At 45.0% G+C, this 144,179-nt stretch overlaps 1 long non-coding RNA gene across 3 annotated transcripts; it reads right to left on the bottom strand.

Annotated features, from left to right (window-relative positions):
- Window positions 1-44,677: 44,677 nt before the first annotated feature.
- On the bottom strand, window positions 44,678-129,447 carry LOC109286442 (uncharacterized). Of its 3 annotated transcripts, none has more exons than XR_009461969.1 (6): window positions 129,020-129,447; window positions 82,055-82,221; window positions 75,322-81,163; window positions 72,050-72,118; window positions 46,951-47,107; window positions 44,678-45,843 (listed from the first exon to the last, which is right to left on the bottom strand). It is a non-coding gene; the product is annotated as an uncharacterized LOC109286442 (long non-coding RNA). The 3 variants fall into 3 exon arrangements; XR_009461971.1 differs by having other exon boundaries at window positions 79,503-81,163; window positions 129,020-129,439; XR_002094482.2 differs by having other exon boundaries at window positions 81,063-81,163; window positions 129,020-129,434.
- Window positions 129,448-144,179: the final 14,732 nt, after the last annotated feature.

Here is a 144,179-nt window from a genome sequence, read left to right as displayed (position 1 = left end):
CACGCTATCCTTTTATATGCTTGGGGGGTTCTGCCCCTGAAGTCTGGAGGACCTGCCATGCTGCAGTCCACAGTCCAGTCAGGGAGCTCCTCTCCCCTTCCCTAAAGGAAAGGGGTGGTGCCCACTTTCCCCCAGCTTGTTTCTGATTGGTGGATTTGCTCCACCAATCAGAACTGAGGATTCTCGAGCCCCTGGACATGTTGAAGCTTGATTGGGTAAGTCTGTCACACATGTAATGAGCTTCTTTGTCCACCAGATGGTGCTGTGATTTTTTTGTAGTTAACCCCTTTGTCCACCAGATGGCACTTTGAATTAGAGAGAGGCAGCAGCCCCATCCCAGGTTGGGGGGTGGAGGTGCCACAAACCTCTCCTCCTCTTCCTTCCATCCTGCGCTGGGGCTAAATGCATGCCACCACCTGCATGAGACAGAGCCACCATCTGGCAGGGCTGCGGGGGCTAGAGGCTGTGGGTCAGGAATGAGGGGCAGCAGCAGGGCTGGGGGGCAGTGGCTTGGCATTGAGGGGCAACAGAATGGGCAAAGCAGGACTACAGTTCCCAACATCCCACAGCTGTCCAGGCTTGGTACAGTTTCCATGGGGACCCTTGGCTGACTCAGGGATCACTGTCTCATCTCACGGATTCCAGGTGCATAGTGTCCTTTCTTCCAAAGGGCAAGTTTCTTAACACGTGTGTGTGTGTGCTTCTTACCAATCGCTCAGGTGCAATAAAACCTTTTTTTGAGAAATAGCAGAAATGCCTGTCTCTGGGTGGGAGAGGGAGAGGGAGAAAACCCCTCAGCTTCTCCAAAGAGACACAGCTCAGCCTGAGGAGGTGCAAACTTTTCAAAAAAAGGCAGGCAAAATTCTTTGAGTAGTTATATAAAATAAAATAAATATAAAATAAAGGATATTTTCTTTGTGATTTCCCAGTTGGTTTAATAAATGGTATCATTTGGGAATCAAGAGTTCTATATTTTTGCATTCAGTTTTGAGTAGATGTGATATCTTTTATTAGACCAACTGAGTAGTTGGAAAAAAGTTCTTAGTAAGCTTTCAAGCAGTCACCCTTCTTCAGGCATAGGGAGTCTCTGCTGTTCTGAGACTCCAAGAAATGAGAGTAGCTAAAAGTGTGGCAGGATGTCAGTGAAAATGTAAGTAGGTAGAAATTAGAAAGACAAAAGGTGAATCAGAGAGGTAAAAGCAGAGCCAGGAGGGGGAAGGGGAAGAAAGCAGGGGAAAAGAAAAAAATGTAGAAAGGAAACTTTACCATGATAGAATACAAGGTAAAAAAGAGGCTGTCAGTAAAACAGAGAATAGTTGGAGATCAGGAAAACAGGATTGAGAGAAGTTAAAAGTGTGAAAGGATGTAGTGAAAAAGAAAAACAAACCCGATCAGTCAGGGAGTGGGGGAAGAAACTGTGTCAGTGACTCAAGCCATTCTTGGCTAGTTTGCTTTTTGCTGACTTTAATGCTCCAAATAATTTGCCTTGTTCCTGTTCAGTCTGAAGGCAAAAAGAGAAACAAATCTCCTTGTGGTAACAATTGTGTTTTTAAATCCTCCTTATTGTCAGTCTCTGACATTATTATCTGACATTTAGCGACACTTTACTGGATGCACCTACATGTTCTCCTGACTGCGCAGTTGGAACTATGCAGTCATTTAGTACTCGCTACTGCATAGTCCTGGAGGTGCATGGGTTGTTTTTGATCCTACCACGCAGTAGCAATGAGCTACTATGCTACTGCACAGTAGCAGTGACATCACAGTTAGTGCCTCCTGATGCTACATCGCCTTAGCAACAAGCTACATTGCTGTAGCTTGTTGCTACGGTGACATAGTGTGTCACGTAGCTGCACCCACTGTGCAGTAGATTAGTCTGTTGCTCAGTAAAGTGTCTTGCGTAGACATGTCCAAAAATATTCTACAAGAGTGTTAGGAAAATTTTGAACCAGGTCACTCTGTATGGCTTTTGATTTGAGTCTGGAATGAAGCACACATCTGTAAAGCATTATAACCATTCTGTTACTGCACAATTTCCTACCAAGAGGAATTGAGCAATATACCTGATGGTGTTTAAAAAGCTTGTGACATGATGCCTGCCACAGCAGTGGACAGGACTCAGTAGCTAAGCAGGTCCTTCCAGTCCAGTGTTCCTAATGGGCTTGGCTTAGAAGAATGACATTGTGACATGAATAGTACCCACAACAGCCTGAGTGAACCCACCCTTTGGCCTAGGCTCACTTAAGCATGAAAGCAGTTTACAAATACTTTCCCTACTCTCAAACAATCCCTTTGATGTAGGCTTAGGGGTGCCTATACACGAATAGCAAGGCTGCTCCAATGTGCTATAATTACATTGCACCAGAGCAGACTCAATTAATTGAGTCTGCTGGAGCATAGTAATTACCGTGTTCCAGCAGTCTCCAGTGTCTTGTGTATCAGCATCCCCCCACTTAAAAATCTCTCTGAGCCCCTCTAATTAACACTAACACTCTCTGAGCCTCTCTGAGCCCCTCTAATTAACACTAACACGCTCTGAGCCCCTCTAATTAAAGCGTTTCCCTTCCCCCTCACCCTGCACTTCTGGAGCACATGTATAAATGCCCAGGGAGAATAAGTCAAAAGTGAATTCTGAGTTAAGGATCTGAGAGATAAGAGGATGGTGATTTTTGTGAGGGGAAATGGTGTAAAGGGGAGTGATGCTGGGAGGAGACCACAAGGTTGGACATTCACATTGAGAGCCTAGAAAAAGGCCAAAATGGGGAATTGGATGAAGGGTGATGGCTTCTCAGAACAGGGCATTTTGTTTATGATTGGCTCAAAGCTACATAGGAGTGGGAAGGGTGGAGAACAGCTGAGAGCTGCCCTAAGATCAGGACAGGTGTGACTGGAGTTCTAGTGAGAGTGTGAACAGCTGGCAGTGGAGAGCAAGGGTTTCAGAGAGGAAGTGCAAGGCAAGAACCAAGACCTTTTTCTTTATAAAGGATCATGGATTAGCTTCTGTCTGGGTGTGGTTATGAGTGTGGCTATGCGGGCAGCTTGAGGCCACAAATACTTCCCCTAAAGCACAAGGCACAGGTTGGGACATGTGCGGTGCCTGGTCAGTGTTAGCAAGGTTTTGGGATAGGTTTTGATAGTGGACTGAGATTAGGCCGAGGAGGTGAAGTTCAGGTTAGGACATCAGAAGTAACATTACCCCAGGACTTTTGGGCAGCCTTCCACTGCAGTAGGATATTTCCATCAAGACATGGCAGGAAAGACTGTGTAGGGGTATACGGACTATCTGGCATACAGCAGGATCAGCAGAGTCACAGGAGGAGCTGCAGTGGCTCCAGGGCCGTTCCTGTCACAAGGAGGAAGCTGGGAAGGTGAAATGTCATTATCCATTTTGATGCACACCCAATGCTCCTTTGCAGAACAGCTCAGGGCATCAGAGAAGCTTCTAGAAAACAGCTGGCCCCAAATCCCTGACAGTCAGACCTTCCCACTTGCTTTGGCAGAAGCTCTTGGCTGAAGAGTCAGAGTGGCTGATGTGGAGCAGGACCTTATTTCAAAGGCAAACCCTCTGTGCCAGGCACTTCCAATAAGCAAGGGGAGGGATGTGGCAGGAGCACAACTGCAGAAGTGTGGAACTCTCCTTGTGGCCTGCCTTTTTCTGGTGCCTTCTCTCTGTTGAATTCCCCTCCCTTCCTTTCTGTGTACATGTGAATATTTTGTGGAGAAGATGCCTGTAGATGGTTCTTAAGGACATGCAGCATAGTTGTTGGGTCTCATAAGGGAATAAAATTTATTGTACACTAGCAGTACTTTTCAGCAGCCCTTATTATGGTGGCAGGAGAAAAGAGATGATTCACTGCTTTCATTCTTTGCTGAGGTTGATTTTCCTGTGAGCCACTTTCCATCCCAAATTCTGAGCAACATTCCATTTCCAGCTGGAAAGTGAATGTATAGGGATGTCCAGGAAGTCAGAGCTTTGGTTCCTAACCCAAAACCAGATTTCTGAAGCATTTTGGATGTGAATACAGCTTCAGATAATGGACAAAAGCAATGAAGTAGAGTCCTTAGAAATAAGATTTTGCAAAAATACAAACAACAAAAAAATCCTTTCCCTCCAACAATGGGAACAAGAGAGGAAATCAGTAAGACCCTGCATCCCCTGTTTAACATTTGAGAGTTAAACAGTAATAATGCATGATTAATAACATTTCTTTATTCTTTAATCGTTCATGAGGAGACATTAGAAAGCCTTAGGGAGCTGTGCATTAATGACTCATGCAGATGCAATTTATAATGGGCCAAATAACAAGTAATAATACACAACACCCCCACTGGACATCTCTGCCATAGTACCATGAAGTTCATCAGGATTTATTTATAAGAACAATTTTTATCTCCTTTTGCTCAGTCATTATTCTTTTTTCATGCATCTATATTTCTTACATTTAAAGGATCCTTGGGAAGAAGGATACAGTGCTTAAGGGCAAATGATTTAATGTTAAACTGAGAATATGGTTGGACATACATGTGAAGTGCTTCCTATACCCCCTAATTTGAAATAGTTGTGATTTGGAGCACTTCAGCCCTGTACAACCCTCTCCACTAAAGCACCTCATAATCTGCTGGAGCTGATGCTATTGCAGTACTTTACAGTCAGGGAGCTGGTGAGCAGACATCCCAGCATGCCCCTTGACCATGATCTCCTACAGGCTTCTGAAGACAAGTAGCAGCACTACAGCGTTATGGGTATTTGACCTGTTGGCACATCACCATCCCAGCTGGAGCAGAGAATGGGTGCCTGCCATCTCTGTATCCTGCAGGCTCTTACAGAGCAGCACTGTGAGGTTTTGGCTTTACTCTCCAGTTCACAGCAGAGGGCATCAATACATGTAACACACAAAACCATTTAAATGGGGTTTAAAAATGAAGCAGAGAGACATACAATCTGTATAAACTAGTTTAAAGTCACATGCAATGATTCAAAATGATACTTGGAAAATAAAGTGCTCTTTTGAATTGAATCACTGGGCTTGTCTGCATGTGAATTTAAGCATAACTAAATTTAAAACACATTTAGCTAATGCACGTTAAGTGATTTTTGGCAGGCGTCTACATATACAGGGACTTGGCACTAAAGTTAGTGCAGTTGACACTAAAGTTAATGCCAAGTCCCTGCAGCCCTGCCATGTGCCCCTAGTGGCTGGGCAGACCTGGCACTAAAGTTATTGCCAGGTTGTGCCTATATGTGTGTTAATGTGCTTGAATGAATCATACCTAAATTTGATATCTGCATTTGCAGGTATCAAATTTAGGCACAAGTAGTCTAATTTAATCATTTTAATGTGCATTAAGGGCATGCATGTGTAAATGCATACCCATAATGTGCATTAAATTAGGCTAATGTGTGTTAACGCATCTCATGTAGACGCACCCACTGTGAACTGGTTCAGTTTTATGTGCGGACAACAGTTCTCCTTGATATGGGCCTGGCGTATCCTCTAGGCATCCCAGACTGCATCACTCCTCAACACTCCCTCCCACCACCATTGCAATTGGCCACTCTAGTATGCAGCCAGAAATCTACTGTCCACTTTTATCCCTTTTTGTTGGCACTTTTATCACTGAGGTTTCTTGCACCACTTGTCCAGTAAGTTTCCTTTCTAATAAACAGTTATGTCCTCACACCCTACTTAACCACAGCCCCTCCTCATGGCTCTCCCAGCCCCTGGGAACCAAAAACTGTGGGCCCAAGTACTTGAATTGACCAAATAGGTCTTTCCCCCCATGGGTTCCAGTGTGGGAAAGGAGTGTGTCTTGGACCCAAATAGGCCCTGTAGGGGTGCAGAGGGAACATAGCCTGGCCTCTTGGGGAGGGGAAGGGAGTGTGGTCTGGCCCCAAACCAGCTGCATGGAGGGAAGGGGCCCTAGCTCTTACCTGGCCATGCAGGGGAGGGGTGTGACCTGGCTGTAAACCAAGACATAGGGCTTGGGGATTTGGCAGTTAGGGGGGTGGCAATGTTAATTGCTACTACTAACCCATCACCTAATTTCCTGACCTGTGGAAAATCCCACAGGATGGATGCCATGGCTCTGGGGGCTGGATTTGACTTGTGGCCCAGAGGTTGAGCACCCCCGCTATAAACAAAAGGTGTAACAGAATGCTCTTTAATCATTACAGCATGCAGGGGCAAACACAACACAAAATAACCCCACCTACCGGTGGGATTGTACATGCACGTGCGTGCGTGCGCGCGCGCGCGCACACACACACACACACACACACACACACCAGTACGTAATACATCCTATAACACAGCTTTAATCCCCATAATGACACTGAATTTTGGAGTGACCCTTGGCAAGTTCGCTCTTCTTCTGTGGCAGTTCCTTTTCTGTAGAATAAGGATAATAGCACTTTTCTGTATCATAGGTGCACTAGCTCTCTTTTCAAGGAAAAGAATCAGAAACATACAGTGCAGGTTTTATTGTTGCCAACTCATGTGACTTTTATCAGGAATCTTATAATATTTAGTGTTTTCCCTAAATCCCCAATGCCTGTGCTTATATGAGAATAGCAGCGCAATTTTCATTTTAAAAAGAAAGTGTTTATCCCTCAGAGTTTCAGAGAAAAGCTTGAAGGTATGATCATCAATGGTCAAAAGTCTGGAGGAAAATATAAACCCCATTTATTAATTTTAAGACTCTCATGATTTTGGTTAGTAAGTAGCAAGATGGTTGAAAAGAAATGTTTGTGGGGATGGATGGAGAGATAGAAAGAGTTATGCAGAACACCACTGCTGATAGCCAATAAAATCTTTATAGCACAGCAAACCATCCTTCACTCTGTATATATTATGCTTTTTATAGAAAAAATAGTTTAGAACTGGCTTATGGGTATTAAATTATTTTATACTGGTTCCATTTTTCATTTTCCCTTACCTGTAAATTCAGGCTGCCTTAACGACTATAACTATTGCTGTACAGGCTTGAATAGGAGAGAAAACATTTAGCTAACATATACTAGAAACCTCTAAATAGATAACATATTTGACCTGGTACTGATTTTCCCAGGTTTTGAACTGGATCAAAACAGGACCAGCAAAGTTATGTACTGTTGAGGAAGCTTCTGTCTTACTGGGAGGAGTGGCTTCAGCCAGAATCCAGGGACTTTTCATGACAGTAGCCATCTCACAAAAGCAATACACCCTCTGACTTGTTCCTTTCCTCCTGGCTTTACATACCTACCACAGAACTCCCCTGCCCAAGGAGTGCCAGAGAAGGACCTGGATAATGGGTGACCTGACCTGACTTGGGATGGAGTGCACACTCCACAAGTTTGCAGATGACACCAGACTGGGGAGAGTAATAGATATGCGGGAGGGTAGGGTTAGGATTCAGAGTGACTTTGACAAATTGGAGGATTGGGCCAAAAGAAATCTCATGAAGTTCAATAAGAAGAAGTGCAAAGTCCTCCACTTAGGACAGAATAACCCCATGCACTGCTACAGGCCAGGAGCTGACTGGCTAGTCAGCAGTTCTGCAGAGAAGGATCTGGATGTTACAGTGGATAATAAGATGGATATGAGCCAACAGTGTGCCCTTGTTACCAAAAAGCCTAACAGCCTACTGGGCTGCATTAGTAGAAGCATTGTCAGTACATTGAGGGAAATGATTATTCCCCTCTATTCAGCACTGGTGAAGCCACATCTGGAGTACTGTGTCCAGTTTTGGGCCCCCCACTACAGAAAGGATGCAGAAAAATTGGAAAGAGTTCTGTGGAGGGTACCAAAATGGTTAGGGGCACATGACTTATGAGGAGAGGCTGAAGGAATTGGCCTTATTTAGTTTAGAGAAGAGAAGATGGAGAGGGGATTTAATAGCAGTCTTCAACTACCTGAAGTGGGGTTCAGAAGAGAATCGAGCTAGACTGTTCTCAGTGGTGGCGGATGATGAAACAAGGAGCAGTGGTCTCAAGTTGCAGCAAGGAAAGTTTAGGTTAGCTATTAGAAAAAACTTTCTCATGAGGAGGGTAGTAAAGCACTGGAACAGGTTACTCAGAGAGGTTGTGGCATTTCCATCCCTGGAGGTTTTTAAGACCTGGCTAGACAAAGCCTTGACTGGGATGATGTAGTTCAGGACGGTCTGGCTTTGAGCAGGGTGCTGGACTAAATGACCTCCTGAGGTCCCTTTTAAACCTAATTTTCTATGATTCTGTAACTATACACTTCTATCTTCTGATCCTGAGGCTAAATCCAATAGTCAGAGGACCTGCATGACTCCGTTTTTCAGATGTCTAGGGCTGTTTAGAGGACTAATGAATGATTGTGGGAGAGGGAGCAATGCACACATATAGTCTGAAATTCCACCCCCTTCACACGCACACACTTTGTTCCTGGCACCATCCTGAAATTGCAGTGATCCTGGTCTGGGGAAAACATGGGTTGCTCCAGTCCTCCCATTCCTGGGGTACTGGAACAGTGGGGGAAAGCTCTCTGTCCACTTCTTACACCAGGGACTGGATTCCCTAAGAAGATCACCCTCTTAACTTTAAGACAATGGGTAGACACAGGCAGACAGAGTGGGAAAGCACAAGAAATAAGAAAAGAATGTTAGCTGGTGGGATTAGCCCTGGTCTTAGCACAATGGCAGCCTAATCATGGTCAAGATATTTGAAGTCATTAAAGAGGAAGAAGATGTAATTTGAGTGGCATGGGTCCTGGTGGGCCAGTCCATGAGCCCTGTGGTTGTACTAGGTGTTGTACAAACACTGAACAGAGACATAACTCCAGCCTCGAATAGGTTCTTTCACCCAGCTCTATTGATGGAGGTGGCTCAGAGGTTCAGGTTTTGGTCATCTCTTGTGTTGGAACTCGGAAATTGCCAAAGAACAGTAGAAAAAGGATTCAGCCTTTTAAATAAGTCTCAACAGTTTTATAGACAAAACATCTAGTCTAGCACTATCTCTCCAGCAGTGTCAGGGGCACCTTCATCAGAAGAAGGGGCACACTTCCTCCACAAGATTCCTCCTCCCTCTGATACCTAGAAGTTGACTGGTGTTCCAATGCTTGGGACACAAGAGCCCTTTCAAAACTTCAATTTGTGCTGTGAACACTGCTCTGGATAAGCTTATTCCAAGCATCAGTGTCTAACCTTATTTTGGATTTCTGAAGGCTCCAAAATAGCTTGTGCATTTGGTTGCTCCTGCACCCTTTGCAGGGAGTTCACTGATACAATGCAACATGGAATCTAGTCCTGAGAATAAGAAACTTAGAGCACTATACAGCCAGTGTCTAGCTGGCTTATCAGCCTTCAAGCATGCCAACTAGGGCTGTACGAAGCTTCGGGTGCTGATTTGATTCGGAGGAGATTTGGCCTGATTTGGTGACCAAATCTCCAAATCCGAATCTCTAAATCTGAATCAAATCAGGGGACCAACTAAAAGGTTGGAATCAATTCAAAGCTCTCCAAATCAATTCAGAAAAGATTCGGAGAGCTTCAGTGATTCAGGCAGTTCCTGCCTGCTGCAGAAGGGAGCTGGAGCTGGACTCAGAGCTGGTAAGTAGGGGGCGGGGGGGGAGGGGGGCTGGAGGACCAGGGAGGGGACCATGGGGGGATCTCTGCCAGGCCCCATCTCCTGCCTACTCCCCCAGCCCCCCCCCCGCCTGCTTCCCCCTCCCATGGCTGCATTGCCTGCCCCATCTCCAGCCCTATAAGAAAAAAAAACACAAAAAAATGGACTCACTGGCTGCTACAACAGCCTTGGGGCTTCAGGGGGCTCATGCAGAGCCCCCCACACAGCGCGGGGCATTGGGAGGCAGCGGGGATTTCCCCCCCCCCCCCACGGGGCAGCAGCCAGTGAACTGGGGCTTTTTTTTTTGTGTAAAGGGTCAGAAGCTGGGGCAGTCAGGGCCCTCCCATGGGGAGGGGCAGAGCCACCCACGCAGCATGGGACAGTGGTGGGCAGTGGGGATTTCCCCCCCTACCTGGCAGCAGCCAGTGAGTGCAGGCTTTTTTTTTTCAAAGTGCCAGGAGCTAGAGCAGGCAGGTCAGCCATTGCCAGGGCTGGGAGAGTGGTGGGGGATGGGGTCTGTCTGATTCGGAAATTTGGCTGATTCAGCAGCAGCTGAATTTCTGAATCAGATTTGGCCGAATCGATTCAGGACAGTGATTTGAATCACTGAATCAAATCACTGTCCCCTGAATTGGCTGAATCCACAGCGAATACTAGCCACTTCACACAGGCCTAATGCCAACCACTTATTTTGAGAGACTCAGTCTTCCTGGCTTCCCTTTTAGCTCTAACCCTGACACTTAGGGACCCTTTTCGAGCAAGATGCAGTGAAATAAAATTTACAAGCCACCCACCACTGCAAATCTAACATGCAGTCATCTGCCATGCTGTGTTTGGAAGCCAGAGGGAGAAGATGTAGCAATTTCTCTGCTCTAATGCAGACTAGTAATCAGGGGATGTTTCCTGGATCTGCATCAAATGTCAACAAAACAACTGTTTCCCTGCCCTGCACATTTGCTCTGAGTCTCTCCAGCATTCCCTTGGTGAGCTCCTGGAGTGATCCTTCATATGCAGAGAAAATGTCTGATATAAGCAGGATGTTTTTGATATGTCACATCTGTCACTGGTTCAGTCAGTGGAGATTGTGTAGATACTGATAAGATGTTTTGTCTACGAAACTGTTGAAACTGATTTAAAATGCTTAGGATTTGGGCTATGGATGCATGACTGCTTGGAGACGGTTGTTATGGTAAGCATTTTGGAGAGGGCATATACTGTTGGAATTAATGAGAGTTGAAAAGCCAGCAGGATTGTTTTTGCTTTTCTTCCCCCTGTGCTGAATGCCACCAGGTGAGGTCCTGTTCAGTTGGTTTAACTGTACTTACACCATCATTCCATACAAAGATAGATACATGGGTCTGTGTGGAGACAAATAGATAAGTAGTATGGGGATAGATAAATAGAAAAAACAGATGGATGGATAAAGAACTCTCACTGGGGTGAGAACAGACACAGGTGCATGGATTTCCCCGTAGTTTCTGTTTATCTGTGCTTCTGCTTAGTGCTTGGTTGTTTTTATTCTTGGAGCCAAAACCTGAGGCCCTTACATTTTTGGGGGTTCCATCCTCACCTAAGCAGAAGTCCCCTCACTGTAGCAGGAGTCTGGGCTGAATGACAAGGGAATATGGAGCTGTCTTTTTCTGGGCATTGAGTTGGGGAGGAAGGTTAGGGTCCTCAGCCCCTATCCTGATGATACCCCTTTTGACCTGTTGGGTTGTAGAATCCACTCATTTGGAAGCCATTTCTATTCTTATCCCTGTCAGCTTGTCCATGGCCCCATTACTGGCCCCAAATCCTGCCCATCATCCAATGAGAGAACTAATGAAACCTAATGCCCCCCCCCTCCCAGTCTGTGGACAAATAAATAAACAAATAAATAAATAATAACAATAACAGAGTGAAGACCTGTTCCTGCACAGTGATGGGTGAACAAGCAAACAGCCCATCTGCAGACAGAAGTTGGCAGGGAGGCAATTAACTACTTGAGCCTTTGCTACTGGAGGGAGGAGATATTTTTTTTAAAGCAGCTGTGTTACCATAGAAACTCTAAGAAGGGTCCTGTCATTAGATGGGGGGAAAAGTGTCTTTCCTAACAGCAGCTCTCTGATCTCTAATCAGAGAAAAACAATTCCAGGCACCCAGGGGAAAGCCTCTCCCCTCCCCGTAGTTGGCTATATTATCCATGGATTTGATCCCATTTATGTTCTAGCCATTATATTTAATTCCCTGCATGCCTCTTTCCTAGAACTGTAGCCAGAGGTGTTGTGTACTGCTGATACCCATGGACAAAGGACAGACTATGGCTTCAAGCTGAGGGCAAACAGTCTCTTTTGTGGGCTGGACTCAAGTGTGGCGCCAGCTGGATGGTGCTTAAATTCAAATGGGATCAGCATATTCTCCCTACTCCTGTGTGATTGAGAGTAAGCTGGCATGTCTGTATTAGAGCTACATTCCTGGAAAGCATTATAGTAAAGAGACTCCAGAGAAGCAGGTGCTGTTCGGATGGCAGCTGAAGGCACAGCTGCCTCCAAAGGGAAAAGCAGAGTGAGCAAGCTCTGGCAATGGAACGTAACACTGAAGGTTTCCTCTAAGACAGAAGAGACAGTATGACCCTGAAAACGAGGAGGACCAGTACATTTCCTAGGAGTGAGAGAGGTATAGCAGGGAGGGTAATTTCTTGGGAATCGGGAGATTTGGGCTCTGCTCAGAGCTTTAACAATGTCCACTTTTGACTGTGAAATAGTCATTTCCCTTTCCTGTGAATCAGGTTCCCCCTTTACCTATTTAGACTGTGAGCTCACCATAGTAGGGACTGTGCTATATGGCTGTACAAAACAGAGCATACTCCAGGCTTTCAGATCTACTGAAATAGTACTTCTAAAAATACCAGAACCAGATCCAGCACAAAGGTGGGTCATGTTCCATAACAACTTCAGTCTGGGAGAGGTAAGCATATAGCAAGTCATACAGGAAGAGGGTAACTGGGTCATGGTGATTCCTTTTGAAAAGGAAGGAAGTAGGAGGGGGTTACTATAATACATAAACTAATTAATGGTTCCAAGACAGCCAGGTAGCTTCCCACTAACTTGTTCCATGCTACAAAGTAACATGACACTTGGTAAGGAGCCCCGAAGAAATCTAGGCTTATGTAACAACATTAACCCACAGAACTCGTGGCTGAATGATATAGAGTACACAGGTATTAAAGGCAGAAAGGACAGATAGGTAGTCTAGTTTTATTGCCTGGAGAATACAGGCCAATTTTGCCCACTGGCTCCTGCATTAAGCCCAATTATTTTTTTCTGAATACAACATAGGTGAGAAACACCCTGAGTAAAATTCTATGTCCTTTATTGTGCCTAATTGGCATCTATGCAATTGCAGTCTGGGGCACCTTTTTGCAGGGGGTGCACCACCAAACTCAGGGGGTGAACGTTTACCCACATGCACCCCTATGCATTGCCAACTGTGCCATACACTGCAGTTTTGTAGCTATATGTCGGTCGTTGAGCTGCATAAGGGGAAATGAGATTTAGGCCCCAGTCTCAATCAAAAAAATTATTGGAGCAAATATATTTTAGATGAGCATTAGGCAAGTTTATGGGGAATCAGACAAGGAAAGTGCCCGTCATTCATGGGAGAATAATTTTCCTCCATGTCATAATATGGGATCAAAAAGTGATTGTCCCCCAAGAATACATTTGTTTTGAGACCATCCAAAATGAAAAACGGTGCCTTCCTTTATTTATTTGTTAATAAGAAATGGAGATTAAAAAGCTAAACATGATTTAAGCCACCACCAGTATGGATAGGTTCTGACCATATCAAGTTTTCATATTTTTCTGTTGAAAAAAATCAGCATGGATTCTGGGGGAAGGCAGTTTCTGTTCAACATGGCTTCCAGGGGAAGGCACTATAGAAATAGATAATTGATTTTTGGTGGCCATGCAAAAAAAAAAAAAAAAAGCAACCCCAACCTCTCCTCCCCCTCGCCATCAAATCTGACTGAAATATTTGTTGTTGTTTTTTGTTCCTTGCTGAAAATAAAAAAAAGAAAGTAAACAATTTAATGTTGACACTTATGAAACATTTCAGCCAACCTAGAGGGAAATCTTTTGACATTTTCTAGATGTTTTGTTATATTTGTTTCAGCAAGAACTATTCAGTAAAATTGGCCTGAATCCATAAATTCTTTTAACTTTCTAAAGCTGCATTTTTCAGCAAATGAATGATTCTTCCAACACATTTATCTGTTGACTGTTTATTAATTGAGTAAGAGCTGCACCAGGAACTCAGGGACCATCACCCATGACCAGCTTTTGAGGGCCATCATCTGAAACTCACTTTCATATTTTTTTCAACTATGAACCTTTACTTCAGAGAGCACTTTCAAAACTTTTATCTGGGTTCATTGCTCTTTGTATGGCAGATCAAGTGGTCCTTTCATTTCCAGCTCTAAGCTTTTTAAACCATCCTTACCAGAAGAGGGTCTGAATGTGGCACTCCATATAGAAAAGGGACTCAGTGCATTGCTAGCTGAATAAGACTGGGAGCAAACTATAAAACAGACACTTACAGAGGAAGTGGAATTCCCTATTTTTCACCAAGACTAGCTGTGCTGGGGGCATGACATACTTTTTATGGAGGCTAAGGAAGAAGGTTGTCCTGTAGTGGCAGGGCACAAGGAAATTAAGGGACCTACTTTAATTGCTGCCAACCAAAGGAGGTCACCATTAGTTCAAGACATAAAGGATTGTGTTCCTGTGTCTGGAGGACCTGTTATGAAGATCTCTTATGAAGGATGCTTTCAGGTTTGGCTGAATACAGTAAGAACTGTATCCTGAGTGACCTTAGGTTCCCTCATATCTGATTGGAGCTCCAGTCATCCAGAAAGCTACAGGCATCACTAACCTCCATGTCATGCAGGATGAGAAAGTAGAATCTTCCTCCTTTTGTAATCTCTCCCTTGCGACCTAGACTAATATAAAGCTTCACAACCTGTGCAGGATGATGCTGAACGCATAAATATTAGGTCTGTATGAAACAATACCCTTTCATTTTGACTTCCATTTCACCATTTTGAAGGGGCAGTGTTTTGTTTTGTTGTTTCATTTTGCTTCGAAGCACTGTTCCATTCCATTTTGTTGAACCTGTTTCACTGTTTTAACGCATTTTGATTTTCTCCCATAGGCTATAATGGGGAATCACAAACATGCCTATACTTTGTCATTTCTTGCCTTATTCAAATTAAAACAGTGGTGAGGATAGCCCCTGCTGAGGCCACAAAGCCTGTCATGTTTCAAGGAGATAGATGCAGGGGTTTCTGAGAAATGACACCTCAAAGTGTTCAGAGCAAAACTCATGTCACTTCTAAGTATGAAGGCACAGGGTGGTGAGAACAGCAGGCATGGTAGCCCCTGCTGAGGCCACAAAGCCTGACCAGTTTCAAGTAGATAGGTGCAGGGGTTTCTGGGAAACTTAACCTCAAGGTGCTGACAAGCAAAACACATGACATGTGACTCTGTGTGTGTGTGTGTGTGTGTGTGTGTATGTTAAGTTGCAGGGGGTGAAACAGCAGGTATGCTAGCCTTTGCTGAGGTCATGAAGCCTGCTACATTTCAAGGGCACAGGTGCAGGGGTTTCTGGGAATCTGCCCCTCAAGCAGGGACCGGGTCTCCCCCACGGAGATTCAGGATGAACTCAGGAGAGACTCCACCAGGCCTAGGGTCAGGGACAACCGAGTTACAGAACTTCAAGAGGGGCTGGAAATGTCTGAATCAGCAGGTCCAGCTGCTCTCCACTCCAGGGTGTTGAGGGAATTGGCAGGGGTTATCATGGGGCCTCTGGCACAGCTTTACGAGCACTCATGGTGCTCTGGCCAGGTGCTGGAAGACTGGAAGAGGGCCAGTGTGGTCCCCATCTTCAAAAAAGAGAGGAGGGAGGACCCAGGCAGCTATAGGCCCATTAGTCTTACTTTGATCCTGGGGAAGCTCTTTGCGAAGATTATCAAGGAGCACATCTGTGATGGGCCAGCAGCGGGGATGATGCTCAGGGGAAACCAGCATGGTTTCATTAGGGGCAGGTCCTGTCAGACCAACCTGATTTCATTCTATGATTAGGTCATAAAATCTTTGGATGCAGGTGTTGTGGTGGATGTAGTCTTTCTGGACTTCAGGAAGGCCTTTGACATTGTCTCCCACCCCATTCTCATTAAAAAACTAGGCGACTGTGGCATTAATGCCTACACAGTCAGATGGATAGCAAATTGGCTGAGGGCTGCACTCAGAGACGGTGGACGGGTCATAATCGACCTGGAGGGATGTGAGCAGTGGAGTCCCCCAGGACTTGGTCCTTGGGCCCACACTGTTCAATTTCTTTATTAGTGACTTGGCTCAGGAGGTGAAAAGCACTCTGTTTAAATTTGCAGATGACACCAAGATTTGGGGTGAGGTGGGCACACTAGAAGGGAGGGACAGGATACACTTGGACCTGGGAAGATTACAGGGGTGGCCAAATGAGAATAGGATGGGATTCAATACTGACAAGTGCAGGGTGCTGCACTTGGGCAGTAAGAACCAGCAGCATACCTATAGGCTGGGGAACTCTCTTCTCGAAAGCACAGTGGCAGAACGAGATCTTGGAGTCATTAACGATTCCAAGATGAACATGGGCTGCCAATGTGAGGACACAGTCAGTAGGGCTAACCGCACCTTGTTATGCATCCACAGATGCATCACAAGCAGGGCCAAGGAGGTGATCCTCCCCCTGTATGCGACACTGGTCAGGCCACAGTTGGAGTACTGCGTCCAGTTCTGGGTGCCGCACTTCAGGAAGGATGTGGACAGCATTGAGAGGGTCCAAAGGAGGCCACTCATATGATCCGGGGACAGCAGGGCAGACCCTACAAGGAGAGGCTACAGGACCTTAACCTGTTCAGCCTTCACAAGATAAGGCTGAGAGGAGACCTGGTGGCCATCTATGAACTTACTAGGGGGGACCAGCAGGGAACGAGAGAGACCTTGTTCCCCCAAGTGCCTCCCAGAGTAACAAGGAATAACGGCTATAAGTTGTTAGAGAGTAGGTTCAGACTAGACATTAGAAGGCATTACTTCATAGTCAGGGCAGCTAGAATCTGGAACCAACTTCCAAGGGAAGTGGTGCTGGCTCCTACCTTGGGGGTCTTTAAGAGGAGGCTTGATGATTACCTAGCTGGGGTCATCTGAGTCCAGTTTTCTCTCCTGCCCAGGGCAGGGGGGCAGACTAGAAGAACTGCAAGGTCCTTTCTGACTCTACATCTATGAATCTAAGCTGCTGACAAGCAAAACCCATGACATGCGTGACTTTGTGTGTATGTTAAGGCATGCCCTCACTGGTACTGGGGCCTTTACACAACCCAGTAGTGTGCCCCAATGAGGTCTCCTCCTTCCCTACAGCCTCATTCCAGTCCACCAATTTAAATAGCAACAGGTAAGTAAGCAGCACAGTAGCACTAGTAGCATCTCAGGCAGCCAAACTGTCACAGAGCTTTTCTTTCCTTTCCTATAGGAGCTTCTTCTCCAGCAGCTGCCAGAGAACTCTCTCTGCCAGCCCCAGCCCTGGGGCTTAGATGTGCCCAGGTTTCTGCCTCCTTATAGTCAGCTGACCAATGACAGATGCTAGGGGTGTAGTTTGTAGCTATGTTGATCTAAGGACATGGCACTGGCAGACAAGGTTCTTTGGGTTAATCTGATATATTTTGGCAGACCAACTGAATAGTTGGAGAAATCTATCTTAGTAAGCTTTCAGGTTGAAAAACCCTTTGTCAGGTTGAGGAAGCACCTGCAGTTGGTGTGTGTGTGTGCTGTTCCTGGATGGAAGGAATAGGAAAGAAGCCAGAGGCTGGCATACAATGCAGACAAGAAAGCCAGTCAGTGAAAATGAACTGCACTTCATCAACCTCCTAGGTACAGAAACTCATGGACTCAATATAGACATTGGAATGATGACACACTACAACCTGCTGGACATCTGACTCCCCAGGTTCCTTTCCACTTTTACCTGCTACATCCCTCCCACCCCAGCCTGTCCCTCACCCCATGACACCTCCATTTCCATTTCCACTGACTGGCTTTCTTGCCTGTATTGCATGCCAGCCTCTGGCTTCTTTACTATTCCTTCCATCCAGGAACAGCACACATACCAACTGCAGGTGCTTCCCCAGCCTGATGAAGAGTTTTTCAACCTGAAAGCTGGCATCCTAGGCATCTAAACTGAGCTCACCTGGAGCCTAACAACTCCATTGCAACCAGAAAGCCTCAGGCCTGTCAAATGTGACAGGTCTGGGCTTTCCCCAGCCAGGACAGTGTAAATACATGTGGTAGCTGGAGGTTATGGCACATCCTACCCACCTTTCACAAGGGAGAGCCTCAGTCCTGGCATTTCCTGGTGCTGCTGCACTGCCGGCAGTCCCACCAGGCCTGCTAAACTTGGCAGGGTGCAGTTTTAGTGGTCATGCCCAGAACCTGGGGCCTCTTCCTTCCCCACAGCCCCTTCCCATACCTCCAAGTTTGTTCTGGCATGGGAGCTCAGCAGGGACATGTTCTTCCCCTGCTGGCTGGTGATACAGTGAATGCCCCCTCCCCCTCTGAGAGCAGGGCACTAAATGGTTGTGAAACCCAAGGGTAAAAAAAAAAAAAGAATTGCAGGTGGAGTGAGAAGAGTACTCCCTCTGTCTGCACCTGGAGCTTGGGAAACCCCAGCAGCAGGAGTTTCACCTTCAGGAGCACCAGCTGCTCCAAAAAAGCAGGATCCTAGGAGGTGTGGTGGAGTGTCACTATTTCACCAGCAATGCTGAACACCCCTCACTTGGAATACTGTTCAGTGGACGGGACAGGTGTTCCCAGGCGACCATGGCCAGATCTGGCCACATCTGTCTGTGGCTTGCCCAGTAGGCCAAGGGGTCACACAGCAGCAGCTTCATGTCCTCCATGAGATAGACAGCCTCCAAGGACTGGGCAGTACCTGCCTGATGGTGGGTCTGGTGCTTCTAGACTCCACCATGAAAGCCATGCTCTTGTCCCACATGGACAGCATCTGTGGTGGAGAAGGAGACTGGCTGGTGGATGGCATATTGGTATTGGACAGTGGATCCCCCTCTTCTACATCCTCCCATCTTTGCCCTTCTGCCTCCCTGACTCTCTTCATCAGCACCTCCATCCACTGATCCAAGGTTTTGCTGCCACATATGCTGATGATCCCCTTCAATCTTAGGTCACACATGGCAGTCAGTATGTCGACTGTACAGGACCACAAGGGATCAAGCCATTTCCTGATGCCCTCCTTCAGCTGCCTCACCAATGCCTGCACATCTGGTGACAGCAGCGTGCCTGAGCCAGGAACATTGATCCTCTGGAACTTCTCCATTTGGTTCACAAGTTCCCTCACTAGAGGGATCACCGGGCTAAGGAGGGAGTCACCAGCGCTGAGGCTCTTGGTGGCCTCAAAGAAGGGATCACCAAGATCTGGGAGATGGTATCCCACTCAGCTCTGTTAAGGGGGCTGCTAATCCCAACCTCCCCAAGCAAGGCCATCTCATGGATGGCCTTCTGTTGCTCCACCAGCCTTTCGATCATCAGGTATGTGGGGTTCCACTGAGTCGCCACATCCTGCATGATTGTGTGTTGCAGGATGTTCAGCTCTGCCTGTTTGTCCTGCAGCATCTTACCCCCCTTGATGCTCTGGTGGAAGTAGCCTGCCACTTTCATGCATTTTGAAATGAGCTTGCTGGTGGTGCTGGCACCATCACCAGCAGCCCTGTCCCCCTCCAAGGCGTCCATGACAATGAAGTGGAACTATATAATAAATAAAATATATAAATGCATATAGTATGTGTTCCTGAATAAATTCTATATTATAATATGCAATATATGCTTCCCTGCACAGTGAATGGAATGCACACTGTGAGAAAAAACAGATTTTTTTCTGTGGGAAAAGAGTCAAAATATCAAAAACAAAAAGAGGATTTTGTGGGAGGAGTAAATTGAAAGGAATGAATGAATATAATAATAAAAGGGTTTAGAAAGAAAAAGGTATTGAATCCCACTTCCTAGTAACAGGCTAGTAAGTAGGAAGTGATAGCCTTTCTCTCATGCTGCTGAGCTGCTGGAAGAGGCAGCTCAGTAACTAACCCCAAGGCACAGAGAAAGCTCAGTTCAAACAATGATGCTTTTTATGCTGTTTTTCCATCCCTCCCCCAGAGCACTGGGATTGGAAGGGACCTTAGGGAAAGATCACAGTCACTGGCCAACTACACAGTCAATATCAAAGCAGCTCTTCCCCACTTTTCCCTCTCCCTCTCCTTAGTTTCTGTTTCTCTGCAGGCAAGTCCAGCTTCAAAACTTGAAACATTTTGAAACTTTTGAAATAGTGCCCTCATTTCATTTCAAGGATGTTTTGAAGCCTTTCATTTAATTTCAATTTCACTGTTTCAAGCTCGAAACACCCAGTGAAATTTCATACAGCCCTAATAAATGTGCAATTCAGGTCATTTCATGAGCCAAAATAGAATGCTGTTGGGTGTCTTAGATGGATAAAAGCCATGACATTTGTTTTAGCACTTGAATAGAATTCTGCCCCAAGTTTAAAATACAATTTAAATTACCTTTTTTTCTCTTGTAGTGGTAGTTAAAACCTGGAGTTCCTGTATGGATTAATATTTTTTGAGGAGTAATAATTATTTATTATTAAATAATGAGTTAATGGAAATTTTCTCTCTCATTAAAATTACAAGATTGTGTTCCAATTTCAACAATCTTATTTTATAATCCATAATAATTTAAAATGGAAGATTAATACAAATAAATGAAAAATATAAACACTAAATTCTGATAATGTCAACATGGAGCATTTCAACTTTATTGAAATGTTTTACTTCATTCCTTCTCTCTTCCCCAAAAATAAAAAAAAGAATTGTCATCACAGTTGATATATTTCTGGGAGCATTTTTGATGATACAGTCTTTTCCAATGGGGAAAAAATGTTGGAAAACATTCAGTTTGCTCTGGTATTATGTTGTTAGTCATGGTAGGATCTGATTGTCAAATATCACTGGATACCATGATTACCTCCATCCGCCCTCACCTATAAGGGGTGCTCAGATATTTTGTAATTGAATGAACTTCCACAAGCTGCTCTTGTGCTTCTGGTGTTTGTGCATTTATTAGAACAATGGTGATCACAAATTAACCTCCAGTCTGAGTAGCTCAAACTATTTGTACACATTAGTTAACCAGCTCAATTAACACTAGGCAGACATGACTGCGTACCATTTTAGGTATAACTCTATAATGACAGGTATAGACAGGTCAAGAGATTTTGTTCTTCATGTCTAATAACACAAAAAAAAAAAAAGTCCAAGGAAATGAAAAGTTGGGAAACAACACCGACGAAAGGACATCCTGTTACGCCTTGTGTATGTCTAGACTACAGAATGTGTTGCCACAGAAAGCCATTGAGGCCAAGAATTTAAAAACTGATTCAAAGGGGTATCTGAAGTATGCAGCATTATTATACTTAATCAGAAGAAACATTCAGGAAAAGATATTAAATCTCATGTTTCAGGACTCAAACCAGACTCTGACTCCTAAAAACAGAGATGAGCCCTAATGTGTGCGAGCAAGCCAATGATCTCATTTCTGCCTACATTCCTCTGAGGCAGCTGGTGCTGGCTGACACTCCAATTCCAGAGACAGGTCTCAGGGCTGAATGGACAAAAGTTCTGTAAGGCACTCCCTATGTTTCTGCATTCCCAAAGATACATTATCTAAGAGTCATAGGAAGTCAACAATATGTTTGTGCTAACATATCAGATCAGTGGCAGCATTAGGCAATTATGCCCCTCTATCCTGGCAGCTATAATATAAGATAAAATAGTTCTGCTCATCCTGACTCCAGTCCTCAGGTCATAGCGAATAGGCATGAGGCTTCTTTCCATTCACACTAGACAGTCATTGTAAGCTGAAGTGTAAAATGCCATCAGTCATGGAATCCGCGACAGATTCTTTAAATCTGTTGCAAGTCCAATTCATTTTAGCTGTCACTCTTTAGTATCACTAAGGCAAGAGCAAGACATAGACAGATAGTGTACTTTATGGTGCTTGACCTTAATAATTCAGTTGACTGCATTAAAATCAAATGCATGGTCCATATCTTGCATCCCTCCCTCTGACAAAGACCTGCTTAGCAGCAGAGGTTGGGGCCAGATGGAGTGCAACAGAACCTGCTCTTACAAGATAATGTTATCTACACTATACAGTCCTAACATTAAAGTACATAAGCCTGCATTGGAGCTTATGTGCATACACACTAGAGCTGGCAGGAAATAGATCTCCTGCTCTGAGAATATTTGACATCTCAAACATTTTGCCCAATTCAAACCAAAAAAATGTTTAATTCTTAAATATGTTCATAAACAGATATTTCCCCCCAGATCTTTCCAATTGAACAAACAAATTGTTTTTATTTCAATGGTTTTGAAACACCTAGATTCGATCTTCTTAATTTTGTTTCCTGTAAACTAGATTTTGAAATGAACTGCCCCTTTTGAATAAAAACCAGGAATTTTTTACCTGACAACTGTCTCATTGTACTATAACTGTCAACTCCCCTACCATAAAGAGGGCTTCAGTGCTTTCTAGAAACAGAAAGCCTCTGCTCAACACATGAAGTTTTTGGTCATCAATGTATGAAGTCTGTCCAACATTTCTGCCAGTCCTAGGGTCCCTAATGAGTAAACTCAGTCCTTGTCACCTATTTACCATATAGATACACAAGTAAGCTTTGTTCTTGCTCTCTATAGAAACTCAAATTTTTTTTTCATTTTGCAAATATCAAAATGGAACGTGCCAACAATGTCAAACTTTTTTTAATATTTTTATCCCAAATGGAAATGTAGAAGTGGATGGCAACTTGGGCAGCAGCAACCACAAGATGATTGAGCTCAGGGTCCTGAGGAAAGGAAGGGAGGAAAGCAGCAGAGTAAGCACCCTGGACTTCAGAAAAGCAGACTTTGACTTGCTCAGGGAACCTGATAGCAGCATCCCCTGGGAGTCCAGTCTAAGGAGGAAAGGAGTCCAGGAGAACTGACTGTACTTTAAAGATACATTACTGATGGTGCAGGAATGAACCACTCTGATGTGCAGGAAGACTAGCAAGTATGGCAAAAACCCAGCTTGCCTTAGCGGAGAACTCTCCAGTGAGCTAAAATACAAGAAGTGGAATCTTGGACAGGTGACTAGGGAGGAGTATAAGAGTATTGCTCAGGCATGCAGGGATGAAATCAGGAAAGCCAAAGTGCAGTTGGAGTTGCAGCTAGCAAGAGATGTGCAGGGTAACAAGAACAGTTTCTACAAGTACATAAGCAACAGAGGAAGGTCAGGGAAAGTGTGGGTTTTTTACTAATTGGCGGAGGCAACCTAGTGACAAATGATGTGGAAAAGCTTGAAGCACTCAATGGCTTTTTAAACCTCAGTATCCACAGGCAAGGTCAGCTACCAGACTACTGCAGTTGGCAGCAGTTTGGGGAGGAGGTGAGCAGCCAACAGTGGTGAAACAACAGGTTAGCGGCTATTTAGAAAAGCTGGATATGTACAGGTCCATGGGGCTGGATGTGAGGTACCTGAGGGTGCTGAGGGTGTTGGCCGATGTGATTGTAGAGTCATTATCTTTGAAAACTTGTGGCGGTCAGGAGAGGTCCCAGATGATTGGAACAGGGCAAATATAGGGCATCTATACATGTGCTCTGGTGTGGAGGTGGGGGGGCACTTTAATTAGAGTGGCTCTGAGAGCTGCTCTGATTAAAGTGCCTGCAGCATCACATGTATTCAGTGTCCCACTCTTCAAAAAGGCAGCAGGGGTGCTTTAACAAAAGCTTGTTCAAATAGCTTTAGTTAAATTGCCGCCACTGCCATTTTGAAATGTGGGTATGCTAAATACAAGTGACATGGAGGCTGCTAGAGCATGCTAATTATACACTCCAGCAGACTCACAGGAGACTAGATTAATGAGTCTGCTCTGATGTGTGCTAATTATGACACATTGGAGCAGAGCTCCATCATGTGTATAAGTGCCCATAGTGCCTATCTTTAAGAAAGGCAAGAAGGAGGAACCAAAGACCTACAGACCAGTCAGCCTCACCTTACTCCCTGGAAAAATCATGGAACAGGTCCTCAAGGAATCCATTTCTAAGTACTTGAAGGAGAAGAAGGTGATTAGGAAAGTCAGCATGGATTCACAAAGGGCAAATTATGCCTGACCAACCTGAATGCCTGAATGCTGACAGCTCTGTGGATGTGGGGAGAGAAGCAGATATGTTATGCCTTGAGTTTAGCAAGGGTTTTTATAGTCTCCCACAGCATCATTGCAAGCAAGCTAAAGAAGTCTAGGTTGAATAAATGGACTGTAAGGTGGATAGGAAACTGGCTGGATTATTGGGCTCAAAGGGTGATAATCAATGGCTCCATGTCTAGTTGGCAGTTGGTATCAAGGGGAACGTTTCAGGGGTTGATCCCTGGGCCAATTTTGTTCAATATCACTCATGACCAGTTTGGGGCCCCCCACTACAGAAAGAAAAAGGATGTAGACAAATTGAAGAGAGTTCAGTGAAGCTCAATGAAAATGGTTAGGGGCCTCAGGCATATGAGTTATGTGAAGAGGCTGAGAGAACTGGACGTATTTAGTTTAGATAAGAGAAGACTGTGGGGGCATGTCTACATGTGAATATTAATGCTATCTTAATTTACACATGCACCCAGGACCACAGTCTGTTAAGTCAAGGTGGTGCAGCCCTGACTGGCAGGGGGCCCTGAGGATCAGCCTGGCAGCCTAGGGTTGCTCTGACCTGGCTCAGCCCACTGTGGAGGGGCTGGCTGGGGCATGAGGATGCTTCAGTGGAGTGGCTAGCTGGCAGGAAGCCCCCGGACTGAAGCACCCTCATGTCCAAGCCAGCCCCATCAGCATCTACACATATATTGCAGCAGAATAACTAACTCTGCTGTAGTATAATACTTGTGTCTGGAAGTACTAATTTATGGCAGAGTTAATGATTTTACTGTGGCCTAATAACTCTGCACATGTAGACTGGTGACGCTTTGCTGCAGAGCTAATTACGCAACTCCGCAGCAAGTGTCTTCTGTAGATGCACCCAGCGGGATTTAATAGCATCCTTCAAATACCCGAATGGTGGTTCCAAAGAGGATGGAGGTAGATTGTTCTCAGCGGTGGCAGATGACAGAACAAGGAGCAATGTTCTCAAGTTGCAGCAAGGGAAGTTTAGGTTAGATATTAGGAAAAAAACTTTCTCACTAGGAGGGTAGTAAAGCACAGAGAGGCGGTGGAATCCCTATCATTGGAGGTTTTTAACATGCAGCTAGACAAAGCCTTGTCTGGGATGATATAGCTGGGAATCATCCTGCTTTGAGCAGGGGATGGGACTAGATAACCTCCAGATGAGACTACATGTGTGTTGCTGCTCATGAAAAAACTCTGCAGCAGGATAGTACGCTTCCTGCAGCCTAATAGGGCCACACATATAGAGGTGAAGACATTTACTAAGCGCAGCTACATGAGATGCTACATCGCTGTAGTGACGAGCTCTGACAAGGTAGCTCATCACTACTAGGCATGAACCATGACATCAACACTATTGCACAGTAGCAATGAGCTACTGTGTAAGTTTAAGTACTGCGTCCAGTTCTGGGTGCCACACTTCAAAAGGGATGTGGCTAAGCTTGAAAGGGTCCAGAGGAGGGCCATGCACATGGTTAGGGGGCAGCAGGCCAGGCCCTACAAAGATAGACTAAAGGGCCTGAATCTATTCAGCCTCCACAAGAGAAGACTGAGAGGGGATCTGGTGGCCATCTATAAACTTACCAGTGGGGATCAGCGGAAAATAGGTGAGGCTCTGTTTCCCCAGGCACCACCTGGGATAACAAGTAATAACAGCCACATATTGATTGACAGCAGGTTCAGGCTTGAGATCAGGCAGCATTGCTTTACAGTTAGGGCTGCCAGGCTCTGGAATTGGCTCCTAAGGGAGGTGGTATTCTCCCCTACCTTGGGGGTCTTCAAGATGAGGTTGGATAGATATCTGGCTGGGGTGTTATGATCCCAGCACTTCTTCCTGCCCAGGGCAGGGGGTCGGACTTGATGACCTGTTCAGGTCCCTTCTGATCCTAGAAACTATGAAACTATGAAAGGTAGCAACACACTTAAACACCCACCTCCCAATTACCCACTAGTTGTAGATGTAGCATCTGATGGTACATTCTAGGAAACATGCCTGAAACAAAGTTTTGGACCCCAGAACCATGCAGTTTGGGGTGATTCTGATCCAGACCTTATTTGAACTTTGTTCCACGGGCCTCTGACCCTCCATGTTCTGAGCTAGCAACCCTGATTAGAACTCTTTAGAATCCAATGGGGGCTCTTAAGGCCAGGGAGCCTTCTACAGGTAGTCCCTAAACTGATTCCTTAGGGTTGCCTGGATCCATGAATAGTTTCCAATCTATACAGCACAAATTAGGCTGATTTCTACTGTAGAGCGGAAGGACAGACTATAATCATTTTCTCTTGGTCCAAAGGGGTCAATAAAGATAGGTATAAATGAGAAGAATTCAACAACAGGAACACTGGAGAAGACACTGCACTTCATTAGCTTTTAGCATCAATACTTAACTGAGTATTCTTTAAATAAGGTATCATTTCCAAATCTCCAACTCTGCTAAATTAGCAAGCATCTCTAAATTATAACTTTAACACTGCACAAACCCTCATTAAGATGACTGTCCATGTTAACTAAGAAGCACTGGATTTGATCCTTTGCTTTATCAAATCATCCTTCTTATGAAAGGGCTATTTGTGTGAATTGACTGATCCATAGAAATGAAAGCTAGGAAGGACCAATAGATCACTTAGTCCAGAAGTAGGTAGCCTATGGCCTGTAGGATGGATCTGCTCTGTGAAGAGATGGAGGGTGCAGACAGAGGGTGCCTGGGGTGCGGACACAACTCCCTCCACTTCCACTGCTGTCATTGTTCCCAACTGACCTCGGTGCACAGGAAGCACCAGAACTGCTCCTCCACTGTCCTAGAGCCAGACTCCAGTTGTGTGTGGTGCCAGGTTTAGCAGGGGACAGCAGTGGCTTGCAGGCTGCCTCTTTCTGCACCCGTCACTCCCCAACTGTGATCTCAATTGGCTGGGAACAGACACTGGAAGGAGGAACCCACTCCTTATCATCAGATGAGCTGCAGAGCCACTCCTGTCCCACACAAGCTGCAGGCTGCAGAGAGAAGCGATGCAGGGTGCCAAGCTCAGCTAGGGACGGTGGCAATACAAAAGTTCCTCCTTCCAGTTCTTGCTCCCAGGCAGCAGGGCATGCAGTGTGTGTGTTTGCGGGGGAAGGTGGAGAAGGGAGCAGGTACAAGAAAGAGAAACTTGCACTCCACTAGCCCTGTTCCTAGTTGAATGTGGCACCCCATTGCAGCTTGTTCCCACAGCCCACAGTTGGAGAAGGGCAGAAGCAGTTCTGGGGCTGTACCCATGTCCTGATCAGGTGGGGACAGAAGTGACAGAAACATGGGTTCCCCACTCAAGCACCTAAATCCTGACTGGCTCCCCAGTGCCAGGGGCTCCAATCACTCTTCCCCTTCTTTCCTCCCCCCTCCCCCCGCCCCTGATATTCTCAAGGGCAGTGTGCTGCATCTCTTTAGGAAATCCATGGATTCAGTCTGTGGCAGTTCAGGGAATCAGTAGCATGTTACAGCCACAGCAGCAGAGGTGGTCTCTCTCCCCAGGGTCCTATTGCCTGCCATGTACTGTTTATTCTTCCTTCTACAAGAAAGGAGGCATCCTGAGGATCCTTGCATCTTCCTTCCCTATCTATTCCCATTGCAGCATCTAGTGAACACTGGGAAGGATGGGCGTGTGACTCAGGGCAGGGGCTGGGTCACAAGCAGCAGCTTACAGTGGCAAAATGTTGCCAGCCTACTCTGAACCTGCTGTCCAATACAGGTCCTTGCATTTCACCCAGTTACATCTGTGTTGAACAAAATCACTTGAGTCTGGCTGAAGCATGTCTTCCAAAAATAAATCCAGTCTCAGTGGGAAAACATTTAGAGATGGAGAATCTATTGCTCCCTTTGATATTTTGATACAGTAATTAATCAGCTCTATTGTTAAAAAAAAATTTCCTATTTCTAATTCAAATCGATCTGGCTGTGACTTCAAGCCCTCTATGCATGTTCTGCCTGTCTCTGTGCAATAAAGATCCTTTTTGTACCTACTACTTTCTCCTCATTAGGTATTTGTATCAATGCTATATCAATTTCTAACAGTTCTTTCTGGTAAACTAAAGTAAGTGAGCCTGTTAAGAAGAATTGGCAGGACTGGTAATTAATGATCTTCCTAGAAACCTGCATTTCCAACAATTTTTGCTCTGGTGCTCAGCACTTTGGAAGCCAAGTAACTTGTGAGGAGAGTTGGTCATTAATGATCTTATCAAAGGATTTCTCATCAGAAAAAATGATTTATTGCAACTGCACCATATTCAGAAAAAAGTCATTTTTGAAGAATCACCCTATTTGAAATATTTTATTAAAAATGTATTGAAATGCCTGAAATGTCCCATTTGAACATTTTCTGAGAATGATTTTTCAGTTAAAACAGGAATTCCAAATCTTTCCTGATCTAGTAATGAATTTTAGGCATTACCATTCTTTAGAGGCTCTTTATTGTCCCTGCCAACCAGAAACATACCTTTGATGGCCTTATTTTCAACTTTCCAATTGCCTGTGGCTAAGCAATGTCAGAAGGTTCCTGTGGGTAACAGGATGCTTATATGCCAAGAAGAGGGAACCATTAGATTAGCAATATTTTAGTTAATTTATACTAAAAAGAGCTAAAAGAATAAAGGGAGTCAATATTAAAATGTTTTGAAATGATGAAAATAAAATATTTCATACTGATTTGCTTTTTTCAGTGGTTCACTAAAATGTCTCAGATTTCAACTTCCTGTTACCACTGAGGACAGGAAAAGCTTCTTAAAAAGTACATTGAATGGAATCGTTTAACTGTTTCCTGTCAAATATTGGCCTTGTTGGGCCTGCAGAGCCAGGACCTCCACCCCAGGCAGACTATTTCCCAAGTGGGGCCAATGGAATGTAAGCTGATAAGTTTGGCTTCAGAGTTGGGCCTTAGGTCCACAGTGAAATCTGGGAATTAATCCCACTTCTCCAAAATCACAAGTTGTTCACTTCAAGACCATCTCATTCTTCCCGTAAAGGAGCATTGTGGTGGGATACATCTATCTTCTCAAACCCTTTGCCAGCCATTAAATATCCCTTGTGGATACATATATACATGGAAAGAGTATCTCATGGTATAGAGAAGGCTGCAGTTCCCCTGACCACTGTCAGGGGATACAAGGGTTGTAACTGCTGTGTTGTCTGCCTCTGAGCATGGTTGATCAGGTCCAGAGTTCTCCATTGGATATATGTGTGAGGAAAGAGAAGAGCCCCAAAGAAGTAAAGTGGCTCCACCTATATTGCAAAGAACTCCACAAGGCTCCTTCTTCACCAGTGTTTCAGGAGGGGTGGGGAGGGGGAGTCAGCTGGAACTTCAAGATAAAAGGAGACACAGGGCAGGCAAGAGGGGGACACAGGAAACTGGAAGAGACTGATTCAGGCAGTGAGATGGCAGGGAGAGCTGGAGGCGCTGAGGAAGCAAGGGAGACCAGGCTTAAGGGAAGCAACTCTGTGGAAGGAGCTGCCAGGGGAGAGAACCCTGAAGGAAATGCGGGGAGAGACACAGAAACTGCCCTGAGAGAGTTAGAAGGTACCGTAAAGACCCTAATAGCCGGGCTGAAGAAAAAGGGTACCACGAAGCTGGGAATATAAGGGCAGAAGACGTGCCAGTTTGTTTTTTGTTCTCCTTTTTGTTAGGGTGAGAGGAAAGTCACCCTAGATAGTGCGTTTAGAACTATCAGGACAATGAGCCAGGAAAAAGACTGGCTAGGATAAATGGCAGGTTTGTGCCAGGTTCCAGCCAGGTGAGGTACAACCGGGCCCATTGGGGATATTGATTGGCCAGACCTAGAGACCCAAGGAGCATTTTTGTACTGCTCAAAGGCAGATTGTGGAGACAACTGAATTACTACCCGGTGGAACAGACGAGGGTGTAGGGGTTGGTGGAGCCCTTACTACACTAAGACAAATTGCAAGAGCCAAAGTGTCAAGACCCACACACCCTGGCATTCTATTTGCTCCCGTAACAACAAGTCATGTCAGGTGAGATCGCGGATGTGTGGGAGAGGCCAGCAAGACATCGCAGTGGACTTCAGCTCATTAGCCGAGGTGCTAAAACTGTCTTGGTGTAGAAGATAGAGTAAGAAAGGAAAAAAAAAACAAAACTGGCCAGACAGGTGATGAGCTCCAGAGATTGACACCTAGATTGATAGAGACAAGCCTCTACCACAGATAGCGGTGGGACTTTGTGGGGAAAGCCCACCATTGGACAATATGAAGCACCTAGTCTGCACTGGGTAGGTCCCTACCAGCTGAGAGGTGGCCAGACAGCAAGGAGCTCAATATTTCCCATTGCTTTTTGAACCCCACCCCGACCCACCATGAGAGTTAGTGACAATTCTGAAATGCATTTCTCAGATAGAATTGACTGGGCCTGGACATCAAAGTACTCAATACTGCTGTATATACCATATGGCTTCCTTTTTGTGCCTGTTGTCTCCATATTAGGACTTGTCATGTGAATGTTTGTAGAATGGAGGGATGGTGGGGAGATCTGAATAGATCTTTTGCCATTTCTCGGTTGTGTAACTAATTTTCAGAAAGTTAACAGACAGTGATGATACTCAGCTATTTTTCTAGAGGTTTCATCCAGTGGTATCACCTTGAGAAACATCTGAAATAGGACGAGATGCTTATTTCTAAATGAACTAGTGGTAATGGAAAACTCTGGGCTCTATAGAATCAGCTGGAGTGGGAGGGTCTTAAGGGAGAGATTAACTTCATTTTTGGAAAAGCCCTTTTACTTGTACTTATTTATTTATGTTTAATTAGACACTTCTATAACATCTTTGGTCTGAGGTTACCCAAGTGCTACATAAATTCAGACCTCTCACCACCTCTAGGTGGTTGGCAAGTGCAAATGTACCTAATTAACAGATAGGGAAAGCAGAGGGATGATGAGACTCATGAAGCCTGAGTTTTATATGGGAACATTTTCCAGTGGCGCTTGTTCTTTCTGCCTCACCTCTGACCTGCTTAGTCATGTTTTTCTCTGTTCCTATTACATCCTTACCCTACCTGTTCCCCTTTCACTCCTGACCCCTCTGGCTGCCTTCCCCCAAGTCTCCCCTGGCCTTCTCTGTTCACCGCTTGTCCATGAGCAACTGATCATTTTCAAAAGCAGGAAAACAGGGAAGATCAGTTCCCTTCAAAGAAGTTGACTCTGGGTGAAATTCCCTAGTCAGTGGGAGCATCTACATGAGATGCTTACTGTAGAGTTGCCTAATTAGCAACACGTGTGGAGCTATTAGGCCAGAGTAAACTAGTTAACTCCACTGTAGGTTAGTACTGCCAGACATAATTAGTAAGCTATGGTGGAGTTATTTACTCTCTTGCAAAGATCCTGGCTAGCAACCCCACACTGAAGCACCCGTGTTCCCCAGCTAGCCCCTCCACAGCACATTCAGCTGGGTCAGAGAAGCTCTGGGCTGGCAGGCTGACCCCTGGGGCCCCCTGCCATCTGGGGCTGCACTGCCCCAGCTCTATGTACTGCAGTCCCAGGGGCACCTTTAAATGCTCCTCCCAGGAGCAATGCAAGTATTGCCAGCACCCAGTATCATGCAAGAGAACTATAATCAGTTGTGTTAATCTGAAGTCAAGTAGAAGCCAAGATAATTTTGCACCTGATAGATTAACCAATGTATATATATAAACTCCATATTTACTTGAATATAAAATAAGGGATCCCCCAATCAGGAAGGGAAAAAAGGGCCTCATCTTACATTTGCATACAAAGAAACCTCATTAAATACATAGCCTATCATTAAACAGCTGCAAACAGCAGCATGTGTTCAGTAATGAAAACCAGCTATGCAGCTGATAAACTGCAATCAATACAGAGTATAACTATAAAACACATAGCCCATATTAATTAAACATCCTGATGAGAATCAACCACAAAAATAGATTAGTGCAGCCCATCTGAATAAGATATATAGTAGTGCCCATTGTGCTCGGTCTCCCTCAGCCATGACTTTTTACAGTAATGATGAGCCATTGCATTAAATACATTTCAATTTCCTCTTTACTCCCACAGCCAAGCTGTGCCTTTCTTTCATGTTTCCAATGGACTTATTGGATCCAGTCTTAAAACATCACCAAATGGGACCTCAAACAATTCACCCAGAATCCCTCTGTTGCCCCCTCTCTCAGACTATCACATGTGATTAGTATGGCCCCACCCTGTATAAAATGGAGCTGGACCAGGTTGCCCTGCTCCTCATCTGAATATAATTTTTGTAGGATTTCACGACTCATGACAACAACAGCTGGTTTTAGTCATTAGTGGGCTAATTAGTACATGGATACTTTGTGGGGGTATCTATAGTACATACACATACTGAGTAGTGCTGAGCTGTGGGGCCACCATGGCCTGAAATGCTGTTGACTCCTCTGGAGCCCATCCCAATGGGATGTATAGTAAATCATGAGGCTTTTGACTTTGGACTAATATTATTCATAGTGGGTAGGGCTGAATAAAATATACTACAGAAAAACAGCAAAGGATGACAGGCAAGAGAAGGTGGACCTCATATGGTCCACCTTCTCTTGCCTGTCATCCTTTGCTGTTTTGGCATGGACTTTTCAGAGGCAAGATGTCCAAAGAGGACAACGGTAAGGACAGCAATGACAATGAGGATGAATATGATGATGGGTGCATGGTGCGAACTTTATATCAGGACTAAAATAGTTTTAACTGATAAAGTATGTTTTGGTCTATAATGTGAAACACAGTGGCCACTTGACAAGTTGGTAGAGGTACAGCTATATATATACATATTATATATAGACATATTTATTTATATATAGAAATAAATATTTTTTTTCAAAAAAAAAAAGAAGTGGTACATCTACACATGCAATTTAATATAAAACAATAAACTCTGAAACGGAGTAAGCTGTTTGTGGGAGCCTTTATACCTGCATCTTGGACAGCAGCAATTTCTCCTGGGGTGGAACAGGCTCCTGGCTGGCGGGACTGACTCGGTTCAATTTACACCCCTAGTCAGTAGCTATACATGCATTTCAGTGCAGTAAATTACTCCACTGTAAGATAGTACTGTCCCTGACAGTGCTATCTTATGGTGGAGTTAATTAGTTTACTGTGCCCAAATACCAGCACATGTGTAGATGGTGACGCTTTACTGAAGAGCTAATTAGTCTACTCTGCAGTAGATGCATCTAGTTTGTACTATATATAAGTAGATGCTAAAGTACTTCTTAAAATATGTTTATGGCATACTTGTGCTGAAATTTGTAGCAGTTTGCAAGGAAAAATAATCAATTCTGGATGATCTAAATCTATAGGTACCCATAGTCAGTGTTTCCAAATTAGTTCCCTACTTCCACATGATCTAGAAGAACAGAGTCTGACAATAAGGAGGGGAAAAGGGGCTGCAGGGGGAAGAAGCTGGGAGGGCAAGAGGGCCACCTCATCCCCCCAGGTTTATTTTCCCTGCTGTAGCAGTGAAAGTGGGACAAATCCAAGACAATCCTCCAATATCTGGAAAATGATAACAAATTTATACATTTTCTGTATATAGAATCCAATTATTGAGGAGCCATTTTATAGTCAGGGCCATCTTATATTCAAATAAAAATGGGAGTGGTGGGTGTGTGTGTGTGTGTGTGTGTTTGTGTGTGTGTGTGTGTAAACAAAAAGAGAGAGAGAATTTTCATGAGCTGAAGCTCACTATGCATTCTTACCCTATTACATGGATTAGCTTTTGGGAGTCCTTTGTTCAATGGGCTTACTACTTACTGGTTTGCCTCTCCCTGCACTGCCCCCACTTGGAGTTTTGTATTTCCCTTCCACTGCTTTCTACATGTCCTTTCACAGCATCTGATTAAGTGAGTTTCAGTTCATGAAAGCTTGTTGCTGTAGGCATGTAGTACAAACTTTCCTGCAAAGTGTATATAGCTTGGTGTAGTGCAAGGGCAGGCAAAATATGGCCCGCAGGCTAGATTCAGCCTGCCAGACACTTTCATCTGGCCTGTGGGTACCCACCCAACAACCAGTTGCATCCCACCCAGCCCTTCTACCCATGGGGGGGGAGTGAGGCGCCCAGGTATATACCCCCCCAAAAAACCCTATTGTATCTCGCTTCCACCCTTGTGGGAGGAAGGCCCTGACTCAGCCAGCAGGAGCTTCCAGGCCTGCTACAGCAGCATCCAGGGGGACCTGCTTGGCTTCCCTAGCATCCCGGTCCAGTGGTGAAGGCAGGGACAGAGGGGAGCTGCAGCTAGGTGGGCACAGGGAGCATGGGGCTGGCGGAAGTGCAGAGTCTGTGCTCAGGGGGGTGGCGGGAGCATGGAGCACGGCTGGGCAGGGTGTGGGTGTAAGGCAGAGTAGAGGGGCGTGGAGACTGCCCCCCACACTCCCTCACATGGAGTGCAGCCCCCACTGCTGGCAGCAGCAGCACGTGGGGGCGCTTGGGGTGCTTGTTCCCTGTGCAGGCACTGGCGCCTGGCAGTGCATGGCTCCAGCCAGCACTGTGCAAGGGGGCGAGAAATGAAACCTGCCCGGCCAGCCTCTATCCAGCCCTGTGCTGGAACTGTCTGCCTTCCTTGCCCACTTCCATGCAGGCCCCAGGACTCAGCTGGGAGTGGAGAGGAGCCCTGGCTCCTGCTTCCCTGAAGAGTCCAAGGCCTGTATGGCAGGGGGCAAAGGAGGCAGCTGGCTCCAGCGTGGGGCTTCCCCTGGTGTCATGTGAGTGTGGGAGATGTAGGTATGCTGGTGTGCCGTGTGGACCCCCTGCAATGGAGGTGGGGAGGGCAGGCTGTGCTCTTTGCCCCCACGTGCAGTGCTGGCCAGAGGTGTGCACTGCTGGGCACCTGTGCAGGGATAGCAGGGGCTGTGTGCCATGTGGGGGAGTGTGTGGGGGCTTCCCATACTTTGCCACCCTCCCACACACCCCACAAACTTCACACAACTACATTCTGCCCCCACAACCCCCCCATATATACACATACCCCACAACATACCCTCTGACCCTCCCACACAACCACACCCTCTCACAACCCCGCCATACACACATCCTCCCACACCTTCTCACACCCCATCATACACATGGACACACACCCCACATGTCAGCATACACACACACACACACACACACGGACACCCACATACCCCCACCCCCAACCACACCCCACACCTCCCACAAACAATATACAAAAGTAAGACTTTACTATTTTTGAATTATTATGTAATCCCCTCTATATACAGTATGCAAACAAAAATCATGACAATTTTTTTTTTTTGCAATAAAATTAAAATATGTTATAGTAGGTGTTTCTAGTGTATGATTTAGTTTTTTTCTGGTCCCAAGATGGCATGCCTCGCCTCCCAAAAGGAGTATTTTTTGGGGCAAGGAGATGGACTTCCAGTGGCAAAGGCCAGGGGTCAGGGGTGGGACCTCCAGTCCCAATATGGCAAACACTGGGCAGGGCAACTGCCAAGGGGCGGGGCTACCCATGCAGCCCTTGACAGCTCAGTAAAACTTATTAGGTAGACCTCCAGCCAAAATAATTGCCCACCCTTGTTACAGTGTGTATATATAGTGCATATCAACTACAGGTAAGCCCCGCTTAACACTGTTTCACTTAGCGCTATTTCGCTATAACACTCATTTGAAATTGATACCTGATTTCACTTAGCACTCAGTGAGTTTCATTGTAATGCTTGCGGTCGCCATCTTGGGTCAGTAAAAGCAATTGCAGTCACCATCTTGGGTCGTCAAATACTTTCAGTTTTGCTTAATTCTCATTTCATTTAACGCTTGGTTTTTCAGGAATCAATTAAGAGCACTAAGTTGGCATTGCTTGTAACTGTGTTTGGTATACAAGGTGCAAATCTACCCTGCCTTCTCATGAAAGAGGTCAGGCTTGATAATTGCATTGGAATTTTAAACAAATGGAGTACATGCTGGTTCCAGTGCAATCAATGGCAAAGTCACCAGTTACTCAAAAAAGCCAGGATTTTAGCCAGTAACTTGGTTTGTGTGGCTAAAAGTACCCCCCACCCCCACTTTTTCTGATATAAAAATCTTTCCTTTCTGTGTTGCTATCCAATGCCTGATTGAGCTCCCTGCAAAGCAGGAGTTGTATAGGTAATAACTTCTGAGCTGTACCTTATTAGACATATTGCCTATCCCTTTTTAAGTAGATCATAACTAAGATGAAATGACTTGAGCTATCAATATGCAGGCTTTGGAGAAAATATACTTCCCATAGTACAGCATTGCAGACACTTTAGCTACTCTATAGAGGAGAGTATGCTTTCCATGACTATATTCAATACTGGGCACTGTAAGGCACAGAATAATTTCCTCAGGGCATGTCTACATGTTGCCCTACAGCGATGTAGCAACATGATACATCACTGTACAGTGTGCTATGGCAATGTAGTGATCACATGGGTCTACACGATTGCCTTCTACGTCGCTGTAGTGGTGTGCTCCCCCAGTATAGTGCACTGCTATGACAACATAGTTGTAAAATCTAACCGTGCACCATGCACACAGTGCAGTAACCATCCATACTGTGCTGTACTGTAGCACTTCCAAAAGGAAGTACTAAAGCACAGCACCATAGCCACATTGCCATATGGAAACATGTAAATGCACTCTAAATTACCCATTGGTATTTTCTGCTATGTCAAGCCCTGTATTTCTCCTTTTAATAGAGTAAAAGAATCACTTGTTATTAGAGCAATAAAGCTTCAAATTTCCATGTCCTGCCAAATCAGTGGGAAAATCAATAGGAATCATATGGCTCCAAATAGCCCTTCCCTAAGATAAAGACAATAGAAGAAAAACTCCCCCCAACCCCCGAACCCCATGACCAAGGAGACACTAAAATAGTGTTTGATCTAAAGTCTCTTGAAGTCAGTTAGAATCTCTTCACTGACTTTCAAATTCCTTGGATTAGGTCAGATTCTGTAAATACAAGTCCTACCCTGATGTGGAGTTTTTTCATGTCCAGCAGTGCATGTGTAGATGCTGAGCTGGTTAGCTAGGGAATGAGGGTGCTTCAGTGCCAGGGATGCCTGCCAGCTCCACAGTTTATTGCTGCCCCATATGGCACGTGTAGATGTGCCCACTAGTGATTTTTAAGACCAGTAGGAGAAGGACCGAAGGCAAAAGGGAAAATTAGGGAAATCCTAAGAAGTTTTAGTTTTTGTTGAATAACTGAATATATTTAACCCAAGTCATAAAAGCATGGAAACAAACATTTCATTATTTTGCTGGAGAGTGTTTATTATAATAACTAGAGCTTGCCATCTGAAGAAAAAAAAGCTACTTCCTTCATGGTATGGCTGCAGGAACAGACACTGCCAAGTATGCAATCAAGAGAGAGTTGTTCCTTTGTTACCTTGGGTCCTTGGTTAGTTGTACTTATCAGTGAACAAAGCTGTCCTGACTTATATGAGGTAAGACCTTATGCTTATTTATATACATTTGTTTATGTCATAGGATTATAACATGGTCATTGAAAATGAAACCTCGTGAGTGCATCTACATGTCCTATTAAGGTGAAGCAATACACTCTGGACTTTATTGCTCTCAGGTGCCATGTTTACACATTCTGGCTGGACAGTTACATGGACAGATAGCAACAAGGCAGATACTTCAGCATCCTAAATACACCTCTGGGTGCATCTACACAAGACACTGACTGAGCAGTAGGCAAATAATACTGCACAGTAGCATGTCACAACACCAACATTGCTAATATACTACTGCATAGTATTATTAGGTTACTGTGCAGTAGCTTCACTTAAAAGGTGTTTGCTGTGCATTTATTTAGTACTTCATTTTCCAAGTACTAAATAAATGTGCAGTAACCACCGAGCAGTAGTGTCTCATGTAGATGCACCCTATTATTACTTTTTGTCATTGCCTTGGGCACTTCTCATTGGGTAAAATTTGTTCTGGTGCAGAAGGCTACTCTAGCTCACTTCCCCAATGTGTCTCATTGTCTGTCTCATTGTCTTCATCTGTCCAGTGGACATAATAATAGACCCTTCATATTACAGCTTCTCAGCATCATTTAATGTTTGTAGATAATTTTGAAGCTACAATGATCTTTGTAAATGAAAACAAATTATTATCATTAATATATATGTTCTTTTATATAGCTGTGACATCTTGGCAAAAATAATATCACATTTCCTCTTGTATTATATGCACTTCCCAAATCAGCTCTCCAAAATTTGTGTGCAAGTCCAAGCAAGGAAGCTGATTGTCTGCATGGAGTAGAAGCATAGAGACACTGTAAAATGGCTGCTGCTTCTTTTTGTTCTCTTACTTTAGCTGGCCATATTGAGGGAGAGACAGCTTTCAGTTTTCAGCAGCAACAATTTTAACCCTTCCATAGCCTTTGCAGAATTGGTAACAGCTTGTGGCTGAGTAGCCAAGAACTGCTGTCTATTAGACATAGGCTAACACCTATTGAAACAGCACAGCAAATTGTTTCATTTTGCAGTCTTTCCCATCTGTTAGCAGCTAGAAATGATCATTATGTACTAGCCAACTTGTAGCAGGACTTGGCTTCATACTTAGCCATCAACATATGACTTTAATGATTCAGCTCATTAACTTATCTTAGTGTTTTTCCCTCCCATGTAGGTGGAAAATATTTGAAATGGCTGTTTTTGGAGAGTGTGTGCGTGTTTATACAAAATAAAGCTGTATCTTAAAGTGGTATTTGTGTTTCCATCTTAATTAAACTTGCTGGTTGTGGAAACTGACTTGAATGAAATTTCCTGGGTGAGTCAGTTGCTGGTTTTCTACTATTTAATTTACACTTTCTTAACACTGATGTAAGGTGTATTCTTGATAGATCTGGTCTCCTGGGAAACCTTATTTTCATGCCTTATGTCTTTCTTGCCAGGGCAGGGGAAAGAGGGACACATTACACAGGGCTCCGCCAATTCTTGGAAACAGTTGTACTGGCCATTGTATAGTGGAATGGGCTGAGAGGCATCAAATTGTCCAGGTTGTCAAGGAACAGAGGCTTTACAGCACATTCCTGTTGCAACAGGATACTGGGGGGCGCTTGGAAAGTGAAACATTCTCTGATGTATGTGTCCTGTCCTTGAAATCACAACAATTGCCATCTTTAGTTAGAGCCAGATTCTTCTGTATTTTACCATACTAGGGTAAAGAAGTCTATCTTTAATCCCTTTTTGATATTTTCATTATTTCTCTGGGATCACAAGTTGTGTGTGCATGTGTGTGTATGCATATGTGTGCGTGTGTGTGTATATTATATAATATATAATATCTATCTATCACATTTATATATATATAATATGTAATATCTATCATATATATATATATATATATATATATATATATATATATATATATATATATATATATAACATTTATCATATGCATAAGTAGATATTATGTGTATGGGTATTCCAATCCTGTTCTGGTCCAGGCATTTAACTATAATTTTTCCCACTTGTACTTACAGTTTTAGCTATCCTTCAGGAGCTGAGCAGTAGTCCTTTAGACCGGGGGAACCAGGATTTGAAAAACATAAAGGTAGGAACATGGAAGAAAAAATATCCATATGAATATCCCTCACCTCAGCAAGAATAATGCCCATGCTCATACTAAGACTCTATTGCAGGCTTCACTGAGAATTTGTGTTCCCTTCTGAGGTAGTGTGCAATTATTTTTTTAAAGAAGCACCCAAATAGCTGGAGAGTAATCCAAATCTCATCAAAGCACCCAAATGTTCACCTTTAGAAAAGTAGAAAAGGATTTATGGTCACTGAGTGCTTGTTACAGTAAGTGAGGAGCACTGAGGCACTAATAACCATAAGATTTACAGCCTCTAATCCATCAGCAAAGAAGTTGTGTCTTGAATGGATTTTATGACTGAAACGCCATCATGACAATGCAGGCACCTAAAGGTTATGTCTCTATTTTCCTTAATAAAACGAAAGATTTAAAGTTTCATTTTATAATAAAAGATTCCTCTATCATCGTCGATGTAGAAAATATATTTCTCACAAACTAATTTTCCAAGGAGGATACACAGCTAAGAACAGCAAAGCTAATAGACCATATTGAAATTTAAAGGTATTATAGTTTGATTACCTACAAAAAGGCCTTTCCTACAACCTACATCCTTTCTCAGTGTATGCAAGGAAAGTGTGTTAAGAGGCATTTAACTGAGAATTCTCAGCCACTGTCAAGGCTCTTCCCTAGGATGAACACCCATCCCGAATTGGGCAGGACAGTCCTGCAATGGGAACCTCAAGGCCCAGCCCTGGGCTCCATGACTCCAGGACAGCATTTGTCCCAGATTTGCAGTGTCTGCAGAGATCAGGAAATGGCGGGTTTCCCCTTGCAGGCTGGCAGCATTCCAACCCGCAAGGGGCTGCCGGGAGAAGGACGCAGGGGGTGCTATATGCATGTACATGCCTGCACACATGCATGTAGCCAGGAAATACATCTGGGAAGTGTGGAGAGCAGCTCCCTGCAGGTAAGTCTATGGGAGGAAGGGGAGTATGGGGGTGGGGGGGGCAGGAGGTGGGGCAGATCAGGGTCTGCATTATGAGGGTGGGAGTGGAACAGGGGCTTCCCAGCCATGGCAGTGCATGGGGCTGGGGCAGGGAGCAGGACAGAGCTGCCAGTGGCTTATCCAGGGGGCAGGGGGCACAGGGGGTACTTGCAGCCCCCAAATTTGTGCATGGGGCCAGGGCAGATGCAGGCTGCCCACTGTGGGCTCAGGGCTCCCCACCCTGTTGCCCTGCCCCAGGGGGCCCTGTGCTGGCTGTGCCACCATAGCGAGGTGCCCCCTGCCCACCCAGCAGTAGCAGGGGCAGTGGCAGCGGCAGCTTGGAGTTGTGCCCCTTGCTGCTGCCAAGTGGGCAGGGGATGGACTCCTGAGGGAAAGGCAGCAGGGTGGGAAGCCCTGAGCCTGCAGTGGGCAGCCTGTACCCGACCACCACTCCACCCAGCTCTCATGCAGACATGGCAGCGGTGGTCAGGGGCAGCAGGGGAGAAGGTGGGTATGTGTCCCGCCTTCCCCTTTGGAAAAAGTGATCACCCTACTCTTCCCCCTCATTCCTGAAAGCCCTTCACTGGAGCCTTGCAACATTTTCAACCCCATTTCTTTTTCAGCGAAAAATAGATTCAGCAACCGCCCCCCTCCCCCAACGTTTTGCAAATTTGTTTCACTTTTGCTGATCTGCTCATATTGAAAAAGAAGAAAAAGATTCTGAAAGACTGGAAATTTCTTTTGGACATTTTAGGAATGAAACTTTTTTTTTATTCTATTGTTTTATTTTAAATTACTTTTCAAAATATGCTTCTGTTTTATTTTTAAATGAAATTTTAAAAAGCTTAAACCTGGAGCAAAATATGTTTGGGCGAGGTCAAAACACTTTTGTTTAACTTGAACTGATTTTTTTCCTTAATTTGGTTTTCATTTGGGTCAACATAAAACAATGATCTGTTCCCCATTTTTCAAACTAAACTGTTAATGAACTGAAAAATCAGTTATTTTGACTAGCCCTGCTCCACATTACTGCTGATGCTTTTAATATAGCCACAGCTGCAAATGCACGTTGTAATTGCCAGCTGAACCACAGTGGGGATATAAACTGGGAATGTAAGATCCGTACTTGAGACTTGATCTGTGAGTTACCTGGACATTTCCATTAGCTTAATGAGTTTATGAACTCTTTGTAATAGTTATTATAGCAGGGGTGACCAACCTGCAACATAAATGCCACAAATGGCATGGGCAGCTGCTGTGTGGGGCACTCAGGCCCTTGGAATTCTGTAAAGGGGAGCACCACAATAGAGGCAGGGGGGCTTCAGCTTCAGGGAACAGATGGGAGGTGCTGCTGCTGAAGGATGTGTCAGGTATCACTGCCAAGAGATAGCTGAACCCTGCCTTGGCCCTGGAGCTACTGCTGAATTCAGGGCTTTGGTTTCTTGCTTGCCATGTACAACCACGGTGGTTGCAGGGCCAGGAAAAGGTTAACCTGGGTCTTGGTGGTTGACACCTCTCTTGCAGAAGTGTCTTACCTCTTTTCTGCTCTGTGTGGCTGGAGGCTTGAGACCAGTTGCCTCCATTCTAGCGCCCCAGGGTGAAAAATCTATTGAGGATCAGAGTGGCACTTAGGGAGGATTGAAGTCAAAAGGGTTATCAATATCTACCACTAGAAATAGCTATAAGAATTTGGCTGCCTGGGTTATAGATTCATAGATTCATAGACTGTAAGGCTGGAAGGGACCTCGGAAGATCATAGGCTCTAGCCCTCTGCACCAAGCAGAAAAGATAACTGGGGGTCAGGTGACCCCAGCAAGGTGACCGTCTAGTCTCCTCTCAAAGATTTCCAGAGTAGGTGATTGTACCACCTCTGGAGGGAGCTTATTCCACAGTCTGGACACCCTGACTGTAAAGAAGTTTTTCCTAATGTTGAGCCTGAATCTATCTTCCAGGAGTTTGTGGCCATTACCTCTGGTTTTCCCCTCAGGTGCCCTGATGGGGAATTGCTCACCGAGCCTTTGATTTACTCCCATAGTGTAGCGGTAAGGAGCTATCAGGTCCCCTATCAGCCTTCTTTTCCTCAGGCTGAAGAGTCCCAGTTCCCTCAGCCATTCCTCATACGGCTTGCTATGTAAGACCCTGATCATATGGTAGCTCTTCTTTGGACTCTCTCAAGCTTGTCCACATCCTTGTCAAAGTGTGGTGCCCAGAACTGGATGCAGTACTCCAGATGTGGTCTTACCAGTGCTGAGCAGAGTGGAAGAATAAGCTCCTTGGTTTTGCTGAAGATGCATCTATTGATGCATGCCAGAGTATTATGTGCCCTACTGGCTACAGCATTGCACTGCTATCTCATATTTATACTGTGGTCTATTATTACCCCCAGTCCCTTTTATTCGTGGTGCTAGTCAGTTTGGTGCCACCAAGCCTGTAGGTCTGTTGGTGGTGGCTCATCCTGAGGTGGAGCACTTTATATTTCTCGACACTGAACTTCATCAGATTCCTATCCACCAAACTTGCTAGCCTGTCTAGGTCCACCTGTATCTGTAGCTTATCTTCAAGTGTGACCGTGCTTCCCCATAACTTGGTGCCATCTGTAAACTTGGCCAGTGAACTCTTCACCCCCACATCCTAATTGTTAATAAAGATGTTGAAAAGTACTGGACCAAGCACTGACCCCTGAGGATCACTGATGTTCATTTCTCTCCAGGATGACTCAGATCCATTCACTATGACTCTCTGGTTCCTATTCTGCAGCCAGTTTCTCACCCACCTGATGTGTCCCGGAGATAAGCCCACAACCCTCCAATTCTTTCACAAGGACATTGTGGGATACTAGATCAAAGGCCTTTTGGAAGTTAAGTTATGCAATGTCAACCTAAGGAGATGAGGTTGGTAAGGCAAGACCTGCCTGTGATGAAGCCATGCTGGCTGTCATTCAGAATCTTACCTTCTGCAAGCTTATCACAGATAGACTCCTTGATGAATTTTTCTAGGATTTTCCCTAGGATGGAAGTTAGGCTGATTGGCCTGTAGTTACCTGCATCCTCCCTCCTGCCCTTCTTGCAGATGGGCACAACACTGGCCCTCTTCCAGTCCTCAGGGACTTCTCCAGAGCACCATGAGTAGTAGAAGAGTTTTGCCAGGGGTTCCATAATGACTTCAGCCAGCTCCTTCAGCACTCTCAGATTAAGATTATCTGGTCCTGCTGACTTGTATACGTCTATATTTTTAAATTGGCCATACACCAATTCTACGGCAATAGTAGGAAGGTGATTATTCCTACTATGCTCATCCTGTGCTAAAGGAGGTGAGTTTGGACCTCCCCTTGCACCTTTGCCTGAAGAAACTGGGTCTGAACCAAATTATTGTATAACTAAGATGCAACTGAGCTGACCAAAATGGTTGTTAAACTAAAGTGTTTTTGTGATGCTGACACTACCTTTGTGAGTGCATGTGCCCTCTTGCTCTCCCTTTCAGATGAATTTCTCAACCCTTTTATGGAAGCAGACAACTTACTGAGACACTCCCTTCTCAAGGACACCTTGTGCTTTGCATTGATTTCAAGTCACTCAGGCCTTGTTATACCAGAGGTGTCACTGCATGATGCAAACCTTGAACATAGATGTGCTGTACCAGCTCGGAAATTGCTTTGTGCTAGGATCAAACTAGGAAGAGTTATTGCCCTGGTTTTATACTAGGGTAAGATGAACTCCATGAAAGCTCTTCCTATTCCAGGTTATGTGTACAACAGGCCAATCCTTTGCTGCTTTGAACAGTGATGTTTGTGTTGCAGCTTAGTTCCACTGGAGCTCTAACAATTTAAACCAAGCAAGGCCAACAGCAGACCTAGGATTTTGAAAAAGCAGGTATGATCAGGTTCCTGGTTTCTGGGACCATCTTGGGAAGAGGGGCCAGATAGTTTAGCTCTGGGAGGAATGGACCCTCAGGTGTTCTGGCAAGTGCTGTTGGCTGCATGCCTGCTCAGGAAGAAGGGCCAGGAAACTCAGCTCCAGTAGCATCAGGCTCTTAGCTCCCGCAGGCAGCAGTAGAGGAGGATTTGAACAGGGGAGCCACCCCCGCCCCCCAGGGATATGCCCCTCATCAGGGATCTGACCCCTTTAGTTTTTCTGGGTGCAGCTCTGGGACAAAAGCCCTAGCAGAGCTACTTAAATATTGTCATGTTTTCTTTATATACGTAACGCTTCTGTGGAGCACCTGTCAGCAACAACAAGGGCCAGGTTCAAGGTTGGGGTACTAAATATATTTTACCTTGGCTCGAGCCCCCACCAAGTCTACCTGGGAAACACTAAATAAATCAGTAGGGCGTCCAATAAAACCAACCACCCTTCCCTCGCAAGCAGTCTGAACACAACCCCCTGATTTATTACAGACAAAAACCAGCACACAACATATGGTCTAGCAAAATAGAAACAGTCCTGGTTCAAAGTATACCATGTATCAACCATACCCCTTTTGGGGAGCCTTCAACCTCAGGCTTGGCAGTCCAAGAGTGGGGGAGTCTTGACCCAAAAGAGGTTAGTCCCTGGGGATTTGGGTATGTTGTCTCCCTTGCTGTCACCATCCGCTGGGGGTACCAGTTTCCTCTGCGGTGCGAAGGGCCCTCTGGTGAGTTGATGTAGCTCTGCTGAGCTTCTGGGGAGCACCAATCTCTGCTCCTGCCCTGGATTCCCCATTAATGCGACTCTGCTGAGCTGCTGTGACATGCTGATCTCAGCTCCTGCCTGAGTGGCTGTGGGGGTGAGCTACCAGTTCCTGCCCTGGACTCCTAATCCAAACCCCACAGGGCTATGGTACTTGAAAAACCCTGGCTCTGTATCACCTGGCCTCAGGTTCCATCCAGGATTCCAGCATTCCCCCTCGCTTCTCCAGGGCAAAAACAAAGAAAGAACTCCCCAGCCCAGGTGGCCTGAACCTTAAATAACTTGACCTCATCACAGGGCCCCAGTCAAAAAGCAGCCTAATTGGAGCACTACTAATGGTGATGAATCAATTCAAAGGGGGTCGGCACTCCAGGGACTGGCCAGAGTCACTCAACTGGTTTTACAGGTTCTGTTGAGGAATCTTAAGGTAATGGCCCGGGGGCGGGGCATTGCGAGGTGGTCATAGATTCATAGATTGTAAGGGGCTAGAAAGGCCCTTGCAGATCATCAGGTCCACCTCCCCCTCCCACCTGCTCTAGGCAGGAAGACAACTGGGGTTAGGTGACCCCAGGAAGGTGACAGTCCAGTCTTCTCTTGAAAACCACCAGGGTAGGTGACTGCACCACTTCTGGAGGGAGTTTATTCCACAGTCTGGACACCCTGACTGTGAAGGAGTTTGTCCTGGTATTAAGCCTGAAGTGGCCTTCCAGGAGTTTATATCCATTCGTCCTGGTCCTGGTCCTCTCCAGTCCTGGAGGAGGCACAATATACAACAATCACACAGAAAACATGATCATGTTTACAGCCAAACAGTAGGATATACAGTGACATGAAACATACTTTATAGCACAAAATGACTTGTACGTTTTGGGTGTGCTACACACACACACACACACACACACACACACACACACATATATATATGAACTGTTGGGCAAGCATTGGTCTGAACATTTCTGATGGTAGTGTGGCCCGTTGACAGTGCTGGCTCCATCTCTGGACCTTTTGTGGTCATTTTGGGCACCTCTACAAGTGTTTGGACCTTAATTCTATACTTTTATTCATAAGCTGTTTCCCACATATCCCAATCTTAGACCAGAATATGGGCTACAGTACTAAAATACTCTCTTATCAGGATTAGCCAGCAGGTCCAAATGAATTCGGATATGTGGTTCATCCCCTTGGGAATCTGTGGGCACTAGTGTATATGATACACAGAGAGCCTTATTCAAAGTATATAATTGTTTACTTAGCAGGTAAAATGCTAGGCCAGCTCATACCAAAAAATACCTCCAATCAACCCAGCTGAGTGGGTACCTTATCCTCAGTTGGGGAACCAAAGGTAGCTGGATATAATGTCAGTATACCACTCCTCTACATGTTTTTGGCAGCAAGGAAATGCATCCATGCTGCAGCTGGAGGCAAGGAGATGCATGGCAGGGAGAGGCTTCCTTATTAAAAGCAAATTATTGTTTACTCAGCAGGTGGATCCCCAAGCCAGATCCTCCAAGCTCACATTAAAAAAAAAAAAAAATAAAGTGGCAGAACACTGGCCCACCTCAGACCCAAGCCAGGTTTTTCCAGCCCACAGCTCTGCAAAGTTGTAAACCACTGCTCCCGGCCTACAAAACATGGTTGCTACTGTGCCTGTAGCAGTGCTACAGACTGTGGCCTTTAATGTCTCTTTTTAGTTATGGGATGCTTATCATGCTCATCTCACAGTCTTTAATCCTCTTACCTCAAATACTCCTGGGGGGTAGGGAAGTGCTACCAACCCCAATTTTAAGAGGAGAAACTGAGTCACAGATGGTGATTAGGGAAAGCATTTTTACAACTGCGTAAGTGACCTAGAACTTACCAAAATTACTGAATTGGCCTTTAAAGATGAGCCTGAAGCAGGTTTGAGAAGTTTTCACTGAGCCCAACACTAGTCACTTATAGAACAGTAGCCTTGAATACAGATCTCCTGATGTCTGGGTAAGTGCCCACCTTCTGAACCAGCCTTTCCCTTCTTCCTGTGCAAGAGTCAAAGGGACAGGCTATGTTGAAATTCTGAGTAAATATGCAAAGGTAACAAGTAGTTCAGTGCCCTGGTAAATGCCAACAAGTCACAATAGAAGCCAAAATATTGTCTCTAACCCCAGAGTTGACTCCTTCATACTCAAGCCAGGGGGAAGGAGCTAGAGCAATGGTTCTGCCATCCTGCATAGAGATTGATGTATACTGCATGGTCCAAGGTAGTAGGCCTGGGAGCTTAAGAAAAGGTCATGCCAGGTTTCCTTGAGGGGAGCCTACTCCTCATGGTTTTATTGCAATATTTTTTAGTTAAATGGTCTCATACTATAATAATGTTGCATGCCTTAATTTCCCTGGCTGATTTGTACATGAGGATGATGATGATTATGATGATGAGGAGGATGATGATCATCATCATCACCCCATTAGGGGAGAGAGAATACAGATTTTACCTGGTATTGAATCTTCTTGTCTATATTTACTTTTTGGGAAAGGTGGATAGCCCAGAACGGGAAGTACTCAACATTCTCTAAGGATTACCCTCTAATTGTAATATTAGTATATGGAGAAGTTGTTTGGCTTGGGGGAGGTTGGTAAAGTAAAGTAAAATCTGCAGTGCTGCCTTTGGACATCTCCAGAATCATGGCTTTAATGGTTATGACAACAGGACTCAAACAAAACTTTTCATATATTGTTGTCTCTACCACATTGTATGGTGTGAAACTTGGACAACCTATCGGAAAACCTGAAAACTTTGGAACATTACCATCAGTGATGTTTTTGTAAAATCCTCCATATCAATTGGAAGGACAGAAGAATGAATGTCAGTGTTCTGGCTTAAGCAAACACCAGTAGAACTGAAGCCATGTTTATATAGCATCAGCTCCATTGGATAACTTGCAACCGGCTCCCAAAGCAGGTCCTATACTCCCAACTCACCAATAATTTCCTCTTGAAGTGGGAAAAAAAGGGGGATTCAAGGACACCTTAAAGGCCAATCTGAAGAAATGGGATATTAACATCAATACCTGAGAGACTCAAGCACTGAATTGTCCCCAGTGGTGCCATTATGTACTACAAGGTATTGATCATTTCAAGAAAACTTGCTTTTCTAAGGAGGCAGATAGATGAGACAGGCAAAAGGGAAAGATATGTCATCATCAGGTTATACTCCTTCCTCCTAGAAATGTTCGCCATGTCTGCAAACATGCAGATCTTGGTTCACCTCCTCAGTCATCTGTGATTAGTACTAAATGACTGAGCAGTACCAAATGCACAGTCCTAGGCACATGTAGATGCACCCAATAAATCATATATGATTAAGGAGGCTTAACCAAGATCTGGTACTGTGTAGTCTTGGCAGTGCATGGTTATTTTTAGACACTACATCACGCTAGCAATGAGCTGTGGCACTATGGTGCTATTGTCATTATGACAATGTAGTGTCAACATCACGGTTTGTTCCCTCTGATGCTACATCACCATTTGTGCTTGCTGATGCTATGGTGATGTAGTGTCTCATGAAGACACGCCCACTGATGATTTCCTTGTTTACTGGAAAACTGTCATCCTCATCACATTAAATCCTGATTAATCTAGTCTCTTTATATGACCAGGTTACAAAACACCTGGATGCAGGAGCAGGGGTTGATGTCGTATATTTAGACTTCAGGAAGGCCTTCGATACGGTATCCCACACCATACTGGTAAACAAGTTAAGAGGCTGTGATTTGGATGACTACACAGTCCGGTGGGTGGCGAATTGGCTAGAGGGTCACATCCAGAGAGTCGCAGTGGATGGGTCAGTATCGACCTGGAAGGGTGTGGGCAGTGTGGTCCCGCAGGGCTCGATCTTTGAACCAATACTCTTCAATATCTTCATCAGCAACTTGGACGAGGGAGTGAAGTGTACTCTGTCCAAGTTTGCGGATGACACAAAACTGTGGGGAGAAGTGGACACGCCGGAGGGCAGGGAACAACTACAAGCAGACCTGGACAGGTTGGACATATGGGCAGAAAACAACACAATGCAATTCAACAAGGAGAAATGCAAAGTGCTGCACCTGGGGAGGAAAAATGTCCAGCATACCTACTGCCTAGGAAATGACCTGCTTGGTGGAATGGAAGCAGAAAGGGATCTTGGAGTCCTAGTGGACTCCTAGATGAACATGAGTCGGCAGTGTAACGAAGCCATCAGAAAAGCTAACGGCACTTTATCGTGCATCAGCAGATGCATGATGAACAGATCCAAGGAGGTGATACTTCCCCTCTATCGGGCGCTGGTCAGACCGCAGTTGGAATACTGCATTCAATTTTGGGCGCCACACTTCAAGAGGGATGTGGATAACCTGGAGAGGGTCCAGAGAAGGGCCACTCGTATGGTTAAGGGCTTGCAGGCCAAGCCCTATGAGGAGAGACTGGGGCACCTGGACCTCTTCAGCCTCTGCAAGAGAAGGTTGAGAGGTGACCTTGTGGCTGCCTTTAAGTTCATCACAGGGGCACAGAAGGGATTTGGTGAGGTTTTATTCACCAAGGTGCCCCTAGGGGTTACAAGAAATAATGGCCACAAGCTAGCAGAGAGCAGATTTATACTAGACATTAGGAAGAACATCTTCACAGTTCGAGTGGCCAAGGTCTGGAATGGGCTCCCAAGGGAGGTGGTGCTCTCCCCTACCCTGGGGGTCTTCAAGAGGAGGTTAGATAAGCATCTAGCTGGGGTCATCTGAACCCAGCATTCTTTCCTGCCTATGCAGGGGGTTGGACTCGATGATCTATTGAGGTCCCTTCCGACCCTAGCATCTATGAATCTATGAATCTATGAATCATACTGAGGGACTGCCACCAATAATGGTGATGACGGGGAAATGGCCCATTAAGCAACACGGAGCTTAGTTGCCTACATTGAAACACCAAGTGGACTCCAGCCCAGTACCTGAGGATCCTCTGCTGTTTCTGGTTCCAGGAAGGCACTTCAGAAAGGGATAGTGCAAAGAGACAATCTGAGAGAGAGCCTTCTAGGGAAAGAAAGGGGGAAAGAGAGAAAAGCAGGAGAAGAGATGCTGGAAAGGCTGGAGAGAGAACCAGTAGGGCTATTATAAGACAGGGACTGCCTACCCTGGGTTTCAGGGTGTAAGGACTCTTTCTGCTGTATTGCTGTTGACCAATAAATGTTGTTTTTCTTTGAGAGAGTTGCCATGTCACTGCATGAGACTTCAGGGCACTCTGGTGAGACTTCAGTGCACCCAGGGGTCTGGTCTGTATTCTGTCTCCTGGGGTACACAGGCCTTGTGGACCTGGAGGATGCTTGACCTACTGCAAGAACTCGGGGTGCTTCCTTAAACCTGAAGCACAGAAAGTAACCTCCCTTAGTCAGCTGAGCACAGGGAGCATAAAGGCATGCTCAGTCCCTCTCCCAGCAAGTACCACCAAGTTTGTTATAGTGGAGAGTTTTATTGGTTAAAGACGGTAGGTTTGGGGAAGGGTACAGGTTAGAGAAGTGTAAAAGAATAACCCAGAGCAAACAGTGTGGCTTAGTAGCCTTTTCTTACACGTCTACATTACAGTAAGCTATATTTCTAAATAAGCTTCAGGTAAGCTACTCACAAGTATCATCCAGAGGCTGACTGAGCTTCCTCTGGAGGCAGGCAGTGCATTGTGTGTCAGTGAGTTTCAAGATGCCTCTCCTCCCTCCCAAGATGGTGGGTCCCTTAAATACCCTTTCTGACCTCCGTTTCATGATCCAATCAAAGGCAGGTGTTGTTTGCTGCCGACCAACCAATTTAAAAAGCATCACAGTTACCTAAGGGCGTGACATGGCTCAAGCCCCAGTGTCATGAGGTCAGTGCTTAAAACAATTTAGACTAGGTTCACTCTCCCTGTGCCTGCTTGAGGTCATGTGCTAGCCCTAACCCAGGGCAAACAGGTTGCCAGACAGGTGAGGAGACAATGCCAGGCTGTGACTAGGCCCAGTGCCAGTCCAAGTCCAAGATACTGAGACAGCAGTTCTCGAAGACATGGCACAGAAACCAGATACATGCAGGGTCACATTTCATAGATTTCATAGACATTAGGGCTGGAAGGGACCTCAGAAGATCATCGAGTTCAGCCCTCTGCCCAAGGGGCAGGAAGTCAGCTGGAGTCATAGGATCCCAGCAAGATAAGCATCCACATTTCTCTCGAAGGTGTTCAATGTAGGAGCTTGAACCACCTCCGATGGCAAGCTATTCCAGACCTTGGGGCCTCGGACAGTAAAGAAGTTCTTCCTCGTGTCCAGCCTGAAACTGTCTTGCAGTAGTTTATAACTGTTCAACCTCATCATCCCTTGGGGTACTCTGGTGAACAAACATTCCCCCAGATACTGGTGGTCACCCCTGATAAACCTATAGGTGGCCATCAGATCACCCTTGAGCCTGCGCTTTTCTAGGCTAAAGAGCCCCATAGCTCTAAGCCTGTCATCGTAAGGTCTGTTTTCCTGACCTCTGATCATGTGTGTGACTCTTCTCTGTGCTCTCTCAAGCTTCTCCACATCCTTTTTGAATTGTGGAGCCCAAAACTGGATGCAGTACTCCAGCTGCAGCCTCACCAAGGCTGAGTACAAGGGGAGAATGATGTCCTGGGATTCGCTTGAGAAGCATCTATGGATGCAAGCCACTGTTTTGCTTACTTTACTAGCTGCAAGATTGCATTGAAGGCTCATGTTCATCTTGTGGTCAATGATTACCCCCAAGTCTCCTTCTTCCGTAGTGCTAGCCAGCGTAGCATTGTTGAGCCTTTAAGGATGCTGCAGGTTTTTCGTGGGCCCACTAGGAGTACTTCTCCTGCATTTTTGTGGTCAGTGACATAGTCATATCCAAAAATGAGGTGGACACAGTGCCTTTACCACCCAGGAGAACAGTGAGGACTATGATGTGACCTTGGTTAAAGACAGACAACCCTCACAGGCTAGTACAGCAACCCAGATAATGAGCTAGATCAGGGACTCTCCATTCTTCCTGCTGAACTGTATGGACTCTCTGGCTATCTGTGAAAGTTGTGCAGACTCTGAAATAGACCCAAGCTCACACAACAAGGCCTTGGAGCTTCCTGCCATTCCCCCATATTCATCATCCTAGCTGCTGTCTCCCAACATAGACCCTGTGCCACAGAAGACCCAGCCTGTGACAGGGCATATCCTGGGCAAGATAAGTGGCAGGCCACCATTATGGTTGGATTAGGAATACTTGGCCATGCTCAGGTACAGGATCAAGGAGTCATGGCACACTACTGTGTGACTTGCTAGACAGCATGCAGAAGACAAGGAGTGCTATGTGGCTACTGCTGTGCATACAAATGAGATGTACAGGTAATCTGTGAGGGTTGAGCAGGAGTCCATGGATTGCCTCAAGTCTGCCTTAAACTTGCAATCAGAAGGCACCTTTCATGTTCTGTACATCATGTCACTATTTGACCCACAAATGGGACTGTCCAGTGGTCCCTGGGGTCCCATGATGCTGCTGAGCTTAACCATCCCACAGGGGTCCTCCATGGCAGGACCAGGAGTAAACACTGCCCCTAACCATCAGGCAAGCAAACCCCACAGCCTGAAAAATCCTCCAAGAGTGATTGTCAACAGTTGGGGATGTGACCCCTGCATGTACTATGGCTATACTTGTATTCATCCGTGACATGCTTGCATTCACAGGGAAGCAATAAATGTCATTAAACACTTCATTGGGGTTTCTGCATTTTTTTCTAATATTGCATTTGTTTATGCGGTTACATTAATTTACTTTTCTAGCTAATCTCTCTTTTTCACACTTCTGTTGTTTGATTAATAAACATTTGTCGCACTGCACTAAGTCATACCTGTTCTGTTAAGGCAGAAGCAGCCTAGCAAAGGAGCCTTGCAGACAAGCTCCACAGATGCAGGTGGCCTGAGTAACGGGCTAATAAGGTAATTAGCAGGCACCTGAAGGCAGTCAGCTAACTGGAAGGAGGCAGAGTCCAGGGAACATACAAACTAAGGGCTTGGGCTGGCTGGGTTCATTTTCTCACTGGCAAGGTCAGGGGAAGGAGCTCCTGTAAAGAGACTACCCGAGACACTGTGCTGCTTGTTTTACTACCTTCAAATGCAATAAGAATCTAGGAGCTCACAAAGTACCCAGGGGTAAAGGATATGCTTTCCTAAGGGTAGAAGTGTGCCCTCTTAAAGGGGCAGAGTGCTGCCTTTATTGTTAGTGTTATGTTATAGCCCAGGGGCTCTGGTTTGTGTTATTGTTGTACCAGTGGTTTTGGGATGAGGCTATAAGGGCAGATGGATGCCTTGTTAGTGCCAAAGGGGCACAGCTATAGGGGGCTGGAGAGCCCAGTGCCAAAGAGGCACAGCTGGGGGGTTGGAGGGCCTGGTGACAAAGGGAGATTGATAGAGTTAATCCCTCAAAACCAGGTCCGACACAGTGGGTCTAGGCAAAAAGGCCTAGCCATATAAAAGGGGTGGAGGCCAAGTAGGCTGAGACAAGGGGTAGAAGCCAAGTAGGCTGAGACCCCAGCAGAGGGTAAAACATCTGTGTAACACCCGAGAGGCATGGAGAATGCTAAAGGGGAGGTTGGAGCCATGCAACTGGCTCATAAGGCATGAGGTGCCTTGTGCAGCACAGTATGGAAGAGGAGCCTGGAAAAAGGCTCTAAGACCAGTAAGCCCTAGTGAGGTTCAGCAGACCAAGACCAAGCTAAGGCCTGTGCGCAGCCTCCTGACTTATTTTACCAACAAGGCATGGCAGGAAAGACAAGAGGGTGCCCTCAGGGCAGAGCTTGCTAATTTGCAGAGCCTCCAGGGGCATAACAGCCACTCCTGGGGATCCCGCTCCATGACAAAGTTCTAACTGTTGTCAAAATTATGACTATGCCTTATAAAAAAACAGGTCAGGGAGAATTCTGTGCATAGCCAACTGAAGCTGTTCCTCCTTCTTTGTCTATCTTGCTCCCCCTCTCTCTGTCTAGGCCTATGCAGAGTCCACAGCCCACCCCACATCCCCAGGAGCATGGCTCAGCACCCAACTGAACACTCCACCAACTTACCCACCTGTCACATGCCCCCCTTGACACCTGCCCATGCTAGAGATAAGCACACAAGAGTATGAGTTCAGTTGACACTGTCTGATTGGGTACAGGACATGATTCTATGATTCACCATCCTTGGCCCAGAGTCTGGAGAAGTGGTCAGCCAGTGCCTCCTGAACACACAGTGCAAGGCAACCAACTTCTGTACCCAGGAGGTATATAGCCCCACCAGGGGAGACACCTTGTTGGATTTGGTCCTGGCCACGGGTGACGACCTGGTACAGGGTCTGCGGGTGCTCGACCACCTGGGCGATAGTGATCATCATTTGCTGGAATTCACCATCCAGCGCAAGGTAGCAAAAGCCTCCAGCATTGCAGCAGCCCTTGACTTCAGGAGGTTGGACTTTAATGAGGTGAGAAAACTATTGGGGAAAGCACTGAAGTCCCAGAGCAGGAGGGAGTTGAGTGTCCAGGAGGAGTGGTTGTTCCTTAAGGAGACGATCCTCCAAGCTCAAAGGGAAGTAATCCCTGAACGAGTCAAAGGGGGCAAGAGGGTGCAAAGGTCCCCATGGCTCACCAAAAGCCATCTCCAAACAAAAAAGGAGGCGTACACCCATTGGAAGGGAGGGGCCATCACAAGAGAGGGCTTTACCTCGGTAGCTCGGGAATGTAGGGGGGCGGTCAGGAAGGCCAAGGCGGAAATGGAGCTGGGACTAGTGACCCAGATCAAGGACAACAAGAAGTTCTTTTTCAAATACATAGGGGGGCAAAAGAAGGTGCCAGGTAACGTGGGGCTGCTGCAGGACACGCTAGGAAATCTGGTCACCTCAACTGACGGTAAAGCTGACATATTCAACAATTTCTTTGCCTCTGTATTTCTGAGAAGGGACCCGGATATCTCCCCCACTGGCACCCCCAAGGGCCCTGTGGGTGGCACACCCAGGCCTAGGGTTAATGAGGACCTTGTCAGGGAACTTCTGGAGGGACTAGATGTATTTAAATCCACAGGTCCTGATGATCTCCACCCCAGAGTGCTGAAGGAACTGGCAGGGGTCATTGGAGGACCTCTGGCACAGCTCTACGAGCACTCATGGTGCTCAGGCGATGTGCTGGAGGACTGGAAAAAGGCCAATGCGGTCCCCATCTTCAAAAAAGGGAGGAAGGAGGACCCAGGAAACTATAAGCCTGAGAGTCTTACCTTGGTCCTGGGGAAGCTTTTCGAAAGAATTGCCCTGGCACATGTCCAGGAAGGGCCAGAAGGGGAGGTTATGCTCAGGGGCAACCAACATGGGTTCATTAGGGGCAGGACTTGTCAAACCAACCTGGTGGCTTCTATGACCAGGTCATCAAGTCCTTGGATGCAGGTGTCGCAGCGGATATAGTCTTTCTGGACTTCAGGAAGGCCTTTGACATGGTCTCTCACCCCATTCTCAGTAAGAAACTAGAAGACAGTGGTGTTGATGCCTACACGGTCAGATGGGTCACTAACTGGCTGGAGGACCACACCCAGAGGGTGGTGGTTGACAGGTCTTATTCAACTTGGAGGGATGTGAGCAGTGGGGTTCCCCAGGGCTCGGTCCTTGGGCCCGCACTATTCAACATCTTCATCAGTGACTTGGGCGAGGGGGTTGAAAGCACCCTGTTCAAATTTGCAGATGACACTAAGATGTGGGGTGAAGTGGGTACGCTAGTAGGAAGGAACAGGCTGCAAGTGGATCTAGACAGGTTACAGGGGTGGGTGGATGAGAACAGGATGGGGTTCATCACCGACAAGTTCAGGGTAATGCACCTGGGGAGGAAGAACCAGCGGCACACCTACAGGCTGGGGAACTCCATTCTCACCAGTGTCGAGACAGAAAAGGATCTTGGAGTCATCATTGATGCCATAATGAACATGGGCCGACAAAGTGGAGACACTGTCAGGAAGGCCAACCATACCTTGTCGTGCATCCACAGATGCATCTCAAGCAGGTCCAAAGAGGTGATCCTCCCCCTCTATGCGACACTGGTCAGGCTGCAGCTGGAGTACTGCATCCAGTTCTGGGAGTTGCACTTCAGGAGGGATGTGGCCAATGTGGAGAGGGTCCAAAGGAGGGCCACCTGCACGATCAGGGGGCAGCAAGGCAGACCCTATGAGGAGAGGCTGAGGGACCTGAACCTGTTCAGCCTCCAAAAGAGAAGGATGAGGGGGGATCTAGTGGCAGTCTACAAAGTAGTCAAGGGGGACCAGCAGGCATTGGGAGAGTCCCTGGTCACCCGAGCAGTCCTGGGAGTTACAAGAAACAACGGACACAAGCTGGTGGAGTGTAGTTTCAGGCTAGACGTTAGGAGGTGCTATTTCAGTGTCAGGGTGGCTAGGACCTGGAACCAACTTCCAAGAGAAGTGGTGCTGGCTCCTACCCTGGCGGTCTTTAAAAAAAGGCTGGATGAACATCTGGCCGGGGTCGTTTGACCCCGGTACTCTTTCCTGCCACAGCAGGGGGTTGAACTAGATGATTTCCTCAGGTCCCTTCTGACCTACCGACTATGAAACTATGAATTTGCAGGCACTGGTTAGAGTGGCCTTGAATACACCTATAGGAGCTGGGAGTGGCTCTGCCTCAATTGGCAGAGACAGGGTCTTGGGTACAGGCTCCCCCTTGGCCTCACAGATGTTTTTCAGCACACATTCAGAGACCAAAACCTGGGCACTTCAAACTCGTTGGCATCCAGACATATCCTCAGGCAACTCCAGCGTGCCTTTAGATGCCTGAAAGCATACCTCACAGCCATTCTACAGATGCTGAGCTTGTTAAGCAGTTCCTTCCAGGCATCCTGTGAACAGTTTCATCAGCTGGGGTGCAATGGGTAAGCAGGGTCCCCAATTAATAGTGAGGATACAGTCATTCCTTCACCCTGAATGTCAAGCATGCCATGCGGCAAACTTTCTCTCTGCTCCATCAGATCAGGGAGGAGTGAGCTCCTAAATATTCTGGCATCATGCACCCTACTCAGCCAGTTAACATTTACCTGTATGAAATGACCTCAGTGGTCAATAACTGTCTGATGCACATTTAAGAAGTAGTCCTTCCAGCTGATGAACTTATAGCTACAGCGTATAGAGGAAAAGATCACTAGATATGTGTCATGTCAACTGCTTCAATATGGTTTGGGAATGCTAGGCTGGCAAAATAAGCCCTAAGATTCTGTGGGTTGGCAAGGCATACAGTGTACGAAGCCATCACTCATTATATCGCCAGACAAACTACCCATACTGCCTCTCCTGCCATCAACTTGCCAGTATCAAAATGGCTTGCCATTGACTGGAAGCTGTCAGGGATCACAAGGTTCTGTATAGCAATGGCAAAGTGCTTCTTCACAGATAATGCTGCCCTCATCACTGTTGTCAAATGTGGCACAAGCATTGGCCCCCATGACAAATGCAACATTTCTTTATAGACAAAAGGTTTGTATAAGGCTGGAGATCCCAAGCAAGTGTTCCCCTGGAGAATCTGTGATAGAGACCATCTCCCAGGGCTATTCTGAGCCTGTCAGAAGATGCATGAATCATACATTTTCTTTGGACCAAATGTTAATAAAGTTTGTTCCCACTCCTGTCCCCTTTGTTCACAAAGGAGCTCTTCTCCATCCGATTACTCTTGGGACAAAGAGTTGCAGACAGGGCTATAGATATATGGCCTTAATCTAGGCAGCTCCCCAAGAGACCTGTGAAGACAGTGGGAAATGGATGACCTATTTAATTCAAGTTCTCTGGTGAAAGGGCTGCCTGCTGACCTCACATGAAGTCTTGGGCATTTTGAGTTTCTGTAGAAAACCTGGCACCATGGCATGAGGCACCACCAAGTTTGCCTTTTTTGAAAGCCATCATCACGTCAAAAAGAACCAATTCTTGCTTTGAACTGTATCATTTTTTCATCTGCAAAATCGGTCTTTTTTCAGGTGAAATTATACCTTTTCCTAAGCAAAACAAAATCACAAAGAAAGATGTTCTGCTTATGTGAAAAAGCACAGCTTTTGACTTGGCAAAGAAATGCAGTGAAACATTGGCACTTGGATCGTTCCTTTGTTTCTGCAAATATTTTACACACTTCTCCATAGAAGCTATATAAAACATTGGCTCAAACCTTCATGACAATTGCTCATTTGACTTCCTTCTAATTGGAAATGTCCACATAGGATCAGGCTCTGCTACCTAACCTTTTGGGTGTGTCTCAGAAAGTGACCTAACTTCACTGTACCTCAGTTCCAATCTACTTAACAGGATAGCAGCATTTTTTACAAGCTTTAGTTAAAGTGCCTCTGCTGCCATTTTGAAACATGGGGACGATGAATACATGTGATGCTAAGACTGCTGAAGCTTTCTAATTAGTACGCTCCAGCAGACTCAGTTAATCGAGTCTACTACAATGCATGCTAATTAGCACATGTTGGAGCAGACGTCCAGCATGTGTATAGGTGCCTGGAAGTACTAAATTTAATGTGAATTACCAAAAGCGCATTAATGATTGTGTAGATGCACCCAGTGATTTTTAAGCAAGGTGCAGTGCTACCCTACCATGCCAAGAGATCCTTTTAAGGGTAGTGTGGGGTGCCATGCAATGTTAGCACTGTTTACTTTGCAACAACTATATATGATTTATAAGATAAAATCAAATTTCAAATAAGAATCCATAGTATCAAGAAACACTGTGACCTGTTGTAGCCCCTCTGAATTTTTTGTAATGGAATTTACCTATTGTTTGTTTGTCCTCGTGAAAGGAGGTAACACTAAGACAGCATTTTCTGAGAGATACCTTGAGTCTAATGAGCTTGAGAACCACTGTTTTAATCCTCATGCTATGTAGTTTACAGTGCATCTCCCTGCAGTGTCCCCACTCTACCCCATCCCTTCATATATTTTCTCATTGACTTTCAGTCTTAAGCTGTTGTTAATTTAAAACACTCCCTGGCTCACCTCTGAAATAGACCCAAGATCTTTGCGGGGTGAGATAAATTGGAATCCATGTAACAGCAATAAACTGCCCTGTAAGGCAGTGGTTTAACAGGCTCCTCAATTTGTTACAGGATGTTGTTATGACCTGATATGTAGCTCAAACACAGGGACTTTCACAATTGTGAGGATGTCCTTTAATTCACTAAAGTATTAACTGAACCATTTCTTTCTCCAACACTTACCAGGAACTCTTGGTGGGCAAGGAGGTGGGGAAAGAAAAGACCTAAGCTTGAGTTATAAATGTTAGGCATTTTGCCTATAATTATAAATGTTGTAATTCTGGGGAGTCAGTTTCATGATTTTTGGAACCAGGCTGCTTTTTAAAAACTGGGATTCAGCAATGGAGCATAGTTAAAGTAGTGAGCCTTTAATTGCAGTACTGAGGCTTTCCTGACAAGGTTACAAGCTAGTGTTTGTATTACTGACCCCCTGGTCAGGTTGTCTCTAACAGGAATTGAATTCAGTGCCTTTGGATCCTAAAGCCATAGCCACTAATGCCTACATGAAAAGAGCTACCAGCTGTAAGATGAGGCTGCAATAGACTTAGCAACCTGGAGGGCAGTAGTGCACATGCACCCCCTGAGAGCGCTGGTACACCCCCTCATAGTAGCATTCCCCACTTAGGTGGCAGGCAGGGGGGGCAGGCGGGAGCGCTGCTGGCCCCCCGAAAGTACTGGCTGGGGACTGGGGCACCAGGAGAAATGTCACTGGCACTTCTGGGCATGTCCCTGGCCCTTCTGGGCATGCCGCTGGCACTTCCAGGCAGTGTTCCCTCTTAGAGCCATCTTAGAGGGAACACTGCTTCTGGGTCGGTGGGCGAGCGGCCACAGAGGAATGCCCCCCCCCACCCCCAACCCCATCAGCAAGATCGGCCACGGGGGGACTCCCCCTGCAGTCACTGACTGGCTGCTGGAGGGGGCAAGTGCCCGCCTAACTCTGGAGGCACCAGTCACCCATGCTGGAGGGGAATTTTCCCCATAAGTTTAAAACTCTATTTTGTTGATCATTTTAATCTGAGATGAAATGACATTAGAAGTTAAAAGAAAAAAGCAAAAATTGTTATAACAAACATTGCACAAAACAAAAATCCTTATCTCAAACTGACTTGGAAATTTCAACAGGAAAAATAAAACTTTTCCACTGAAATCTTTTGAATGATGATTTTTCATTCAAAATTTGTCAAAGGAAAAAAATATTTTTTATAACCTCTAATCCAGACCTCTTAAGTAGTCGTAAATTCATGGAAAATTCACTAGATACCATAATCTTAAAGAAGTTGTATTTTATTTCCATCATTAAAACATGTCTGTACAAGTTTAAGAAAGGCAAGGTTCTTTGAGTGAATCTGATATCTTTTATTAGACCAACTTAATAAGTTAGAAAAAAAATGTTAAGCAAGCTTTTGGGTTTAAAAACCCTTCATCAGGCCGAGAAAGTTTCTGCAGTCAGTGTGTGTTCTTCCTGGATGGAATGAAAAGTAAAGAAGCCAGAGGCTGGGCTGGTATGCATAGAAGAGAGGCAGTCAGTGAAGATGTAAACTGAGGAGTCAGTGGGTGAGAGACAGGCTGGGTGTGGGGCAGAGAAGGGGGATCAGTAGTGGCGAGGTACTTGGGGCATCCAATACCTACACCGAAGTTTAAGAAATTAATTTATAAAACATTCATAGACCTAGCTATAGCAGTAGGTATAGGTATAGACACACACACACACACACAGATCAGAGAGTGATATTTCTTTTACAACAACAAGGGTAATTAACCATTTACTCAAGGATGTAGTGTGTTCTTCATCACTTGCAGTCAGTATGTATTTCTAAAAGAGAAGCTTTAGTTCAAGCAGAAATTATAGACTTGATGCAGAAATTACTAGGTGAGGTTCTATGGGCTGTGTTATTCAGTAGGTCAGATTAGATGATAATAATGATGGTTCCTTCTGGCCTTAAAATCAATGACTCTATGAAAACACTATCAGAATTTATGGGCCATTGAAACTAAGATCTCAAAAGTGATTTTTTTCAGCATTACCTGCAGAAACAAATACATTGTTTTGGCTGTAGCAAGTTAGCTCTAGAGTCTGCAAATGGGAAATGTATGAGGGGAGAATACCAAACTGTTTAGTTCCCTCACAATCAAATATATGAGCAATAGCTCCCATTTCAGGGAAATTCAGCTCAGGAATATGATTGTCTCCCTGTAACAGGGAAGCAGCTTCAAGAAAAAGAAAGTCCATTGATTCAGAAAAACATAATGCCAGACCTGATGCGCAGATTTGTCTTGGATGCATTACATTTCTTCAGCAAAGGCTGACTAGACTTTGGTATAGAGAGATGGGTTGGTTCTCCAAAGAAGGGGGTTTGAAAGACCCACCATGGGTTCTGGAAACAGCATAAGTACATTAGCGTAGCATCCCAACCTAAGAAGTAGGGCTAATTAGCCTGGGTAGTGTAGTGTCCACTAACAATTATGCTGCTTCTGGACTGCTATTATATCTGCATGGCCCTGCATTGTACAGTGCAAGCAAGCCTAAGTGCTTCCAGCAGCGCTACTTAAGGGACATCATCACAAATCTATTTAAGGACCTAAAGAAACAGATATTCATCTAATCAAATAAGATTCACAAAAACACCTAAGCATATTAGGTGCCTAGCTCCTACCACTTTTAATTGGAATAAGGTTCCTAATCTGTTTAGGTACATTTTAAATTTGTATCTAGCAGCTGGATGCTTAGTTAGATACTTAAATATTAGAGCTGTTTGGGAATTTGCTGCTAGAATAGTTTTCTGACACAGAATGCTGCTCCTGGATGATTCATATTTTTCACTTTCATTTTTTAATAAACTAACACATTAAGGATTAGTTTTGAAAAAAAGATGTATTTAATTGTATTTAACTGCGTGTAATTGCATTTAATTACATATATTATTTTAAGTGAGTTGTAGCTGTGGCTCCTATTCCCTCATATGAACCCAGATCCCTGAAGGAGATTTCCTATAATGCAGTATGCTTCCAGTAATGCATTTCATCAGCACAGTGCATCACAGGAATCATATGACTCCAGTGAATTATGTTAGATGTATTTCAGTCAAGGACCCTGGTCCAGAATTGAAAGTAAGGGGTGTAACTACAGCTTTCTCAAGGCAATAATTAAAAGTAGTTAAATGTTGTCTAACAACCTACATTTCTTTTTCAACAGAGTCCAAAAAGTTTCATTTTGAACAAAAATTGTGAAACATTTTTTTTCAGCATTTCTGAATCAAATTCCAGCATGTCAGCTTTTTACTGCATTTTGCAACAAAAAACCTTGTAGAGATGTCTGATTTTTCTGGTAAATATTGCTATCCATTTTTAATCTGATTCATCAATTTTTGGAGACAAGGAGGTTGTTTCCAAAAGAAGAAGAAATTTATGATGGAGTTAAGCATGTATGTAGGAACACAGGAATGTAGGAACTACCTGGGGTATTGAGTCCAAGTTTGTATAATCAATGGCAACCATTTGTTAGAGGTTAAGTCGCCAAGAGCACCCTTTCTGCCCTGCTGCATACCACAGTCATCAAGAACCTGTCCCCTCCTATAACATATTTAGGATTTTGAAACAGACCTGGTTATTTGCAAAGAACATCCAAAGTTCTGTTCTTACAAATGCAGTAGGAATCAAACAGTGGGAATCCAACTCTGCCCAATTACTCTCTCTCAGCTTGTTCTCAGTATCATGCTACAAGGGCATCTCTGGCTGTGTGCTTATGTGTGTGGTTGGGCTGTGTGAAGCTTTGGGTACTGATTCGATTCAGAAGAGATTCAGTCCAATTTGGTGGCCGAATTTCCACATCTGAATTGAATCATGGGACTAATAAAAAGGTCTGAATTGATTCAAAGCTCTCCAAAAAAAGATTCAGAGAGCAGGGGACCCCATGCAGGGACTGAATCGATTCAGGACAGTGATTCGAATCACCGAATCAAATCACTGTCCCTTGAATCAGCTGAATTTGAATCTGAAGTGAATACTAGCCGCTTCGCACAGGCCTGGTGTGTGTGTTTTGGGGGGGAAGGGGGGTGCACCTTATGCTTATGCTGGTTATCTCTGCCACAAGGTATATACAGAAGTTACATTTTTTATGTGATGAGGCTACCTAAGGCTCCCTGTAGCTATAACGCAACAAACATCCATGGCTGTAGAGCATTTTTAAAATGTCCACTTTCTTGAAAATCTAGCCCTCTTCTGATGAAATATCAGACAGGGGCGCTCTAAAGCAGAGAGTCTTTGGGAACCTGTGTACAAGATCCCTGCGTGGGTTAATTTTGGGCAAGTCTACTCACATCCCATGTGGCTTTGTGGGCTGGGCTGGTGTTCTCTTGGGTGAGCACCAGCCCAGCTCTGTCCCCAGGGCTGTCACAGAGAGAAGGAAAACCTGTTGCCTCCCTGAGCAACAAAAGAGGGGTGGGGGGTAGGGGAAGGAAGCCTCCCTGCTGCTCATGCTGCCCTCCCCAGCTACTCCTTCGGGGGTCTTGGGGGGAGCTGGGTCAAGACTGTGAGGTGGTGGAGGGGGGGCTCCACTCCCCACTGCCACCCCAGCTCTGGGTGCACAGCTCCTGTCACTGTTAAGATGCTCGCATGGGAGGCAGAGGGGAAAGGGATTCCCTCTCACCTCATTGGCCTGGCCCAGCTTCATCCAAGATCTCAGCAGAAGTAGCTGGGTGGGGTATGCATGGCAGGGGAGAAATCACTTACCCTATCCCTCCAACCCCACATATGCTTCTGGACATCAGCAGAGGCTGCCACACTTGGAGCTGGGATGTGGGGGGAACAGAGCCCCCCTGCCTTATGACCCTGGCCTGGCTACCCCCAAGACCCCAGCAGGGGTAGCCAGGCTGAGCCAACAAGGCACAGGGTGCCCATTTCCCCACTCTGGCCCAACTCCACGTGTGGCAGCCATGAGGCTTACACTGTGAAGACACTCATGCAGGGTGTGGGGAGGGGAGGGACCCCCCTTACCTTGCAGACCTAGCTTAGCTGCCCCCCAAGACATCAGAAGAGGTATTTGGGGTGGGTGGCCACACTGCAGGTTGGGCTGGGGCAGGGCTGTGTCTCTTCATCTTCTTCCCGAGCTGCTGCTGACAGTTTCTAGCTGATGGGAGGGACGGGGGGGGGGGGGGCGGGGGGTTGGACTGAGGAGTGGGCAGTCTAGCAGCCCCCTGGGTGGCTGCTGAAGTGCCACTGCCTGCTGGCCTGGGCCAATGCAGGCAGGCTCTGAGCCCCCCCCCTCCCCCCACCCCCCCCATCACACAAATGCCTGTTGGGTTCAATGGCAATCTAACTCATGGTGCTTTGTATAAAGTGCCATAAGTTAGAGAATTTCCCTGACAGGCTGTCTGAACTTCTATACATAGCTACAGAGACTGACACAGCAGCAGTCAATGTCTCAACCTCCCCTTTTACTACATGAGTCTCCTTTAAGATACATAGGGCATGTCTACACATGCTTTTACATGTGCCTAAACTTAATGCTCATTTGCCTAATGTGCATTAAGGTGATTTAGACATGCATCTACACATGCACATGCTAACGAGCATTAATGCAGTGTACGGACTGACTTGGGAGTAAAGTTAGCCCCAAGTAAGTTGACATATAGATTGCTAATGTGCCTTAGTGCGTCTACATGTGCATTAAGGTGCTTTAGCTATCTGCACCTAAATTTGATACCTGCTTTTGCAGATATCAAATTCAGGCATGAATAGCCTAAAATCACCCTTTTTAATGCACAATAAAGGCGCACATGTGTAGACCAATGCCCTTAATGCACCTTAAAAGTGGCTAATGTGCCTTAAATCAGCATGTGTAGACTGGCCCATAGATCAGCTTCTCCTTCAGCTTCCACACAGTTATGTACTCGTGTTTTGCTTAGGGACACCTATTGTTCTGTAACTGGTTTCACAAAACCACTTGTTTCTTCCATTTAAGGAAATCAAAGGGCAATAGTTATGCTTCCCAGATCCAATGAGATTTCACTCTGTTCTCTTGCTTAACATTACTGTTATTGTAAATCTAGATGTGTATATAATGGAGGTAGACACAGACCTTAGATCAGTGGCTCTCAGCCAGGTTTCTGTGGCACCTTGGGATGCCATGAGTTCTTTTAGGAGTGTTGCAAAATACCACACAATATTAGTACCATTTAGATATGCAAAGATCTATACATGATTCACAAGATAAACCCAGAAATTTTAAATAGAAATCCACAATGTCAAAAACATTCTGACCTGATGTGGTCTTTCTGATTTGTTTGCAACAGAAGTATTGCTCTGTTATTTTTCTGTAGTCTAAAATCAAGTGAAAAGTAAGAGCTGGCATTTTCTGAGGGGTGCCCTGAATCTAAAAAAGGTTGAAAACAACTGCTTTAGATGCAGTTCTGCAAGAACTGGCAACAGTATCCTTTCCCACATAGGTGAAGTATGATCTGGATCTCATAAGTGTTACCTTGAAGCATTAAAAGTGCTTATAAATGTATCTTGAATTAAGTCAGAATAAATGGCAACAAATATAAATACTACAATGCTGATTTGGTTGATATTCACCTGGGTTTCTGAATGTTTAACTTTCAAGTTGATTCCTACCAAGTCCATATCCTTGATACATCATTAGATGTATGCATTAGACATGGATCATGAAACATCAGAAATATTCAATTGGGCATATATGGATTCTGTACAACTGATCTGCATGTGCAAATGACAGTGTGAACACTTTCTGACCTCTGTCCTTCTTTTATTTTGGCTACTCAACACATCTTCCCTCATGCTAGAAAAAAACAATGCTGTTGTTTGGTTCACAGCAGCCTGGAGTGGGAGAGGGAGACATGATTTAAGTGTTGGCATAGCAGCAAAAAAACAGCAGATTGGAGAGGGAACTGGCTTGAAGCTGAGTACTGGATGGAACTGCATCTTCAGAAATCACTGAGTCTGAACTGTCTCTCCTGGCTTGTAATTAAAACAGAAGCAGCCATGGAGAGGTTAAAGGGCAGAGTGAATAATCCTGTTTCTTGATTTCCTAACTGGAGGGGCTGTGCCAGGAAAGCACTGTCCCCTGAAATAGAGTTGATCTTATGGAGCAAAAGGCTTCTGTTAGTGGAGGAGAGGAGGGAGTACAGTACAGGTGAAGCAAAGCAATTGTGATGATGCTGCAGAACTAAAGTCACCAGGTGAAGTAACTCTGTGCAGAGAATAGCACAGGGGATGAGCCAAATCCCATTTAGACACATTTTTTTTTATTTTCAGGGATTAAGAAGAATTTAATTGGTGCCTTTGCCTTGTGCTGCCCTCTGCGGGGAGAGGACAGGGGAGGGGTGGACTTCAGCCTTCACAGCATCAGGAAGTCCCCCAGCTTCAAATTCATTTAACTCCCAGCCTTGAGCCTTTCATCTCTGCTTTAAAACAAACTAATTAAAACAACCCCACACAGAGTCCATAAATGCCAACTGGCAGTATTTCAGGATGTCCCCGGTGGGGAGAGAGAAGCCAGTTCCAATAAAATAAGAATCAGCCTGAAGAAGTCCAAAAGGGACTGGATGTCCCTTTGCATAATAAAATACTCATCTGTGTGTGGTAGGATGAAAAAGGTATACAAGATGCAAACTGTCTTGCTGTCCAGGCTCTGCCAAACACTAAGGCATAAGCAGGTAAATAAAGTCAGGAGGAAATTTGCCCTGCTGGAAGTTATTCCAATATCAGACAGAAGGGAGCTCTCTTGCACTTTTTGCTGAAACATCTGTCACTGACCACTGCAGGAGAAGGGATACAAAACTAGAGAGGAATTTGTGGACTGGGACTGGGGAGATCTCAACAACAGCACTGCAGCTAGCAGCTTAGACATTTAGGACCTGCGCTGTAACACATGACATTTTAAACAAAGCGCCATGAGTTAGAGTGCTCCCCCTGCACAAAACAGACATTCACTGGTTGGGTTAGGGGGGATCAGGCCTGCCTACACTGGCCCTTGCCAGCAAGTGAGAAGTGCTACAGAAGCCTCCAAGAAAGCTACCAAACCACCCCTCTCCCCAGCCCAGATTCTTTCCTCCCCAGCTCCAAGGCTGTCAGTGAGGGAGGGAGAGGAAGTGAGAAGGAGCAGTATGGAGCTGCTGGTTGGGCTTTTTCTGGCTAGAGCTTGTGTGGGGGGTGGGTAGGGTGGAACAGAGCCAGCCATTGGGTACTCCAGCTGGGGTAGCTGTGGGGGGGCCCTGAGGTGAGGGAGCTCTGTTCCACCCTGCTTCCCCTGCTCCAGCTCCAGCCAGGCAAAGCCGAGTCAGCAGCAGTATGCTGCTCCCTTTCCTCCCCACTTCCCACCTCTGACCCCCTCCCCTGCTGATGCCCCTCCCCCACCAAAGCATAGACTATTAACCGTTGAGGTAACACAAGTTCTCTTCTTCAGTGCCTTCATCTAATACCTTATTTGGCGAGGGTTATTTTTTTTTTTTGCGATTGGCCATCTTAAAAGTGCTCTGCAGCCATGAACATATGTTATGTCATGGCTATAGTGTGCTTTCAGTGGTTCAATCATGCAAAAAAAAATGTAACTTGTATAAGCACACTGTGTCAAGTCATTTTTATTCCCTAACTTGATATCTGGAGTTCCACAATGTAAGGCCTAGGCCCTTCATGCATGCCTTGTCTATCCCAAGCTCCCACTAACCAAAACTGCAATTTGGAGTGGACTATACAGAAAGAACCAGCTCCCCATTTTGCTGATCCATTGGAAAAGGATTATCCTGATAAGTTAACTTCATTCTTTTGATCCAGAGATGAAAGATCACATATCCCTTGCCTTGATCCTTGGATGTAATGGCTCAAGTGACCAAGATCTACCCTTGGCCAGTTTTCTAAGTCTGTTGTGATTATATCATTGCTAGTTGAACCCATGCTTCGCTGCAGAAGAATAATTTGTTTTTTAATTTTTTTTATAACCTTTTGTCATCATCATCATCATCTTCACCTTATTGTTTATGCATCATTGCCTGTTCCAACTTTAAAAGCTTTCAGATCATCATTTCCATCTGGTTTCTTCTCTTGTAGACTGTAATTTAAATTTTTGACATTGGTAGACTACCAAACCCCAACACAACCCCCAACCTGGACGACCAGACAAGAGCCCCTTTAGCTTCCATATCCACAGTTCTCTAGAGACCTTTATGGCACTTTAACAATGTAGTGAACATTATTAAATGTACTGTAACTGGTATCTATGCAATGTTGAATTTTGAGTGAAGCGTTTACTGAATGGCCCTTCCTCGTTATATCACTATGAATTGCACGTAGGCCAGGGGTGGGCAAAATACGGCCTGCGGGCTGCATCTAGCCTGCCAAGCACTTTCATCTGGCCCATGGGGCCCAAAAACAAATTGCGTCCTGCCCAGCCCTTCTGCCCATGAGGGTGGAAGCGAGGCATCCATGTGTACACACAGCTCCAAAAAAGTAGCCTATTGCCTGGCTCCCACCTTTATGGGCAGAAGGGCTTGGTTGGCCAGCATGAAGCTTCCATGTTGGGCTGCTGCTGCCACAGCCCCCAGGACCTGCTCACTTTCCCAGTCTCCTGCTGACTCCAGGCAGCATATAGGGAAGCAGCAGGGGTGGGGCTGCAGCTGGGAGGGAGCCCAGAGCATGGGGCTGGTGGCAGCATGGAGCTAACACCCAGGGGGACAGGGGGCAGTGGCAGCGTGGAGCTGGGGTGGGCAGTGTGTGGGTGTGAGGGAGAGTGGGGGCTGTGGGGACTCCCCATACATCCCACCGTGGTGCAGAGCCCTGGCAGGGGGTGGCAGCAGCAGCAGGGAGGGTGCAGGCACCCGGCAGGTTGTGTCTCTGCCCAGTGCTTCACATCACAGTGAGGGGCACAGCCTCTGCACAGCTGCCTGTATTGATGGTGCTCCCTGCCACTTGCATAGCAGGGAGGGAAACCCCGCATCCAGGTGTCTTCCCTGCCGGGGCTGTGCAACACCAGAGAGAAACTTCAGGTTCTGGAGCCAGCTGCCTTCCCTGCCTGGGGCTTCCCTCCCCTGCAGCACAGCCCCTGCAGAGAAGGCAGCTAGCTCCAGCACCTGAGGCTTCTTTCTGGTGCTGTGTAGTCCTGGCAGGGAAGGCATGTGGCTCTAGCATGTGGGGCGTCCCTCCTTGCTGTGCTAATGCAGGGGCTGTGTGTGAGTGGCAGGGAGAGCTGGCAATACAGGCAGCCGCATGGAGGCTGCGCCTCTTGCTGAGATGTGCAGGACTCGCTGGAGCCGTGCCCCACCAGGCACCTGAGCCCTAAGTGCCTGCCTGCTTCTACATTATGGGGGGAGTGTGAGCGGGTCTCCACCCCCCCAACCTCCCTCATACCCACATCCTGCTCCCACAATCCCCTACATATACACAACCCCCCAACATACCCTGTGCCTCCCAACACCCCCTCATAACTTCCCCCACACCCCCACATCCTACCACACACCCCCATATACACCCACACCCCACCATACACACCCCACATATACCACACAGATATACCCTCCATACACACACCACACACACATCGCATACCACAGACCCACATACATACCACACACACATACCATACACACCCATATCACACACACACACACCACATGCACACACCATACCCCTCCACACACACACACACATACCACACATACCATGGACACATATCATGCACAGACCATGCACCCCCACACACCATGCACATACTACACGCACATACCCTTCCCCCACAAAATAAAAAACTAAGAATTTATTTTTAGTTATTGTGCAATCACCCCTATATACACCACGCGCACACAAATCATGACAAAAATATATTTTGTAATAAAATTGAAATATGTTATAGTACATGTTTGACTTTTAGTGTATGCATTTTTTTTCTGGTTTCAAGATGGCAACCCCCCCCCCCCCACCACTCAAAAGGAATATTTCTGGGGGGACAAGAGGAAGGACTTCCAATGGCAAAGGTCAGGGGTTAGGGGTGGGACCTCCAGTCCCAAGATGGCAACAAGGGGGTGGGGCAACTGTCAAGGGGCGAGACTACCCATGCAACCCTCAACAGCTCACCAAAACTCATGAAGCAGCCCCCCACTCCAAATAATTGCCTGCCCCTGGCGTAGGCCGACAGATCTGGCCTCCAGAATAAGAGACTTAAGTTATAAAGATTTCTGGTACTTAAATATGTCACCAAGATGGGTGGCACTCTTCCCAATAGCTTTTCAAAGTAACCTACCTCATCATTATGGTTATGATTAGTTTTATTCCCAGCTTCTCCTTTATGAAATCAATTTTAAGGCCAGTGGTAGCTGATGAGAGCTGCCAGTGGCTGCTATATGCTCCTCAGGGGTTATTTTATTGCAGAAGCCATCCATGCTGTAATATTATACAGGAGAAAGGGCAAAGAGAACAGGGCTTTCATCAGAGAGACATTTAAGGGCTCTGTAGCAAGCCACAAAGTGCAAGAACCTGAATACCTCAGTATCCCTTTGTCTGTATTTCGCATGCGGTCGCTTTTGAGTTTAAAAAAGATAGGTTCTGCCCTTCTCCTAGTGCTTTCCCAGGCAGGGAGTAAAATACCATTACACCCCCCCCCCCCCCTCAGTCTGTCATTATTTGCCATGATTTCCATCCCATTTATTGTTTCCCTAAGGCATGGAAAAGCCAGTGAGAAGCAAAAGCACCATTTTGTTTGTGGTTTAATTTCAAGGAGAAAGTTAGCCCAAACATTACACCTTGTACAAATCCCAGGTTGTAAGGATTCAGCGTGACGGTAACAATAATTAATCCAGAGTTAAGCAGGGAAAGAGAAGCCAAAGTGCAGAAAGATAAGTGACACAGGGAAGTAATTCTGCTTTGAAAGGTGGAAGCAAAAAAATGGTATTAGCATGTTGTTTGTCCCTCACAGATGTCAGGTTAACTGTGCTGTGTTTGCAAAGACTGCCTACAAATTCAGCTTAGGCTCTGCAAGTCACACTCTGACTCCCCTCCTTGGGCACATCTTCATCACACACACAAATAATTTGCAGATAAGTTCAAACTAGATTATACCCACAGTAATATCCATGCAACTCCATTTCTTCAGATCATGCCCCCAATGATACCTCATTATCTGTCTGTCTCTATGCATATATGCCACACTGATCATCAGAGTATCTGAGCATCTTCAGTAAATTTGCACTCTTGTAACAGAGAGTAATTGAATTCTGTTGCTGTTGAACAAGAAAGATTAACTTTGAGCTCTTCCCTGAGTTGTCTGGTTCTTTAGGCCTCACAGGGGTAAATGGTAGTAAAAAATAATTTGCCCACACACAGGCTGGCTTTCATAAAAAGCAGAACAGTCTGTTTCAAATCATTAAATACTTGTTCTGGTTGTTAAGGGGCTCACTGTGTGAGAATGTATTTACACCCATTGCTACTTACAACCTGCTCCAAACCTTCCCAATTAATGTGAGCTATGAATATACCCCAACAGGTATGGTGTTGAGTCAACCAGCAGCATGAGGTCATTGGGAAGGTAAGTCATAGCTGACTGGCAGTCCTTGTACTTTCTCCCTCTCTCACCAGCACAAGCAACCTCCACGAGGTTCTGTTCTTAAGTCTCTTGTGCAACTCTCTGAAGAAGCTAGTTACACCATCAGCAAAACCCAGAAAGGGGCTGCTGTGACTGGGACTGGCCTGGAGATACATCCCACCCACTTGCTCCTGTCTGGAGCATACCAAAGCCCAGAAATTAGGTAGTGATCCCAGTTTATATGCCAGTTACATTACATTCTTGCTTGTTATGCCATTAGGAGGAGTGAGGGGATGAAGTGAACTTGTCAGTAGTGTCCCTGGGCTTGCCATTGGGGCAGCCTAGATTGGCCCTAAAAGGCACTGCAGTTGCAGTGAAACAGTACCTGATGTATTCAATCTCCCTGCTGCAGAACTGGATAATTAACTCAGTGTAACTTGATGAAGCACTAGACCTGGGGAAAGAAAACAAAGTGTCATTGCTTCAGTACAAGGAGGGGGCCTGGATGTTTGGCTGTACATGTGCAATGAGGCTTTCTAGGACCTCTTGCTATCAGAAGTGCTTTCCAGTGTGGCCTCCAGAAGTCTGGGCTTTTGTTACCACTTGTTAGGGTTTTATGTGGACCACATCCTCCCCAGATGGGCCTGAAGGGGATGTGGGAGAAGCAGCAATGGTAATGCAAGGGGGTGGGGGTTGGTATAATCTGAGACAGGTATGGAGATAGGAGTGCTTGTCAGGCACAGTAGTGGGTGGTAGTTTTAGACTCCCACCTAACTTTATTCTGCTCCCCAACAACCAGCATGTCTTAACAGAGCCAGCTGGCTGCTGATCAGAGCTGAACTTCCCCTGGCTGTCTGCAGGAAGTCTTATCTTCTGATGCAAGGCAACAATCTGACATTGACTTTATATGTCCTATCAAGGGGCATCAAAAGCTCACACAAAGGCAAGCTGTCTCCTGGGGCTTGCAAGGAAATGTCTGTAGTGTGACTGTCTTTACAAAGGCTCTCTAGCACTGAACTGAAGTAGCCTTGGTAAGACAGTAATATGCCACTCTATGATACGTATTGGTCAAAAGAAACCAAAGTGAAAGGCCCATCTGAGTTTAGGTGACCCATTGGGCTAGTACAGTTAATGGGCACCAGTTACAGCAGCCAATAGCATACAAGAGCATGATATGGCCAACGTGACATCCATTTGCTTTTGACTCCCCTGCCTACCTTACTAGGTATCTAGATACAGTCAGGCAGGTTACCTGAAGTTGCTTTTGGTTCAAGTCAAAAGGAAGACTTAAATTCATGTCTCTGGACAAGACCTGTTATCTGCTCTGTCATGACACTGTAGCTGTATGAGTGGTTACTGTAAATGACCTAGCTGGGTTGTGGCATACAGGGCCAAAGGCCCCACATTTCCACCCTTCTGGAAAGTGCCCCAAGGGACATGTACATGCATTGCTCAGTACTATCCTGGCCAAGCACTGAGGCATAGAGAGGCTGACTGATTCGCCAAGGATCTCTCAAAGAGTCTGAATCAGAGCAGCAATGGAGACCCACATCTCCAAGGTCCCAGGCTAACACTTTAGCCACTGGTCTAACTCTACCCCTCCCACATTCTTTGAACATACACATACGACATGAGCCTGGCCCTAGAGAAATTAAAAGCTAAATATGCCTTGGCCTCAGTAACACGAGCAAATCCTCATCCTTTTTCATCTTCTCTTTAAACACATCAAACAGGAACAAACAAATCAATGGGGTCAGGCAGCAGCACCTGCATCCTTCTCCAAACATTATATTAATAATTTAGTGATGAGGGTGCCTTAGACTGAACCTCTGAGCGGTCCATTGGGGGTGGAGGGCAGAGGGGGAGGGGAGGGCAGGGACAGAAATTCTCATTCAGAGGAAGCCAGTGTTAGCTGTGTTACTATAGCAACAATCTCCATCTGGTAGGAATCTCAAACAAGCAGACTGACCGCTGGCAAAAGTATTTGAAGGTTTAATGACTGAACCTAATAATTTTAGGCTACAGCAAACATGGGTAGAAGTGGAATGTCCCAGTTAAGCTTTGCTTGCAATCAGACTGGTATAACAAAGCCGATTGTTTCATTGGCTTTTACTTTGAAAAGCAGGTGATGGGAATCATTGCTCCAGATATAGCATGCTAAGGAAAATGGGCCTGATTTTCCATTTATCCCAGATCTATGCTATTTTGGGTCCACTGAGAAACAGATGCAATCTATCTTGCTTGAAGGAGACAAGGTAGTTGAGGAATTGGTAACATAATAATGTCAAGCTGTTATATAGCAATTTTCATCTATGTATCTCAAAACTCATAAATATCACAGGCAAGAGGGATATACAATGTTGCTTTTGCAGCTCATGGTCAGTTCCAGGATGGCTACCCTGTTAGCAAAGATGATTCCAGGCAGCACTGCCCTGACGCCTACCCCACCCCTCTCTTCCACTCCATGTGGCCCATTCCCCAAACTGAAGTAATACAGATGCTGTAGGGGCATGAGGTGTGTGCCTCAGTGCTGCTTTTACACCTGCTGTCTTAGGCCTGTTCAGTGGCATGTGCTTTCCATTGCACTAAGATGGGCATATTGGGCACCTATACACATGCAGCGAGACTGCTCCAATGTGTTATAATTACTCAATTAATCAAGTCTGCTGGAGGGTGATAATTATCACCCTCCAGCAGACTCTAGCATCACGTGTATCAGTGTCCCCACGCTGAAAAACGGCAGTGGGGCACTTTAATGAGACCTCATTCAATGAGTGTTAAAGCACTCCCACCACCAATTTTCAGCATGGGGACACTGATACATGTGACAGTCCAGGAGTTTTAATTAGAGTGGCTCTTGGAGCTGCTCTAACTAAAATGCCCCACCCTGCTCCCAGAGCATGTGTATAAATGCCTATAGTCTCATTTCCAGGATTTGGCATGAACACATCAGAAGCAAGTGAGCAAGAGGTGCACCACAGCAGCATTCCTGGGCTCAGCCGGGCAGCAGTGTAGACCAGCTCTCTGTCTTTTTTTTTTTTTAATTCTGTGGGAGTCTATTGGCTACGGCCCAGGTCCTATTGAGACTTAAAAAGGGTGGCATGGGGAAAGCCAGCTTTAAAGTAAACAAGAACATATTATTGACTAATTAAAATTAAAACTAATTAAAAGGTCTGAGTTGATTCAAAGCAGCTCCCCAAATTGATTCAGAAAAGATTCGGAGAGTTTTGGCGATGTGGGCTGTCCCCACCTGCTGCAGCAGGGAGCTGGATCCAGACTCAATGCTTGTAAGTAGGGGGTATGGAAGCGGGGGGGCTGGAGGAGATGGGAAAGAACCATGGGGGAACCCCTGCCAGGCCCCATCCCCTGTCTGCTCCCTCACTCCCCCCTCCCCCCGCCCACTCTCCCAGCCCCTCCCCCCATGGCTGCCCTGTCCATCCCAGTTCCTGGTGCTTTAAAAAAAAGCCAGGTGATGCATGGAAGGGGGGCAATCTATGCTGGCCACCACTTCCCCATGCCACTTGGCAGAGGCCATGCCAGGAGCCCCCTGACCTCCCCCCTTCTCCACCAGCCCCTCCTTGCTATGGCTGCCCCATCTGCCCCAGCTCCAGCCCTTAAAGAAAAAACAAAACAAAACAAAACCCACCCCTGACTCACCAGCTGCTGCAGTGGCCTCAGGGCTTCTGGGGGCTCATGCAGAGCCCCCCATACAGTGTGGGGCAGTGGGGGGCAGCAGGGATGGCCCTCTGCCGGGTACGAACTGGTGAGGCTGGGGTTTCTTTGTTTTTTTTTTCTTAAGGGGCTGGAGCTGGGGTGGGTGGGGCATCCATTGTGGGGCTGGGAAAGTGGGAGTGGTGTGGGCTGGGAGGCTTGTGACAGAGCCTACCATGAAGCATGGGACAGTAGGGGGACAATGGGGAACACCGCCCCCCGACAGGCAGCAGCTGGTGAGTGGGATCTTTATTTTTTCAAAGTGCTGGGAGCTGGGGCCAGGAGGGGCAGCCATTGCTGGGGCTGGGAGAGTGGGTGGGGATGGGGCCTGTGTGATTCAGAGATTCTTCTGATTCAGCAGCAGCTGAATCTCTGAATCAGATTTGTCCAAATCTATTCAGGACAGTGATTCAAATCACCGAATCAAATCACTGTCCACCAAATCAGCCGAATCTGAGCAAATACTAGCCACTTTACACGGGCCTACCCTCTACATGTCAACACTGGTTAGAAATATATATAGGCACTCAGGACTATAGCCAGAGGAAGCCAATGCCTCAATTCCATGTCTTTTTTTAAATAAGGAAACTAGCTGTGGTCTACTCTAACAGAACGCTTCAGTACTGACTCACAGATGAGACACAAAGATGGGGTTGATATAGATGATAAGTTTAGTACTGTTCAGGGTGAAGGGGGTGCTGGCTTGCCATCTGAAAATAAAAGTGTGTTGTTGAGGCTAAGAAACTGCAAAGAAATGAGCAGTTTAAAGAAACAGGGAATGAAATGGTTCTTTAAAAGCATAAGCAGCAACAACCAGCTGCTTCCCCTCCAGCCTGATTTTTTCTTTATTTATCTACATAAGTGATTCAAAATCTCCTACTTGGAAACTTGCCATGATACATTATTCACCAACATTGGTGTCTGACATCCCATCAACACAGACTGAGCCTCAGTAAGTTGGTGCAATTTGTGGTAGTAGAAATATTTCATTTGTTCACTGACAGTTCATTTTACCATTTAATATTGTTACAAATCAAGAAGATTTACAGTGAAGGAGGCAGAATTGTATGTTACATTTTAATCAAAATGTTATTTAGTTGCTGGGACTGTGCCAGATGATCTATCAGGCAATATTTTTGGATCCTTGCAGGGGTCTAAGGTCATCAAAATATTGATTATTACCATGGTGATAAGTTAGAGGCATGGGAAGGCTTATATTTCCCTGAAGGTAGGCCTATTTAGTAATTCTGTCTCTGGTCTGCAAGACAAAGCAAATGAAAATTAGCAGAGCACATTTATCTTAGGACAGAGTTTATTTGGCCTGTCATCCACACCATGGAGTAAATTGGTGATGGAAGTTCTGTGCAGGTAAAGAGAAAATTCATGGAAGAGTTCTGCATGGAAGGGTAAGCCAAGATGATGGTGTGTCACCATTTTCCATTGAAAGCTAGAGAAGACTGGCATGCTCACAACCTCAGCCTGGGTAAATTAGTGGTTCTCAAATATTTCCAAGTACCTTTTTGAGCTGATTCTGCTGTTACATACATACCTGTTTGGTTCCATGCCCTGTTACTTAACCCAGAGGTTCCCAACCACCAGGCTGTGAAGGGTTGGCTGCTGGGTGATGGTATGCCCCCCACTCAGACCTTCATCTGCCCACCCAGGCAAGTGGCTTCTGCCACCAGCAGTCACATATGGGGCTAAGGCTGGGTGCAGGGGCAGTCTTGGGAGGGAGGAAGCTGGCTCTGTGCACCCTGTCCCACTCCTGCCACCATAGCTGCTCCCGACAAGGTGCTGCCTACTCAGCAGGTACTGAGGCCCATGCTGTGCCAGGCAAGACCCCCCAACCCTCCCCATGGCTGGGAGCAGGAGGATATGGGTGGGGAAATGCACAGGGTGGAGGGAGGGGAGGCAGCTCTGCTGCTTGCTCTTATGGAAGGCAGCAAAGCCCCTTCTTCCTGGGCAGCCCCAGCTGGTCCCCATGGGCCACTACCTGTGCAGCCCCCTCCCCTGCAGGTCCCCGAGTGTCCACAACTGAAGTGCCCCAACCCGCACCTAGGTTTAATTAAAACATTTACAATTTACATATTCAAATATTTACAAATGTAAATATGTAAATTAGATCACCTGCCAAAAATATTTGAGTGAGTTTGCTGGTCTGCACTATAAAAAATGTTGGGAACCACTGACTCAACCCACACTGCAAACTCTCCAGCAGCCTGAGACATACTGTAGAGTTGTTCTTTATTTTTTCTTGTCGTCCTTTTCCTCCATTTTTATTTCCCTTTTCTCTTCATCTCTCTTACCATTCCTTCCTCTTATGGATGCTTGTGATGTTTGCCATCTAGTCCAGGAAATCATTTGTTCCAGTTTGAAAAATACTGTTGTAAGTGCTCAGGAGGTCAAGAGAGCGGTGCAATGTGCCCAAGTTGAGAATCAGGCCCTAGAACAGGGATAGGCAACCCCTGGCACAGGTGCCAGAGTGTGGCACGTGAAGGCATTTTGCTTTTCACGCATGTCTCTGGGTAGATGTCAGGGAAGGGGCTAGGTCTGTGCTGCCACAACAAGGATTGGACCCCTCATGGTTCCCATACCATATGCCCATGACACACTAACATCTTACGAGTTGAGGTTGAAGGTGTTTCTTTGCCGCAAAATGTTGCCTACCCCTGTCCTAGAAGCTCATTCAATTTTGATGAAAGGTTTGGGGGCTCCAGTTCTGAAACCAAAGTCTGATTCACTGGGACTCAAGAGTGCAAGCACCCCTACCCCAGTTTGAACAAAATGCCTTTATCCTGCATTGGAAAGTCCACCTGGGAGGAGATAAAGGAGGACTCATGCCCCCTTACTCCCAAGACTGTCAACAAGAAACTGTTTTTGGTGGTGGTTTCCTAATGTTAATATTTGTCCAGGGGAATAAAATGTGTCCTGAAGGAAGTGGCAGAGGAGACCTTGGGACCCTTAGCAATGATCTTTATGGAGTCCTGGGAGACAGGCCAAGTACCAGAGGAGTGGAAAAGGGTCAGTGTAGTGCTCCTCCTAAAAAAATCAAGAAGGAGTACCCAGGGAACTACAGACCAGTTAGTCTCACCTCAATACATGGGAAGTTACTGGAGCCTACCCTAAGAAAGTCCATTTGCAAGCACTTGGAGGAGGAAAGACCGATCACAAGCAGCCAGCATGGATTTATGAAAAGCAAATCAGGTTAAACAAACCTGATCTCTTACTTTGACAAAGCAACTTTTTGGCTGGATGAAGGGAGTGCTGTGGATATAGTGTATCTGGACTTCAGCAAGGCTTTTGACAAGGTCCTGCATGACCTTCTCATAAACAAATTGGAGAAATATGGGCTGGACAAAACTACTACCAGGTGGGTAGACAATGGGCTCAATAGCCACAAGCAAAGGGTAATTATAAATGGATCCATGTCAAAATGGCAGGAAGTTTTGAGTGGAGTCCCAAAGGAGTCTATCCTGGGCCTGGTGCTGTTCAGCATGTTTATTAATGATGTAGATGCTGGCATAGAAATCTTTTTGATCAAGTCTTCTGTGGATGACATGAAATTTGGAAATATTGTGAACATGTTGGAGGATGTGAGAGCAATTCAGAAGAATCTCGACAGATTGGAAAGTTGGACTAGAGCTAATGGATGACATTCAGTGCAGACAAATGCAAGTGCTACCCCTCAGGAGGAATAATCAAAATCACAAATACAAAATGGTGGACACCTGACTGGAGGCAGCTGTCCGAAAAAGTACTTGGTAGTCTTGGTAGACCACAGACTCAATATGAGTCTGCAGTGTGATGCAGCTGCGCAAAAGGCAATGTTTTGGGATGCATCAATAGAAGCATTAGGTGCAAGACACAAGGGGCAATTGTGCCTCTCTACTCAGGTTATTGGTTAGGCTTTATTTGGAGTGTTGTGTATAATTTTGAAAAGTACATGGAGAAGTTAGAAAGGGTCCAGAGGTGGTTATCAAAAATGATCAAGGACTTGGAAGGCAAATCATGTGAGGACAGGCTGAAGTAACTAGGCATGTTCAGTTTGCAGAAAAGGCACATAAGAGGGGACATGATAGCCCGTCTTTTAATATGCGAAGGACTTCCATAAAGAATAGGGAACACACCCTTTGTCTCTTCCTGCAGAGAGGAGGATATGGACCAATGGCTTGAAATTGCAGCAAAGTACATTTAGATTGGATGTCCAGTAAAAAAAACTTCTTCACTGTTAGAATAGTGAGGCAGTGCAGCAGACAGCTTAAGGAAGTTGTCGATTCTCCGTCAGTGGAGGTGTTCAAGAAGAGGTATAGTGACAATATTTTATAGAAGCAGGACATTGGCTGCCATGGTTACGCCGCTTTACATATAGTAGGTTAGGGTGTTAGGTTTATGTTGTGTCAGGGTTGATGGTAGTCTTATGTAGAGTTTAGAATATGGTTTTATAGGATGATTTGCATAGGGCTGATCCTTCCTTGGGCAAGGGGTTGGACTAGATGACCTCTTGAAGTTCCTTCCACCCCTACCTCAGCAGTTACAGTCAATTGTTAAGCAGTCATGGCTGAACTTCAGAAAGTCAAGATGTTCTTTCCTTCTTTCTTTCTTCCAGTGTATAACATGGTCATTTCTAGAATACTTTTAAGCAAATCTCAACCAAGGATTTTCATGTTAGAACTGATACAAAATGAATGGTGTCATGTATTTTTGATGCATGAGTATCTGAAACTTGGAACTTTCAATTAAGCTTTGTGGTTTTGGATTTGTTTGAACCCAACATTCAAAATGACACTTGGAGGCTATAATTAAGACAAAAGGAATGTCCTCACAAGTCCCAGCAAATCAAAAGTGCTTGGTTTTGCACAGATAAAAATTGATGAGTGGAAGCTTAAACTTTTGTGAACCTTCACAGGTCCCTTCTGTGATTATCTGCTTGCCTTTTAACAGGGCAGAATCTAACGAGCATGACTAACTAGCCTGCATACGACATAGACAATGCTTTGTAAAGAAAGGCCATTGTTCATATAGGTGGGACACTGAGAAAAAGGGAAAGGAAGGGCTCCTGCCATTGCCTTGCAACTATAGGAATCAGAAACAGCATCCATAGCCATGGAGTCTTCATATTTAGCCAAAAGCCTAAATGCCCTCAAACAGTATTCCTCTTCCTGTGCAGTGACACCTGCTTCCCTTCAGACAGCAACAGCAGGCAGGTGAAAGAGTTAATTTGCACTCCTCCAATAGAAGTTTTGCACTGCTCCCCACTTTAGGATATTTTCCAAAGGGAAAAGCTTCCAGTCATCCATCGGTAGAAACAGAATCTGGCAGCAGTCCCAACAATGGTGCTTCTCCATCCCCGCACAAGAAAGTCTTCAGAGCAATGGCCTTGAGTACATAGTCCAGCCAGGGCATTCACCCTACTGTTGCCATCCTCACTCTTCGCAGAGTGGTTGGTAGATCCTTGATTTCCCTGGCCATTGGGGAAGGAGAGGGAAGAAATTGTGCATCATCCTCTCCCTTCCTCTCCTTTTAATAATGCAATCTTTCCATTTGCTACATTTGCTACGTTTAGTTGGCTTTGTTCATAACTTTGGAAAGTTCACAAGAAAGATACTGTCTTTAGCTATGCCTGAGGAAGTAGGCTGCAAAGCTTAAAGCTCTTATATTTTGCTTAGTGGGTAGAATTACGGTTGTACCTTATTTTTGTGGTATGTCTGGTGAGGTCCTTGACAAACATTCTTTCTCTTGAGTAGCAGTAGCCTTATTACTGTTGTTCTTGTTCTGTGCTTCTCTGCCTCTGTTCCAAATGAAATAGCATTTATTATATTGGCACTGGTATAAACCAGGTTTTTATATTGATACAAGTGATGCCAGAATATCTGCATCTGTCTCTGTTCCATACTAACAAACATGCAAACAAGAATGTTAACTTTGCATAGTAAAGACCTCAGCAGTAAGGAAGTCATATTAAAGTTACTTGCATAGCTTTAACTTTGCCTGCTTAACTGCTGGAAGGACCTGGCACCTTTCTAATGGTGAGGCCTTTTATGAATTGTAGAGGAAGATATAACCCAAGCCTAGAAATGTCATTAGCTATGCCTAGATGCTCAGAGGCCCAGGAACCTTATCAATGCACTAGATGACTGACAAGTATGTCTGCAAGCTAGGGACTATTTTACATCTTCCTGCCATATTTCAAGTTTCTACTATCACTGTACCAACCATCTCAAGATTTGGAGCAATGCCACAGAATGCCATAGTAACTTGTGTTTTGTACAGTGAAGCATGCTTTGGATGTTCGTCCTTTTCAGGTGTTAATATATTATTCAGATTTATAGATTATAAGATCCTTGGAGTTACGTTGTCACTACCTATCCAGTTACATGTTACCAGACATGTCTTTCTGTCTAACTATATGCAGTTGGCTGAGTAGAATTCTTATCAAACAACAAAGCAGCAGATCACCTCTGCTGAACCTCATCAATAAGAATGAGCTGTGCACCATGAAGAAGACATGAGACACAGAAAAGAAAAAACTGCAAACAAAGTCATTTCAAAAAGTTAAAACATGCAGGCTTCTGTATAAGGGACCTGGCAGTTCCTCAGCAATGTCTCAGTGATCAATATGAAGGAATAACGTTTTATTACATTTTTATGTATGAACCATAGCAATAAACTCAGAACCAACCTTATTTTATTTTGCCTCTCCTGCTTTTCTTGAAGTTGCAGTGTTTTTCCATAGCTGAATCAATAGGAAGGTTCAAAGTGTCTTTGTTTCATTCATGCAACTTCAAATCTTAGCTCCAATTTCAAAGGTTACTGCAATATTGTCTCTGCATACATGCACATTTGTATCTACAGGGTAAAACAACAGACAGGGCAAAACTGGGCTATCAGTTAGGAAAGTCTCAGGACTTTTAAAATGCTTTCATATCAGGCCTTTTTCAATGAGAAATTTGATTTTTATATGGAGTCCATATTGACATAAGGACCAGGAAGATATATACTTGTAATGGTGAATAAATTATCAAGTGTGTGAATGGATAAATGGGTAGACATATGGGTGGATGGATTGGTGGATGGGTGGAAATTAGGAAAAGCTAAGTAAACAACATTTTGACTGGTCAATAACTTTTTGATATATATAGATATATATAGATATATATTCCATCAGACAATGCTGTTACCCAGATTACAAGTAACTCTGTGGGTAGGCTACTGATAAAAGAAACATAAACAAGTCTACAGCCAAACCTTTTATGTGCTTGCACTTCGAAACATGAAAACAAACATTTATCCCAAAGTCTGTCTGTCTACCCATGACAGTAGAACATAGATTCTCACCTATACCAGCTGGGGAGACTCGAGAGGTGGGAAGAGGGTGGCATGCAGATTAGCAGCGGGTCTTCTTGAATTTGCTGAGTTCTCCAAATTTTCTTCCAGCCCATGCTTAATATTTATAGATGGCTGGTTGTAATATTCTAATAAAAGATCTCTGATATGTTTTATTTAAAATTCTTTTTTTTTTTCTCACTGCAGCTTTTGGAACCAGACTAAACCAGATCTCTTGTGGACTTTGAAGGTGTCAATTAGCTAGGATTCATATCCTTGGAAAAGAAAGAGGGAGGCTTTCTTATCTCCTTCCTTTCTCCATTGTGGAGTACTGCTTAACACTGGCCTGTTTCTTCTTTACCCTAGGACAGGGGTTTTCAACCTTTTTTTTCACTAGTGTACCCCTTCTGTCTCAAAATTTCAGTTTGTGAATCCCTTTATATTTTTTTCTTGCTTTTAATGTTTTCAATTATGTTATATAAGGCAGGCTACACTAATCAATATTACATTAATATACATTAATAGTTCATGCACTATTAATATATGCATTAAATATATAGGTGTATATATTTATAGTTATGCCACAAAAGTATGGTCCTCGTATGCTGCTGGATTAGTACTACTGGAAGGGGTGTGGCGGGGGTGGCAAATTGAGCCACCCATGGTCAGGGAGGGAGTGGGGCAGGGGCAGGTGCTGCACAGCTGAGGTGGGGCATGGGACGGATCCATGAGCGGCTCATCCAGGGGTGCCGGGGGGGGGGGCACTCCCACTACTGCATGTACCCTGGGAGGGCATGAGGGGCATGTGACCCGAATCTGCATGCGGGGTGAGGGCAGGCTGCCTCTGTGGGCTGGGGCTGGGAGGCACCAGGCTCTTCCCAGTGGGGAGGTTGGGCCAGGGCTGCACTCGGAGCTGGCAGTGGTGGCACTGGGAGGAGTGCAATGGGGGGGGGCTGCAGCCACCCCAAAATTCGCCATAGCCCCCACTCCTAGTGCTGCTGCCACCCACCCTGAGCTCAGCCCTGGCCCAACCCTTGCTGGGAAGAGCCCAGCACTGCCCTGGCCCTAGCCCACAGTGGCAGCCCTCCCTCACCCCACATGCAGATCTGGGGGCACATGACCCCATGCCCTCCCAGGGAGCATGCAGAGGTAGAAGCCATCCCCTACCCCACATCCGTCAAATGAGCTGCTTGCAGATCTGTCTTCCATTTTGCCCTAGCTGTGCAGCGCCTGCCCCAGCCCCACTCTCTCCCTCACCATGGGGGCCGCTATCTGCCCCCCCATGCCTCTTTCTCAACAACAGACTTACCAGCTGGACCCAGCTGCTCTTCACACTACTAAGCTGCACTCCTGGCCACCTGAATGCTGTGCTGTGCACAGGGCATTTATCAGCCATATTATCATCCACATCAGCCAAAAAAAAGGCAATACAGTCAATTTTCCTTATATTGGTGCTAATCCAATATGGGACTGATGTATTGGTGCACCTCTAGTAAATTTTTCTCATTCATTCTGCGTAACCCCTATGACAATGTTACCAATTGGTTGATCTCAATTGTCTGTTTGATTGGGGAGCCCCTGACAGTCGATCTCCTTGTGGGGGAGGTAGACCCCCCAGACTGAGATTGCCTGTCAGAAGCTCCATGGTCAGGAGCGGCAGGATGCATGCAGGGAGTGGCAAGGACACAGTCTGGGAGTGGTGGCACGTACGAGTGGAGGGATGCATGTGGCTGGGCTGAGCCATGACCCCTATCGCTAGAGCTGGCCTGGGTAAGTGGGACAATACTCTTCCACACCCCCTGTCACCGAGTGAGTGGGGCCATGGCCAGGCCGGGGGAGGGTCGAAGCCCAAGCAGCTTATCCAGTCATGCAGGGGGGCTCCCACTGCTGCACACATCCCAGCAGAGGCATAGGGGAACGTGCCCCCCGATCCAGGCACAGGGCGAGGCGGCTGCCACTGCATGCTGAGCTGCAGCAGGACTTGGGGTGCAAAGCCCAGCATGTGGCAGCAGCTGCCTCACACTGCACACAGATTAGGGGTGGGGGGGCATGCCCCCTAGGTCTCTGCCAGGGTGTGTGCAGTGGCAGGAGCTCCCCTGTGCATCTGGATGAACAGCCCAGCTCTGACCCTCCCTCAGCCCAACCTGGCCCGGTTGGGGCCCAGCCTAGCCAGGGCCCCACTTAACTCTTTCCCGCTCCCTTCCTCACTGTGGGGGCCTCGATTTGCCTTCCCCCTGACTGAGCCGTTGGGTGGGGTAAGCTGGCGGGTGTGGGGTGGGCAAGGGGGGTGCGGTAGATGCTGGCTTGCCCTTTACTTTACATTTTCACCTTAAAAAGGTTGGAGACCACTGCCCTATGACCTTTTTAAGTATCCCTACGGGTACTTGTACCCTGAGTCGACAACCACAGCCTTAGGTTGTGGCTGGGTTATGACAAGGCTGTCTTTGTTTTTACAAATTATCTAAGCATTTTAACAAGAAATGCTTGTGGGGGATCTCCTATTACAGAAAAATAACATTTAAAACATTGTTATATCAATCACCACTACTAATATTTTAAGATGAAGTTATGATATAACATATATGGATTATTTAATGTGTGCTCATCCTTTATTTCCTTTCAGGCTTTGTGCTTTGTTTAATTCTGTTTAATTTTTTTTTTTTACTATTTGTCACATCTGCAAAGGTTCATACTACAGTCACTCAGGGTGCCTGTCCACATAATCGGCATTTACCCAGTAAAAATGTTCCTGGTTTAATTTCCCTTTCTTAGTTTACGGCAACTAATTAAGTAATGTGGACCTGATTTACCACGTAATGGGTTATTATGCTATAACTAGTAAAATGTGCTAGGGGGTACATCAGAACAATTTTACCCTCCTGCCCTTTCAGTACTTTACTGCCAGGTGGTGTTTTAGGACAAGAAATGCCCAGGAGAGTCCTCCCAAAGGGGATAACCCCCTGTCCTAGCCTGATGCCGCAGCACTTCCGCTCCTCTGTTTTTCTGGGTGCCTGTTGCACAGAGCACTCAGAAGTGGGGGTGGGGGACACGAAATCTTTCTGTGCAAAGCACCACAAGAGACTGCCTGCCTCCCCTTCACAATTCTGTCTAGCTATGGTTTCAGGCACCATGAATTCCTCTCACTTTTTCTGGGTGCTTGTTGCACAGCAGTTCTGCCTCCCTCTTTTTCTGCATGCTTTTTGTACTGGGAGCTGGGTGTGGGGTACCCTTACGGCTACACAAGGGTACACAAGCATTGCATCTCCCACCCACCCAGTTTGCGAAGGTGCACACAGCAAAAAGAAAAATAATAATCCTGCTATTTTTTTTGCACAGGCAACAGTTATGTTTTGTTGCTTTTGGGGGGGGGGCTGGGCTTTTCATGCACTTTTCCAGCTGACAGGGTTTTTTGCATACTTACCAGGCTGATGCTAGACTGTCTGCGGAGATTCGGGTTACACCAGAACGAGGCTGGTGGGGGTGCCTGCCCCCTGAGGGCCTATAAACCCATGGAGCAGAGATCAGAGTGCATACACTGTTTCAACAAATGAAAGACTTTTGAGGTGGATGAGAGATGGCAGCACACCAGAGGCACAACTACTCTTCCCAGTGGGACACTTGCCCCTGGGTGGTATAGGAATACAAATGCACCAGTTTGATAAGACTGCAGCCTCCTGCTTGCTGCTGATGTCAGATGCAGTGCAGCATTTGAGTGCAGGATGAAACTGCTTTTTCAGCACTTGAAATGGGACACCCCGACCTGTTCCACAACCAACCAGAATGCTTACGTATTGGTAAGTGACACCCAACACTTGGATGTGCCCTGAGGGAGGGTGGATGGCATTGCAACTTGCATTTAAATAGGGTTTAATTGCCATGAATGAAGGTGCAAGGAAGGTGCAAGGTATCCCACAGCATGAAGCCCAGCTTAGTTAATTCTTAATTAAATTCTACTAGTGTACCCTGGGTTTTAGCTAAAGAACAATCCTTGTTCTGCACATTCCCATTGGGGGAAGAAGCTTTGGAATTAGTTATTTTCTCTGAATTTCTGGCACTGGAAGAAGTTCTTTCCTCAGGTCTGAAACCAGGTAAATCTGTCTGTTCTTACCACCCTTGGTGTGGCTTGGTCAAAGGTCCTCAAGGACCTTACTCCTTCCCTCCCTCTTGCCCCATGGCTGGGGCTCTTGGGCAACCTCACTCCCTCCCTCTTGCTACAGTGCAGGTTTTCCAAGAAGTCCCTTGACAGGTCCTCCTAGCCTGTCCCCCCTGCTGCTTTCCCCATAGCTGGGGGCTTGCTCTTATTCTCTTCACAAATAAAAACATTTTTCAGACAGCTCTAGGCTGTGAATACTCTGTCCCACCAGGATGTTCAACTTATGGGCTACATGCCCTCCCTCCCTCTTGCCCCAGGGCTGGGGCTTTCAGGCAACCTCACTCCCTCTTTTTTGCCCCATAGCTAGGGTCTCTTACTTGATTGCCCGCTGTGGCCATATCTCAGCTAAGGAACAAGCCCTCTACCATGGAAGATTTGTTTGATTGATTCCGGATCCTGATGCTGCTGGAACCTTCAGACTTTTACTTCCTAGCTCCCTCCCTCGCTTTTGCCCCATGGCTGGTGCTCTCGGGCAATCTCACTCCCTCCCTCTTGTTACAGTGCAGGTTTTCCAAGAAGTCCCTTGACAGGCCCTTTTAGCCTGTTCCCCCTGTTGCTTTCCCCATGGCTGGGGGCTTGCTCTTATTCTCTTCACAAATAAAAAAGTTTGTCAGCCAGCTTCAGGCTTGGCTCTCTGTGAATACTCTGTCCCATCAGAAAGTTTAACTTGTGGCCTACATTCCCTTCCCCCCTCTTGCCCCATTGCTGGGGCCTTAGTTAATTGCCCTCAATGGCCATTTCTCAGCTACTGAACATGCCCTCCACCATGGAAGATTTGATTGATTTATTGCAGATCCCAATGCTGCTGAAACCTTCAGACTTTTACTCCCTAGCTCCCTCCCCCCCCCCCCCTTGCTCCATGGCTGGGGCTCTAAGGTAACCAAACTCCCTCCCTCTTGCCCCACAGTTAGGCTCTTGGGCACCCTTTGTCCCTCCCTTTTGCTACAGTGCAGGTTTTCCATGAAGTCCCTTGACCAGCCCTCCTAGCTTGTTTCTCCTGCTGCTTTCCCCATGGCTGGGAGATTTCTCTTATTCTCTTCACAAATAGAAACGTTTTCAGCCAGCTACAGGTTTGGCGCTCTGTGAATACACTAGGGTCTCTCTTTATGCAAATTCATTTTGTGCGAATTCGCTTATATGTGACAACCTTATCCATACCAGAAACTCATTTTGTGCGAGAAAAATTCAATCTTATGTGAAGAAGCATGCACCACAGCTATTCAGTGATGCAAGTGAAGCATTTTAATAATCAAATCAAATAATGAAAAAAACATACATATCCACACACACACTCAGAGACACACTAGCAGAGAATCAATCTAATAATCAGTCAGTCATTTTCTCTGAAAAGGTATCTTTGTAAGACAGCCTGGAAGTGAAATAGCAAGTTTGTACCCTACAGAGGAATAAGCTGAAACATACTTATTATGTATACTGAAAAGTCCCATTACACATATGACACACCCCTATCTTCTGAAGTATTATTACTAAGGAGTTTGCTTCAAGACTTGTACTGATGCTAAATGGAGTAACACCTTACTCCTTTACCCTAACTGCTTACGCTCAACTCTGAGGTGCTCTGAATGCTCAGTTCTCTTACTGTAGAGAGCAGCTTGTTTTTTTCCCTATGCAACAAGACCAAGATTGCATACAGATTTGCACAGATTTGAAACTAATTTTTTTGATATAATATCATTCTCTTTACAAGTCAGTTGGCATCTACTCGAGTCAGGAGTCTTGTCTTGCTTCCCCCCCACCCCCCCAATTCATGGAATACTTTTCCTTCATTCCTACATAGTGCATTTCAGCACCTTAGCATGTAAAATATAGCACCACACATAAAATATTCTGCAGATTATTCTGCTCCTGGTGGTTGTAACCATTTGGAAAACGTTGCAGCTTGCCATTGCCTATGGAAGAAAATAAACAATTCATCAGGAACTGCATGTATTTCTACACTGTATGTCAACATTAAACTGGTTGTCTAAATAATTTTATGCAAAAAAGGTATGTCACTGCTTGGACTTATAAAAATGTAACTGGTTTAGCTAAGGCTTGAATGCAAACAGTACTACATTAATTTTCATGTAAAACAGAATTATCTGCCTTGCCTCCTATGTGCTGTTTATATCCTGGCATCAAAACAAGGATTTTTTTTCCTTAGCTCAGATCCATTGAAGCAGGAAGAGTGTCGGGGTGGGCTGGGGTTGTTGCTGAGGTTGATTCAGCAGGTGGCATACCTCACTGATCGCCCTCCCAGCAGTGCAGGGATCCACGCTGAACTGATTTGCAACATGGCACAGGCTTTATGGAGTGGCCAGTTTCATCACGGCCATGGCAACATGCTTCTTTGGGCTGATGGGCTTCTGCATGACACTTCTCTGATACTGGATGTGCAGTTTCAGCAAGCTAACAATGTGGAAGAGTGTCTTTTTGCTCATTCTGAATGTTTCCAGCCACTGATCAGCATTCCATGTTGACATGACTGTTCTTTCCCACCAGTCTGAGCTGCTTTTGTGTGCCCGTATCTGATGAGGCTTGCCCTTAATGTATGGCCAGGAAGCAGCTATAGTTTTTGGCAACCAAGCTTTTTGTTTGTTGTAATGCCAGAGAAGCTTCCCCAGTTCAATTAATAGCATCCTCTTCAGGGCAAACATGCAAAGTTGGCACTTCAGGACTTTTAAAAGACAAGACCACAGGTACATCAAGTTGTTGAAGCCCATCAGTAGAGCCATACGTCTGCGATGTGAATGTTCTTTAGCTTTCAAGATTAACTTCTGCTTTCTCCCTAGTCCATCAGAATTCAAGGAAGACTTCATTTTAAGCAAGTAGGACATGCAAAGATTTTAGCCTGTTGTATTCCCTCTTGCTCAAAAGTCTGCAAAAGTCACTCCTAGATTAGCATGAAAACACTCACATCATTTACATGTCAATAGCTACACAAACCATGTGCTCCCTGCAACCACGACTTTCCTGTTTTGGTTGAAAAGAGCTGAAATGTTACCACATTCCAAAAAATCCTGAATCTTTCCTAAGCTTCCAGCATTTCACACTTGATGTATGAAACACCCTCCCTCTCCCCCGCATAAAAGGTAGGCTACGCTTGTCTGTCTTTCGTGAAAATCGCCCGTCTGCTTGAACACTCTGGATCAAACCATACATGACCCATACATGAGAGAGAGCTTCTCAGTTCCTCCACTCAAATCATGGATGGGTGCAGCCTGCCAATGTCTTTACATGAAAAAATGGTTTCCATTCCATTTCACAGTTTCCCCTCAAGTACATGGAATATTCAACTTCTATACTCTGCACCTAAAAAAGAGGTTATGGACTACCATCCCCATTACCACCTGTCCCACACTGTAAGGACCCCGATCATCCTGGGAAAATTGTTCATAAAGGATTTGCTTCTGCCCATATGTATAATGGAAATGTGTTTCATTTATCCATTCTAACATATATGTGCTTCCTCGCCTGAAGTGATCACCCAACATTTTCAAGAATTTCCAGCACAATAGTTGTGTAAGTATGATTCTGAGTGCCATGGGCTAGACTATCAAAAGTGAAGAACTGCCTCAAATGTCTGGAGATTGCACAAATCACACTTCTATTATGCCTCTCTTCATAAAAGGTTTGCACGTCTCATGCCCTTGGTCATACCCGAGAACAGGTCCTAGGAGCAGGCTGTAGAGTGTATCATCTGCTCTGCTTTATGTTTTGTTGGCCATGGAGGGGAGCAAGAGAAGTCAAATTCTGGAAGACATGTTGTATCCTTGGCAAGGACAGGGACCAAATTGGACTTATGCAGAAATTGAGATACTGATTGATATTTGGGATGAACGGAAGGTGTTGACACAACTTGAAAACTGCAGAAATAAATCTGTGTACATCTCTATTGCTGAACAATTAGACAAAGTTGGCATCAAATGTGACTGGGTACAGTATTGTAGTAAGATGAAGGCCTTAAATTGTGCCTTCCATCATATAAAGGACAATAAATCTCAGTCGGGTGCCTCACGTAGAACAGTTCCATTCTATGAGAAGCTGCGCACCTTCTTTAAAAGAGATGCTTCAGAGGCTTGTGTGAATGAGCTTGAGACACGAGGTTTGCTGGATGAGGAATCAGAAACTCCTCAGTGCCAAAGTACTTGTCAAGCAACAGCTGCTTTACAAGTTCCATGCAATCTGGCTCCTCAGTCACAGACCAACGACCTTTCTTGGGACTGCTCAAGGTACCTATTTGGTACACAGCCAGAAATGAGCTCCCACTCTACTTGGGTTAACCCATGCATTTTGGTACCAGACACCCACGATGATTAGCAGCTGCGGGACAGAAACGACCCCCCTGTTCATGATGAGGAAAAGGAGTTCGACTCAACCGAGATTGTGTTAAGCAGTCCTCAGGTTCTGAAATGAGTGCTGTGTCAGAGACCCAACAACAGAGCCCTGAGACGGAGACCCCACAAGCCTCGCTGACTTGAAAGTAACAGCAGTGGTATTAGTAGTGTTCTGCATTTTCAGTTTTTACCAATTTTCACTGATATATATATATTTTTAATTATCTTATTGAAGTTAATTGCTTTTCACCAATTTGCACCCAGGTTTTAACTCACAGATTTTGGGGTGGGTGGGTCTCAGCTGCACCCCGGCAGCTCTGGCTGTGTCCCCACCCACCCGGGTGCTGGGAGTTGTGAGGCCCACTGTGGAGGGGCAGGTGGGAGAGCCCAGTCCTGCTCCCTGTGGTGGGCACTGTAGTCAGCCTCTCTGCATAGGCCTGCAGGGCTGGAGTGAGGGTACAGGGCTCCAGGCTCTCACTCCGAGCAGGGTGGGAGGTGCTGGTGCCATAGTTGGGTCCTTCCATTCTGTGTTCAGCCATGCACCACCACCCCCTCCCTACAAATGCCAGAGGAGCCCAGCAGCAGGCTTCTGCAGCGAGGTCTCAGGTAAGTGAGGACAAGCTGCACTGCACCCTGTGCCTTGCCACTCTGGATCCTTCCCTGGGCACTCACCCCACCCCCTGCTGCAGTGACCCAGGGAAAAGCTGAAGCCAGCTATGGAGGGAAATGTCAATGGGTACGGGGCCCATGGTGAGGGTGTGGGGGTACGGTTCTTGCTTCTACATGCACCCCAGGAGGGCTGCAGGCTGGGGGTTGCATTGGGTTCTTCCCAGGGGGTGTGTGCCTCCAGATCTGAACGCAGGATGAGAGCAGGGGTGGGAGACACTGCTGTCCTTAAACAAATCTAACCTATTCCCTGCTGGGTGGATGGTGTGTTTTTTTCAGGTGGAGGGCTACGAGCTACAGGCACGTGAGAGACTGGATGCCTTGAGACTAGGCAGAATATTTCTGGGGTACAGCCTTAATAAGCCAGTTGGGTGCTAGCTAGTGGGCTGTCATTGGCAAGTCTTGCAGTGGCTGTCCTGCTAGAATATTTTAAGAGTGACTCTGTTGTTTAGAAAGAAATGTTTAAAAGTAGCCAAAGACCTGATGAGAGCATTCTTTTTCTCTGTGCACACCAACCCCTTTATCATCAAGAGCAGCTGTTAATGATCAATGTCAGTGCAATTATTGAAAAAAATCAAAGAGCAGCTAAGGAAGATATTCTTCAGCTACTCGCAGAAGCGTCCCAAAACATATCTACATCCACTGACCAAATGACACCAGAAATTGAAAATACATACAATGGGTTGAAGAGGAGTGAGGAAGCCAATTTGCAGGTTATAAAAAGCATGAGTAATGAAATGGTAGAATGTTTTAAGGAAGTCAGTAAGAAAGTTGATCATATTTTGCGGGTGGATCAAAGGTTTTGACAGGAGAGTCTAACTGTTTCATGATTGCAAAAGTATTAGGAGCATAGGTCACCCCCCAAAAACTCCCCAATCTCTTCCAAAGCAGAGCTGTGCCTCCTCTAGCTGCGAAAGAAGAGCCCCAAGATGCTTCAGGGATGAAGAGCAGGAGGATGCTGAGCAGATCCAGGGAGGGTGAAAGAGGGTGGCATCTCATGGGGGAGCAGGTTCTTGTGACTAAAGCAAGAGTGTATACAAGAGGGGTGATGGGATGCTATTACCCTCCGTGTTGGTGTGCTTCTCCCTCATGTACTGCCACCACAATATTCTCAAAGCTGATTTTTCTTCAATCTATCAGGGGTGGGTGGGGGCGGTGTAAATTAAGTTAGGTTCACAAACTATCTGGTTTTTCTCTCTATCTCCTTTAGGAATTTTTTAGAAAAGTGTGATAGAAATAAAGTACCACAAAGGACTTTGGAAAGTGTCCTATATTTTTGTTTTCCATACAAGTAAAGGTTTAAATTCCACTTTAAATCAAACTGTGTTCCAGACTGCAAAGAGTTCAGAAACTGCAGTAGCAATCCAACTCCATGCTCTAATGCCATAAATGCCTGTGTGTTTTCCCACTAAGAGAACGCCAACAATTTGCCAAATCTTGAATGACATGGATAGGCAGCACAAGGGCTGCACCATGACAGGGCAACACAAGCCTGGCACAGTGTTCTTGAGAAGGCTGGTAGGTTAATGCCAAGGGGAATTACACTGCACACATGACTAAATCTTCAATAATACGCTGTGTCCAGTCCACTGTGGTCGGCTCTGATAAGTGGCGGGGGGGAAGTGGCACTGCTGACTGGCTCGGTGAAGCTGCAGGGGAGGGGGCGAAATGGGGTTTGGGGTCCCCAAAATTCTTGGCAAGAGCAGGATAAAAAGTTGGGGGGGCTGGCTGGAGTGGCAGAGGCTGAGGCTGGCCAGCTTTGATAAGTGGCAGCGGGGTAAAGTGGCAGCAGGGAAAAGACCATCCAGAAGTGAAGTGCATGTGAAAATAGGGAACATTGTTTTTTTGTTGAAAAATTGTATTTTTCATTCATCTGAAATAACCAGTAAAAATTTTCAAGATTAGCACCCGGTGTCTTATTGAATCATTGCAAGAAAAAGTCCATGGATATCCATGGATTTAAGAGTGAACCCAAGCGGCACATGGTGGTGAAATCGTTGCAAAGCAGGGAAAATCCCATTTTTGGGCATAAATCAGATACATGCTGAACAATTAATACAATTAAAAAACTCTCATGGAAGAAATTCAGGAGCTAAAAATAGAACATTTTGGAGGTGTTTTAAATTACCATGATAAAAGAAAGCTAAAACGATAAAATCAGCTGACAACGTGGATATGCAGACATGATTTAGCTAGCTTAATGGAGATGTCTGTCACGTGGACACAGGCAAAGTGCAACATGGACAAGCACCCTCAGATACAGGCTTTTGAGGTCTTCTGCTTAACAACACTTCTGCAGCTTGGCCTAGACCCCATGAAAGTGGCCAAGGCTGGCAAAAATACCCATTTGTTGAAACCACATTTTTTGGTACACCTTTATCAATTTCAGTGAAATGGAACGAATTTAAAATAAAAACCAGAGAGACCCACTTCTGAATATTTAATAATTCAGTTATAAGAGCACACACTAGGATGTGACAGGATCAGGTTCAACTCTTTGTTCTGTCTATTCTCTGATCCTTGGCATCTCCTCCAACCCTAACCCAATGAGCAAAGTCATGAAGCTGGGTCATAAAGCTATTCCCTAGCCAGTCCTAATCACAAGATCTCGTTAGTCTTTTTTTCTCTCACACCAGATATCTTGGTCACTGTTGGAAATTGCTTCCCACTTCAGTTCATTACAGCATGGACTGGCACATTCTACTTATTCTATACTTTTTCTCTATGAATGTGGGATGAGATAAACTAGGTGCATCTACATGTGAATTATGTGACACAATAAACTCTGATGCAGTTTGTGCTGGACTTTATTGCCCCCAGGCACAGTGTTTACACGTGCGCCTGGGACCATAGCACACTGAGCCAGGGTAGTGCAGCCCCAGCTGGCAGGGGACCTGGGGGGTCAGCATGCCAGCCTGGTGTTGCTCCTACCCAGCTCAGTATGCTGTGGAAGGATGGCCTGGGCATGAGGGTGCTACAGTTTGGGGCTCTCCAGCAGGCAACCACGTACTGTAGCCCAGATAACTCCGGTTACTGGCTACACATGTGTTGCAGCAGAGTAAATAACTCTACCATAGAACAGTACTTGTGTGGGGCAGTACTATCCTGTGACAGAGTTAATTAATTTTCCCTGGGCTAATAGCACCACTTGTGTGGACAACGAGGCTTTACTGCAGAGCTAATTAGACAACTCTGCAGTAAGTGTCTTGTGTAGGTGCACCCACTGAGTAAGAAATAAGCAAGGAGATTCAGGCCTTGCCTGGGTGAGAGGAGTGAGCACAACTTTTTTCAGTAGAAATCACCCTGAAGGGCAGAGGATTTCAGAAACCATGAGATAGCTGTGGAAATGCTCTGAGCTATGGAAGTGTTAGAGTACCGTTATAGCCTTGATGGTCCAGGAATTATGCAAGAGGCAAGGATTTCGCCTGGTTGTATCTTTTACTAGACTAGCAGCATAGGTCGGTTAGAGTAAGGCAAGCTTTAAAATGCAAAAATTAACTGTGGAGAACTTAAAGTGTCATCCAGAAAACTGAAATGTCATGTCTTTTCATCACTAACAGCTAACCTCTGTATCCAAACATGGTAGAAGGTAGGGCAAGATGGTACTTTAGACTAACACAGCTAACAACGTCTCTGCTCAGTCAGGGTAGAAATACAGTGGTCATCATCCAGAGAGGCAAACTTTACTGCCTTAACTTCATGGTTGTCAAGAAGTGTTGACACATCAGATTTATTTAATTCCCAGATGCAGCAAGAAGGTTCAGATAAAATATTAGAGTCTAGTGTAAAAACACTCTGATTTCTGTATTGCAGGAAGAAACCATTTTTACATGAAGTGGGAGAGCTGATAACCACATGTGGCTGTTTCTTTATGCTGTGTAGTTTCTAAAGAAGACAAGTTGCACCTTGGCTTGCTTCACCAATTTCTATTCCCTTCATGTTGTATTAAACATGGTTGCTTTCAGCAGATGATTCTTTTTACCCGTGGTTGGAAAAAAATGTCAAAATGAAATTATTTTAGTTTTCTATTTACACTCTAGGACAATTACTTTCATCCAGAAAGAGCTGCATTGTGAAAGATAGTTAGCTACTGGAGCAGAGAAAGAGGGAACAGTTGGTTGTACTGCCAGGCCAAGACTGAGGTGCATTATCAGGGTAGCCCAGCATTAATACTCAGGGGTATTCAGGGAAGCTTATACTCTCTTCTGGCTTAGTCTGAATTGCACTAGCAGCAGTGGGAAGCAGGGGCTTGGTGCTGGGATAGACTAGGTGTGGCAGAACCAGGGTGCTGGCAAGAAGCTAACTTCAGATCTCTTTCTCATTTGCCTGGGTACATTGGATCCAGGAGAGGAAGATGAAAGACAATCCTTCACCCTTTTATTTACTGGGTTTCATCAGTCAGCTGCCCACTGTAATGGATGCATCTCAAATGAATCCCAAACAGACATAGAATAAAAATCTACAAATTGCTTCATAAATCCAGTCAACAAGCTGTTTTCCTTCTGGCTGGGAGTTTAGCAGGCACCAGCTAGATCTATGGTTGTGGCTTTATCTCCCAGAGGTCAATGAGTGTAGTCACCTGGCAAAATCTGCATGTTCCCTTTCCTGCAATGTACTTTCTCTTCAGAAAGTCTTAGCAGGGAATTTCCAGAATGCTTAGCTATTAATATTTGATTACACCTCCGGTGAAGTGTTTATTCATTAACTTAATCTCCACAACAATATTGTGCCAATCCTGCAGCCCCAGAAACTGGCATAAAATGCAAGGGAGAGTTCCCACTCTTATATAAAAAAAATTAGGGTTTAGAGTCACAAGCCAATGGGCCAAAGGGAGGGAACAAGTAAAAGGTAAAGAAACATCAACACTATGGTAACGTATACTCAACACTTTAATTCCCACCCCCCTCCACACACACACACACACACACACACACACACACACACACACACACACACACACACACACACTTTCAGAGGTGTCTCCAAACAAGCCTTTAGTCTCTACAGTGCTCATGCAGCAGCCTGCAGCTGCTTCCAAATCTGAATCCAACTCCTTTGGTTCACAATCCTGTCTGACTGAGCTAGTAAGATCTCCAGCTCCACTGTGCACCCCTCTGCATAGGGATGACCATGTTCCCCATGCACACTGCTTTCTCTTCCCCTTACTCCAGGATCAAGCTTCACCTTCCTTTTTTCCCTTGCCCTACAGCCCCTGGGGGTTTCTGGGAGTTGTAGCCCAAATTAACAGCAGCATAGCTCTGCAGACTGCCCCCTTGTTCCACCTGCTGTTACACACATTATATTCACACTAGCCAATTGCCCATCAAGAATGACTGGGGGGAAGAGGGGGCTGGGATGGAGTGCCACTAGCTAACGGCCGATGCTGCCACTGTTCTGCCTCTTGCAGGGACTGGGATAGGGGAGCCGAGGCCAATGCTGCTGGCCTGGGCTCCCCCACCCTCTGTCCAGTCCTTGGCGTGGCTTCGGAATCATAGCAGCGCTCCCCCACGCTTGGAGCACTCCAATTGGCTGTTTCCATCAGCCAATCAGAGTGCAAATAAAGCGTTACAGAAACACAGACAGACTTAAGCTTTTATAATATTAGAATTACAAGACAGACATTAAAGGACAGCCCTAGTCAAAATAGCAGAATACAAAATGCTGGCATTGATGTTTATTTCTTTTTCTCATTCTTAACAAGATTGTTGCCAAGAGTAGATCCAAGACTTTGTGGGATGTCCTGGTCACTCCTCTGTGCATAAGGTGCTAGTGGGAGATTTCCAGATGAGATGGTGCTGCCATTTTGGTGTGCTATAGCATTGTAGAAATTGCTTGGAGTTTTCGGGGCTCTCCTCTTTCCTCTCTACCTTCAAACACACCCCACATCCTGCTAGCTGAGCCCTCTACTCCCCCAGATTGGAGAAGGTTATTTTTGCAAAAGCCATGCCAAAAAGAGGATTCCTGTGGTGGCATGAAATAAGGTCCTTTTCTCACACAGATGCTCACAGGGGCCATGATGGGAAGGAGGGGGAGGAGTTGGATAAAGTGCTGCTACAATTCTCAGTGTCCTGGCATGCCTTATTAAATGGCTAGGGACCTACTGAATTCACAATGGAAGTAGAGTGCATGGCAGCTCCTTTAGTCTTTCATGTTCGCCCGTGCACACCTTGCCCCTTGCTGCTGACCATCAGAGGACCCCACTGCTCCTTCCTGATCAGCAGGGAGGTTAAAACCATATTTTTAAACATGGCACCATTTTACCTCCCTGCCAGTCAGCAGCAAACAACAGGGCCATCTGGGGCCCCTCAGCCAATCAGTGGCAGGAGGCAAAACAGCACCAAATTTAAAACCACAGTTTTCTCCTCCACACTGATCATGAGCAAGTGGCAAGTGGGGCCTCTCCACCAATCAGGGGAGGGGAGGCAGGTGCATGACCACGGTAACCTGCAAGATTAAAGGAGCCACAGTGCGCCCCACTTACACCATAAATTCGGTAGGTCCCTACAAATGGTGTATGGGCAATCTAGGTTGCCACTTTACAGCTCATCAGCTACCTCAGGGGTAAGGGGCAAGCTACCTCACACTTGCCACAGGTAAGAGTATGCACATGAGCTGCTAACGCTGAGTAGCTGGTGTTGTGCAAGTTCCTTGCCTATTTAATTGTCTGGTAATTTACTTCTATTCAGTGAAGGAGAGATTCTAGCACAGTATCTTAGGACAGGAATCAGGGTTGACCCCAGATCAAAATGCAACAAGAACAAATGCCTGTGGAGCATCTGGAGTATCTATTACAGTCTCAACCACAAATAGAGAAGGACTAAATAAACCATTCCAGTGCAAATTCAGGGTGGTTCCTGTTTTATTCAGGAGTATCCTCTTTGAACTCACCCCTAAATGTAGGGCCAGGTAATTTTTTTTCCCCCAGAGCATTACTAACCTATACAGGTGAGGACAGGGATTGGTATAGCTTAGTATGACTGTGGGTGCATTTCCTACTGTGATAAAAAAATTAACTTAGGGAACTATTTTAATAAATGTGCAAGAATCAAGGTTTGTTTGGTAATATCTTTTATTGAACCAAGAGTATGGAGAGATATTAGGCAAGTTTTGAGGGGCAAAATACCGTTCCATAGGTCTAGGAAAGAATCAGGTACAGTTTCAGCTAAATAAGTGGTGGAACACCTACTGGGCACATCTACACATTCATCCTTAGTTACTGCACATTAAATTTAGTACTTGGATAACCAAGTACTAAATCAACGTGCAGTAACTTGTGCTATTGTGCAGTAGCCCTGGCACATGGTTTTTAGTTAGTCTTACTGTGCAGTAGCCTAATACTACTGTTCAGTAGTGTATTAGCGTGGGTTTTGCCCAGCATGCTACTGTGTAGTGTTATTAGGCTACTGCACAGTTATCACCTTATATAGATGTGCCCACTTGTGTTCAACCCCATTATGTAAATGAAATGGTTGCTTTAGAAAGGAAGAAGGTAATAAATCTGTGGAGCAAACAAAAAAAAAAAGAGAGAAACAGATACATAGCAAGTAAAATGGTTGAAACAGCTAAACCAAATCCTGTAGAAGAATAAAATAATTCAAAGGGAGGAGGGTCCATATTATCTGTGGGGTACAGAGAGGTTAGTAAATGGAGCAGGTGAATTGTAATGAGACATGAAGTCATTGTCTGCATTAAGTTTCTGTTTGAAATGTCCAATAAAGTCATGAATTTTTGTTCCCATGAACATCCTTCTTGAAGCACTGTGTGGATTTCCCTTGAGGACAGGGGCTGTGAGGTCAGAGATGATGGAGTGTTTGTTGTATAAAAATTGTTCATTCCAGAGCAGCAGGTGGCAACTTTTTTGGTTATGGACTGGAATGACCCAGCTTGAGTCAGAAGCTGGAGGGCAGTACTAGGATCTGGCCACCATTGCTGCTGCTGCTTCTCTTCACAGCAACATGGGCAGTACTTCTGTGGCTGCTGCTTCATACCACAGCAGTGTGTGGAGAGTGATTGCTGCTGAAGCCCCTCACTCCCAACTGCCACCAAAGCCCCATAATCAGGGGCTGGATCAAATGGCTCCATGAGCCAGATCTGGCCCTTGGGCCACAGGTTGCTGACCCCTGTTTCTACAGTGTAGTTGTTTAGTTTCATCCACATAATTTCATCCACATCAGTGCACTGGATGAGGTAAAAGACATTTTGCAATGGTCATGGGTAGGATCCATGGATGCTGACAGCTTTGTTGTTGGGTCTATTGAGTGTAATGATAATGAAGAGATATTGGAAGGTTTCACATTTTCTGCTTAGGAACAGTCTGTTTCTGACCATAACCTTGTTTCCCACCTACACAATTGATCCAATAAAAGGTACTATATTAGCAAACAGACCCTATTTCTTGCATATTCCCTTGGTTATCGTGGCGGTAACAATAGTGCTACATTATTAATAAATCTGTATTCATAATGTATTGGGAAGTATTGGTTTGATTCTGAGAGAAGAGAGAGGAGAGAGGCATGAACTCTTGGGGTTAGTAATAAGAGTTTCTGTTCCAGTGTCCCTCTAGTCCACAGAAGACAGAATCCTGCTACAACCCTCACTGCTTGAAGAACTTTAGCTCAAGTGGGTAACAGCAGCTTGCTCTGGAGGGTCTGATTTTTAACCAACTGAGATGACACTAGAAATAACAGGAAAAAAAATCTATAGAAAGCATTCTGTCATAAATGCTGCTGGGTTTTTGGTTAAATATTTCAGCTTTGTCAAAATTGAAACATATATGGGAATGTGTCAATTTTGGCAGAATTCTTAATTTACTATTTTATTCTGGACAGGCTGAAATGCCTCATTAAATGGAGGAAAAGGTTTTGTTTTAACTCGAGCATCTTGCTTAATTTCATTTCAGATTTTGTTTATGTTAATCTGTTACTTTTACGATTTGTGTTTAATGTACTATGGTATAGTTAATATTTTACATGATGTCATGTTGTAAAGACATTATCAAAAGAAAACTATTTGACACTATCAAAACAAGTTATTTCCATGCTCCATACTGAAATTTGTCAGAATTTCTTCACTATAGAAAATGTAGGCACTTTGATTATTTTGTTCTCAGTGGGTGCGTCTACATGAGACGCTTTACTGTGAAGTAGAGTAGTTTGCTGCACAGTGTGCACATCTACACATGGTTCTTTAACGTGGATTAGCCATTTTTAAGGTGCATTAAGGGTACAGGTCTACACGTGTGCACCCTTAATGTGCCTTAAAAATGACAATTTTAGGCTAATCATGCTGAAATTTAGTACCTGCATAAAGCAGGTATCAAATTTAGGCACAATTAGTTAACCCCCATGTAGACACCTTGGGCATGTCCAGACAAGCCTGCACATGCCTCTTGCAGCATCTCAAATGCCAAGCATGACCAAGAAGACATGATGGGTAGTATTCTGCAAGGCACAGACACTGGAGCAGGAGCAGCAGTTCCAGCAATAGCAGTCCCTGCTGGTGTGTGGTAAGTTGGCAGAGGGGGCAGGAGGTGCAAAGGTTCCTGTCAAAGCACAGGGGAAATCCCCCCCTGTGATTCCCTGCAGGGGAAGGGGGAAGCAGAGCATGGGTAAGGTCTTTGCTAGTGGCTCTTCTTTGCCTCTCCATTGGGATGGATTTGCTGGCTTTGCCCTGCAGGGGATGGATGCCTCACTGCCCACCCAGGATTCAAGCGCCCTTAAAATCCCACACTGGGGCTCCCACCTGGGACAGCAGGCAGGTTGGGACTGTCTGCCCCCCGGGCTTGACAAGGCTTTCCCTGCTCCATCCACCTCCATCCAAGGCAAGCACCTGGCCTTCGTGCGAGACACTGCAGGTGCGAGAAGTGGTATCAGATCCTGGAGGCTGTGTGCAGGTCAGCCCAGGCAGACTGGGCACAATATGGCTGGGAACCTGGCTCAGCTTTGGATCTGGCAGGCCAAGGAGAGAGCTGAACCCTCAGCTGTGTTGCACCCAGCCTGTCTGGGGTAAGCTGTGCTGAGCTCCCAGGAGCTGATGCTACATCTCCCACCCACCATGTCTGGCATGGAGGCCAGGTGCTTGCCTGGGATGGAGGTGGGTGGGGCAAAAAAAACCAGGCTGGATGTTGAGGGCAGACACATTCCCAGTCTGCCTGCTGTCTGGCAGCAAATCTATTGTCAAGCCAGCCAGTGTAGGCTTCTAAGAGCAGCTGAATCCCAGGCAGGCAGTGAGGTATCCTGCCCCTGCAGGGCTGCATTGCCCAGCCAGTAAACCCTCCCTGAGGGAGAGGCATGGGGAAGCCACTAGAAAAGGCCCCTGCCCATGCTGCCTTGCCCCCTTCCCCTGCAGGGAGTTGGGGGGGGGGGTTGGAGGGGAAGCTTTCCCTTGTGTTTTGACAGGAGCCCTCACACCTCCTGCCTCTTCTGCTGACTTAGTCACAAGTCCATCGGCACACCAACAGAGATTGCTGCTGCTGGAACTACCACTCCAGCTCCAGTGTTTGCACCTAGTGAAACAGCACCCACCACATCTTGGTGGTGCCTGGCGGCAGCATGAACCTCATGAGTCTTGGCTTTGGCCTGCTGTCATCTGATGCTGGGGAGGCAGGAACACAGGGAGGGGGTTAAAGCCAGGACCAGGGCCGGGGCTGGGGCTGGTCTGACCATGTCCAGAGGGACTGATAGTTGATTACTGACGCACTGCAAGAGAGTGGAGAACATGGAAAAAGTCCAAGACCCAAATGAGGTATGAACTGGAGCCTGGAGAGCCTGAGTAATACTCCATGCAGATGCAATAGGAGCAGGTGGGGTATGACACCTGCCTCCAGGAATTACCTTAGGGCCCCACAAAGGATAGGTGAGTTACTATGGACAGCTAAAGTTATATTTGAGTTGCAAGGAGGAGGGGCATTTGGCAATGGTCTACCTGTACAAGGTTTTCTTGGCATGTGGGAAGAATAGTCATGGGGTGTGAGAGTATAAGAAGGAATGGAAATGTAATTTGTACACCAAATTGGGTCATGTTTTCCATACCTGCCCCAGATAATTTGTAAATACAGTCAGAAGAAGGCAGGGTGGGGAGAGCGGAGCAGGGGAAAGCAGGCAAAGAGAAGTGGGGGAGGGGATCACAAGGGGCACAAAAGGAAAGAGAAAGCAGATGAGTCAGGGAAAAATAATAGGTTGGAGGGGGAGGGAGAGGTAAGGCTCACAGATTGGGAGGAAGGAGGAGGAGATGAGGAGAAAAGGGAAAGGAATGGTATTGGGGAAGAAGGAAGGACAGGAAGAACAAGAGGAGGAGAGGTGGGATATAGAGAGAGAAGAGGGTGGAGAGAAAGAAGAAGTGGGGACATATGGAGCAGAGAAGATGGAGGGAGGAAAAGGGTCGGAAGGAAGTTGGGTGGGCATATTAGGAGGAATAGGGAAAGGAAGAATGAAGGTGAAAAGAGTTAAAGAAAAGGGTAGGGAGTAGGAGAAGAAGAGAAAAGGAAGAAGAGGAAGAGGGTGATGATATGGATTGGTCTGGAGGCTGTGTGAAGTGGAAAGCAGTGGTAGGTGTTTGAGACGAGGTGGATACACAGGAGGGAAGAAAAGGATACAAATAGACAACCAGGCCCCACTCCTGGGTCCCATCCCCTCTGCCTCCCCCCTCCCCCGCCCCAACCCACTCCTAGCCCCATAGTTCTCAGGTTCATCAAGGCCTGCAGAGGGCAACCCTCTGGGGTAGAGTTCTTAGAAGAAGATGAAATACAAAAGGTTGCTGCATGCAATGGATGTGCTAAAAGGAGAAGGTAGAGACACAAGAGGAGAAGAAATGAGCAGTCTTGAGTTTGAAATCAGAAGCAGTCATGCCCAGACCTAGACCTCAGTTCATAGACTGAGGGCCATGGGCAATATTTTGGGATAAAAATGATCATTACACTAATATTGGTTAATGAAAGAGCATTCACATCCAAGTGAAATGGGTGCAGGTGGGCAAGTATTTGGACCAGATGGAGGTTGACATGATATGCCTTCAGGAATGTGGGATCCTGGGACAGAGGGAGTATAAAGACCTTATAGGAAGATGGAACCATGACCCAGCCATGTGTTTGGGCAGTAGTGAGAATAGGACAGTGGATGTGGTGGTACTAATTAAAGATCCACAGCTGTGACAAAATATCAGGAGACAATTGGGGGAAGAGTGTTACAGGTGATCAGAGAGAAGGAAGGTACAAAGTTTAGAAGACTGAATGTTTACACACCAGCAGAGCAGGAGGCATTCTGCACCATCTTAGAGGAACTGGCAATCTCTCTACCAGGGGCACTGCCTCTAATGCTAGTTGGAGATTTTAACTATGTAAGAAATCGGGGTGAACTGGGGGAGTTGGACAATTGCCCCAGAGGCTGTGCAGTAGAGATCCTGGAGCTGCCCCCTGAGAGTATTCCAGCAGCCTTAGTACACCCCATCACTTTGAACTAAAAGGCTGTGCTCCAAATGAGGCCCACTAGATGGAGGGAAGCCCAACAGACAGACTCTGACATACGAGAGGTCCTTGAGTGGAAGGATGCTGGGGTAACAACCATTAAAACAAGACCTGAGGGCCAACTGCTTTTACAGGAGTGGCCTAAACTATGGGCTGTAAATGGATGCTCTATCGGACTACAGCGGCCCCCACCAGAGACACTAAGCATCAGCTGGTACTGCCCAAGTCTTACTGAGAACAGGCCATGAGAGCACTTCATGATGACTTTGAACATCTAGGAGTAGATAGGACTTTGGCATTGCTGAGAGACCGGTTCTATTGGCTGCATATGGCCAAAGATGTAAAACGGAAGTGTGAAACTTGTGGTAGATGTATACAATTAAAAGTGCTACTTAAGACAGCAGTCTACCTACATACCTTCACTAGTTCATGGCCCTTGGAGTTGGTCTGTATAGACTTTTTGGCTTTTGAGGCAGATGTGCACAATGCCAGCAATGTACTTGTGGTGATGGATCATTTCACCAGGTACGCTCAAGCCTATCTGATGAGGGATCAGAAGGCTTCAACAGTAGCCCAGGTGCTATGGGATAAATACTTTTTGGTGTACGGCCTACATGCCAGAATTCATTTGAATCAGGGGTGTGATTTCAAGAGCACCCTGTTGAGAAAAGTCTTGCAGTTGGCAAGTATTAAAAAAGCCTTGGACCATGCCTTACTATCCCTAGGGACACCCACAACCAGAACAGTCTAACAGGACCCTGTTGGACATGCTAGGAACCCTCTGGCAGGTGCAAAAAGTCCAGTGGAGTCAGCATAGGGCATTTCTGGTGCATGCCTATAATGCTACTCACAATGATGCAACAGGAGTAAGCCCCTATCTGTTAATGTGTGGCCGGGAGCCACAGTTGCCCATAGATTTACATTTTGGAATAGCCCCTCATGATGAAGAGAGTGTGTCACATCATTGAAACCTTGATAAATTGAGAGAAAGTCTGTGGAGGACCTACCAGATAGTCTGGGAAGCAGCAAATTGAAATACAGCCAATCACAAGGGCCGGTATAACAGGCAAGTAGAGGCCTAAGTTTTGCACCCGGGTGATCTAGTGCTCCTGAGGAATGTAGGCATAGTAGGGAAACATAAGATCACAGACCAGTGGAGGCCCCACACCCTATGTAATTGAAAAACAGATTGGAAATTTACCCATATATAAGGTAAGACCCAAGGACGGGTCTACGGCCCTGAAGACAGTGCATTGTAATATGTTGCTTCCAGAGGGAGAATTAGTGGGATACCTTGCCATAGGCCCCAATGAGCAGTGGGTACAGAGGAATGCCTGACTCAGAGTCTGAATGTGGTCACCTGATGCTCCTGCAGAGGTGAAAACTTGGCAGCCAGCAGCACTGGACAGTGATGAGGACGATGATTATCTGTCAGGCTACTGCCTACATCCCAAGGACCCCAAGCCCTTGGAAGTTGCAAGAAGTCAGCCCTGCCCATTTGGGCCAGCATATACCTCAGGAATCCCAACTCACAAAGTCCAAGTTGTCTGGACTTGGAAGATGCTCAAGTGTCAGCTGAGGCAATGTGTAAAATTCCACGGGTTCCTACAACTTAGTCAAGTTCTGACAAGGGGCCCTCAACTTCTGCCCCTACCAATGCCTTGCAACCCACTCGTGTGGCTAAGCCAGTGCTCAAACTGATGTACAACACCCCAGGGGTTGCCTCCAGAGGTCCCTACCCTTTAACCCTGGAAGGACCGATTCTTCCCCTCATCTGGAGTGCATTTAGGGAGGATGGTAAATGAAATACAGTGGAGAACTCTAACAGTTGCAAAGCTCACCTGGCTGCAAGCCAAGTGGGTGAGCTGTGCTTAAGAGGTCTGCAAGAAAAGGGCAGCAAAAACTTTGCAGAGTGTGCATAAGCTTTACCAGACAGGAGGATATGCAGTACATGCTTTTTATTGGAACATTTGAACTGTGACCAGAGCCCACATCACAAACCGGAGGCTCTGACTGGCTGCTACTGAGCCATAAAAACGCTGAGGGAAGGAAAAGAATAGAAGAAGCTGGGGAGGAGCCAACTCCAGCCCTGGAGAGAGGGGGTGTAGATTCAGCCCCAAACCATGGGAGACCAAGCTGAAACTTGCCCAGGGAGCAGGCATATGGACAGGGGAGAGCCTGTTTCATCCCGTGAGAAGCTTATCCCCCACCGGGTTCAGAGCTGTGTAACAAGGGACACAGGTGTCAGGGAAAGAGTGGGGAGGGGTTGGTAAGAAAAGCTGGTAGGTTACTGGAGCTGGGAGAAGCAGCAGAGACCTGCAGAGGGAAACCCCTGTCTGAGCTGGGAAGGCTGGAGCTGCAGAGTCAGAGACTTGCAAAGGGAAATCCCTGTCTGCAGGTGGACATGCTGGGAGGGGGAGAGAGCCCCAAGAGGGAGTGGGCTGAGAGAAAACAAACCAGCACGGGTGTATGAGGGGACACCTAATAACTAGTGTTTTCAGGAAGTGCACTTCCAGAAGGAAACAAAATGGAGCCTGTTCCCTGCAGCAGCTGTTCGGAGCCTGTTTTTCTGTGTTACCAGGAAGGAGACCATTTTTCCCAGAGCAGCAAAAGCCTCACCTCCACCATGTAGTGGTGGATAATACTTATAGCTGTGTTGCCATTTATTGTTTTGGGAAGTGGAATAGAAGGAAGGAAGGAAATCAATTGGGTTATGGGGAGGGGATCAATTGAATTATGGGGTGAGGGGAACTGTTTTAAAGGGTTATAACAAGGTGAATTTAATTGAGATTGTTTAACACAAGTGGGACTCCCAGTGTGCTGGAATTATCCACCTAATGTTGTAGTTGTAGATTTTATCTAAATTGTTAGTTCTATTATTAACTATTGTTATTATATTTTTGTTTATTTATTTTTTCTGTATATAAATTGGTTATGTATAATAAAGAATAACACGTTCATCAGGTTCAGAGTGAATTCCTGGGTGGTGAGGATGAGGCGCACACCTCTCCACAGGACATCTCAGTCAGTAGTCTGTCTGAGGGGCTCCTAGGGCTACTGGCACCCTGGTGACCCAAAATCCAGTGCATCACCTGACCTCAGCATGCCATCATGGGTTACAACTGTATATTAGAGGATAGGGATAAGATGGGGAGCAATGTCTCAGGTTTTGATAGGTGCTCATGGATACTGGTAAGGATGATAATAGAGCATAAATTATAAGATATCCCAAAGGCAGTGCCTGGAGTTGAGAGAAAGTTCACTGGAGTAGATGCAGCTGGCTGCTCATGGTCCCATATAGATTTTGTTTTGGGGTCTGTAGCTTGTTAGGTAGAGGACAGTAGAAGTTAAATATGACACTATTAGAAAATGAACAAGTGTGCAGAGGGTATAGGAGCCACTATGAAGAATGAGGAGCGATAAAAGGAACATATACAAGAGTGAGATGGTGGGAATAAAGAATGCAAGGCTTTTTAATGTGGGGAAAAGAAGGGCCTGAGGAAAATGAAAATGGGTTATGATATTGCAATGGAGACTGCAGTGTCTCCTATGACTGGTGGAGAAGGGATTCCCAGTAGCAGAGAAAATTAGAGGGACAAAGAACCCTGTTGAAGGAGTGGTTTAGAGAGACAGGACAGAGAAACATTTTCCTTGTGGAAACCACCCAGATGAAGGAAGGAAAAGAATGGTTCTCTTACTTTTCCTGAAGGAGAGGGAAAGAAACTATAACAGCAGTGCAGGGTAAGAGGGTAGTGCAACTAACAAAGACAGAAGAGACGCTGAGCATGGTGAAGAAGTTTTACCAAAATCTATACTTCAGCAGAGTGTGAATCAGGGAGTCCTTGACTCCTTTTGGTGGGAAGGAGGTTTAGAGGCAAGCTTGGAGGAGAGGCATTAGCTGGAGAAGACATGGGCACTGGAAGAATTATGGGAGGTAACCTGAACCTTCAAGACAGGAAGGTCCCTGGGAAATGATGGGATCCCAGCAGGATTTTCCAAGACTTTTTTGGGACATACTAAGACCACTGATGTTCCAGCAGTTTCTGGAGAGGGAGTGGCCGGGGGAAGATATGGATACAGGAATAATAACATTATTGAACAAAAAAGGAAAGGAGAATTTGGATTACTGGAGTCCAGTAACCTTATTGAACCTAGGCTATAAGATAATGGCCAAGGTGTTTTTGAATAGATTTTAAAAAGACATGGGAAAGGTAGTCCAAAATGACAAGGCTTGCACAGTCCCCAACTGAGTAGTAAAAGGCAGACAGAGAAGAGACTGTGAGATTGAAATCAGTCCAGTATCTCCGGGTCATATTGCTGACTTATTGTGTTGCTTCGCATCTCTCTGTGACTCAATTTACCAATATATAAATCAGTGCTAATAATTCTTACCTAAAAAATGCAGTCAAGATTATGGTAGTAAGGGGAAGATAAAAAGCCAGTGATTTTTGTCATTGCTGAGTTCCTCCTGAATAGATCGTATTAATATTTCTTATATTTTATTGTATTGTTAGCTGAGTTGGAGGCCTTCAAGAGATAGGTATATTCTAACTATTATTTGAATTGAAATAAATAAATGAAAATATAGATAAGAAAACTGACTCTTAAGTACAACTGCTTACAAAGCAGATGGAAGTCTTTGCATAAAAGGAAAATGCAGCAAAGTCTCACCAAAATATGCATTCCAAAATTTCTGTGTAAACTCTTGACCACCCCTCCTAGGTTCCAGGGCTGATACCAAATTACCTTCAGACCACTTAGTATGGTCTGAAATAGGTGCCCAAACTTCATTTACTAAGTGAATGAACAGTGCATACTAATTTCTTTGAACGGTCATTGTTTCCTGGGTCCTGAGCAGTGGCTAGTATCAGGCTCATCTCTTTAAGAAGTTGAGGGGCCAACCACACTGATACCAGCTTTCTGCTTGCTCTGGTGAAAGGGTTATCATCATGGACACAAAACCAGACCTGATTTAAGGGGTAATATCAATTGAGTAAAATGTCAGTGACTAATAATAAACCTACATGTGAGCTTTGGGTAAAGGAGGAAGCGGTGAATCATCTCTCCACTATGATGGGTAGTGACTTATCTCACAGCAGGTACATTTTGGCTAAAAGGAAATATAGACAGGAAATTCACAGTCTTCATCATCATCCTTACTGTTACTATTATTATTATTATTTTCCCCCTACCACCCTGGATCCAAGATGGAACGCAGTCACTAATGTGAGTCTAATTTAGAGCCAGGCGCTGGTGAGTTTGGAATGGTATTGCCTTCCTCAAGATTAGAGAGTTGCCAATTCTTATTGCTTTTTGTAGGATCCATGGTCTTATAAGAAAGAAAATTTCTGGTCTAAATAGTGCTGTTGTGCTTCTCAGCATGAGATCTCAACATGCCATCAACATTCTATCTTATGCTTTAGTTTTCATGATCAAGATTTTTTTCATACAGTACCTGCTTTATTACTCAGTTTTTTCCCTGCATTTCCAACTAAACATTCTCATCAGATGGAAATGAGAAATCCATGATGAAGAACTCACCTTCCTTTTTTACGACTTCTGTATTTGTTTATCTTCATAGACAGTAGCGATCAAAAATTCCTATAACATAGTTGCATTCTTATTTTCTATTATGTGTCTGGCTTATGCTGGTAATATTTCCCTTCTCTCTGGGGACTTCGACAAGAGAAGCTATGTCACTGTAGTGACTAGCTATGGTGACATAGCTTGTCATTATGGCGACATCGTGTCAGTGGCCATGAACCATGATGTTGATGCTAGTGCACTGTAGAATTGGAAATGAGCCATGTGCCACCAGGACTGTGCAATAATGGCGGTTACTGCACAGTCATTTAGTACTTCCTATTTGCTAAAGCCAAATACTAAATGACTGTGCAGTAACAACTGTGCATTCAGGGGTACGTATAGATGGAACCTCTGTAAACCATAATTCTGAAGTATGTCTGGTATTTCTATGAATACTGAGTAAGTGCCATCCTATTCCACTCTAGTCAATGAAAAGCTAATACTACAGAAGATTATTGGATCCTCCTGCTCCCTGCTTTTTGTATCTTAGTGTTAAGACATAGATAATGGTGTGTTACAAGACTGGGCACCTTACTGGCTGGTCCAAAATCACAGGAAGCCCAGGGTACACTTGGGAAGAGATCCTCTCTCAAGGCTCAACCAGATGCTGCACCTACAACACATTTTCATCTTGGGTAGCTTATTAAATCATGGTTCATGCGAGTTGTCAAAGAAGCCCCAAAAGGACACACAGAGAGAGAAGATAGTTTCTCTGAGAAACACTTGGTTAGATGTGTTCCATGAATGGTCACTGCAGGTATGTCTCCATTACCATTACTGCAGTGTAATGTAGGCAGACTTGAGGTACCTTTAAAATAACTCTTTCTGTTACCAATAGCAGTGCAGGCATAGCAGCCCAGAGACTGGAGCTGGCTTGCTTCTGAAGGCAACTTTGCAGCTCATACTGAGTTCTGTGCTGCTCCAGCTACCACTGAACCTTTCCCTACCTATCAGCTGCATCTACACAACATGATAATTGTACAGTGGTGATTATGCAGTCATTTAGTACTTACGTACTAAAGCACAAGTACTAAATGACTGTGCAGTAACTCACATTTCTGTGCAGTAGTGCTGATGAATGGGCAGTAGTGCCGACCTTAAGGGACTGGTGTATTGTAAACTCCCACAGCGGAAAACCTCAGGGAGATACAGTTTGTCCATGATAGACTGAAACCTGTCTTAGTGAATTCTTTCATTAAGAAACAACTTTCCAATGAGGGGTCCCAGCTTTGCTTCCATTTCTTTTGCACGTTGTTGTAGTGCTTGGTATAATATGCCTGTTTGCCTTGCTGCCCCTTATGAATTAAACATGATCCCTTTTACTTTAATTTAACCCACCCTCCACAAGATGCTTTACTCAAGATTAGAGCGAATTACTGTGGTAAGCATCACCATCTACACATACAAATGCTTACTGTGCAGTAATTTGCTCTAATCACAAGTAAATTTGCTACCTGTAAATACAAGTAGCAAATTTACTTGCAATTACTTACTGCACAGTATGGCATGTGTCGATTGCCAACTGGGAGTAAACTTGCTCTTAGACAGCTGGGCAGCAGAGGGAGGGAGATTGCTGACTGCCCTGGGAGCTGCAGGCTCTGCCATCGGAGTCCAGGAGGAGACAATGTCCCACTGCACTAGAAGCAGGGAGCTCCCAACCCCTAATCCATGATTGTGCTTGGGGAGCAGGGGCTGGGAGCTCCATGGTGCTAGGGCAGGGGGGCATTGTCCCCACCTGGGTTCTGGTGGCAGTGCCCACCGCAGCAGCAGGCAGCTCCTGGGGGCTGGGAGCAATTTCCCAGCCCCTGCCAGGAGCCAGCTATCTTCTGGCTCCATGCTTCCTGCCAGCCCCTGGACTAGCACCCAAGAGGAGCCTAGAGCTCCCCCTGGCTGCTGAAGGGGGCTGGTGCAGGGCCAGAGGGGGTGGAAACAGATTGCTGCAGTGAGCAGCAAATCTGCTCCCACAATCCTGCATGTGTAAATGCCTTCCTGGGGTGGGTTTAATAAATTACTCTGGAGTAAACCCATCCCACAGCATTTGCACATGTAGACATACCCCCTGGGAAGCCAAGGTAATCAGCACAGTTGTAAGTAATATACACAATGTACATTCTTTGTTCCTGGAAACTAACACCATTCTGAGAAGTTAGCAGCACCATTTATCATTCCAGAGGGTTGATTTCTCATCAGTTTTCAAATCAGAAGCTTCCTAAGTCCCAGAGCTAATCAGCCACTGATTTTCTTCTTGGTTCTTCTGTGTAATTTGCAAAATATATCCATCAGCCATACTTTAGCAGCAGTGGCCTTATATTCCTTTATATTTCACTGAATATAACTGATTACATTAGTCAAAGTATCAATGCAGTTGTTAAACAGAAGGCAGTATTTCAATAGACTTTAGTTTACTACTTAGTATGAGGACATATAAAGAAAGAGAATGAAAGCAAACAATTCAGCAGTTGTTGTGATTTCAGAATACATACACATGAATTTTAAATTGGTACCTTGCAAACATCCCTTCATGCATTTCTTATTCTTTTGGATTTTTTTACAACTGCCTTTATTTTAAAAGATTGTACAGTGCATGGGTCACTTCCAAACTGAATCTTCATTGTTTGAGCAAAATGTCCTAGAATTTTTTTTTTTCTCATGTGCCAGGAGATGTGCAAAAAGAAAATAAATTCACATTGATTATTATTTTAAAATATCATGAAAAGGGTCTGGATATTTTTGCTCCTTTGACAACAGCTGTATGGAAAGCTAAAGTTACATTTTCATGAAGTATTTCAAGATTTCAAAATCTGTCTTATTTCCAAGTAGGAATGAAAATAGAAAAGTTTGCAATTCTCCATGGAATATTCCAGGGGGTGGAGGGAGTGAGGGGCAGACCATTTTAGTCGGCCTGTAATGTTTAATTTTGACTGCAAGGTTTAAATATCACCAGAACTTTTTCTTCTTTATTTTTTTTTAAGTAAACCTCTGGCAAAACCATTTAATGATGATGAAATGGCATGTTCCAATGTAGGCAGGGGTATTTTGACATTTCCGTGACCAACCAGAGTTTTGACTCATGAGTTTTTTTTAATTCCCATTGGGCAGAATGTCTGGGTTAGCAATAATGAAGCTCATTCTGCTGTCTTGCAGACAGATATTTCTTGTACAGTTCACTTTGATTTTTCCAACAATATAGTCCCCACACAGAACAGTGCACAGCATGATAATAAGTAGCCTTGCATTTTATATATATCAGAAAGTCCAGAAAGCCTGGAAGAGCAAGATCAAGAACAAGAAGCTTATTTTGTTTGCAAACTGATTTATCTTTGAAAAGAGCCAAGTTTCTGATTTCAGGATTTTGTGCTCAGATTCCTGCATGGTCTCTCCTCCAGCTTCCTCGAGAATCTATAAAGTTCTAAGCCTAAAATGGGGGTTTAGCTGCAGAGAGCTAAACCTCATTGCCAGGAAGGTGAAGGCAATAGGGGTGTTTGACGTGGGCCCTATTTGATTTGGATTCAGATTTGGCCCGAGTCAGGGACAGTGATTTGATTCGTCGATTGATCACTGTCCCTTATTTGATTCAGCCGAGTCCGAATCTAAAGATTTGATGCTGATTCAGAGAATCAGTGATTCAGACATAGACATGGTTTTAAATGTTTTTTCCACATAACTCGAGGTACCAGCATGGCTCGTGAATGCATGGAGCGTCCCACAGGAGTACGGGGGGACCGTCCACGTGCTTGGCAGTGACCAGAAATATTTCCGGTTCACTTCTGGTTCATCCAGGGAGTGTGCAACCCCCGCCCCCCTGCACCATCCCTGCCTAAGCAATCAGCTGTGGGGGGACCCTGGGTGCACCTGCTCCAGACCCAGGGGGTCCCCCTACACGCTCCCTGGCAGATCCGGATATGGCCTGGAAGTGCTTCTGGTCCACTTCTGGGTCTGCTGCTGAGCACACTGGGGAGCCCCCCTCACTTCTATGGGACACTCCATGCACCCCAGCATTGCAGCATTCACGAGCCATCTGCTACGTAGAGGTATATAGAAAAAACATTTAAAGCTGTGTCTATGTCTGAACAGTCAAATCTTTCCGAATCTCTCCGAATGGATTCAGAGGGTTCCAATTCAATTTGGAGAGATTCAAGGGTCCTCTGATTCAATTCAGATTTGGAGATTTGGCCACTGAATTGGGCCGAAGCTCCGCCGAATTGAATCAGGGACCAAAGTTTCACTCAGCTCTAGAAGGCACGTCAGAATAGATCAGCAAAAAGGGTCAGGAGAGTCGAAGTTAGAAGCAAAGAATAAGAGCTTATTTCCCACCCACTTCCATCTTACTTGCTCAGTTTCAGCTGTGATCAAAAAATGTAAATGAGGATTAAAATGAGCTCTAAATGTACACATGCTGCTTGAAATGGGAGTGGATGGATTCCAATATTTGAAGGCAATACATACTCAGAAAGTGAAACAATTATGCACAGATGCATTAGAGGTGGAAGAATAATGGAAATGTATCTTGCTGAATATTTGTTTAAATATTTAATGGATTTGCTTCATCGCTGTTTGTACCCCTTTCATGTTCTTTCTCTGTGAAATCTCAAAGATCACATTTTCTTGGCATGACTGTTCATTTAAATTCCATAGACTTCTTTCTCTGCTTATGTTAATGGAAGTCAAACGTTCCTTTTGGAGAGATGAGAAATAAAGCATTCCAGATGCCTATACTAATCACTGGATTATTTGCTCCCTGACAAGAGGCAATCTCTTTATTTCCTTGGTTTTGGAACAGAAATTCCACTGGGGAGCTCCAAAACCTTCTCAATGAAAGTGCTATTGAAACACTTTTCAGTGAGAAGTACATGGATTTTAGGACAAAAAAAAAGTTTTGTTGAAAAGACTTCCCAACTATCTTACATTTGGCCATTGTTGCCAGTGGGTCTTAGGAGTGAAAATGAATATTCAGAGCGTTCACCAACCTTATAATGGCAAAAAAGCAGAGCAAAACCATTGCCTAATTTGCTGTATTAATAACTTGTTATTGCTTGTGATCATATTAAGGAGAAAAAACCTGGCAGGCACAACAGGTACTTCTGATAAGAGAAACATGCAAAGGTTTCAGTTAATCTCTAATGTAGCTAGTTTCAGCTTGTAGGCTGACAGTTTTGCAATTAAATTTAATTGGAAAGGATTTTCTTCACCTAAAGTTAACTTAACATTCTTGTAAAAGTATAGATCTCCCCTGGAATGAGAACAGGACAGAGAATACAACCTCTCTAGAAATTTACAAACATTATTAATAGATGTGTATTTTTTACAAGGAATCAGAACTTGTGGTAGAGGGGATATCTTTTATTAGACCAACTAGACTTTTGCAAAAAAAAATCTTTACTTGCAAGCTTTTGGGCACAAACACCTTTCTTCAGGCATAGGAGAAAAGATTGTAAAATTCTACTGGGTAGAAATGAAAGTTCATATTTCATTGGAGAGTTGAAGGTACAGTAAAATCTCCTGTTTGAAACAGTTCATTTTATATGCAGATTAAGCTGAGAGAAAAGTTAGAATAGTTTGTTTACCTTGAAGTTTTTTGGTGGTAAGCAGGATGGAGTCATATTTCCTTCTGGTTATGGTGGTTGCTAAATTAAACTATTTAATTGCGACAAGAATTAGTGACCTTGGAACAATATTTAACGAAGTTGAAAATCATGAAATAGCTGTAGACAAATGCATGGTTATCTAATTCTTCACAGAAACCAAAGGGCAAGGTCATGAATCTGTGGAAAGCCACTGTTAGAGATGAATTTCCAGAAAGGTGTCACATCCTTGCTCACAAATATCAAACATTTCTTTGTGTTGATCCCCAAGCTTGGAATGATTTTTTTTTTCAGTTCAAGATTGTCTGGTGTCTCAACACGTTGTGGATACATCAGACAATAGGATTTAAAACACGGGAGAAACTCTTGTCTTGGTCAAGTGTTGCTCCTGATGCATAATACCATAGCATTTGAATGAGAAAAAGAAAATAATTCTAGTGAAGTAACCTTGTATTTGCCAGTCATAGCAAGTGCATTGTCTGTATAAATACTCTGTGATTTAGGTCTAACAGAAAATACTTACTATCCCTCTTTGACACGTTTTCTTGGTTAACCAAATAAACCGGAGCCATTAGAGTTAAAATTAAGTGGACAGAAGCTAAGCTGTTCTTCGGTTTGATCAAAATTTCAGAATACTTTGATCAAAATCATTTAGCTTTGCAGGTTCAGTAGTATTACAACTTTCACCAGTTGTGCATGAAAAGCTGAAGGAGTGAACATTTAAAATGTGACTTGTACTGTGTATGGGACATCTCAATTCTTATAATTCCTTTAAAACATCTTAGGATATGTTTTGAGCTTCCACTGTCTGTAACAAAATTGACAGAATAACCTTCAATGCTTCCTTGCTAGCTAAACAAGGTTTGTTTGTTTGTTTTTCTTTCCTTTCTTTGTTTTTCTTTCTTTCCTGTTTGCTTCTAAGCTAGTCACTTTTATCACTGGATTCAAGTCATCATTTTTTTTTTAAACATGAAAGACTGCTAGGCTGACACAACCTTCTTTCCTTGACACAAAACAAGAATGCAAAGTAGATCTGATGGTTGATTTCAGCATGCTTCTGTGTCAAATGCATTGAACATATATTATATACCACTACATGCCAAACATCCTGATTTAGAACTTCTCCATTCTACAGTCAAAAAATTATCTTCCCAAACTGAGTTAAATTTTCTCTTTGCAATATTATTTTGTTATTTTTGCTTAGACATGAGGAGCTTAAGTGCTATTTTAATTAGGATAATAATAATCAGTCAGTCATAAAAATGAGTTGAACCTATTTAAAGTAGCTCCCTGAAGTCATTAGAAAAAAATACGGTGGACAAGATCATGGCTAGACTCCTGTAGCGGCCATGGTTTAATATTGTATTCTTGCTTTCATTTTTGTTTTATTCCTTAGATGTTTTAATTTCTGCATGTCATGCAAACAATGTTATTGTTAAATTTTGGTTCCTGCTGTTCCTAGGAGCTTATGTGTTATCAGTGGGTGCATCTACATGAGGCACTGATTGCGTAGTAGCTGAAAAATACGGCAAAGTAGCGCGTCACATTGTGGACAGTGTTAATATGCTAATGTAAAGTAGCATCACCTTAAATACATTTGTAGGTAGTAACTCTGGTTGCCGTGCATTTATTTAGTACTTTCTAATACAAGTACTAAAGAAACGTGCAATGACAGCAGTAGTGTCTTGTGTATACACGCATAGTATCATATGTGTTAGGGATTGCCCACACTTATAAGAACTAGGCAAAATATTTTCAGTGAACAGTAAATTCACTAAAACTCAGAGTTTCACAAATACTGAGACCATTTGTGAATTCACGTTTTAGTGGGTGAACAGTTTCAGTCTGGTAAAATGTTGAAAAATGTCAGATTTCATTTGGCATTTTCATTCCCTTAATGGCACTTTCATCTGAAAATTGACCTAAATCATAAAAAAAAAAAAAGGATTATAGAGAGTTAGGGCTGGAAGTTGGGGATCTAGAAGTAGGGCATCAGGGGTGATCTGGTCCTGAGTCAGGATCAGCCCTATCTAACCCTAGACCAATCCCTTATCTAATGTCTTAGCAAAACTACACAGTCAACTCTGACACAACCACAAGACATAACACCCTAACCTGCCACAGGTAAAGCCAGCACCCTGCTGCTATAAAGGTTGTAAAAATATGCTTGAGAGATCTAAGGAAGAGGACCAAACCCTTTGCAACAGAGAAAAGCAAAACCCTCCACAGGCCATACCAATCTGACCTTAGGGCAAAATCCCTTCCTGACCCCAGATATAATGATTGGTCTGACCCTGAATGGAGAGGCAAGATCCTCTTAACAGGAACTTTTGGGTTTAAGTCCCAGCAAGTGCACTGGCACACCCCCATCAGAATCCCAAGCATTGGATGCAACCTACATTTCTGCAACTTCAGGCCATTGGTGTGCATCCTACTCTCTGCAAAAAGAGAGAAAAGGTGTTTTTTCTCATCTTTATGGAAGCACTTCAAGTATTTGAAGACTGCTATCATGTCTCCTCTTAAGTACCCTTTTCTCAAGGTGAATATATCTACTTCCTTCATCCTCTCTTCATCTGACTTACTTTTCAAGCTCTTTATCATTTTTTATTGCCCACCTCTGGCATCTCTATTACTTCTCCACATCCAAACCTGTACATAGTACTCAGGAAAGAAGTTACACTTATTGCATTATAGGCACGCAGATAGCGCTGTACAGTCATAACTGAGCAGATGGACAGGGCACATAGAGTACTGGATCCTGCTCTAAGATAACTCTGAATGGATGTGCTATCCGACTTCAGCACTGTAGGTTAAAGTGTCATAATGAACATCTGTACCAAATCCCATAACGACTCATGGCCTGTCACATTCTGCAGTCAACCCACAGGGCTTTGCAGCCCCCCCATTCACCTCCCCCCCCCCCCCCCCAACGGAGGGTAGCACTCTAGTACTGGCCACAGCTTGTGTGGTCTGCTCCAGCACAAAGCCGATCCTGCCCCCAGGCTGTCATAGCAAGAGTCAATGAAGTCTTCGTCCCCAGGTCTGTCCATGTCCTCCTTCTGGGTAGCACAGATCCATCCACACAAAGAAAACTGCTTATTGCTGAATTTCTCTTATTTCATATTTTCATGGTGAGCAAGTGCTGAATGTGGACCTGCTGCTATTTTGCCTCTAATCAGAGTTAACTTAAGAACTGATTCATCTGCAATGATTTCCAGCAGTGGGCAAGTTCCCCAAAAGAAGTAAAAAGAAGTAAAAAAATGTACATCAGTACACCTACACATACTAATATGTATTATCACTCCTTTCCAACTTGCCTGGGGAAACCAAAAGCATGTGTAAAATATAGACTGTGAGAAGCACTTACACTGCCTTTGCTGAATACAGGATGCAGGACCAGAAACCCATGAGTCCACCTCACAGGCACAGAGTCCCAGAGTGCTAGCCTTAATGTAGTATCTCTTTCTTAGAAAACACAAAACTCGTTAGGGCACAGCATCTATGATGTTTCCCTTATGAAAAACTCACATTCTTCAATGGGATTAGTGGAAATTCTTTCCCCACCTTCCCAATCTGTTGCCTGCAAAATAAGCAGTGATTTTATTTCCCTTTGTGAACCCAGTAGATTACCTAAAATTTGTACAGAATTTTGGAAGCCAAGAGACAAACAAGGTCACCCTCCTGAAGCCATAGTGAGTGGAGGCAGTCAGGTTTTCCCATTTGCCCCAGAAAGGATGATTTAGGATCACCGGGTATTTGGTACTGGGTGCATGTACATGAGACATTTACTGTGGAGGTGCCTAATTAGCTTCTCAGTCAAATCTCAGCATCTACACACACAGCCTTATTAGGCCACAGGAAATGAATTAACTTCAACATAGGTTAATTCTTGTAAATACAAGTACCATCCTACGGTTGGTTTCTTTAGTGCGTTGCAATGCATGTGCAGATACTGATGGGGCTAGCTGAGGCACAAGGATGCTTTAGTATGGGGGCTTCCTGCCACCCAGCCCCACAATGGAGCACCATCATGCCCTAGCTAGCCTCTCTGCAACATGTTGAGCCAGGTCGGAGCAGGCCTGGGCTGGCAGGCTGATGCCTCAGGCCCCTGCCAGCTGAGGCTATTTTGACCCAGCTCAATGTGCTGTACCTTGGAACGATAAACTCCAGCGTGCTATGTGCTGGAGTTTATTGCTCCATGCTAATAGCATGTGTAGATTCACCCACTGTGTCAATATTCCACCGGTTCTTTTTTAATTGCCTAATTTGCTAGTGCCCCAGCGTTACCAGCCAATTGGAGGCATTGTGTGTTTGCAGAACAGGCAGTGGAGCCACAACCTGCGGGTCCAGGACAATACATTGTGTACCAAAAAAATGAGTTGAAGGTTTTTGATGGCATTGGTTATTTGCACTCAGGGCTGTAACACTCCCATTGTGCATTTTCTGAAGTAATCTAATGGATAGTGTGGTTAACTTTGGGGTAGGAGGGGTTCAGTTTGAGTTTGTATTTTTTGTTTTTTTTAAGTTTATCTCACAGTCCTTTAGTCAGTTAGTGCAACTTCCTGAAATGTAGTAACACTTAAATCTGTAGTTGAGGTAATTATCACTTGATTTCAAGTGGAGCAGGATTGGGTCTTTGTACTCTACTATTAGTCTGAAGTTACATCTCTAGCCTGCCTTGGTTTCGCCTCCTTGCAAAGCGTTAGAGAAATTGCCTGAGATAGGTAATCATTAAGAGCTGTTACAAGTATGAAAAAAAATCTACAGTTTGGGGGAAGGCAGAGAGAGAAGACAGGACATTCAGGAGTGAATGAAGCCAACTAAGGCTTATCAGGTGAAGCTGCGGAGGTCTATACAGAAGTAAAGAAAGCATGAATTACAGCCAGGTATGTATGTGGGTGTAAATTAGGAAGCAAAAATCTTGCCTGAACTATTTTAATAGGACTCCACTTTCTTCATCTGAAGGCTTTTGTGGGGGAAAAAATAACCAAAAAATAAACAGTATTTCTTATTTTCGGTATCTACAATCCATAATATCTTGTCTCTCCATCTTGCATTTTCTAAAGCGATGAAGTAAGCAGCTGACACAAGTATTTTTAATGTCCTGATGCAAGTATCTTGTTCAAACTAAGTCTGTGTTTGCCTGAGACTTAGGTTAGGTCTCAACTCTGAATTAAAAACTCTGTGGGTTTGGCTAATTCATTCAAAAACCACTTTCATATAAAGAAAGGATAAAGCCTTACATTGTGGAGGGGAGTGTTTGCATTGGAGTCTTGAATCTGAACCTGGCATATGGTTTTGGTTCCAACAATAGCATAGTTCTACTTATGTCTGTTCTTGAAGGGTTACAGCTCTGGATGGTGGAAAGTAATAAGAAATGATCTCTCCTTGTCTCTGTCTCAGACCACCTTCTTAATCCCCTTCATTTTCAAAAAGAATTTATAATGGTGCAAAACAACAGCTTGGCAGTATGTTGCTTTGTGCCTCCTAACTTGTGACATCTATATATTGAAATCTCCTCAGAATAGGGACTTTATGCAGTGCCAGTTAAGGGATGGAGAAAGAAAAAGTAAAAGTGAAAAAATGAAATCTAATAAAATTTGGCAAATACTGTTTGGGGTTGAAATTCATAACATTCCACTAGCAGAATCCACTACTTTTAAGTCCTCCATCTTATAAGAGGGTGGCTGAGTTGGGCCCTAAATATTTGCCACCCCCCTATTTTTTATTTCTTTAAGAGGAAAGGCTCCCACCATGTCCTTCATTGTAATTCAGTGTAAATTGACCCCCTTCTCCCCCCTTTTACGATCAACTAGGTAGTACAGTCTGTTGGTGGATGTGGTTGGGGGGTACTGAACCTCCAAGCTGGGGTGAGCACATCCACATCCCTGGAACTTAAGGGACCATGTGAGCTATGGACCCTTAAATTTTACAGCCCAGACAGGGAGTGTGGCATTGCCAGAATCACATGGCATCAGCTGAACACCCTTTCACAATTCAAGATTCTGGAGGTGACATGAGCAGCCGAGCCCAGGTGAAGCAGGAGCAGGGCCCCAAGCCTATGAAGCGAGAGCAAGAACCGTTTACCGGGAACTGCATCCTCATGCATCTGCTGCTGTTTCCATCTATCCAACCACCCTTCCAGCCTTTCACCCACCCCCCACCCCTATCTGTGCCCTGCCCCACCCCCCTCCCCCAAGGTGAGGAGTGAGTACCACTCCCCCAGCACAGGCAAATTGACTGCTGTGCTGTCCCGACTCACAGGACTCACAGCCAGTTCTTCTGACACTCCTCCTAATGAGGCAGTACATACACAAGAACACTCTGCAACCCACGATGGTAAGTTTTATCCCAGTTCCGCATGACCATGATGGGGATTCCAGTCCCAGAGGTAATGCAGAACCCATTGGGGTGGTGGGGACAAAGCGGCCACAGGGTGAGCCAATGCTGCCAAAGGACACCCCCTGTGGTCATAGACCTCTGTCAGGTCATTATGGCTAAGAAGCCCACAGAAGGGTTGGGGCCAGAGGTGTGGGGAAAGGAATACTGGGGTGCAGGGGGAGGGTGAATCATCTGCTTTCCTCCACCCCCACCCTCCCTAGCTGAAGTGTGGAGCCCAGCCAAGGTGCCAGTTCCCCCCGCCCCTCCTCCCACCATGCTTGGGTTCTTAAGAGAGCATGTCCCATTTAGTAGGATCATAAATCTGCATAATTTACATGTCCTTGCCATTCTGTCAGGGCTATGCTGCATTCCATGACAGATTCGAGCATAAGCATGATACCACAAGCTCTTGAGTGTAAACAGCTCCTCCCTCCCCACAAAAGCACTCACAGAAAGGCATCAATAGCATTTATTGAGCTCAGCAGGCAAAAAGGTAAACAACAATTTTTGCAGAAAGCACCCCAGAGCAGGGAAAGGACATAAGATGCAGCTATGTCTGCTGATTGCACAGTCTTGGTGCAGCAAGAATGAGAAAAAAATGTCCCCTTTTCAAAAAACCCTCAGACCTCCCCACCTCCTGCCAACTCCTGCAAAGGATCATATGTGATGGAAGGATTCCCACATGAGAACCATTATATCAGCTGTTTGAGAGCTCAGAATGTACGGGGAAATGATGGCCCACTAGCACACTAGTTCAGGTGGTTGCTGGGGGAGCTTCTGGCGGCAGAGCCTGGCAGCCTCAGTTCATCCACCACCTCACCAAGCGGCCAAAGGAGGGAGCTCTTCCATTTCCCATGGCCCCACTCATGGTCTGGGTCCCACCTCAGGAGAGTGGCGCAGCATTAGAAGGAGTAGGCAGCCCCCCAGCTGGGGCCAGGTGCCTGACATGAGCTCCAGGTATTGGTGAGGGCTGTAGGTCCATGGTCCATGATGGGGGGAGGCATAACCTCAGGAACCAAGGGTCTGTGAGTCCTATGTGGGAGGGCCAGCAGTCTTCATCATCCACTGCAGGGATGCCTCCAAGCCTGCAGCTCTTGGGTCCAGGATCATGCAGCTGCCAAGTTTCTACATGGAGAAGTCCTTGTTCTTGACTCTGGACTCTGTTCTTTAAAGTAGGGGCTAAGTCAAAAGCCCCATAACCCGTGCCTCCCTTCCAAGTTTTCATGTTTATTGAGTTCAGGCCCTGCTGTTTTTCTTATGATCCCAACCCACCTTCCAGGTTCTGTTGCCCCATCTTCAACCCGTATACCTACCCCCACCCTGCCAAAAGCTTGCCTTTTTGTGTTAATTGGGAGGAGGAACCAGGTTGAAATATGGGAAATGTTTAGTAAGTTTTCCTTATTAAACACAGGAAAAGTTTTGCAAGCACAACATTTTAAACTGAGGCACATCTCTTTCTTGCACCACATTCCCCTGCACCCCAATGTGTGCTCTTGCAGGGGGTTGGGGTGGGAGAGGGAAAGAGTAACAGTTCCTGGGAAGCCTGGTTCGTGGGCAGTGGTGCCTGTGATGCAGGTCCAGAGGAGCCTGTGGCAGAAGACCCATGGCTTAGTGCCAGGCCATGGACACTTGAAGGCCTCTAGCCATATCTATCTGGGGAGGGCTTTCAGTCTACGTAGGGAAGGAAGCAGTCAGCTGGGGCTTCACAGATCTGGATAGCCTGCTGCATGAGGGGCCATGGCCACACACATTGGAGGGGGTTTGCCCTCTCCCCCATCCCTGTGCCACATGCACTGATGGTTCCAGGTCTGGTCTGTAGTTGAAGTGCTCCTTCAGGTGGTCTAGGTTTCCCCACATAGGGCCTCATGAGTCAGGGCAGGAGGGGATAGGCTGATGATGTTGCCGATGACAAAATCGAGGACGCTGGGAGTGTAGTACCTGAACACTCACTTTCACATGCACAAACACATAACCTGGGTGTCTGGGGCGCGCACACACACAGATCCCAGGCATCTGGGACACACCACACAGACACAGAGAACCTAGGTGTCTGGGACACACACACAACACATAGATCCCAGGTACACAAGACATGGACACACACATACACATAAACACACACACAGAACCCAGACATCCAAGACATGGACACAGACACAGACACACACAGAACCCAGGCATCCAGGATACACACTCACACTTGGTGGGTACAGGGTGGCAACTGTCTATGTGTGGGGCAGTTGGCTGGCATCACATGGCCATGATGGCACATGCCATGATGAGCCACTTCTGCATCAGGTCCAGGTGAGCAGCCATGATGTCCCCACCAGCCAATCAGGGGTGGCTTGGCTATTTGGCTCCACTCTGGAGCTTTTAGCAGCCTGGGGAGCCTGGGAGACATGTGACAGCTCCCGCTATCTATTGAGCTCAGTCACTGGGGGAGGGTGGGGAATAACAAACACATGCATACACCACAGGCGGGGGGACCCCACACAATAGGCAACATTCACACACCAATCAGTCACCCAAAGTCACTTGCTCCCAGAGTAGTCTCTTCAAGGCAACACCACTAAGGAGAGGGTTAAATAACCTCAGCGTGAAATAAAGCAGAATATTTTAAATCAAATGAAATCTTCTTGCATAGACAAAAATGATTTTTGTTGTTATTTTCATTTTACCAAAATCCCCACCTAACATTCTGTTTAAAATTGATGAGAACTCTGGGTTGTTGTTTTTTTTCCAGGGGGGAGAGGGGAGGGAGGGGAGGAGCCACCAAATTGAAATAGCCATTATTCGTACTGCTCTAGTACTTATTTGCAAGGTTAAAAGTTCAGAATACTTGCAGTACAGTTGTCATGTAATGCACCAGAGCTCTGCATGCATTAAACTTAAGGCTAAAGTAATTATAATTAATTCAGGCATTAAGTTTCTGCTTGCATGAATTAATAGCAATTACAGGTATTCAACATTAGAAACATACCATAATGACAGGCTAATGTACTAATGTGCCTTCATTATGAAGTGAAACCAAGTTATGTAGTCTAAGAGGCATTTATCTAAAATGTTGAAGGCCCCAGTTCAACAAGGCAGTTAAGTCCACAGTTGCCTTAACCACTTACTTACAGTGCTTCCTATTCAGCAAAGTCCATAGACATATGCTTAATTGCTTTGTTAGCTTAGGATTTAACTCCTCAAAACAGGGATTTAACAGATGCACTGGAGACTCTCACCCTAAAATAATCATGCACTTTACTTCGCTATCATTTTAACATACTTTTCATCTTGAAAGGAAGGGAACGTAGCCAGGGGTATAATTGTAGAAGGGAAGAGCAAGTGAAATGTTCCTTAGTTATTAAAATAATTTTCAGAAGCAACATTTAGTAATGGATCATTTAAACAAAGTTTCTGAAGTACAAAGCCCTCAAATGAAAATAAAGGCAAGCAGTTATCTTATTGAGACTGAGCTAAGAAAAAGGTCTGCAAACTTCTTGGATTTTTAACAAAAAAAAAAATGAAATTTTCTTAACAGAAAATGATTAGTTTATGTTTCCAGTGAAAATTGAGCACTTAAAAGCACGTTTCATAGTTTCATAGTTGGTAGGGTCGGAAGGGACCTGAGCAGATCATTAAGTCTGACCCCCTGCCATGGCAGGAAAGAGTACTGGGGTCAAACCACTTCGGCAAGGTGTTCATCTAGCCTCCTTTTAAAGACCCCCAGGGTAGGAGCCAGCACCACTTCTCTTGGAAGTTGGTTCCAGATCCTAGCCGCCCTGACAGTGAAGTAGCGCCTCCTGATATCTAGCCTGAACCTACCCTCTCCCAGCTTGTGACTGTTATTTCTTGTCACTCCTGGTAGTGCTCGGGGAAACAGGGACTCCCCCAATGCCTGCTGGTCCCCCCTGACTAGTTTGTAACAGGCCACTAGATCCCCCCTCAGCCTTCTCTTGTGGAGGCTGAACAGGTTCAGGTCCCATAGTCTCTCCTCGTAAGGCCTGCCCTGCTGCCCCCTGATCATGTGGGTGGCCCTCCTCTGGACCCTCTCCATGTTGTCCACATCCCTCCTGAAGTGCAGCGCCCAGAACCGGATGCAGTACTCCAACTGCAGCCTGACCAGTGTCGCATAGAGGGGGAGGATCACCTCCTTGGTCCTGCTTGAGATGCATCTGTGGATGCACAACAAGGTATGGTTGGTCTTCCTGACCGCATCCCCACACTGTCGGTCCATGTTCATTTTGGCATCAATAATAACTCCAAGATCCTTTTCTGCCTCTGCGCTGACAAGAAGGGAGTTCCCCAGCCTGTAGGTATGCTGCTGGTTCTTCCTCCCCAGGTGCAGTACCCTGCACTTGTCAGGGTTGAAACCCATCCTGTTCTCATCTGCCCACCCCTGTAACCTGTCCAGGTCTGATTGCAGCCTATTCCTCCCTTCTAGCGTGCCCACTTCTCCCCACATCTTAGTGTCATCTGCGAATTTGAACAGGGTGCTTTTTACCCCCTTGTCCAAGTCGCTGATGAAGATGTTGAACAGTGCAGGCCTGAGGAGGGACCTCACTGCCCACATCCCTCCAGGTCGAATAAGACCCATGCACAACCACTCTCTGGGTGCGGTCCTCCAACCGATTTGCGACCCATCTGACTGTGTAGGTGTCGATGCCACAGTCTCCTAGTTTTTTAATGAGAATGGGGTGAGAGACAGTGTCGAAGGCCTTCCTGAAGTCCAGAAAGACTACGTCCACTGCTACCTCTGCGTCCAAGGATTTTGTGACCTGGTCATAGAAGGCCACCAGGTTGGTCGGACAGGACCTGCCTCTAATGAACCCATGTTGCTTGCCCCTAAGCATAATCTCTCCTGCTGGCCCCTTGCAGACATGTGCCAGGATAATTCTCTCAAGAAGCTTACCCAGGACTGAGGTAAGACTAACAGGCCTATAGTTTCCTGGGTCCTCCTTCCTCCCTTTTTTGAAAACGGGAACCTCATTGGACCTTTTCCAGTGCTCTGGTACATCGCCAGAGCACCATGAGTGCTCATAAAGCTGTGCCAGGTGTCCCGCGATGACCTCTGCTAATTCCCTCAGCACTCTGGGGTGGAGATCGTCTGCTGATATGCATACTCTCACCCGCACACAAACAGTGTTTTCTGGCACACTGAATCACATTTAAAACTTGACAGATACATTTGCCCAAATAAACATATCAAAAAAGGTTACATTTGCCCAAAAAAGATTGTTCTGAATTATCATTTGTGATCTTTTTTATTACAAACATGCAAAAAAGATATTGTCAAAATTCAAAAAAGTAAGTTTTATATTGCATGTATGCATGTGTGTTTGAGAGAACTTTACTAAGATCTTATTTAGACAGCAAAAAAAAACTCAGGCTATTGAAGTCAATGGGACCATTCAGAAAATTAAGGTTTCCTGAATGAGTACTTTAAATCAGTGACATACAGGAAGACACATACAGGAGTGAATTACCAGTATATTTCCTGAACAAATGTACACAAACCTTATAGCTTCATATTGCTTGGAGGGTGTATAAACAGTGCATTGTTGCTTGACAAAGTTATCTCAAGGTTAAGCCCTTGTGTATATTGTGTATATTGGATGCTGGTGCTTTTATAGCACTACTAGCACCTTTTCATTTTGTAAAAGTTTGGATACATGTTAAAGGTTAGGACTTTTTTAACTTGTCATGGAAACTAGTTTGTTTCTAGCATGCTGTTTGTATAGGAAGGCTCTGGGTTTTTTTTAGGATTTTATCATTTTACTTTGTGTTCCCAGTCCAATTTACTTTGCATAAATTTTGGAAATTAATAAAACTACATTACATTACTATTTCTACTATAAAACTAAAATACATTAATTTTAACACAAATAAAACAAGGGGGGAAGGAAATAAAGGATAACAATAAAACAAACAATTCAGTCAACCTTTTTGATTTTTGGTATGGCTGAACTCTGCGAGGTCATGGAGGTGATGTTTTGCATGATGTATCATTTTTGTTAGCCACTTTTCAGGTATTTCCTAGCTTATTAAGAAGTTTTGCTTTATATTTCATAGTTTAACCTAGTTGACATCACAATCACTTACAGTAATAACATTTTACAGACTTAGTAAAACACAGTCATTACACATAACAGTTAAGTTTGATTTTTTCCTTATACTCAGCAAACTTCATGATACTTTAATGGTGTTTTCATCTTGTAAAACACAAAGACAAGAAGAGAAGGGCTTACCCCTGTTGGTTAGTTTATTTTTAGCTAATACACTTGTGGCTGGCTTTGCTTGGTTTATAGCCCGGTTGGCAATCATTTAAAAATTTCTCCTATTTGCACTTTGCAGAGGTTGCTTTTACAGTGTTCTTTTCATACAGTGGCTGGCGTTTTATGCCACACATTTATTTTTTGTTGCTTGCACTAAGGGTTTTTCTGTTGGAGTATGCTCCCCTAGACTTTTGTTAATAAAGGATAACTCATATGGAGGTGGGTGCTAGGGTTTTAAGGCACTTTATATTTGCCTTTACCTAGTCCTTAGGGTGGTTATTATGCAGCATTTTGCAGAACCTACCTTGCTACAGGTAGCTCTATTACACTAACCACACCTAGCAGGGTGGTAATTTTAGGCTATACTCAGGATTAAACTCTTTAGTCTCTTGCTCTGATTTTTTTACTTCTTATGGGCACAGTCTCTGACTTTTGGGCTTCTTGGCTATCCCTCGGGTCAGCTGAGATTCTAGGCTTGCAGCTCTGGCAGCTTTAACAGTGATCTTTTTTTCTGTGCCCCTTCTTCAGACTGCCAGATTACTTGTTTTTTTTAAAGTCTTGCAGACTTTTTATTAGATCTTTGTTTTCTTTTTCTCTCTAGCAGTTCTCTAGAATCCTAACACTTTTTTTAGGTTTTATTTAACTTTTAATTTTCTTTTTCCTGAACAGATTTTAACTATAATTCTTTTTCTGGGCTACAGGCTTCACAATCCATTCTTATCAGCGGCCTCTTCTTGTTTTACTGTTTTTAAACTGATTTATTCATTAAATCTCTCTCTCTTACAGCTGTACAGCTCAGCAAACTCTACTTCAGGACTAAGCAAGTTCCCCTGAAAGACTGTGGGTAACAAATTACACACTACACACATTTGCTTTAAGAAAACTATTCTTACCTTAAAATAGAAGCCTTCAAACTGTGCCTCTGCAGAGAAAAACAAAACATGCCTCTGATAAGCTTACTCTGAGCAGAAAAAAAGGAGTAACTTAAAGAAATTCTGTGCACTGATTTCTCTTTACACAGCTGTTAACAATCGTTATCTCTTCTAGGTAGACAAAGTTCTTTGGGTGAATCTGATATCTTTTATTAGACCAACTTAAATAGTTGGAAAACAATTTTTAAGCACGCTTTCGAGTTCAAAAACCCTTTGTCAGGCTAAGGAAGTTTCAGCAGTTGGTGTGTGCTCCTCCTGGATGGAATGAAAAGTAAAGAAGCCAGAGGCTAGGCTGGTATGCATACAAGATAGGCAGTCAGTGAAGATGTAGATTGAGGAGTCAGTGGGTGAGAGACAGGCTGGGCCAGGGGGGAGAGAAGGGGGATGAATAGTGGAGAAATACCTGTGGAGTCAGATGTCATGCAGGTTAGAATGTGTCATAAATCCAATGTCTATATTTAGTCCATGATTTTTAGTATCCAGGAGGTTGATGATGTGGAGTTCGTAGGCTTGTCTCTGGGAAGTGTTTTGTAAGTCTCCTTTGAGGATCAGGACTGAGAGATTGGAGAGAGATATTGGAGAGAGAGTGGATTGCTACCTCACCAATCTTAAAAAGGCTTTCACCTTTAAGAAAATTGTTTTCCAACTATTTCAGTTGGTCTAATAAAAGATATCAGATTCACCCAAAGAACCTTGTCTACCTATGTCCTTAGACCAACATGGCTACAATCTACATCCCTTTATCTCTTCTAGGCTTTTCACTGTTCCTGGAGAGGCAGAGGGCCAGGGGCGGAGGGGAGGGGGGAAGAAAACTAAGTTTCCATTCACTTTTAATCACAAATTCTCTGCCACTGCCTGACCAGATGTCCAGTAACATAACTTATCTCTTTTTGTGCTTCTTGCTTTATATTCTGATGCACACAGGATTCTAGAGTGTCTGTCTCATATTTCTTGAACTGTCTTTGATTTCTTTGAAGTTGCATTGCCTGTATAACATTTTATCTTGTTATAACCTGCACTGGTATCTTACACGTTACAAACTTCACAGCAAACACACACCTGCTCTTGCTCATTCCTGCACAAAAGACTATAATTCTTTTCCCAGGGACCTCAGAATTAAAGGACCCTGTTCATTCACACAACCTCTCTGTTCTCTAATGGGTTATGGAATAGAGAAAGGTACCACACTAATTACTGATTCGTTTGATGTACTGGGCAGGGGGAGTATCTCATTAATTGCCCGATCCCACAATGATTTCACACTTAGTTCATACAGCACAATTTTATTTTAAAATCCCTTACTATGCATATAATATTGCTTTGCTTTAAGAAACACCATAAACATCAAGAACACGACAACTATGTATACTAGGAACAATACTCCAAATGTATTCCCTCCCAAACAATGGCATAAGAATTGGTATTACAAGAACAATTACAATTACAACTAACTCTGAAATTTGAACTAAAAAAGATATTACTATTATTATTCATGTTATATTTACAATCCTAGGATTCTGACAAGCCAAATACCCAGATATGCTTTCATTTTTTTGTTGCGGTTTAATGGACTGGCCTCGGTAGTGATAGGAATGAGTCCCCTTCCTTCGGTCCCACTCAGGCGCTCCGTGGCTTCAGCATGAACTGAGGGATTTGTGTTCACGGAAAGGGTGGTTCAGGTGATCAGTCTGATCCAGCCTACACTTGTGATTCTTCCTTCAGTGTTCTGCAAGTGAAGTTACCTCCAAAGTGGGACCGTAGTTTACAGTTTATATATTGGGTGAGTTGCCGTCATGGACTCCTCCTTCCCAAACTTGTCACTACTCCCAAATTTGGGCTCAGATCTTACATCATGGAAATTTTCTTGGCGGGAAAGTTTTGACCACCAAGTGGAATTTTCCCCTGCAGTGAACTTTTAGTGCCCTCTGTTTCTGGGACTTTCCATACCACTGTGGTGAACCTTTGGTGTCCTCAGTTTCTGATTAGTTGTCTAAAATCCTTTAGGCTTCAATTTCTCGGAATTCTAGTTAAGTTTTGATATTGGCCTAAACTGACTAATGGGCATTTATTACATATAACCTATAAACTATATAAACTTATCATTATGGTGACACTTTCTAGCAAAGAGATGACTTTCTTTGCTTTCTAGCTTCTTATTGTAAACACAACAGGAGGTTTTTACTTAATTCTAAGTGCACCACAGCATATACTCCTGTGCACTACTCTGCCTGACCTGGACAAAGTCTCCTGATCAGCAGTAACAAACAACATCTCCTGCACAACACTTATAACTTCAGTTACTTCTTATATAACTTTACTACAAGTTTCAGCTAACCCCTCTAAAACAAATCACTCTGCATCAACACTTTCCCTAATCGGTCAGGTTACTACTTTTGTGTCCTGGTGAAGTTGCCAATTATTGGATTGGATTTGAACCTAGCACCTATACCTTTGTTCTGAACGGACACAACTCTCAGACTGACTACAACACCTGCCAGTTGATAATAGGTGAATTTATTGATACAGAGCAAAAAACAAAAAAACCCAACAATACAGACAGTTAAACAGTTCTAAATATACTAAGCCTAGGGCTGTCATCAGAGTTAAGGTAATCCAGCTAGAATGCAGACTTCACTCTGAGGCGCTCTCTCTTAGATTTCAGCAGTTTGGAGGTGAAATCTTGAACACTCCAAGCTAAAGCCTGGAGGGCAGTTGCTTTACTTAAAATTCTCTCAACTTAACTTCGGGCCATAATCCAAGCCGGGCTAGATGGATTCTCCTGTGGTCCCAGACCACCATTCTGTTTAACTGAACTCTCAATAAAAATACAGAGGTCACACAGAAGAAAAGCCTCTGAATCTGCTGCTATGCTACTCGGGAAGGGGAAAAGATGGGGTATAATAGCTGAGGCAGCCCAGGAGAACTTAGTTTATTCTGAGGTGAACCAGGCCCAAGAGAACCCAGTATGGCTGCTAGGCCTTACCCTGGTAGGACTGGGATAGACTAGTCCCCTCCAAATGTGTCAGATCTTGCCAACTACGACAAGATGTTAGACCTCAACTCTGTGCGGTGCCTAATGACTAGGGAGACGACGATTTAATTGCTCATGGATCCTGTTACTCAATAGCCAGAGCACGCAGGGAGCAAACACTAGCACACATTGCTCACAACAGCTTTATTCAAAATGGAGACAGCTTCAGGCTACGTCCCAAAAAACAGCAAACCAGGAACCTGCACTGAACAATAGTTCTTTTCACATTTTATACACCTTGATTCATACATATTAACATTTGTTCTACCTCTGTCCTTACTTCTGTTCTACCTATTTCTGCTCTTATCTCAAGCTCTGCCTCTGTTTACTGTTTACTTCATTAGCATGGAATTGCCTATGCATTTAATTTAGTTACATGCCTCTCTGCTATGAGCTCATGTGTAAGGCCATGAACTTGGGTGCTCTCAGTCAATCACTGGTTCTTTCTTGTTCTTTGCTGATTTTAGCACTATGTCTAAGTCTTGCTTCTGCTTTATCTCCTGATGATAGCTAGTGGGTTGCATCTAGTTGTTCTTACACAATGGGCTCTAACACTATGACTTTGTTTAGAAAACTGCTTGTCTAAGCATTTGAAAGGTTAGTCTTAATATATTATCCTGCCTTGTGACCAGCAGCTTTTGCTGAGACACAGGAAAAAGGCTTTGTATTCAGCTGCACACTCAGTACTCCTCAAAATTCACATCGTTACCCTAACAAGACTCATGAGAACTTCAAGAGATACTTTAGTGATGATTGTAATTTTAGCTTGGATATACATTTTTCTAGTCCTATGTTAAAGATACACTGGCTACATCTACAAGAGTCACTGACCATGCAGTAACTCATTATAACTACACAGTAGCATCATAGGGCAGGAAGCGTGACATGATGCTACTGCACAGTAGTAATGGGCTATTGCACAGTCAGTGTTACAAAAAAGCCATTCAGTGATGCTACTGCTCAGTAACTCTGGTTACTGCTCAGTAACAACTGCACAGTCAGCATCTCGTGTAGATGCAGCCACTGTTTCTGACTGGGTTAGACAGGAACATTTTTTCTGAGTCAGGGAGGTCAAAGACACCAGTTTTATGTAGTCAACAGTCCACGAGGGAGCAATATCACTGGTTTCACATCCATTTGCTTTTCACCTGTCATAGTGGGCCATCTATAGATGACTAGGACAACAGGGGACAGCTTGAGCTCACGCATTTGTTTATAGGCAGGTTTGAGCTCATGCATCTAGAACCTTGGCATGAGGTCTTCACCACTATGTCTCTATGCCCCCTTCTCTGAATAGGTTATTGTTTAATTGTCCAGTAGGAATTTCCTTATACCATCCTTTGTCACATCCAGACTTGGCAATTGACATGGTATTCAACAGATGACATTATCTTGTCTGACGAGTTCACTGTTCCCTCTTGAAATTTCAGTGCATGCCTTTGCCCCTTTTCCAATATCATTGCTCCTAATTAAGCACTGATCTGATTCACTAGGTGCCATGAGTACCAGCTGCAGGACATGCTCCAGGGATATATCCTTTTCCCTGCTGAGGTTTGAAAGTTGTCCTTTCAACTGAGGTATGATAACTACTGTGCTTGGAATCATTTCTCTGGCCTGATCAGCATCACTTGGACCACATTGTTGCCTTCCAAAAGGATTTTGGCCAACTTAATCTTATTTATTACTAAACAATCATTAATTTGTTATGAGTATGAACAGCTGTTGAAACACATATATGTAACAGCCATCATTCGAGCTGTCATTATGGCACTAACCCTCCTTGCCAGTAACTGACTCCTTCTAGGACTCTGAACTATTGAAGTTGTGATTTGGTAGTAGAAATACACTGAAAGTGATAGGGCTGAAGTTAGAGGCAGTGGAACATGTTTGTGTGTCCAGCTGGAGAGACCCACAGTTGGGGGGCGGGGGTGGTCTTTCTGTCTCTTTTTTTGCAAATCCACCTGTTATTCCTTTAATTTTCTATTCATCCATCTATTGTTATTTCTTGAGTGTCAATTGTTATGGCTGCAGGGTCTTTGGTTGTAGCCATGTTGGTTTAAGGACGTGGGCAGGAAAGCTTCTTTGGGTAGATGTGATATCTTTTCTTAGACCAACTGAGTAGTTGGAAAAAAAGTTCTTTGCAAGCTTTCGGGCACAAGCACCCTTCTTCAGGCACAGGGAGACTCATCATGGCTGGATGTCAACACACTGATGAATTATTAACAGCTGGCAATGTGCTTGATGCTGTAAAATAGACCAAATGTAACAATTTCTGAAAGTGAGCTGGTGAAATGGAAGGAGTCCAATTGAGATGTGGTAAATACATAAAATAACACAAATCAAAGAAGAAAGGGAATGGCAGTAGCATTTATCATGGTATCTCTGTCTGCTTCCCATTCAGGTAGGTTAGGCTCAGCTAGCTACTAGGGTTGTGTGAATCTTCGGTCCCTGACTTGATTCAGTGGAGATTTGACCTGATCTGGTGGGCAAATCTCTTAATCTGAGACCCTTTAATCCCTCCAAATTGAATCAGAACCCTCCGAACTGATTCAGAAAGATTTGGAAATTCAGACTTAGACACAGCTTTAAATGTTTTTTCTACATACCTCGAAGTACCAGGCAGCTTGTGAATGCTGCGATGGTGGGGTTCATAGAGTGTCCCACAGGAGCATGGGGAGCTCCCCAGTGTGCTTGGCAGCAGACCAAGCACGTTGGGGACCAAGCCATTTCTGGTCCACTTCTGCGTCTGCCGGGGAAAGTACGCCCCACCTCTCCCCAACTTGGTGACCGGTGACTCCTGAGTCTGGGGGGCACCCAGGGACCCCTCGCAGCAGATCGCCGAGCTGGGGGGGGTATGGAGTGGGCCCTCTAGTGCACTCCCCAGCCGACTCAGAAGTAGACTAGAAGTAGTTCCAGTCCACTTCCGTGTTCTCTGATGAGCACATGGAGGCCACTCCACACTCCTGTGGGACGCTCCATCCACCCCAGCATTGCATCATTAATGAGCCATGCCTGGTACCTCAAGGTATGTAGAAAAAAACATTTAAAGCTGTGTCTATGGCCAGATCGCTGATTGCTCCATAAGCACTGAGGTAGCTAGTTAGAGTTCCTATCTGCTGTTGAATTCAGGTAATCATTGCTGTTCCCATCACTTCAGAATCAGGACATCTTTTTGCAGTTCTTTTCCCCTGCTCTGGTAGACTTAAAAGCTAGAAGCCCTAGAAGCTCTGAGCTAGATTAACCCAGTAACTTCTGCCACCATTTTCAGTGTCATTGTGGATGACGTTGGCACAAGTGGCCATTGCATAGTCTCAGATCACAATTTTCATTTGTTCTGGGGAGACAGGGAAGGTTAGGCAAACTCTAATGTCATAACACACAAGTAGTGGCGCAACTACCAGTGTTTGCACTCTGGGGCCAGATCCAGACGTGCAGTCATGTGCAGTTTGTCACATCACAAACCTTTTTGTGGTGCCACAAACTGCACATGTTGCATGTTAAACCATGTACCACACTGCTAATTTGGCGCACTGGGGCAAAATTTGCTACTGGGATGTCCCAGTAGCAAACAAACTCCTGAAAAAAAAGTGGTGCAAAGATCACCAAAGTGCCATGTGCTGGGAGAAATGTGGTGATGAGGGAGAAAGGAGCCCAGGGCTCCCTGCTCCCCTGTCTGCATGCTGTGGACTCCTTGCTGAGGCATTTTGTGCCCCAGCCCACCACTCCCCAGCTGACTGGGGTGCAGTGTGCCTTGAGATGGGAGAGCAGGCAGCCAGGCCAAGGCTGCTTCCCCTGCCTCTGCATGCTGCCTGCTGGCTAGCCCCGCACTGAGGCACCCTGTGCCCCAGACAGCTCCTCTTGCAGCACATGGAGCAGTGGGACAATGTGCCCCACTGCAAACCACACAAGCAGGGGCATGCAGTACAGCAGAAAGTACTGTGTTGGTACTTTGTGATGCTACTGTGCCACAAATCTGTGCCATTACTATTTGTGCTACTGCAGACACATGCCTCTGCTTGTATAGACCCAGCCTGGGTGGTGATGGCAGTGGCAGTGGCTGTGGCAGCTGCAGCCATAGCAGCAGAGGCAGAGGCAGCAGTTTTTGGACCAGCAGCTTTGGCAGCTCCCCTTCTTGTCCTCCTCTAAGTAAGCACCCAGTACTAATGCCTCAGTTGCCCACCCCTTGTTATGCTACTTCTCACAAGTCTCTTGCACAGGGGCAGGCAATTATTTTGGGTGGAGAGCCACTTACTGAGTTTTGGCAAGCCATGGAGGGCTACATGACAGGCAGCCAGGGGTAGATAAATATTAATTTTCTAAATTTTTAGGGGCCCCATGGGCCACATAGAATGGCCTGGCAGGCCTGACAGAATGGCCTGGTGGACCACATCCAGCCCACGGGCCACATTTTGCCCACCCCTGCTTTTACAACTTCTGGATTCTCTCAGTATCTACATGTAACAGCTGCTGCTGGATTTGCAGCAAGGCTCAGGATCCCTGCAAAGGCAGAAAGTTTGCAGATATTTGTTGCTTGCAGGAGCATATGTATGTTTTTGATTGGCCCCTAAGGCAGGAGATGGGAGGGAACTCAGCCCGGGGGGCTCAGCCAGACTTAGAAAAGGGAAGGCGCCCCAGGACCACAGAGCTTGGGAAGGAACCACCCTACCTGGGATCTGTTTTTCCCTCTGTGAGGCAGAGGGACCTGTGTGGAAGAAAAAGGGTGGTAAGGTAGACTTGCCTAGCAGAACAGGGTGTTGATCTGGGAAGGCTCTGGGGAGAGTTAACTGAGAAGCAGCCAGGGGCCAGGCGTGTGATAAACCCAGGGTTGTTTCAGTTATTAGCACAAGGGGCCGTGTCTGGGAATTGGAGAAAAGTGCTTTTGGGAAGGGGGGACAGTGTGCACTTCTTTGCAGCTACCACAGACAGCTGGAGCAGAGGAGAGCTGCTCTTCCCCAGGCAGACTCTAGCAGAAAGCAGGACTTTCTGAATCAACAGCACCAGCCATGGTTATTGTGCTGCCAGAGTGAAGGAGAGCCAATGTCTTGTTAACCCTGTGTGCTCCTGCTCACTGGAGTCTCAAGGTTTAAGCTAGGGAGTTGTACTGAGTGTATCTTTGGTTCAAATTCTGCAGTGTTGTAGTTAATTGATACCTGCCTTCAACAATTAGATTATTGATATCCTGTTCTGCCATTAACCTAATTCATATGTTGACTGTTTTGTAAATAATAAACTGTGTAAAAAGTTTGACTGTATGTACTCCAGTGTGTGGGGAAACCACAAGAAAGCACTCTATGGAGAGGTGGCCCCAGCCTTAGGGGCTGGGAGGTTGATCGAGGCTATTTGACATCCCAGGACCCTGAATCGGGATGTGGCCATGGGTAGCAGCATAGCTAGGGTCACATACAGAACGTCTCAGACTCTATAGCACATTTCTTACTGCTCACAGGCAGGAGGCTCTTCCATGGAGCACAGTACCTGCCTCCTTATTCTAGAGATGCACACACCTATCTGGCATATTTAGCAAATGTATATTTCAGCTTGGCTGACTCATCTGTCATCACAACAGACTTGCTTGACAGCTCATTGCATGTGCCTGTTTGCAGACATTGTCACTGGATCAAGACGTAGTGGGTAAATATTTAACACAAGGAATCCTCAGTTTGTTCTTGTCTTCCTTGCCAAAACTCATAGAGAAGCTGTGCTGAATTGTTTTGCCTGTATTGTTTTGATTGGATGGCATCTTCAAGAGGGAGGAAAGGAAATTAGAAGATTGAACCTGCTGATGAGACATTCAGATACAAATTGATACTGGGAGCATCTACACATGCACTTTAATGTGCAGTAGACTATTTTACTGCACATTAAAGTGTCACGTAAAAAACTGTGACATTTTGCTAATATGCAGTAAAGTGTGCAAATGTGTTCCTGTGCATTATCACAGCCTAATGCTCATTAATTTAGTACCTCATGTTGGAGGTGCTAAATTTGATGTGCATTACAAAAGGCTCATTAATGCATGTACAGATGCATCCACTGCATGAACAGGCATAAAGTGTGTGAACTTGATAGCAAAAAAGAGACAAGATAGTTTCTCTAGATTAGATTCTGATCCCAGTTACACTGGTGTGCACCCAGGAATCAAGGATTTGAAGCTGATACACATTTTAAGAAATGTATTTGAAAACTGGATCTTTTTGTGTCCTTGTTGAGTATCCTGCCAGTGATGTGATACAGAGAGAGAAACTCAGACCCATATTCTTGATGTAAATGTCCCTGAATCATAGGGAGGCTTGTATCCTAATTTGAATTTTAAACTCCTCATCTCACCATGGACAACCAAACCTCTTAATTTGGAAGCAATAATAGGCAGTTTTGCCTGTTGTAGGTCAGCTCCATCTCAGGTGTTGATTAGCTAGCCTCAGCCACAGAGAAGCCTCCATACCCTTGATGCTAATTGTGTCCAGAGGAGTTAACAGCCCCAGCATAACTACCCAGGCCCTTGTGCCATGCCTATGGAAGTTATGTGCCTATAAGCCAGCACACTGAGCTAACCAACACAGCCATTAAGAAATGTGGTATAAAGGATGTGGCAGCAGTTCCCAGCATGCCCAGCAGCAGATATTTAGGAACCATGGAACTTTTCTAATGGAAACCTGTGCACCTCTGGGGTTAGATAGCAGCTGAACAGGGCTTTTGGAAGTAGACACCCAATGTGGCAATTAAGTGACAGTTGACAGCCTGAGTATTCTTGTACTTCTGGGGTGCCATCTCCCCGTATCCTTACAAAAGGCACAATAGCAACGCTGCATCATGCAGGGCTCAGATCACGACCCTGGATCTTGCGCCGCTAAGCAGTTTCATGGTTTGGAGATATGTATTTTGCAGCCCTGAAAGAATCAGGACCCTCACTTTGTAATGGGATAAGTATATGAGAGATTGTGAAGTGTCTGAATATCATGGCAACGGAAGCCACATCTTCGAGCCCAATAGATCATACCTTCTACCTGTTGCAGAAGGAAGTGCCCCTCCCTGCCTCCAAGCCAGTCTCTTCCAATATGGTGGAAGAGGTAGGGAGGTAAGTGCGGTCTATCCAGGTCTGCCTAACCAACTTTTGATTACTCTGTGTCACATTGATTGTGTAATTTCATTAGCCAGCTAGCCAGCTGAGGAGGGGGTCAGGTTAATCAAATACAGCATTTTCTGCCATGGGGGATGACAATGATGCCATGATAAACCGTGTCTCTAAGGAGTTATTAATTACAGTGCTGCCTCTATGGAAGGTTTCTGCGGGCAGCCTGGCCAAATCTGTCAGGTGCTTTAAATTAGTCTCTCAGTCCCAGCTTTGTCCATCATGACAATCTTTATCAAGGATGTAATTGGCTCTCCTGCCAGGCTGCTGATATATTTTGCTCCATGGAGGGTGTTTCATATCATCAAGCTCTGGGCCCTTAATCTGGAGGTTGGTGGAGTTAATTTAATCAAGTTTAACTCAGCACAGATTGACTTTCCAGACAGGAGTGATGACCGGAGAAGCACAAAATTCTCCACTGTGAGGATATTTGTTCCTACCACCATGAAGTAGGGGAAGGCAAGTGGGTTTCACTTTATTTATGTATATACTCTTGATGGCTTGTTCCTTCCTAGTATAAGTATGTGCATGTTAATGTATATGTGTGTGTGTGCCCACATGCATGTAGTGTGTTGTGTATAACCTGGGTGAGGGGAGGAACCGGGTAACTTCCATCAGATTAGGTGAATGTAACTGGTTTTAAGGTTTCTATGCTGATTTATACTGGTGTAAACATTCCAACTTTACATACCTAAGCAGCACCAACAAAGTCATATAACTTCCATTTTTGGCATTTACATGTAATTTAGATTCTGTTTCTACTGGTGGCTGAATAGGTTCACTTGGGTATATGTATTCTTGCTTGCAGTAAAACGAGAAAAGGTTCTGACCATTTAGACTAATGGTGAGTGAATTTGACCAGTAAGCAACAGATGCAAGAGTGGAGTGGATATTCATCTCTTGCACCCCAGCAAAATGTTCCAGCTACCAGGACATGTCTGAGCACAGCTGGCTGCCTCCAAGACAGCCTGGAAGACAAGAGGTATGAGGAAAAAGAGCATGAGATGAGGGGAGAGTAAGTGGAATGGACCCTGGAATCTGACTCCTGATTCTGATAGTTTGCCTGCACATTGTATTTGATGTTAATTGGATAAAATACATAGAAATAGAGGGCTGGAAGTGGCCTCCTCAGCCATCAAGTCCAGGCCTCTGCATTTGCAGGCAATTATTAACTGAGAAAATTCCCAAAATTACCACACTGAATCCTCAGTGTTAAATACAATGAAAAATACCCTAAACACCAGAATAACTTTTAATATGGCAAGGGAGATATGGGCACTACCAATGCCCTGCCACCAGAGCAACAGGAATGTGGTTTGTTAAAATTTGGCCAGAAGATCCTAGGAACAGGACCAAACTTTTCTTCCTGACCTTAGATTTGGAGATCAGTTTGACTGAACAGAAGAACAAAACCCTCTATCCATAAACCTCTGGGTTTTCTAAGTACTGGCAAATTTATCACTGCCCTCCTTAAGTCAAAACTCCCTGGACTTAACTGGCCAGTGTCCCAATGACCAACCAACACCAGGTTTCCTTGATTCCCTACCGTCACAAATAGTCCCTTCTGTCAAGCTAAGCAGATATTCTGGGGAAAGGTAGGTGGTTATTCTAATGTTACCTTGTGGCTCAGGACACTTAGGCTGCCTTCTCTACCACTAGTATCCTGTGTGAACTCTCTTCTTGTTCCTTAGGGATATGACACTGCTTCCTTCCCAAATGTATTGTGAGGATAAGGTTTATGAGGTGCTCATGCATTATGATGGTCATGCAAGCACCATGCAAAGGAAGAGAAGAACACTGCTTTCATTCCCATTGTGGAAAAATTATTGGGAAAAAGTTTTGAGTGGCACTTGTGCCAGTCCTGTATGTTCATAGGGGTGAACACCCCTTAAAAATATTTACCTACTTGCTTGCAAACACCAGCAGTCTACCTCCAAGGGCTTCTCTAATGTGTCATTCAGAAGCACTTCATTTAAAATACCCTTAACAAGAATTAATCTCCTTTGTAGGAGCGTTTTACCAGAGCTTCATTAAATATCATCTTGACCTGTTTTTCTGGCTGAGATTTAATGCTCATCTTAGAGATAAATCTTGCCGCAATGCAATTAGTAGAAAATTACACATGCAATAAGTCTATAATTGATTTTTTTTATTAATATACTCTCCTTGAATTCTTAATTTCTTTGCACAAAATATTTAGCTATTTTTTTCCTCACGAATAACTATAGCACATTTCCTTAAAGACAGCTAGCATTATACTAGTCCTGAAAAAGAAATACTTAAAAAAATAAAAATTTGCAACTAATTAACTTTCTTTTGCACTGTAGTTAAAAGATAGTTAAACCCCTAAGCAGTCATTCAACTTTAATGAGGGTGGAAAAGTACTGGCATATGTATTTCTGGTATAATTATGACTTAATTACATTATCAGTAGATTTATCTTCACTTATTTAGCTAAGCTCAGAAAATAATGTATTAAAAATGAGCAGATATTTATTTGTCATATACTTAGAAATTAGGTCCATGAGTACTTTCATAGAAACAGAGTTCTAATGAATCTAATTGTATACATAATCCAAATAGATATGCACAGTGCTAGTTAGAGGCATTGCTTTAAGACTAGGACTATTCATCTCATATATTTCATGTTCCTGAAGCAAACCAAGGATGTCTTATAGTTCTGCTAAGAGCCCTGATTTTTTCTTATAATCTTTCCATCAAAATATTTTTCTGACTGCTTTTGAAGATGTCTAGCGCTCCTGTGTTTGCAGCAAGTTCCAGGTCTGGTTCTGTTACCAGGCAGGCATCTTTTACTAGCCCCATGAAAATCTCTTCAGATTTAGACAAGCTGATAGCTGCTGAAAATTGCCATTTTTCAACTCTAGATTGCTTAGTAAATTTGTTTCCCAGCTTGCTGCCTAATACTTGGAACAGTCTTTTAGCACTGGGCATGCACTATACAATATCTTTTTTTATGCAACAGTCTTGGAGCAAAAAATAGTGGGTGATCATATAATTAAAGCTGTCTCATAAGCTGATGCATATGTTAGCCACTTTTCTTCCATGCTAAATGGAAGGAGCATTAAATCCCTTCAGTGGTAACCAGAGACAGCAAAAACCATTCTTCAAGTCAATATGTTTCATGGTGAGGCATGACCAAGACTTATTTTTTGGGATACTATTGTGACTATGGTAGGGAGGTAGGTAAATAGAATGTGTGATTAAGATTGCCAAGCATTTCTCATTACAATACTCTGGTTTCATTTGTGCATAACTGTGCCAGACTTGAACATATCCATCTAAACTTTGTCATAATAGGTTTCAAGCTCATGCATTACTTTTCTTCCCTTAAGTATCAGCCAAAGCAGTTCAAGTCATTTGCAAGAACAAAAGGAGGGAAAATGGGTGGTTTGGCCAACATTCAATATTTTTCCAATTGGTGGTGGATAAGATGAACAGAGCATTTGTCTGCCTTCATGTGTTTTCTTTTCTTTGTATTCAGTACTCAGGCATCTATTTCCAGCTTGGAGTACAATTAGAATAAAACTGTGTTGTTGTTATTATTACTGTTCAGTAAAAACTTTGATGAAGCCATTTTCCATCAAAATATAGTATTGTGCGTAATAAAAGGCCTTGGAAACTCATATTGGTTTCACTCTACCTGGTGCAGGCTGTACTGGCTCTGAGCTGGCTGGGGTCACGCCATGCCACGGTGGGGCTCCGACAGCAATGGTCCTTCAGTGCCAGATGGCCACCGCTGCTGTGGGGGGCCACCCACGCCCCCGACCACCCCCCCACCACACAACCTCCTACAGTCCCCCCACACGTGCACAGCCCTCCCCACCCACAACCCCCCCAGTCCCTACTTACCCATGACTGCCTGGGTCCTGCTCATGCCAGACCCTTGCCTCACTTCTGCTTGCCCCAGCACACTAAGGGTGCGTGACCCGCATGCTGGGGCAGCAAAAGCACATAGAGACACTCTGGCCAGAAACCAGAGTGTCTCTCTGGTGGACCAGCTTCCAGGTTATCTCAGACTTGTTTGGGACAGTGCAAGAGTCATGGGTGCGCTTGTGTGGACGTGCCCTTTGTGGGGAAAAGTGGGGTTGGAGAGACCTGAATTCTGACCTATACTTTCACAACTTTATTTTTTTTTTTAAATCTGTGATTGTGTAATGGAAAATGTATAAGCAGGCCTGGTAGCAGGAAGCAGAACCCAAGATTTCTCACTATAGGTGATGACAGTGTGGGGGTCACAACTCTGCATTGCCATCACCTCCCTTGCTGCTGCCAGGTGTTGGGTCTGGCCGGGCTACAACCCCATACCTTGCTGTTGGTGCAGAAATTGAACCGCTGCTGCCATCCCACTGCTACTGGGCCCTGGCTTTGGCCAGGCTGCAGCCCTATGCCAAGCACCCCACTATTGGTACAGAGATCTGGGGGGGCACATGCCTCCCATGTTTCCCCGATGCATCGCCTATGGTCCCCTGATCCTCAGGTGAGTGCAACATCACTGAGCTACACACATTTCCTCTTGGTATCTCTCATTCAGGCCTCACAACTCTTGCATGTTTAGCTTCCCACTAAAGCTGCTTCAACAGAAGGATGGAGGGGGCTGGGCTTGCATAGCTTAGTCCATCATTTGGTTGTTAGAATACTCTCCTGAGAAGTGGGAGGTATAAGTTTGAATCCTTGTAGGAAGAACTTGCCTAGAGCACAGATCTCTCATCCCTGGGAGACTGCTTTAATCAATAGGCTATTGTGCCAAAATGGGCCCCACTAAACCTTTCAGTTTTTGCTTACACTGAGCTTCATTCATGTTCCCAGCACCAAACAGTCACAAGATGTGTTTTATCCTTGCCTAAGCAGTTAGAGACTCAGAAACAGTTTGGGCATCCCCCAACATCTGCTTGGATCCAGCAGAGCCAAACCCTGTGTCCTTTTGTTATAGGGGTGCTCAA

Source organism: Alligator mississippiensis, chromosome 4, assembly GCF_030867095.1.
Source record: "Alligator mississippiensis isolate rAllMis1 chromosome 4, rAllMis1, whole genome shotgun sequence".
NCBI lineage: Eukaryota > Metazoa > Chordata > Crocodylia > Alligatoridae > Alligator > Alligator mississippiensis.
Note: the sequence above shows the minus strand (reverse complement) of the source record. Positions and strands in the feature narration are given on the sequence as shown.